The sequence below is a fragment of the Aulonocara stuartgranti genome (assembly GCF_965226115.1).
Source record: "Aulonocara stuartgranti genome assembly, chromosome: 19".
NCBI lineage: Eukaryota > Metazoa > Chordata > Actinopteri > Cichliformes > Cichlidae > Aulonocara > Aulonocara stuartgranti.
In genome coordinates this window covers 26,832,296-26,976,474 of record NC_138955.1, presented here as the reverse complement: position 1 = coordinate 26,976,474, position 144,179 = coordinate 26,832,296, and the positions used below count along the sequence as shown (strand labels likewise).

Genomic DNA, 144,179 nt, shown 5'->3' with positions numbered 1-144,179 from the left:
CAACAAGAGTTCATCACCATGACCAAACTCTGAGACCAGAGCCTCCAGATGCAGTTTGCCATGAGACGTTCACTTCTCACAGAACAGTTTTCTTGGACCAGCTGAAACAGACTTAGCTTGCACATGTTTAAAGGTAATTGAGTATTTACAAAAATGATGCATACGTCAGTTTAGATTTCAGTTTAAACATAAACATAACTATTGCATTGTTAGAAAACTGCATATCGGATACAGTGGACCTGTAGCTGATATGCAGTTTTCTGAATAATAAAGTATATTAAAAAGAACAATACTGCTATTAAAAGATGGTAAAACATGGAGGTTTTGTAGCTTGGTTATTGTTGATGCTTGTTCAGCTTCAAGGTGTAAGCATCATCAGGAGTCAATCAAAGGTCTGAAACAAGCTGATACTTTATGATAGAAAAGCAGCAACTGTGTTGGTCTGGTCTCCCCAAAACATAGAATTCAAATAAAAGATGGCAAGAAAGCAAAATGGGTCACTGGTACATGCCCGAAACATAACAGCAGAACTCACCACTGGCATTCAAAACAAATCTTTGTTGGAAGAAAGTCTTGGAACACCTTAGCACTGTGATAGGCTGCCATATTTATTTTAAATTCCCTTTAAATTCCTATCACCAAGACATAAAAATAGAATGTGGAGTCATATCTGACTATAGCAAAAAAGAACTGGTGACTTTGACTTAAAATAAGGTTCCAGTTCAATAATGCAAAACCAGATTTTCTGCCATGTTTGCTGTTATGCAACTCTCCTATAGAATTCTATTCAGGATTCTTTTAGTAACTTCTTTCTCTTATAATAGCTCTGATCTAAGCCTCTTGGAGGAATTCATAGTTCACAAAGAAACTACTCTTACATGCTCTTCGTAGGCATCTGCCTCTTCCACTGTCAGGATTTCTGACTAGACTGATTATGACACTGCGTTGCTTGGCCCACGGTGAAATGGCAAGTATTCACAGAAATGCATGAAAATACCTTAATACAAAAGCTGACCTCTCATCATCATACAAAAACCGTTCTGCTCACATTGTAACAACTCTTATTATGGCGTAGCACCGTTAGGGGGTGTGGTCCTTTTATTGTAGTAGTTGGAGAGTCTCCTAGAGTGAGTGCAACGGCAGCCATTACAGCCGAGCATGCTGTCCTCCATGCGTCTGTTTAGAGAGACCGTACCATTGTAACGGGCTGGTGCCCGTTAGCAGTGTTGGGGAGTAACGGAATACATGTACCGCTGTTACGTATTTAAAATACAAAATATGAGTAACTGTATTCCGTTACAGTTACCGTTTAAAAAGGTGGTATTTAAAATACAGTTACTTTGTTGAAATAAATGGATTACACGGCGGTACTTCCCTGTTTCATATTGTGGCCTGTCAGGACTGTTTGGGCTTTGTTTGACAGCTATGTACTGTTGTTACGGTTGCCATGGTTACAGGGTGACGCTCTCTCTCTGCGTGTTTCCTGCGTGAGAGAGCGCCTTTTTGTTGTTGTGCTAAGCTAATAGGCAGAATGCTACAAGCATAGCTCTAAAGAATGTAGCATCATAGGCAGTGTAGTCCGTGCTGCAGGGAGAATGGACTGCCATACCCGTTATGTGTCTGTGAGCGAGGGAGGGAGAAAAAGGAAAAGTACGAGCTGTCATCGAGCAAAAATGGGAGCTGGAAGCATGTAAATATAATAATAACCACTGCAGCCAAGAAGAGTGCCTGACGACCCCAGTTGTAAGTAAGCTATTAAGACTCGACTGTGCGCTGTGTTCGTGTTTTCCTCCGAAACAATAAGTTCCGTTGGAGCAGCCTTTCAACGCCTCTCTCTGTCTCTCGCAAGCAAAGTTGACCCACACAACAAAGTAAAGCTATTTTTCGGCTATGAACCCGACGTATTAGTCAGAGGTCCCTTTACTACGGTTCGGAGTCGCGGACCTTCAGTAATAGTAATAAATCACACAGCAATAGTACATTCACGTAGTTGTAAAAGCATGATAACATATTAAGTAATCCAAAGTATTCAGAATACGTTACTCTCATTGAGTAACGTAACGGAATACGTTACAGAATACATTTTGGGGCATGTATTCTGTATTCTGTAATGGAATACATTTTAAAAGTAACCTTCCCAACACTGCCCGTTAGAGCCATGGAAACCTGAGGTCTTGTTCTGTTAATGCCAAATAACAGAACTGCAATTCTATCCAACTGACTGGCCTCCGAGTTGTCCAGCTAACCTCCATGCCACATGCCCGCTGGACCTGCTAGCCGCTTCTTCCTCACCACGCATATACAACATATAATGCATGTGACACAGAGAGGGAGAGAGTTAATAACTGTGTATTAACTGTAGAAGTCTCAGAAATGTTTGGTAATGCTTTATACAATTGCATGTCATCTGCATAAGTGTGGAAGTCTATATTATAATGCATCTAAAGTGACCTTATTAACTTTGAATATCTCTTTTTTTTTCCTTTGGAAGCCTGAAAAACACTGTCTTGGCTGAAATTCGTGGCAAATTGAAAATAGCTGTACGAATATGCAGGACTGTTAGAAAGTTACCTAACTTATGAATGTTAATATTCAAGCACACAGCTGGATAGAGAGCATGCTCTCTGGACTTAACAACATGTTTTACAGTGTGTTTTGTTCACAGCAGTTTGATTTGCCGTGCTTTTACAGTGTATTGTGTAGTGTATTTCACTGTGTGTATTGAAGTTGTTGAATCTCTCCCTCTCTGTGTCACTAGTTATTATAAATACACTGACATGTTGGCTGGTTAATTAAGGTGTATAATTCTTGTTGTTCAGTGCCGTCACATAAAGAGAGATGATAATAGACTGTGTGCACGAGCGTGTGTGTGTGTATGTGTGTGTGTGCAGTAATAATTGGATGAAGGTTGGTGCTGTGTAATAATTGGACGTCTGAACTACAAACACAGTGACAGCAGCAGCAGCAGTAGCAGCAGCAGTCTGCAGGCTTCGTTCTGTTTGTAAACCTAAAGAGAACAAACAGCGGTGATGTTTATTCTGTCTGACTGTAAACACACTAAATAAACAGGAGAGGAGGACGAGACACAGATGAACAATACAGCGCACTGCTTCCCTCCCCTCTGTCGCCTCCACTTCGGCATCCGACTTCTAAAGCAGACATAAGAAATTTCTTTTTCCCCACTAATAAATACAAAAAAAGAATTTTTGAAAAAGCTTTACAAAATTATATGTATAAAATTTTACAAAATTATATGTATGTTCGCATGTGAATTTCCCCAATAAGGGACAATCATTGATTTACCTAAACCAGAAACATCTAAATGTGTGCTTATGACACAAATGAGTATTTGTAGTTTATATTGTACTGTAACAATTAAGAGTCACAAAATTTTTATCAGTTATTTTCTGTTTTTGTTTTCTTACTGATTTATTTATAAATATATATTCCAAAATAAACACAAAATATACAATAAAACACAATATACAATATATACATACAAAAATTGTTAATTAAAAATGAAAAAGATTTTTTTCATCTTCAAATAGAATTCTCCTGCACTTTTAATATTTGTAATATAGTGTTAATACACTTTTAACACCAATGTAGTTGTAAATATATTTATATTTCTTATAAATACATAGTCAATACACTTTTTTCACTGCAGTGTTTTTTTTTTAATGTGGTTCATTCTGTGGTTCATTCTTTGTTCTATGGCACCATCTACAGCCCATTTCTGCTCCTGCAGCAATACAGAGAGCAAAACAGCCCTGTGTGATTTTTCTTTTTCGGTCTTCAGTTTTAAATTGAGTTAGCCTCTGGAGACTTCGGGGACACTGGGGGGATTGGGGGGGGGGGGGGGGTACCCAGTACCCAGTACGGTGTAAAACCTACACCGTACTGTGGCTACAGTTTTACATGCTGACCATTTATTCTAATCTGGAACTTCACTGGTTAATTTAACTGTCAATGTATTAATTTGCAGGTGAAAGAAATCTGTGGTATTCTCACAACAAATCAAATATCAGAGACACTCAGGGGCAATAAAATAGCTAACCGATTACATTGTCTTATGGTTTGCTTCAGAAACATCATCCAACATCATGATGCTCTTTGGTGAATGTTATTTCAGCACCTCCCAACTTTATGCACACACATTACACACCAGCAACAAAAATGGAAATCAGTGTCATATTTTTTCTGCAGTGTCGTGCTCTGTACACTTTCATGTTGGTTTAATGACAATTTTGCATTAACGTTTATTGAAATTCAGTGGTTGAACAAAACAGATAAACATATTACCAAGGTGGGTATAGAGGTGTGTGTGATTATTTTGTAGGAGTCTAGCATCATTCGGTTTGGATTTTTTACAAAGCTAAAGGAGGTAGACGCCTTGCATAATGACAGCAGCACAAATTGGACAGTGCAAATTTAACAATGTGTTCTTTTGCTTTGAGGTAGCTAAAAGCGAAGCTTTTCATACTGCACAAAGCAGCAGTGGAAAACAGATAACATACAAATACCCTGGTTGCAACTGATTTAAATACATCCACTGGCTGAAGAGTTTATTGCTGTAATTGCAGCTTTTTATGTTTTCAGTGTATGCAGATACATAAAACCAAACTGACAGTAGATTAACCAGGAACGGATTCTTATTTTACAAGTAGAACATGTAGCCTCATATACAGTAGCAATCTGTTGGCTATTTATAAAGTGAGATCAATTTACTACTACTTTAATACCATAGGATGTTTTATTGCTTATTATTACAGTTAAGAATTGATACAACACGTCTTTAAATTATGGCTCCATAGTGTGGTGGTTTACACAATCGCCTGACACCTGGTTTGACACAAATCTCTTGGGTGTTGCATCACAAACTACATTTCTACCAGATCAAATATGCCTTGTGAACAAGGCAGCAGCTGAAAATACATCTTCAATCATGTCAATTGTCTAATGGTGATGGACAGATTGACAAATAAGGTGAGGCAGGACTCTCCATGGACTCTGATGTTCACAGATGATAATGTGATCTGAAGTGGGAGTAGCTGTAAGAGAGCCTTGAGTGGTGGAGGTATGTGCTGGAAAGAAGAGGAATGAAAGTATGTAGAAGCAAGACAGAATACATGTGTGTGAATAAGAGGGTGATAGGTGTAACAGTGAAGCTGTAAGGAGTAGAGAGAGATGAAGAAGAAATGAGTGTCAGAAGAGACAAGGAAGGCTTACAAGATTGTAGTACAACATCCTATCATGTATGGTTTGGAGATGGTAGCACGAACAGGAGGCTGACCTGGAGGTGGCAGAGCAAAAGATACTAAGATTTTCATTGGGAGAAATGAATACATCAGAAGGACAGCTCGGGTCAAGTGGTTTGGAGATTAAGTAAGAGAGCTGAGAGGGTTTGAACATGTGCAGAGGAGGAACTGTGGATAATCTGGTAGAGGATGTAAAACATGGAGCTGCCAGGCAGGAGAAGAAGGTCTAATAGAAGAAGTTAGAACTTATAATGCTCCTTTTCAAAAATGTCTCCAAACTTTATAGCAAAGTATTACTAAATCATGTTATTTTTGTTTGTCTGAAAGTGAGATCTTGGCATAAAGTTAAATTTAAACCTCGCTGTGTGATTATTTTTGACAGCCCGTGTGGAAATCTTCTGTGTCATCACTTAACTGTGATGGGCAGCCAATCAAAACTTGACAGTATTAATTCTGTTGTCACCTGCATGTTGGTGTCGAGGTGCAGTGTCACAGGGGACATTATGTGTCTATAGCTCATCTCCACACTGACACTGAAGGTTGAAAACATCAGCAGCCCTGTCACCCTCGAAAAAGAAAAACATCTGCATCTGCATTTTTCACCTTATTCAAAATCAACACATTTTTTTTATTTGTAAAAGCTTTAAGGTGAGCCTCTTATTTTTAGACGTGTGGCTCTTCCTTCAATTCAAGGTGAATATCTTGCACATTAAAAACCAAAAAAAAGATGTCTTTTCTCCTTTTCTTACAATATGCCTTTGTTGCATATGCACCTGCCATCAGTCATGTCATCTATATGATTCTGTATTTTATTCTTTATGTTCAAAGGTGTCATGTCAGGTGGGAATTGAGCTGGCGACTCTCAGAGGGGCTGGGATGGGGCAGCTTTCCCTTCCATCATTTATTAAAAAAAGGAACTCCATCTCCATTTCTTTTGCAGCCCTGATTAAAGGCATCGTCACCATGTCATACATATGATTATGTCTGCTGTCACAGAGGGAAGTGTGTGTGTGTGTGTGTGTCTGTGTGAGAGACAGGTCAGTGAATACCAGAGGGAACCTGTTCTGTAATGTGACTAATATATTGTGCATCACAGTGCAGTGAAGCTTGACAACATTAATAATAGCGTCGTCAGTCACAGACAGATGACCTTCCACTGTGTCGCAGTCGTCGTGGTTCATGCAGAGACCTTGTATGTCCACCTGAGGCTAATGAGACAGAAAAACCTGAAACTTTAAAGAGCAGTTCAAGGGAATCACGCCTGTGCGAAAGCTTTTGGGCCTACAGTATAATTTTCCAACCATCCATTTTCTTCTGCTTATCCAATTCAGGGTCATGGTTGTGCTGGAGCCCATTCCTTCAACCACATGCCTCATTTCTGTGAGGCATGTGGTTCTCCGTCATTTGCAAAGACAGCAGATAATAGATGGATACAGCCACTGTTACGTCACTCGTTTCTGGTGTTCACGTTTTAATTTCTCAGCTTTGAGACCGAGATGTTAGATGTTACTCTCTTCATGCCTCAGAGGTTTTGATTATATAGTTGAACTCAATCTGACTTGGAAGGAGTGGCATTTTTGGAGTTGCAACGAACGAAAATACATTTTATATAATCTTAATTTCTAAAAGACAACTGTTGGAGTCAAGCCAATATTTATTTTTAATTTTAATCAATTCAATGCAATTAGGTCTTATTTATAGAGCTCCAATTCAGAACAGCAATCACCTTGAGGTGCCCCAACCTGAACAATCAGACGACCCCCCTATGAGCATGCACTTGGTGAAAGTGGGAAAGAAAAACTCTCTTTACAGGAAGAAACCTCAAGGAGAACTGGGCGCAGGGAGGGGCAGCCATCTCCTGCGACTGTTTGGGGTTGAGGGGAGGGAGACAGGATATAAGGCACATTGTGGAAGAAAGCCAGAGAATATTAATAACTCATGTTTAAATGCAGAGTCGTGTATAAACACACGGTGAAACGAGGTGAGTGAAGGATACATGCTCGGTGCATCGTGGGAAGTCACCAATTGGAGCATAAGCTCAGGGTCACCTGATCTATCCCTAACTTTAACTTAACTTAACTTTAACTTTATTAAAACCTCTACTTTTAAGATTAGGCTTAAAAGTAAAGAGAGTAAAGAGATTGTCTGTCTCCCGAATCTATACTGGTAGCTGCTTCCTCAGAAGGGGGGGCTATACTAGCATCACTGGAATAGAAAGTTTGAAACACAGCCAATAGTGCTAAAAACAGGATATGCATTTATTGTTGCAGTGAACAAGTAGCACAATGACTCTGTTCTGTCACAGATCCACAAGATTATGACTACCTCTCTAATATGTTCTTAGTTGAATCAAATCTAAATCTATATCAGTATCTGGCACTGGGATGTCAACCGCAAAGCCATTAAATAATGAGAATAGTTCCAGCACAGCCTCTACTACTCTGGAATGGAGTGGCCTTTATATCTTTTCTAGTCTTTTCTAGTCTAGTCTTTGAGCTGTCGGTGATGCAAGAAATGCATGAAAAACTGCCAAAACTGTCAAGTTTGGTAATGAACAAAGCCTGATAACTAAGCATCTAAATGAACTTGTTATGCCATTTCTAATCTAGATTTTGATTTTGTTGAGTGATGTAGTGCATGTTAGCTAATTCTAGCGTATTTAGTACATGGGACCTTCTCTTATCTACAACCTTCCTTCAACAGTCTGTTCTGAATCAGTAACCTAACCTTTTGGCATTTGAGGGTCATCAAATCTGTCGTTTAGCCAACGGCACGGGCTCTCAGTTGTGTTCAGTGTAAAGGGTTACTGCTGTTAAGGTCTGTATTTTAACCTAAACAATCATCTTTTCCGAAATCTAAATATCTAAAATCCAAATAGTTTAGTACCTGATCCCACACATGAAGTTATCAGGAAGTCATTTCAGTTCAGCTGAAACAAAAACCTATATGATCTTTGACATCTTTTAAAAGTTACTTAATAATAATGATGGTTGGTTGAGCCTTCATAACACTGATTTTACTGCCCGTCTATGTCTTTAAAGTTGTATAATTCTCACATATTGAAAAATAAAATCTGAGACCTCACACTGATGGTGATATAACCCACAGCACACCATTGAGACAGGAATGAACTGCTGGCTGTGTGGAGAAGTCGGATTCAATCGTCGTGATGACCACAAATGCTGGTAACAACTCTGTTGGTAATCTGGAATTCATAGAATATTCACTGGAAACCATAGACAGCTGTCCTCATTAAAATGGAGAGGCATGACTAAAAATCCTGGCCGTAAAGTCTCCAGGCGTAGGATGGAGTGGATCTGACACTGCGCTGTGTTGTGTAGCAGGTAAGGACCACACTCCCCCAGGACAGTCTTTAAGCATTTATCACCAAACACCAGCAACTGTGGAGGAAGAAAACATTTGCAATGTTCTTTTGCATAAGGGCTGTGCTTGTGTAACACCAACAACAAAATTACTAAAAAACACAACGCTAATTACAAAATAAAGGCTTTTTAAAGAGTGCTAATCTGAAAAAATTAAGAACACCAAAAAAAAAAAAAAGTTAATGGAAACCACATCTTAAGCTGTACTTTTCAAAATAAAAGGCTCTTAAGTAGCATATGAGTTTACTTGGATGAAGAAAGTCCTGTTATATCAGTGCAACAGCAAAATATACACTCTCAGCTGTGTTAGATATCATTTGTCGAAACTCACTTGCTTGAGGGTGTAACGTTTTTGTCTCCTGACTTCATGATGAGAACAGACAAGAACAGGAACCAGTTTAAGATAAGATAAGATAAGATAACCTTTATTAGTCCCACACGTGGGAAATTTAAAGGGGGCCTGAGGAATGAAAACTCTTGCAGAAGCGTCCTGGGCAAAGATAAACTTCATCAGCCTGGCATGAGCCACCACGCTGCTGTCTTGCACTGATCTATGGTGGATCCCCTCAGTTCATGCACCGTCTGAGACAAGCAATTTTCTATTCTTAAATTCTAATATTAAATCTTTCTGTTGATAGGCTGCTCCTTTCAAACAGGATTAGCTTCTGTCCTCACAGTTGTGTGTCTGAAATGGTCACATTAAATATATTTGTGGTTTCATTTAAAGTGCTAAGCCATCATACTGAGCCTAAAGTTTTTCCTTTGGTAGTGACCTCTTTGAATGTCACTTTCAATGCCTGAATATGAAAGCACACTTTAACTACTTTCATTAAACTTGCCAAAGCGTTATCACTACCCTGGTCTTGCATTACTCTTTAATCACAATGTATCTGCATTTCTGTTTTGCACAGATGAATCTGATTTATTGGTTTGAGTCAATCTTAAATCTGACTGGTTACAAATGAACATTAACCGGCAAAGTCTTATCTTTTCTTGACCTTTTTAACAAGGTGTAATGTGCCAGGCACTTTTTACTGAATGGCTCTTGCAGACTGTTTGACAGACATTATTTAGCAACACAAAAATACCCCCAAAAGTCACACACAGTAAAAAGATGCAGAAGTAAGGCTTAAGTAACCGGCAATTTTTTTTTTAAAAGCACAGATTCAAAGATGTATGGGTAGGATAGACAGATGAATAGATAGATGGATCGATGCAGCTTGACTTGCTGCTGTGCCCTGCTCTGAACCCTCTTTTGTACCAAATTAGGGAGAGCATGAAAAGACAGAAAGAGAGAAAGTGTCTGCTCTCTCCTTCTGCTTCTTGTTATGCGGTTTAATTTCCCCCAGCGCCGGTGCTTCAGCCGAAATCTAATTTGAGTGAAAAATGGCAATCCAGCTGTTCGGTTGACAGAGCCCAACCAAAACATGGTTTTCTTTCAGCGCAAAAACATGCGGCGGCCATCTTCATCTGCACATCAATGGCTGCTGAGCGGAGGCTGAGCGCCGCGCAGGGTAGTAATTATAACGTTTCTGCATGCGTGCACGTGTGTGGATGTGTGCACGAGTGTGTTTTTTGCACTCTGAGTGTGTGTTGCAGTGGGGGTAATTTGCAGGCCCGCTCCTCTTCTTTTCTTTCTATGACGAGAGAACGAATACAGAGAGAGAATGAAGGTATTGAGGCTGCAGTTATTGCGATGAGAGGGAGTGGAAATTATTTGCTTGGTGCTCTCTCCCTCTCTCTCTCTCTTTCTTTCGGTCTTTTTCTCTTTACCTCTCTCCCTCGCTCTGCTCTTTTGCTTTGTGTCGTCAGGCAGGATGAGATGAACTGGGAGTTAAATAGCCCCCCCCAGCCCAACACCCCCACCCGCCTCCCTCCACCTCCTTCCCAAATCTATTATGCAAACAGAAGTGGTTAATTGTCCACATATTTGCATGCAGCGGGTAAATGAATTATACAAGGGCTCGGTTGCCTAGCAACTGCCCAGGGTGAGAGAGGTGTGGTGAGGGCTGGGTGAGGTTGGTGATTGAAGGGTAGGGGATGACACCGAGGTGTCACAGAGCACACTCTGAAGACAAAAGGTGACGACAAAGTCTTATGCAAAAATGCCCAGTGGAGCGGAAATTACACCTGAGCTGCAGTCCTGTTCTCGCGTTATCTCTGTCTGGATTCAAAGTCCCGATTCATGACTGCATGAACACTGGCACCAATCTCCCAGCCAAACACAGTGGAGTAAAGAGTGCAACATTTCTGTCTTTAATGTATAAAGGAACATTCAATGCTCAAAGCACAAACGCCTCAAAAAGCAACAGCTGGGTTTCCATCCACATGTAGAGCAAATTTTAATCAGAAATATGAAAGCCCATTTCCATCAACTACTGTTATGCGAATATTGGGAGTTGGTTTGTCAGCTGCGTGTCAAATAACAGCAATTGGTGATAATTCACCAGTCGGAACAAGGTGAAGTCTTTAAAAGAGCTCCAGTGAAAGCTGAAAAAAGCAGAAAATATGTGACATTTCTGTTAGGTTCATGCATTCGGGAAAGGAAAGTTATACTTTTCTTCAAGTTTTCTTTTCCATCTCTCCAGTAAAGCCGTTTGGAAAATACGGAGCTGAAAAGTTAATTATAGAGGAATGAAAGCAGACAGGAACGATATACTTTGCAGAAGTGACTTTTGTGATTTGGGTGGATCGTCAGCACTTATCTTTTCCTGGTCTGTAGGTCTAATCCAGCAGTAACACTGCTATCTCGTGCACGAGAGGATCTTATAGCATCCGCCTTGGCCACTTATGTTTGGAGGAACAGATTAATCAACCAAACAGTATGTTCTGTCAGTGCTGTGTCTCACCATGACACAAACAGTATCTTGTGGCATCAGTGCCTTCACACACTAGCCACTGCAATACTCACCATTAAGAGTAAAGTGGTGTGGGACTGGTGTGGTGTGGTGGGATTACAAGTCATAGGTTTAGCTGCTAGGAGACCACTTGGATGTTTTTTTTTTAGTTTTTTTTTTATATTAGTTAGTTTTATTTTCAGTTTTCTCTGTATAGTATTTTGGCCTTTACTGAGTTCCACTGTTACCATCATGAGCCTGGGCTTTTTATAAAGTATTAGTATTATAAAGTTCCTAATCCATGACTTTATCAGTATAAATAGGAAGACTTTCACTTGGAATCTGTTTTTTGTTTTTTTGGCACAATTTTGTGCTTATCTGGTGGAAAGGAATTAGAAGGGGGGTTCAGAATGATTTCTTTCTTATCTTATCTTGTGATCAATTAATGTAAAACTACCAGTAAATAAAGACACAAGAAGAAGATTTGAATACCATGTAATATCACTGGTAGTTCCAATTTGATGAAGTGAAAATGGTTTTACCGACTGATTTACAGACTCAAAAACTGTTTAAAAAATATTGTTATTTCCCTAATTCCATTTAAAGACATTAGCTAACACTCAGTATGTTGCTGCACTCCTGTATGCAGATTTTCTGTTGTGAACTTTGACTCAGAGTTTTGATTTTTGTGTCCAAATATTTTTGGATCTCTAGTTCTGCTAGAGACTAGAGACCTTTTCTGCTACTATAATTGAATGGCTGGACTGTCTTTAATACTCTCCTTTAAAAAGATGTTAAAAAGACATAACTGTAAGTTTTATGTAAGAGCATCGTATCAGTGAAAGCAGGAGTCATATCAACAAATTCAATCAAAATGAAGATTTCAACCTCAGTCTTTAAAGCTAACATGTAACATGTTGCTAAAGTCAAACTACGAACCACTGCAGCTGAGGAGATACATGTAAGATATGGTGAAAAGTTTCAGAGCAAATTTTACTCATTTTTGGATGTGAGGCTGCTTTCTGAACTATTGCTTCGGTTATTAGAGAAAAAAAAAGAAACACAACACTTTATTGTGAATTCTTCTGTTGTAATTGGATAGCTGCTGATTTGTCCACAGTTTGAAAATCCTCGATACGTCGGCTGTGTTGTGATAGATGTGAAAATAAAAGGTTAGACAATCTCCACAGAGAACAAACGTATTGAATAAGTAGTTTCTTGTGTCCTTACAAACACCTGACAGACAGCAGCCTGTTCATTTTCAGCCCCTTCTGCATCTTCATCGCTTACATCTCTTCTTGTATTTTCAGATGAGCGACTCAAACTGTGTCTCTGCAGGTCTGCCAGGTTTATGAGCCTCATCACTGTTAATGCCGTCAGTCTTCTCCTGCCTCTAATTGGCTTGGCACCCCAATTAGCTCCGGCTGTTAGCACCTGCAGCTCCCCCAAAAGATGAACGGCGCTGAGTATAAGATCCAACAATTAATCATTATTAGGGAGGAACAACGTTGGCATTGTGGTACTTCAGTGTGAGGTGTAACATTTTTGTCATTGTCGAGAGTGTTTCAGGTGTCAAACAGTGTTGAAATGCGAGTCATTTAGCAGTATGAAATATGAATTAAGATGAAAGGGTTACTGTGTTCACAGCATAATCATTTCGCTGCTGAAAAATGGCACTTGGTGTGAGATTTGCCAGAGAATCAGCAGCTGTGTGAAAGACTCTGAAACAGTTTGAACAGTGAACACAGCTGATCCTGTGACTCATTTTTGGACAGGCTGATTAACCAAAACTTCAAAGGTACCAGCTTGAAAGAAATTAATATTTGCTAGTTTCTTCAGCGTTTCCCTGATTTTTTTTCCAGGAAAAAACAGGGAAAGCATCCATTTATCGCAAGTATCACAAGTATCCATTTGTATAGCATTGTGTATTGCAACTTGGCAATGATGTAGTCTAAATGGAGTAATAGTTTGCTACTATAATGCACTACTTTTGCAAATACACTGTAATTACCAAAATCTTATCCTGAACTAAAGTACAATTTCTGTAATAAAATAATAAGGGAACAGAACAAGTTACATTATTTAGTAGTAGTATAACAATAATAGGGTAAAATATAATAAAGTACTGACAACATTATAGTGACAGTAATGGTATAATAAATGTGAGATTACATAAGTTTTCATATGTTGCAATTATTGTAAGGCTAATAAATTTCACCACATTGTGACACTGAAATGAATTATATAGCTTCATAGTAATCATGTTTTTGCTTTATAATGTAACAATCTCATCTCATCTCAACTACTACTACTAATTCTTATGATAAAATGTATTTGGTCATTTCTGTTTAATATGCATGAATCGAGGCTGTGAAATGGTAAAGTTAAATGCATGGAGATGTTGCACAGACACTTACAAAGGCATTTTTTTATGTTGCATATCATTTAACATTTATTGGCTAAAATCAGTGGTTGTTTGTTGTGTTTTTGTTGTGTGTAGTTGTTTCTTAACAGTGACACCAAATAGAATTTTTGCATTTTACATTTTCTCATGTTCCAGCTGTTGCTTATTCAGTTTGGAGATGGTTTCCTTTAAACACTACCTGGTTCATATTTAATATGGCAGCCCCTGTATGTGGACCTACAAATGCAGGGACACCTAGGTGCTACTTTAGGTTTGTGTATTCTGCTGTACGTTTTACTTACTTTGAGTAGAATTATGAGTAAGTATGAAGCTGTTCTTTACTTAAGCATCTAAGTTCACCCACAGAGAAAAGTTAAAAATGAAAAACAAATCCACATAACAAAACATAAACCATTTAAACGAGTAATAATCTGCAAAACCAAAATATAACAAATATTCTGAAGGTCACTTACCAGATGACTCCAGAGGTCCGATTTAGTGCCATTGAAAAAAACCCACAAACGGATGCCACTCCATTCACAGAAAAATATCCCCCCCTGCTATGGGCTGTTGTTGGCTCATCTCCTCAAACATTTGTAATTTTTGCACAGCTGTTTGAGTCAGCTGAAAGATTCATGTTGTGGTGGGGACAAATGAGTATCAGGAGGCTGGAGGAAAGGTCGTGTTAGTCTCGCTTAACTGGCTTCAAATACACCGGCACGCACAGGCAGAGTAACATCTGTGCTGCAGGTACATCCGCAAAAAACATTCAGTCATGGATGTGCACGTGTGTGACTGTACATTCACAGTCGATGTTCTTCCTCAGTGTGGAAAACACACAAAGCAGAGAAATGAGTAGAGACAAATTAAGCGGTTACTTATGAAAATCTTTCCTAGGTTCACACGACACCACTTTCAGCCAAGCACAGACTTAACTGAAGCAGTGTTTACTGCTCAACATTAAGGATATTCGCATTTTTAAATCCCACTTAAACTCCTTGTGTAACTTACTCACATACACACACACACGTGCGCACACATGCCAAGGATCAAGATAAACACAGACTCTGTCACACACACTGTAAACACACAAGCTTTTCCTTTTCCAGTGTTGAACAACAAGCTGCTGCAGAGTCCACACAGGAGAGAGAGAGAGAGGCTTTCTCTTTTCCTGCCTCGATCACCAAGATTGTCAAACAATATCTACGTCACCAAGTGTGTGTGTGTATGGGGGGCGGGGGCGGGGTCGGGGGGGGGGGGGGGGGGGGGGGGCACTGGCTGGCTGCCTGGTTACATGAATCTAGGTTTTAGTCTGAACTGAAATCCCAGCAGGAATATCTGCCCCAGAAATGATAGAAAGCACTTTACTGTAGTTTTAATAATAACATGAATACTTTCCTCTTATTTGTTAATGTTTGATTGTGTCAGATATTTTATGTATGTTTTTATTCAGTATTATTATTATTATTCGCACGAAAACTTATTATCTGCTCTTACGTTCACAAGCCTAAATCAGTGACATCAAGAATCTTTTTTCATTTCACAAAATGGGAGAAATCTTTCTGTTTTATAGCTTCTGTTTCTCTCTTTATGTGTTCAACATTTTCAGAGTTTTTTAGTGACGCATCTTGATTTGCCTGGAGTTCTCTTGGAATTTTCTCGGTGTGAAAAGAAACAAATCGCAGGAAAAACCTAGAATTCACAAACTCACCACCTGATTCAGACCCGAATAAATGAACCAGGATAACAAATGAGTTAACTGTAATGTTCTGGCATCAGGGGCACCAGATAAATGCTGCAAAATAACAGAAATTTACCATCACAGAAAAAATATGGAGACTTTCTGTAATTAAAGTAGAGTTTTATAGGTTTCATTTACATTAGAGCTTGTGTATTTCTGTGCTATTTTATGTTAAATAAAGGTAGTTTCATGTGATTTTAAATAATTTTGGTCCTTTTTCATCCTTCAAAATTAGATGGTACCTGGTAAAACCTATATATGGTTTTCACTCCCCTGAATTTTCCTCTTGTTGGTAGCTGTTTGATTAAAGTCTTTGCATTCTTTTCCAAAATACTGAAAATAGCACATTGTCCCCTTGTAAGTGTTGAAGAATATGCAATGACCTCGCCATTCATTGGCCGAATATGCAATGAACTCTTCCTTCATCTTTGCAGATTTTAAAGTTAGCTGCAGCTGACGTTGCAAAACAGAGCGCCTGCCCTAAAAGCCATACATATTTTTAAAATTCAAATACAAAATCTAATTGGTTGCCGAATATTCCTGAATGAACGCTTTCATTTCTTGCTGTTACTTTTTTGTATTACAACAGAAATCAAACTGAAACAGGAAAAAAACTACAAAATACAAAAATAATTTTTATATTTTTAGAATTATATAACTGTATGTAAATTGTAAAATGTAAACTGATATTTAATTCTATTCATTGTATTTTTAGGGGAGACAGTACAACAGATACACTGTAGAATAAAGCCAGAGATGATTAAATGCAAAGTGGTACATAAACACAGACTGAAAAAATGAGTGAAGGAGAACTGCTCAATGCATCATGAAGCACCCAGCATCCTAGTTGCTGTGTAACTAAGGGAGGATTCAGGGTCATCCAGCCCTAACTACATGCTTTTTCAAAAAGGTCAGTGTTTAAGCCTAATCTTAAAAGTAGAGAGGGTGTCTGTCTCGCGAATTAAAACTGGGAGCTGGTTCCACAGACGAGGGCCCTGAAAGCTGACGGCTCTGCCTTCCATTCTACTTTTAAACACTCTAGGAACCACAAGTAAGCCTGTGGTCTGATAGCAAAGTGCTCTATTGGGGTGATACGGTACAATGAGGTCTCAAGACCTTGTATGTGATGACTTGTAAAATCAAAGATACATAACTTCTACCAAATACACCATCTGCAAAGTTACAACTGTATTTTGAGGATGTTTTTGGTCATTGCATCAAATTTTAGACATTGTATTTACAATATTAAATAAATGTTAACAATTGTGCTCAAATTACCTTCAGATTAAGAAACATAAAGGCAGGTCTGAAAGGTGCTTGGATGCCATCAAGTTCAGATATTAAAGAGAAGAGTTTACACAGTGGGTGGGCTAACACCATGACGCTAACTACGTACAGATAGACTAAGGGTCATGTGATGCGTGTTAATCTGTCTCTCATGTCTGTGTTGTTTTTCCTCACCACGACTTTTACCTCTGACCCAGTCACACTGTTTCAGTGAGGGTCGAAAATTGATGAGGGAAGTCTGCACAGTAATGTGTGTGTGTGTGTGTGTGTGTGTGTGTGTGTGTGTGTGTGTGTGTGTGTGTGTGTTTCAAATCTGTGACAGTTTTTCAAAATCTATTGCACACCAGAGCATCAGTTTAACAGTATCTGAAACAAAAAAGAGATACTACTAAGCAACAGTCTGTATCCACAATTACTGTATCTGAATCTTCTAAAAACACTTCTGAAATGAATATCCTGGATCTGGAGAATCTGAAAAATCTTTGTGGTCAAAATAGCCCAACGAGGAACAATAACAACATCTGCTGGTCTTTCTGTCTCTCTAGGTTGTGAGACGACTGCTGAGGCACAAAGGAAACAACAGCCCTGATTGTTCATCACCCTGCTCACGGTGAGACCTATGACTAAATGTCGTGCCACCTAAACTGGAGCCAGGAAAAGTGGGCCGAATGAGGCAATGGGGGACTTCTGCGTTCAAGGACAGCAAAGGCATGTATTACAAAAATGAAAAAGGACATCTGCTGGAGTCTGTTGTGTTTTTACAGGACCCAGTTGTAGAAGCAGGCATCATGAAGTCATTGCAGGCTACATCCTGGAGCTTGCTTCCAATCCAGCAAAAAAGGCTTTGACTCAGGTCGGCATGGGTTTGAGTCAATGAAGTCATACATAAAGATAAAAAATACCACTTCTGATCACTTTTGATCTGGGTTGTTGATCCCCTCTTCACTCTTTTTTATAAAAAAAAAAATTAACATTATCACTTGTTCTATTTAAAAAATAACAAAACTCCTTTTTAAACAAGAAGAAAACTCTTCAGAATGATCGCAAACATCAGTCCGCTCTTAGCCAGAGTAGGACGACGCTGTGTCTGCCTGATGTACAGACGTATGTTTACAGACTGAATTAAAGCCTGAGGGATCGCAGAGTGTTTGTATGTAGAGAGATGTGCTGTTAGTACAGCCACACACTACCTCCTCCATAACATTCCTCCGTCCTTGCCTCCTTCAGTTTCCTTCTCTCCTACACCATTTCCCCACCCTTCTTTTGTAGCCTCCTTCCTTATCGCACCCTTTTATCCTCCTTTTTCTTTCTGTTGTCTTTCTTTTTTCTCTTTTTACCCATTTCAGGATTTCCTCATTGCTCCTCCCCTTCCCCTCCATCCTTCTCTTCACTGCTCTATTCCCACTTGCCTTTTTACTTCCTACTTGTCCTCCTGCCTTTATTTCCCTTCTGTTTCTTTGTACCTCTTTTTTTCCAGATTTTTCTTCATCTCTTTTCCTCCACTTATGAGCAAGCATCCTAAAACCCTCCACTTTTTCAGCCAAGATCCTTTTGCCCCTGCCCATCCACTTCATCCTCCTTTTTCTTCGACAGTTGCCTCTTCTGCCCGTCGTATTGTCCCTCCTGTCTTTTTTCTTTTGTTTGCACATCACCCACAAAATTCTTCTCCTCTGTTCTTCCTCTATCTCTTTCTCTCATCACTTTCTTCTTCACCCTTTTCTTTCTGTCTGTTCCTTCTCCTTACCTATGCCTTCTTCCCTCTCTCGTTTTCTCCTTTCCTTCCCCTTTTCCCTCCCTCCTTCCCTTCATCTCTCAGCCTTCTCCTCCTCCACCTGACCATTTCAATCACCTGCTTTGTCTTCAGATGTTTTTCTCCACATTCCAGTGGTTCCTCCCTTTATTCTCTATATATCTTATGTCTAACCTCACCCTTCTCTTTCCAGAACTCTGTCTCTTCTCCCACTTCTTCTCTTGCATGCCTTCTCCTCTCTCGCAGAGCTTCTATCCTTCCTCCTGCTAACAGGCCTCTCCCCCTCTCTCCCCCTCTGTTTCTCCCGCAGCGTTGCGTGCTAGCAGCTCTCCTCTCTGTCCGGCTCGCTGCGCTGACATTAACGTGCTGTGACATGTTACACTGAAACTACTTTATGGAATCAATATTAAATTCACAGCCTGTGACACTGAGGGCTAAACACACTGCCTGATTGTGCATATATATGTGTGTGCATGTGTGAGTGTGTGCATAGCTGGGTCATGGGCCATTCACATTTATCTGTGAGAGTAAAGAGAAGATGTGTTTGTGTGTTAGGAAAATGTCTGAATAGCTGTATGTGAGTGTGTATGTGTTTGGGTGGGGGTTATTATACTTCTGAGGACTACGTAAAGTGAAGATGGAAATGGATGGATGTGGATTTCCTTTTGTTTCTATTCATGCCTGCATGTTTTTCTTTTAAATGTTATTAAATTTTGCGCTGCGAGTGAGACATATATATCAGTAAAAAGCACTATGCATTTTTATTTTTTACATTTAATAAACTGTCTGGATCTGGGATTACTTGATTACTTTTCTAAAAGTATGCTTTTTGAAAATCACGGTAAAGTCCTAAAGTATTAAAGTGTGTGTCCGCGTGTGTTTGTGTGTGTATGTGTGTGTATGTGTGTGTGTATGTGTCTGCATGTATGTGGATATGGGTGTTCGTTCAAGTGTGTGAGAGAGCGAAAAGCGCGCAGTGCGGTGTCCTGGGGGTGAATTAGAGCAGAGGCAGTCATGTTTGATAGCAAGGTCTCGACATCAATGAAAACACTCTAAAACGGCACGCAAACTTTGAGCGAAAGAAAAAAAACAGCCAGGAGCAAGGGAAGAAGTGGTGAAGAGGCTAATGTAAGAAGGAAGGAAGAGGAAACAAAAGCATAGGAAAGGAAAATTGAACAAAACCAAAGGAAAGAGAAGATGAAAAGCAAAAAGGGGATGCAAAGTAAAGGAAGTGAAACTAAAAGAATAAAAAATGGTAATTATCTGGGAAGGAGAAAAAGAAACCACAACACAGGAAAGGAAAGGCAACAGAATGAATTAGAGAAAGAAGCAAAGAAAAAAGGCAGAGGAAAGAAAAAGCAATGAGAAATTAAAATACTTATTTGATTAAGAAACATATGTTTTTCCCTTTAAATGATGGATTTAATTTGATATTTCATCTGGATTATTTGCACTTTTTTCTTTTTTGTTACATTTCAACCTCTGAATTACTTTGGCAAATGATGTTGTGGGGAGGCTATTAGGGAAGATAATATTGAGTGTCCCCACAAAGCAAAATTGGTATGGCCTGGATCTGGCCCACACAATGTGCTTACACATGGCCCACATACCACAAAGAATGACGGCCCTTTGGTGGCCCAGAACTGGTTTGCCAGAGGTGGCCCACACATGGGCCAGCACAAGGCCAGTTGCAGACACACTGGTGGCCCTGTGCTGGCCCAGGACAGTTTCAGCTCTGGCCCCAGATGTCAGCTTAATGTGTACCTTAATTAAGCCAAGTAATTACAACATGTGCCGGAACATAACAGTGCAAAAGTAAGATGACGAAACTCTGTTCAGACAGTGAATGGACTGATTCTTATATAACACTTTTCTACTCTCACAGATTACTCAAAATGCTCTCTACATCATGCTACATTCACGCACTTTCTCTAAACGGAGTGCTTCCTAACTACATTCATACACACTCACACTCTTGACATGCAGATTGGAGGAGCCAGAGAGCAAACCACTAACCTTCCAATCAGTAGGAGACCTGCTCTACCTCCTGAGTTACAGCCACCCACTGGCAGAGATGGGTAAACCGTCACTAGGTTTTGGATAAAGTGTACACTCACAAATCTGTCAAGCCTGCATTTGAAACGTTGGCTACCATAGATGTATAGTATTGCAACATGGCATTTGGGTCTTCTAACTAAAAAGGGAAAATAGGAACATAAACAGTGAATCATTGCCAGACCTGGCCCACATCTGGTTGCCATACACCCTGCCATGACACCAGTCAGTCAGAAGTGCCAGTTTGATACTGGATCCGGGGAAGACCTGTTTTCTACGAGTCTGGGCCACATAAACCAAGCCATTATCGGGCCAGATGTGGCATGCCAGGCCTGGCACATATCTGGATGACATTCCACTTACCATGCCAGATGTCAGCCACCAGATGTCTGCTATGTGGGTCTGTCCTAATATTGAACACAACTGAAGGATTTAAAAGAGGATGCTCATTTGTCCTGTAAATTAAGTAATGACTTATATCTGCACATCTCATTGTTACACATCACAAGTATTGGAATTATTTATTTTGATGTTTTGAGAAGATTAATTGCCGTGGACTTTTCAAGCTGGTAACAGAAAAGGTGTTGTCCATGAGATTGATAATCAGGAGGTTCAGCAGATCACTGACTGAATGAGGAAATGAGGAGCTTCCATCCTGTCCCACACTTTATCGATGCTAAACAACAGTTGCAGTCTCTGCAGTGGCACAGTTTCACAGAAACAAGGAATCAACTCTGATCTGAATTCCAGTGATCATCAGAGGAATGCAAGCAGTAATATATAAACAGAGAGCATATTTAATCAGTAATCACTGGGCTGGACTTCCTTGCAGAGACCAGTGTTATTGTGAGACCATGCTCTGTTGTGGCAATCTTCCAATTACCAATTACCAGTGTTGGGTTTGTTACTCCTTTTTCTTTGAAGCAACACATTACATCACTTAATTACTCTCCGGAGAAATAAACTTGTTACACTACTCATTACATTACTTTTTTCACCCCTTGCAACATGTTCTGAAATGCACATCATATATTTACCAGTTAATAATATAAACCTGTCCCACATAGTGACTCTTTATTTTAGGATTATAAAAACAGTATATGTCTGGTTTTATGCTTATAAAGAAGTATAAAGACAGACATCCACTTTCCCTCCACCGACCTCATACTTCTAGCCAGAGGTGGGACCAAGTCATTGTTTTGCAAGTCTCAAGTAAGTCTCAAGTCTTTATCCTCAAGTCTCAAGTCAAGTCTCAAGTAATGTCAGGCAAGTCAGAGTCGAGTCTCAAGTCACTGGTGTAAAAGTCCGAGTCAAGTCACAAGTCTGAAACTTTGAATTTCAAGTCCTTTCCAGTCTTTAAAAAAAAAAAAAAAACGAAAAAATAATGTTGCAGTTATATGCTAAATGTAAATATTAGACCATGTAATTTTTAAATCTGTGTTTTTCTCAACACATGACAAAATAGTGAACTTAGAAAATATACACAAATTGTGAAATTGCACCTCTTTAAAATGCAGCTCAATTAAACCTAGCTCCAAGAATAATTTTCACCGACAGTTCTGAGATAAGCTGCATGTTATTCTTGGATGCGGTTGTAGGACCAGCTTTAAAATCGCATGACAAAAATATCATACACATTAAAAAAAACTGTATCACCAACGTAGCCTGGACAACATTTGCTAGTTAGATGAAGTCAGCTATCTCATCTTAGCATATTTATATGCATATTTATAATCATACGGTTCTTGGAGTGAGCGCATACGATCATGAAGTTTAGTAACTTCAGGTCACTGCAACAAGCCCAGGTACAGTTTACCGACGGATGGGTAGTAGTAGTAGTGGGTAGTAGTGGGATGGGTAGTAGTGGAAATAATTTCTGGTACCCATCACAGAAATGTAGCAGTGACAATAATACTGTATGCTGTAATCGTACTGGGCAATTAGTGATACAAAAAACCTGTTTTATCCTGTGAATAAAAGTATATGTTTTTGTCAATGTACCATAATAACAGAAGCGAAACGCAATATTGTGTCAGGACAATTCACTATTTATGCACAATAAATAAAGGAGCATAGCGCGACAATTTCTGTTCAGCGCCAGACTTGCTTGTAACCTATATCACCAATTATGTTAAGAAAAATGACGCATTAACTACAACAGCAGACTGACCTTTGTGTAAATGCTTGGAGCAGACTAACCTGTGAGCTGGAGTGTTCTGGGACGTTATATTTGGTCTTTGAATGGCTGCAATCCAGTTGCCTCTTTGTTACTTCGGAAACATGGCTCGAACAATTTCTCTTCAACGACGTAATCCGATAACAACCGATCTCTTTACTCGTCGGCTTCCCGTGGCTGTCATGCGACCGGCTATTGCAGTTAATAATACAACAGCTTCTTGACATTTTTGTGTTTCTTTTTATCGCTGTATAACTGATTTTAATTGAAAGCCTGCGTGCGCTAGTACCGCTTGCCACGAGTTCCCAGAATCCTTTGCGGTTCTACCCGTGAATGACGTCACATTTTCAATCTCTATATAATATGCATGTTAAATTTTATATTTGGGGTAAAATATCAAGTCTTTTCAAGTAAAGCGGTTCAAGTCCAATTCAAGTCCCAAGTCATTGGTGTAAAAGTCCAAGTCAAGTCACAAGTCTTAGAACATTTTTTCAAGTCAAGTCTAAAGTCATAAAATTAATGACTCGAGTCTGACTGAGTCCAAGTCATGTGACTCGAGTCCACACCTCTGCTTCTAGCTACACAGCTTCTCATCTTATTAAAAGCCCAGTATAAATATAGTGTCCCGGCTCTTGTATGCGCCTCAGAGAGGTTCTTGTTTCCACTTTCACTCTGATACTTCACCAGTTTCAAGCACAAATAACCTGTTAATTTAATTCCAAAGCAGCTCATGAAGTCCAGACGTTTTCTAGGTAAATCCAATACATTCCTTTTGTTTTTGTTTAAACCTTTCAGAGATGGACTTGTTGGTGTGTTTTGGTTTATTGTCCTGCTGAATTTTACTTTTTCTCACTTTCAATTCAATTCAATTCAATTCAATGTTATTTATAGAGCGCTAATCACAACAACAGTTGCCTCAAGGTGCTTTATATTGTAAGGTAGACCCTACAATAATACATACATAGAAAAACCAATCCTATGACCCTCTATGAACAAGCACTTTGGCGACAGTGGGAAGGAAAAACTCCCTTTTATCACGAAGAAACATCTGGCAGAACCAGGCTCAGGGAGGGGCGGGGCCATCTGCTGCGACCGGTTGGGGTGAGAGAAGGAAGACAGGATAAAGACATGCTGTGGAAGAGACTCAGAAATTAATAACAGGAACCTATTCTTCTATCAGTTTTTGGTCACGTCACCAACTTAAGACGATTCAAAGCACTATTTCCGGGATTGTTAGTCTTCAGAAACATAAACATATTACTCCAATGCTAGAAAATTCACACTGGCATGCATGTTAATTTTTGTAATAGTTTTAAAGTCTTTCTAATCACTTTTAAAGCACAACATAGCCTTGTTCCAAAGTACATTAAGGACTAACTACCAGAGATGGGCAGTAACGCGTTACTTGTAACTTGTAACGCGTTACTGTAATCTGATTACTTTTTTCAAGTAACGAGTAAACTTCCAAGCAAGCACCGAGTGCGTTATGACGTAATGGGAAATTCACAGAGAAACTCGCAGATTCTTCCACTGACCGCTGCGGCACACCTGCACCAGGGTAAACCTCCGCCTACCCCACTCCTGCTTTACAGGTGAAAATAGAGCAACAGGACCGCTGAGTCTTTGATTTTATTTATTTTCTGCTGTGTTTTACTTGCATCTATTTGAAAGAGTGAGTGTAAACACAAAAAATATTTTTATTTTATGTGCTGGAATGTGCAGAAAATAAGTTTAAATGTCCTTTCATAAGACCCTTATGAAAAGGACACCGAGGGAACAGTTTACCCTGCCCGGGATAGGGTTACCGGGGCCCCGCCCTGGAGCCAGGCCCGGGGAGGGTGCGCCTTAGGGTCGGGAACGGGTCCTGACTGTCATCTGCGCTTATGCGCCGAGTGGCAGTTCAGAGACCCCAGCCTTCTTCTAAGTCCCTGGGGGGGGGGGAGTGCTGGAGGGTGCTCCACCTGGAGACTCTGTTGTCCTGCTGGGAGACTTCAATGCTCACGTGGGTAACGACAGCGAGACCTGGAGGGGCATGATTGGGAGGAACAGCCTCCCTGATCTGAACCCGAGCGGTGCTTTGTTATTGGACTTCTGTGCTAATCACAGTTTGGCCATAACGAACACCCTGTTCAAACATAAGAGTGTCCATAAGTGCACGTGGCACCAGGACGCTCTAGGCCAGGGGTGGGCAATCTCAGTCCACGAGGGCCGGTGTCCCTGCAGGTTTTAGATGTGTCCTCGAACCAACACAGCTGATTTAAATGGCTAAATTAGCTCCTCAACATGTCCTGAAGTTCTCCAGAGGCCTGGTAACGAACTAATCATGTGATTCAGGTGTGTTGACCCAAGGTGAGATCTAAAACCTGCAGGGACACCGGCCCTCGTGGACTGAGATTGCCCACCCCTGCTCTAGGCCGTAGGTCGATGATCGATTTTGTAATCGTATCAGCAGACCTGCGACCATATGTTCTGGACACTCGGATAAAGAGAGGGGCTGAGCTGTCAACTGATCACCACCTGGTGGTGAGTTGCATCAGGTGGCGGGGGAGGACGCTGGACAGACCTGGTGCACCTAAACGCGTAGTGAGGGTGTGCTGGGAACGTCTAGCAGAGGCCCCAGTCCGCGAGATCTTCAACGCACACCTCCGGCAGAGCTTCAACAGCATTCCGAGGGAGACTGGGGACATTGAGTCCGAATGGACCATGTTCAGCGTCTCTATTGCCGAAGCTGCTGCATTGAGCTGCGGCCGCAAGGTGGTTGGTGCCTGCCATGGTGGTAATCCCCGAACCAAATGGTGGACACCAGAGGTGAAGGGAGCCACCAGGCTGAAGAAGGAGTCCTATCGGGCTTGGTTAACCTGTGGGACTCCGGAGGCAGCCGACAGGTATCGACAGGCCAAGCGGAATGCGGCTCGGGCAGTGGCTGAAGCAAAAACTCGGGTGTGGGAGGAGTTCGGAGAGGCCATGGAAAAAGACTTTCGGACTGCCTCGAAGAGATTCTGGAAAACCGTCAGACGTCTCAGGAGGGGAAAGCGGTGCTCTACCTGCACTGTGTATAGTGCTGGCGGAGCGCTGCTGACGTCGACTGAGAAAATTGTCAGGCGGTGGAAGGAATACTTCGAGGACCTCCTTAATCCCACTGACACATCTTCCGAGGAGGAAGCAGAGTCTGGGGATGAGGGGAATGACCCGCCAATTTCCGGGGGCGAGGTCACTGAGGCAGTTAAACAACTCCTTGGTGGCAGAGCCCCTGGTGTTGATGAGGTCCGCCCCGAGTTCGTGAAGGCTCTGGACGTTGTAGGGCTGTCCTGGTTGACACGCCTCTGCAATGTTGCGTGGAGATCAGGGGCAGTACCTGTGGACTAGCAGACCGGGGTGGTGGTCCCCATCTTTAAGAAGGGGGACCGGAGGGTGTGTTCCAACTACAGGGGGATCACACTCCTCAGCCTCCCTGGGAAAGTCTATGCCAGGGTGCTGGAAAGGAGAGTTCGTCCGTTAGTCGAACCTCGGATACAGGAGGAACAATGCGGTTTTCGTCCTGGTCGCGGAACACTGGACCAGCTCTTTATCCTCTCCAGGATACTTGAGGGTGCATGGAAGTTTGCCCAACCAGTCTACATGTGTTTTGTGGACTTGGAGAAGGCATTCGACCGTGTCCCTCGGGGTGTCCTGTGGGAGGTATGGCGGGAATATGGGGTGTCTGGCCCATTGCTACGGGCCATTCGATCCCTGTACAACCGTTGCAAGAGCTTGGTTCACATTGCCGGCAATAAGTCGGACTCGTTCCCGGTGGGTGATGGGCTCCGCCAGGGCTGCCCTTTGTCTCCGGTTCTGTTCATAATTTTTATGGACAGGATTTCTAGGCGCAGCCAAGTGGCGGAGGGCTTTCGCTTTGGTGGCCTCAGAATCTCATCTCTGATTTTTGCAGATGATGTGGTTCTGTTGGCTTCATCGGGTGAGGGCCTCCAGCTCGCACTGGAACGGTTCGCAGCTGAGTGTGAAGCAGCGGGAATGAGGATCAGCACCTCCAAATCTGAGGCCATGGTTCTCACCCGGAAAAGGGTGGAGTGCCCACTCCGGGTCGGGGATGAGTTCCTGCCCCAAGTGGAGGAGTTCAAGTATCTCGAGGTCTTGTTCTCGAGTGATGGGAGAAGGGAGCCAGAGATCGACAAATGGATTGGGGCTGCAGCTGCAGTAATGCGGACGCTGCACCGGTCCGTCGTGGTGAAGAGGGAGCTGAGTGTAAAAGCGAAGCTCTCAATTTACCGGTCGATCTACGTCCCTACCCTCACCTATGGCCACGAGCTGTGGGTAGTGACCGAAAGAACGAGATCGCGGATACAAGCGGCAGAAATGAGCTTCCTCCGAAGGGTGGCTGGCCTCTCCCTTAGAGATAGGGTGAGAAGTTCGGCCATCCGGGAGGGGCTCAGAGTAGAGCAGCTGCTGCTCCACATCGAAAGGAGCCAGCTGAGGTGGTTCGGGCATCTGACAAGGATGCCCCCTGGGCGCCTCCTGGGTGAGGTGTTCCAGGCATGTCCCACCGGGAGGAGGCCCCGGGGCAGACCCAGGACACGCTGGAGAGATTATATCTCTCGGCTGGCCTGGGAACGCCTTGGTGTTCCCCCGGATAAGCTGGAGGAGGTGGCTGGGGAGAGGGAGGTCTGGGCCTCTTTGCTTAGGCTGCTGCCCCCGCGACCCGGCCCCAGATAAAGCGGATGAAGATGGATGGATGGATGGATGGATGTTAAACAAATTTCTTCCAGTCAGAGAACGTTGCATATAATTAAATTTTTGCTTGATGCATAAAGTTAAAAGATTAAAACTAATAAAACAAGTTTTAAAAAAGGAGACTTTTCCATTTGATTACATTTTGTATGATGGATTATTATAAGTAGAATTGGGCTGAAAGATCTATCGCTTTATCACCTATTCAGGTTGTAAATCGTGTTTTTAAAAAGTAACTAAGTAACTAAGTAATTAATTACTTTTGAAAATAAGTAATCAGTAAAGTAACTGGATTACTTTTTTGGGGAAGTAATCAGTAATTAGTTACTGATTACTTTTTTCAAATAACTTGACCAACACTGCTAACTACTAACAGTATATGCCAAGACATTTACTTGAAAGAATGGCAACTTCTTTCTTCTTTTAATATATTGTATTTTCATTATTTGCATGGGGTGAAGGTCAGAGGAGAATATTCCATAAATTTCTTTGTGTGAAGCACATTGTAATCTAAGACAGAGAAGTTGTGCTGTAAATTCCTGTGGTGTAAATGTAAAGTCTATAGTAAAAAATTATAGTAATAATTATTATTATATTCATTTTGATGCTTTGTTGACCTGTCCATCCACCCCAATCACCCCACAGGCTGTGTTGGCTGACTCTTTATTTTCTCCTGTATATAATTCAAAGCATCCTGATTTCCTTTCAGGGGTTTTGGCCCTTTGATCCTCTGATCTTTAGACAAAGTCAAGTTTAAAGATGTCACTTCCCTCTATAGTGTCAAAGACTGGACCGTTTTTATGTTGTTCTGGTTGTAAAATTGATTTATTTTTGTGTGTGTGTGTTTGCTGTTAGTGCACAAACTCCAGTATCTCCTTTGCGGCTTGCTGATGCTGAGAGTGTGGAGCAACTGATTCAAACACCAATACAATCCTGCACTGTCAAAACACACAAACACACAGCAGTACACAGACCCACATTAGAAACTCTCAAAAACAGAGGTGTGACCATAGCAGTGTGTGTTTTGTGTGTGTTGTGCGTGTGTTTCTGCTTCACTGAGCCACAGCTGAAGATGGATGTTTGCACTCAGAGGTTGCGAACAACACTGCGTGTGCTGTAAGAAACACACACAGATGCCATGGTTTGACTTAATTAAGCTTGTTTCAAGTTAAACTGCAGCCACAATAAGTAAAAGTCTTTCACTATCTGAAAGGTGTTTATTCAAATCCTGTTTGGGAACTGCTGAAACATAATTTAGTTCAGTAGGGCCAATTTTGATATTTCATCTATTGTTTCCAAATTGCACATCACCATGGTAACAGTACTGATGATTCAAGGTCTGCTAGGAGCTTGCTGACTGCAAACACACAAAAGCACGAAGGTACAAGAAACTCATCATTTGTTCTTGTTCTCTGTACTGTGTTGATTTGTTAGTCATTTCTGATTGGTAAACCACTTTGGTCCAGGTATTTGTCCCAGTGGGTAGTTTCCACTGATGTTTGTTTATAGACCAGACAAGTTTAATTAAGAGAGGCACTGTATGAAAAGCAAAACTTGTATGAGGTGAGAAACAACATAAAATTAGCTTCCACATTCTGGATTACTTCTCAACTTGACCCACTGTTGAAGCAACACTAACAGAGCCACATGTCTGCAAATTTGTTAAAACAATTAGTGCAGCGATTTCTGTCTGAGGTATAATATACTCATTTTAAACTGAGTTAATGGACTTTTGGATGAAGTAGAACTGCATTATTTCTGATTCCCATTTCAAATAATGAATGGTTTGCAAATATAAAAATAACTTCTTGCTGACCAATTTGCTTTCTTTATCATGTCAATAAAGTCATTGATCAGTAAAGCCATTGATAGTCACTGGAACATCTGGAATTTATGAAAATGCAAGCATTACAACAGAAAAAGAGACACAAATTGTAGTTGGCAGCTCAACTCAATGACAAAGCCCAGATGCTTTTGCTTAAATTGCAATGCTTGGGGTCACCTGGCGGTGTTGTGGTTAGCACTCTTCCCTCACAGTGAGAACATTCCTGATTTAAATCCTGACTAGGACCTGCCTGTGGGGAGTTTGCATGTTCCTTAGTGGATATTTATATTTGGATTAAGCCCTCCACCTTTAATGTTCTACTTGTGCCTGTGTGGGTTTCCTTTAGTCCTCTGGCCTAAATACATTCATATTAAGTTAATTGGTGATTCTAAACTGGCTATGAAATGGCCTGCATTTGTATAGCGCTTTTCTAGTCCATAGGACCCCAAAGCGCTTTACACTACATTCAGTCATTCACCCATTCACACACACATTCACACACTGGCGATGGCAAGCTACATTGTAGCCACAGCTGCCCTGGGGCCCTCTGACCACCACCAGTAGGCAAACATGGGGTTAGTATCTTGCCCAAGGATATTTGGCATGCAGCCAGGATGCAGCCTGGGATCGAACCACCGACCTTCTGATTAGTGGCTGACCTGCTCTGCCACCTGAGCTACAGCCACCCCTTAAACTGAGGTATATAAAGTCCTTGAAGTGCATAGAATAGTAGTTAAAATGACTTGTAGCCTAAAGTGCTTGGAGCGGTCAGTAAGAATAGAAAAATGCTATCTAAATGCAAGTACATTTAGTGGCATAATTGGGGTAATTAGTCAGTAAGAATAGCATTGCAATTAATGTCACCACTGAAAAGCTTGGTCTCAGAAATTGCCACAGATATTCCTGTTTTGGTCATAGACCCTGAGTTTGCAGTTTTTGTAATTAAATTTGGGTTTCTGTATTTTGGGGTTTCTGGGTCTTTTGGGTTTTGTATTCTATCAAGTTCTACTTCCTGGTTCGTTTCTTTATGGCTATTGTATTACTTTGGTCTTTAGGTCTCCTCAGCTTTAGTTTATGTTCCAGTTTTCTTAATGAAGAAATCTACACAGAATGATTTCAGATCTTCCGTACCCATGCTGAAAAAGGACTGTTGTCACTACACTTTACCCTCATCCACATGCAACTGCTTCCACTCCTCCAGCCCTCTCTCAAAGAGGAAGCATTGCTCTTAGCACTCCTCATCTCAGTTACCCAGCACCTCAACATCACTGCAGCAGCACCCCAGAACCCAAGTGTGATTGCTGCAACAGGCCTGCTTGACAGCAGTCCATCCACAGTCTGAAGCTCCGATGATGAGAGTGGGTTGGCTCAGCCTTTCACGGCCTCTCACCCACTGGGCCTACTACTAACGTGCTCCTCAGGTTGTACCCAGTTAGCTCCTCACCACTGCAGGCAGATGGCTTCAAGCTGCAGCAGCCAGCTTCCCACTAAAAGAAGCATGCTTCTCATCAGCAGAATTAGGGACAAGAGTCAGTGACCATAATTACCTGTGATGAGTAGTCATCTGGCGTTTTTTAGGAATCACAGACATTTTACCGCCCAACAGCCCAACCTTGATGCCACACTGCTGCGCTCATCAGAGGCTGCACTATTCTGTCAGTTTGAAGGTGATGCTGCCAGAGAATGCTGTCTGCTTCATCCCTCATCATTGACAGAGCTATGGGCAGATGCTGAGGAGCCAGTAGCTTTTGCTCTGCACCCTCTTCCAGGACACAGTGGGGCTCTCATTGTTATTGCTCCTCACTGCAGCGAGAGCTAGCTTCTCACCCGTGTCTGCTGGAACCAAGTCCCAATCAAGGACAGTTTCTCAACCCATGTCAACTGACTGTGAGCTACCAGTTCTCAACACCCCAGTGAGGAAAATAAAGACTTGAAGTGTTTATTCTGTGCCTGCAGAGCTCCCAGAGCCCAGGCCTGTAGGAGCCCAGGCCTGTGACTCACACACCTGTGGGTCCTGCCCATGCCTGACCCTGCATCTGTGTTCAAAGGTCCCATTCAGTCTGAGTCTGAACCCAAGTCTCCCACTACGCCTGATCCACAGGGTCACCTGGGGCCACCTGCATACGTGTGTCTTTTAGGCAATATCATTAGAAAACAATTAATACATTTTCATTGCTACTGTCAATAAAATTGAAATGATTTTAATACACTTTGGTCTTTCTTGGAAATATTATCATGTGAATTTAATACCATTGACAAAGAAATGGGACAGGGCATGGTGGCCACATTACTGAGACTAAATTTCCATATTTTCAAAAGCAAACTTTTTACTTAATGTAGGATTTTCCACTGCTCAACAGTTTGAGCCATTCTGTGTTTCTTTTGATAATATTTGATAATATTCTCAAAAGGTGACAGATCTGGACTGCAAGCTGTCCAGTTTAGCACATCTTTTGCAACATGGCCACGTTTCTGCTTTAAGTGGTTTGTCATTGTCTTGCTGAAATAATCAAGGCCTTACTCAAAAAGGTTGTTGTCTGCATGTTTCTCTAAAACCTTCATATTTCATTTAGTATTTATGAGGTATTTTAAACACACCCATACCATCACAGAGACTTACTTTTAACAGTGTGTTGACAATTTGATGGACGGTGTTTCCTGTATTTAGCTTTAAAGAGCTCAGGATCGCTCAGACCCACTGGAAATCACTGCATTATATTTATTATGCGATGGTTTTTAAACTAAAATGATTATCTGCTTACAAATGCCTAAACTGGCTAAATTCTTCTTTTCTCTCTTGTACATGACATGAAACAATACATTTTGACCCTTAAAGACATTTAAATCACTGGACTTTTTCACTACCTTAAATCCAGCAAATTATTGGCAGATTAAAAAACTGATGATAATTAGTTCTGGTCCTCGCTTAGACTTGTAACCATAATGTAAAGAAATTCTAATAATATGCAGACACTTGTATTTCTCCTTGAGGCGACTGTTGTTGTGATTTGGCGCTATATAAATAAAATTGAATTAAATTGAATGGCATGAAATTAAAAATATTAAATCAGCTTTAGCTGATATTTGATCCAGGGTATATCATCTGGGCTTTTTTCCAGACCCTCTGTGACCATGAACTGGATAAGCTGCTAATAAAAGAGAATGGATGGATGGATGATATTAACGTTGATGACATAACGTGCAATGTCAAATTCTTTACACATTACATGCCATGAAATGTAAAGATAACAATATTACATAAAGAGAATAATATAAAGTAAGAGCATACTCACCAACATAATCAAAGTGAGGGTTATCAAACCTTTTGGAAAAAGACTGTATAATCGTGGTTCCCAAAATTGCTCAGCACTATTTCTGACATTTTTCAATCCTTGCAAATGAATAGATTTGAAGAAAATATGCAGACTCTTGTCTTTCATACAGTGAACTTTATGCTTTCTCCCCAAATGAGAAAATACACTTGCACAGTGCATTATGGGAAGAAAATCTGTGATGAAATTGATTGTGAAAAGCACTAAACAAAAAGGGGAGCATTATTCTAAACATGGACCCAGAAAAATACTGATATTTGGGATTGGGCAGCTGCTCTCTCACACACACACACACACTGAAACACACAATCACAGAAGGAGACAGCAGCCATTGAAACCTTGACATTGTGGCGCCAAAAGAGACTAAATGTTTTTTCTGTCCTGCTGAGACATTATTCCATTTATACCCCTGACACAGACACACACATGCACATGCACACAGTCATTAATGACACAGAGGTCTGAGCTGAGAGCTGAAGAGTGACAGACAGCTCGTTAAGATCGTCATCACGCTGAGGCCCGGACCTTGTTAGCACAACACACACACAAGTACAAAACACACACAAACGGTCACACACTCACTAACAAAACACACTCACACACTTACAAAACACACTCAGAGTGTTTTTTCAGACATGCTGGGTTGAGGTCCTGGGCTTTGTTACTCAGACTGAATAGAGACCTTGAGAGGCCTAAGTGTGTGCCTGTACGTGTGTGTGTGTGTGTGTGTGTGTGTGTGTGTGTGTGTGTGTGTGTGTGTGTGTGTGTGTGTTCTAGACCTGAAAATGTTCGTTGTTATAACAGATGAGACCGTGGCAGTGAATTTTCTTTTACATAAACCAAACACAGGAAATAAATCTCGATTATATTTTACTCAGTATTTATTTAACCACATCTTTGAGGTTTATAACTTTTGCTACAAGCTTATTTCATTAGGACAAGTGTTTATTTTACTGCTCCTGTGGGTTAAAATCAAACAGTATTTCAAATTGAAATTGAAATAAAACTCAATACACTGAAAAAATTAGATACAATTTATATAAATATGAGTAAACCTAAAACAACAGCAACACAAGAAAACAAAGGAAGCAAAATGACTTACTAAAATTAGAAAAAGCAAATAAAGGTTTCAGTAAAATTCATTCCTAATTTATTTAAAGCACTCAAATGGACGACAAGGTAATAATGAAAACTGGTAAATTACTGTTGTTAGATCTAAAGTCATATGTATTGAATGATTTATTTACGTCTTCTGAAATTGTTTCAGTAATATAGTTGTGTTGACATTTATTCATATCTTTATATTTTGAAATGTTTGTCTGTAATTGTAAGTAAATTTCCTGATTATAGGAATAATAACATTGTTTTCTCGCCTTTTCCATTTTTCCTTTTTCATGCATGTTTCAACATGAATTTAATGCCATCAGCAAAAAAAAGTTGGGACAGGTCATGGTGGCCACAGTACTGTTTCAAAAACAACGTTTCTGTTCTCCATTTATTATTATTCATTTGGTCATTTAAAAAAAAAAACTCTGTTTGTATATACATTTTTATGTGTGTTACATTTTTGAAATAACTGGTTCCTGTATTTAATTTATTTTTTATTGTTTTTTATTGTTTATATTTATTTGTCAATATAAAATTATTTGCATAACCAAGAACGGCTGATGTTAGCAACCTCTTGTGTTTAAAAGCTCGGTTTTTGTTCAGCAATAATAAATAAAATGAGTAAAATAACAAAAAATAAGAAGTCTGTATTTTTTCCTTAAAACTTAAACTATTTTTCTTTAAATACGATTTTTTTTTATTAATATGGCACGAACAATAATAATTTGCTACATACCTTGTGATCCTTTAATAAGAATAATTTCACACACAGGTCAGTCCTGTTGTTTAAAACTGTGCAAATGTGGCAAATAAAGAGAGCGTGTTTAATTGAAGCATAAAATGAATCAAATAAATTTCTTCAGGGTTTTGATGTAGCTGAGTACTTTTTAAATGAATGACTCACTCCTGTCCAACCTCTGACGTTCAAAGATCACGTAGTGAGTCCTGCTGCTTGGGAAACTGATTAGTTTCCGTGATATGGCCCAGTGGAGTCAAGAGTTTAATAAATGAACATTTTTTTAGAAACATGTCAACATTTCACTTTTTAAGTTTTGTTTTTGATTTTATTTTTTTTACCCAACACACGATTTAAACAATTCATTGAATATCAAAAGTATTGAATTAATCAACTTACACCCTCACATATTTCGGAGACATCTCTCTCATCTCTCTTTCTCACACACACACACACACACACACACACACACACACACACACACACACACACACACACACACGCATGCACACGCACACACACACACACACAAACACACATACACACACATGCACAAAGGACCTCTCTCTCTCTAATTGGATTGAGACATCAGGAGATGTCAATCAAATGTCTTTACAAACCGACAATCTCTTCAAAAAGCCATTATGTACACCAACGGACCCCGGGGGCCAATACACACACACACACACACACGCACACACACACACACACACACACACTTGTGCAGTGAGAAAGGAAAGGAAGGTAATAATTAGTTGTTGGTGGTTTGATGGATCTCCTGACACCTTGAGGCCACAAGAAAATGTTCTCACAGCTCTCAGCTTTTTGTGTTGTGTTCTGTGTGTGTGTCTGTGTGTGCGTGACTGATAGCCAGACCTGTCCCTTCTCACTACCCAGAAGCCTCCTCTGCCCTCCAGGCAACCAAAAGAATAACGGCTGGAGTACTGCTCCACTGTGGAAATGAACCCGTAACCCTGACAGACTTGTGTTCAGTACCTTGACTGTAATGATTAATCTGTCTGTGTCAGGAACAATTTGGAGATTTAAAACTCAAGGGGGAATATCTGGTTATTTCTTTCAATGGGATAGAGCTTCAAAACACTGTTGGACTGTTTACATTTGGTTTTAGGGCTCAGACCAAAAAAGGTTAGAATAGAATAGAATAGAATTCAACTTTATTGTCTTTGCACATGCACAGGTACAGGGCAACGAAATGCAGTTTGCATCCATCCAGAAGTGCTTTAGTGATATAGATATATTACAATATATATTAGCAATAATATAGATATGTGAGTATATTACAGAAATGGATCTATTATGGTATGTTATAATGTACACGGTATGAAGTATGTTGTGAATATTCTATAACTATAAGTATGTACAGGCTGTAGTGAGTACAAGCTATGTACAGGCTATGAACAGGATATAAATATGAAAAACTATACAGAATATGAAATAAATAACTTTACAGAATCTGAGATATACAGCTATACAGAAATGGGAACTATGCAAGTTGTAAACAGTTGTAGGATTAAAGATTATCGTATGTACAGAATGATTGTTTACACAGGGCTATACAGTAGTGCAGTTAAGATAAGTGAGGGTGTAGATCGTTTCTACAGAGGCTATATAAAGTGCTAGTGGTTGTGAGTGGTGGTTCAGTCCATGTTATTATTGTGTGTTTGAGGGTACAGTTGTCCATTGTGGGTCTGTGTATGTTCAGTCCATGAGTTTAACGTGGGTCAGATGTCAGGAGGCAGAGTTCAGGAGTCTGACAGCTGTGGGGAAGAAGCGGTACCTGGTGGTCTTAGTCCGGAGGCTCCTGTGGCGCCTCCCAGAGGGCAGGAGGGTGAAGAGTCCATGTGATGGGTGACTGGGGTCTTTGATGATTTTCCCAGCCCTTTTCAGACACCGCTTCCTGTAGATGTCTTTTATGGCAGGAAGTGGTGCTCCGGCGATGCGCTGGGCAGTTTTCACGACCCTCTGCAACGCCTTCCGGTCCGAGGCAGAGCAGTTCCCGTACCAGACTGTTATACAGTTGGTCAGGATGCTCTCGATGGTGCAACGATAGAAGTTCACCAGGATGTCTGAGGACAGGTGGTTCTTCCTCAGAGTCCTCAAGAAGAAGAGGCGCTGGTGAGCCTTCTTGACCAGCTTGGAGCAGTTGGTCGTCCAGGTGAGATCCTCGGAGATGTGGACTCCCAGGAACTTGAAGCTGCTCACACGCTCCACAGCCGTCCCCTTAATGTGGATGGGTGGATGTGGGTCAGCATTCCTCCTGTAGTCTACGATGAGCTCCTTGGTCTTCTCGGTGTTAAGCAGCAGGTTGTTTCTGTCGCACCACTCAGCCAGACGATCCACCTCCTCCCTGTAGGCGGCCTCATCACTGATGAGGCCAATCACCGTGGTGTCATCTGCAAACTTAATGATGGTGTTGGAACCATCAGCAGGTCTGCAGTCGTGGGTGAAGAGGGAGTAGAGGAAAGGGCTCATCACACAGCCTTGTGGTACATCGTGATTGTAGATGAGCAGCGGTTATCCAGCCGGACATGTTGGGGGCGGTTGGTCAGGAAGTCCAGTATCCATTTGCAGATGAGGGAACTGATGCCCAGGTCTGTCAGTTTCCTGATGAGTTGTGAGGGGTGGATTGTATTGAATGCTGAACTGAAGTCTATAAACAGCATTCTGGCGTAGGTGTTGTTGTTGTCCAGGTGTGAGAGGACAGAGTGCAGTGCGATGGAGACTGCATCCTCTGTGCTCCTGTTCTGGCGGTATGCGAATTGGTGGGGGTCCAGGGTGGGGGGGAGACAGGATTTGAAGTGTGCTAGGACCAGCTGCTCTAAGCACTTAGTGATGATGGGGGTGAGTGCTACTGGGCGGTAATCATTGAGGCAAGATGGGTTGGAGTTTTTGGGTATCGGGACGATGGAGGTGGATTTGAAGCAGGCCGGTACCACAGCGTGGGCCAAGGACAGATTGAATATGTCTGTGAGTTTGTGACCCCTTCACAATAACCAGAACTTCTGGTCCTAAAAACTCCAATTTTCATTTAAGTCACAGTTGTAGACTAATAAAGGGCAATGACAGTTCTACCTTCTTTATCTTTATTGAATATGTTGGGTGCTCACTTTCAATTTAGAAAAAAGTTACTTCTTATCAGGTACCGTCTTTATGCTGCACTATAAACTGTTGTTTTGAGTTAGTGCTAATGTATAAAAGTAGGCCATACAAAGTCAGGGTTAATGACAAAATATTTTTTTCTCAGCACTGTTTGGCTGGTTTGTTGCCAAAGAAACATCTACCACTTGTTTAAATATGTCCACTAAATTAGAATTGTTAAAAGAAAAGAAAAGTGGCTGAAGTAAGCCACTATTCTCTAAAACAAAAGACCACGTCTTTGCTCTTCTAGGAGGACATTCCATAGCCTCACTAGACAGGAATGTTTAAGCTAAGATACACTTAATTTATCCTAAAAGCTGGAAATTTATTGTGTTACAGCAGCAAAAATGTGAAAAAAAACGTGAAACTCAATAACATCAGTGCAGCATCACAAAGCCAAATAGCTCTGAAAGGTAAAAACTCATTCTAAGTGAGAATCTCAGTAAATCACAATCTAAATATTATACAATGAATACATGTGTTGTTTTCTGGGGGAGAATAGAGCCAGCCTCTCAGCATAATGCCAGGAAAAGAAAACAGTTTTTACCCAAAAATTCACAACACTGCGATATAAAAAGGATTCTCTACACGGACACCATCTGGGAAGCACGGTGGAGGGGGCATCTTGGTTTGGGACTGTTTTGATACCTCTGGTTCTGGACACTGCAGGCACATTTTCAGAACCCTGACCAAACGTGGGCAGATATGGCCCAGAAGAAAAGTAGACCACATTTGATGAGGACATAAATGAAAAAATCTTAATTTTTTTGTCTCTAAGGTCAAGAATCATTTGGGTCTTTTTAATAAGGGACTAAAAGTTACAATTTTTTCCTTTCTGTCCCATCCGGGAAACAGAATTCAAGGAAATTTAAACACTAGTTCATTAATGTCTAGGATAACAAAATCAAGTGGGGTTTTTTTGGTTTGATTCTGTCATGTTTCATCTTCTACTTAGTTGTTGTTTTGGCTTTAGCTCACTCTGAGGATTTTGTACTCGTTTGTTTGTGGATCTGCTTGATGCTCCTTTGTTCTTTAAGAGAGATGATGTTTCTGTGGCTGCCTGGGACTTGGGAACGTTGATTCTTCTTTCATGTCATGTCCTACCCAACTAGAGGAGATATAACACATGACGAAAGAATCTTCACAACAGGCAAATGTTTCTGACCATCAGATTAATTTTTGCTTTAAAAATAGCTCGTCCTGGTATTTTACTATAAGATACTGAAGAGTGAAATATCTTGAATAAACCTTATCCAATTAATATCCATGACAAAGTTTATGAGTTTGACTATGTCCAAAGGTGTTTATATAAATTAGAACTGAGTTTATACATATAGTCTAACTTGTCATCTAATCTCTCTGTTTTGAGCATCAAGTCATTTGTTTGGTGAGGGGGGGGTGCTTTTTTCCCCCCTTTTTTTTGTTCTTAAACCTTTCAAAGTGCTAGAAAGTGATTTACGTCAGTGTGTCTTCCTATGAGAGCTGCAGTAACTCCCTCACAAGTTTCTTTCAGTAGCTTCCTTATTCACAGGGCATCATGTCACATATTAGATTTATCTTTACACCAGATGCCTTTCTTGAGGAAACTCCAAAGGGATTTTTGTCTTCTCCTGGGAACAAACTGTAGAACTTTCACTTGTTAGGCAAATGAGTAAATGACTACACGATGGAGCCAGCACTCTCTCATAAGTGTGAGCTTTCTAACTCTGACTGATCGCTCACAGAGGGCCCTGCTTGTTCAGCCATGCAGACACTCTGCAGTCTAATGCCCATACAGTAGTATACAGCCAAGAGCAATGCTTAGCATGTTGAAACTAAACATGCCACCTTAAATCATATTGTCACAACCCTGGAACAACATGTGACACAAACTAGCAGCTGCAGATGTGTTTCCTAAGAGACTGTCAGAAAGCATCTGCTCAGCAGTGCCACACCGGAGGGTTCAGTTATCTCTGCAGCTCAGTGGTCTAATGAACTACAAACTCTTGGGCCTGTATGTCCTCCCAAACAGTGTCATGCAAAAGTGAAAGTAGATGGTGATTTCACTTTAAACAAAGTAGAAAGGCAGCGATCTCCTGCATTAGAATTGAATGCTGAAATATTTATGTGAACTCTATTTATGTGGATTTTTTATTTTTCATATCGATGTTTGTAACGTCTATAATTATACAAGAGTGACTTCTCTTTCCCTTCAGGAATTTAATTGTAAGTAAGGTGTTGTGTTTCCAGGTATTCCTGTATGTGTTGAAGCCCACTGCTGCTACTAAAATAGATCATGTAAGAGTTAGGCGTGAATTTTTCTTTTAAGTCAGTAATCTTTTTAAGTCTGGTAGCTATGACAACTGTTTTCTTTGTTTTGCTTACTTTTCTTTTAGTGTTGACTGTTTCACCTCAGTTTTTAAAATTTTCTCATAGGTTCTTTACTTCAGTAAGTCATACTTGTTCTTTGACCTTTTTTATCTTTCCAACCAATATGATGAGCTAATTTTAAAAATTTGTATCCTTTGATATTTTTTTCATGTTAATTTTTTAACTTTTTAACTCGTAGTTTTTACTGTTCTCACAGTATTGAATTTTTACATCGTGAATTTGTTAAATTTTTCTTCTTGACAAAGTTGTCATATTTATATGAAAACATTTTTAAAGTGAATGTTTTTTTTGGGGGGGGGGGGGGGGGTAATCACTGCAGACAGTATTTTCTTTACTGGCTTCAACAGGCTTCCTTAAATGTGGCACTCAAAAAGAAAGAAATTTGGTGCAAGTTATTGTGTAACTTAATCACACACACACATTCACGTTTACTTTGACTCAGTCTCACACTTAGTCACAAAACTATAGGACTGCTTTTGAAAATGATTGAAGATAATGTTATTGATGTGTTTTTAAGAGTTGTGTCTTTAGCAAGGACCAGCGGGCTTCAAACTGAGTCAAAGTATGGAGAAAAACACTAATGGATTATCCTTTTGTCATGTAGAATGATGCTAGCATTATCCTCAGATAACTAACTTAAGCTTAGTAACTGAATGTCTTCATGAAAGAGATACACGTAAATCTGTTTGCTTAGCTGCGTGTTAACATGTCATCATGTGTACACTTCTGTTAGTTATGAACTGTATGTCTCAAAGTGTGGGTTCGTGTGTGTGCGTATGTGTACATGTGTGTTTTGGGGCCACCTGCTGTGTGTATGCCTGTTCAGCTGCTCTCCCACTGAGTCTGCAGCCAAATAATACTTCATTAAAATACCAATAAATACTCAAAAAATCACTCAAACACTGAGGGAGAAAGAAACTTAATTAAAATACCAATAAGCAATTAACTTAATTTCATCACCCAATAAATAACCAACTTCATCAAAATACCAGGCAGGAGCCAACTTCATTCAAAAACATCCAATCAAACTGTGTCAAAGGAGTGTGTACTGGTGTGGATTGTGTTTGTGCAACATCCTCCCGAATATGTGTGTGTGTGTGTGTGTGTGTGTGTGTGTGTGTGTGTGTGTGTGTGTGTGTGTGTGTGTGTGTGTGTGTGTGATTTACATGGTAATAACCCAGCCATGCTGTGGAAGTTTCTCTCCCTGGAAGATGAGATCCGTTTCATTCTCCCACCGTTCATCCCATGTTCATCTCACAGCTGGACTTTTGTCTTTCTCCATCGCCTCCTCTTTCCTCTTTTTCTGTCTTTTGTTTATTTTCTTTATCCGCTTGCTGTCTCTCACATGCTAATGTGGGCTGAACAACTGGTATAGAGGAAATGGAGAGAAACGTAAAACGACACAAGGTTGAATCTATAGATGTTACTGAATAGGAATACGACAGAGAGAGAAGAGAGCGCGAATGTTAAAGACCCTTAAATGTTAATATGTATATTTATATGAAAGGTTAGATTCAGATTCAATTCAGATTCAACGGTGTACTGATATATAACAAAATTATAATGTTCTTGTACATCTAGAAAAATAAGTGTAGGTTACCTGGATAAGAAGCCCATGTTACGAATACTAAACTTCTTCGTTTATACAAATGAATTCCCCACTCGCCTCTCAGGGCGGTCTTTATCCTTCAAGCTCAGGTCCTCTACCAGAGCTTAAGGGTCTTTGGTGTGGCTAGGACTGTGGTCTTTTGGAAAAAGATCTTGGATGTTGACTTGCTGGAACCAAACTAGCCTAGCTTGAGGGTCACGGCACTGAGTGCTCCAATCACTGGAGCATATATATATATATTTATATATATATATATATATATATATATATATATATATATATATATATATATAGAGAGAGAGAGAGAGAGAGAGAGAGAGAGAGAGAGAGAGAGAGAGAGAGAGAGAGGAACTCTAGCTAGCTAACCTGACATATTTTGGGTAAAAGGATCACCCTCACACTGGAATTACTGTTAGAAACTGTTATATCTCTATGTAATATGTAATCTTTACATGATTTTAAAAATATTTTGTACTCTTTCTTTTAACCTTTATTTATATTCAAATGCTTAGAATATATATTTCAGAAACTAGTGACAATATATATGGTTCAGCCAGCCAGGGGATTGAGGAAAGCACCTACAAACTGGGTGTGCCTGGAAGGACTTTATATTTGTGATTTTTTTATGAATTCTAAATTACACTGCAAGTCAATGGAAGGTGCCAAAAAATAGGACTGATATGAGATCGACAACTAGTTTTTATTAGCAGCATAGCATAAGTTAGCTTAGCTTGAGGAAACTGTGATGTGCAAGTGAGCAGTGTGCAGTGATCTAGATCGAGAAAGGTTAGAGTATCTACTAGAACAAGAAGACTCAGTGATTAATGGTATAGGTGTGAGTTTTGCATTTCAACACTTAGTGTTGTTTTGTTATTTAGGCTACCTGAGCATTCAAAGTGCTTTATTCAACTTGCTTCATTCACCCATGCATTTTTTTTCTATGCTTTTCATTTAAAATTTACACACCTATGGATATATCACTGAGCAACTTGGGCACACAGACTGGAACCACCAACCTTCCAGTTAGTAGGTGACATGCCCTAGCTCCTGAGCTACAGCCACCCCTTTTAAAATAATTGCGACTGGAAGGAAGAGTATTGCCAGGGTTGCAATAGAAGTAATGCCGAGATAGCCTGTCAGTAAGGGAAGTGAAACAAACTGATATTAGTGATCATGTTGAGATTTTTAGGTTTAAAAACGAATTTAAGCAGAGTATCATCAGCAGAACAGTGGACAGAGAAAAAACTGGGTTAGACATAGTGAAAACAAAATAGGTCCAAGGCCCGATCACTGAGGGATTACACATGTAGGAAAACCTAAAATTTGTAGCCATGAAAATGTAAAATTAGTATGAAAAATCATTATATAAGACATTTCAATACATTACAGAGCTACCAATCAACCAATTAAGCGTAATACGCTTAATTAATAATCAGCCATACTTATCCCTAAAAATCTTAGAAACATGGTGACTAACCAGAAACTAACACTTAACGTTACCTTGGATTCTATCACTGTGATTAATTTTGGAGTCATTTTTGACAGGGATATTTTTCTCAATGCACTTACTAAACAAAAATGAAGGATGCTTTCTTGCATTAGTGCAGCAGGTGTAAAATTAGAAACATCCTGTCTCAGAGTGATGCTTTATGCATTTATTACTTCTAGGCTGGAGTGTTATAATTCATTATTATCAGATAGTCCAAAAACCTCCCTGAAAAGCCATCAGTTGATCCAGAATGCTGCAGTAAGAGAGAGCATATTACATAATCTATGTAAATACTGAGTTACTGTATTAGCCTTAATTTAAGTCTATTCAGATTTCTGTGAATTCAGGCAAGTTTCAGATATTATATATTCAAGGACAAGAAAATGAGATATTAACCAGATCAGATACTGGTTTTGACTGGAGAGTATTGGGAAGAGAGTCTTTTACAGTTTTTGCATTACATGCTTTTTGAAGTTTTAATTTTGTGGGGTTCTTTTAGAGTCTGTCCACACTTGTGTTTGGCGAGCCCAGTTTAACCTACAAGAATTTATTTTTGTTGCCACAGAGGTAGAAAGTCATGACTGAATACGGGTTTATAGCTTGAGGGATGATGTCTCTCTTCCCCTCAATCAACATTAGACGGATGTTTTGTAATCAAAGTCATGCTTCAGCATTAATGTAGATATTTAAATTTCTTATCTTGCCACTTTTCCATTTGATAAGGACAAAGGGGAAATATCAGATATATATTTTTCTTAAAACAATATTTAAAAACGAATCTTAATTGTTGCTAACTAATTTTATACTGGCTGATAATGACCACCTAATCATTTCAGCTCTGCACAACAGTCTGGTTTCTGGAAGCCTGTGGAATAAGAAAAGTGGCATGAAGGTTAGTAAGGATCCAAAAACACATTGCCCACAGTACCACCCGGGATGATTAATCTGTCTGTGGAGACATAAAAGAGAAAGAGGGATGAAATAAAAGCAGAAAAAGATGGAAATGATCCATCTGTAAACTGTGGAGAAATACACACACACACACACACAATCACATGCATACAGAGTAGGAGGAACATTGAAAGTGTCAGGAAATAACAAGGGGTTGAGTCATTTAATTTGACTTCATGTAGAGCGTGTGTGTGTATGTGTGTGTGTGTATCATGCAGGTGTGTTTCAATCTCGTCAGTGGGTTACAGCGGATCACAGTTCGCCGACATGACTGATAATCAAGTCCCCACACTTTTTACATGGAGAGAAAGAGAGGGGGAGTTTTGGGGGTGACGGGTGAGTGCAGCTCATCTCAGGTGACAGAAGATAATGAAGCTTGGTCATCTCTTGTGTTTGCAGTGCAGGCCAACAGGTGGAGCCCACACTTTGAGAGCAGCAGGACTACCTAGAGGTACATAGTGGCAACAAAAACGAAATGCAAACATCCATCCATCCATCCATTCGCTTCCGCTTATCCTTTTCAGGGTCGCGGGGGGCGCTGGAGCCTATCCCAGCTGTCATAGGGCGAAAGGCGGGGTACACCCTGGACAGGTCGCCAGTCTGTCGCAGGGCTAACACATAGGGACAGACAACCATTCACACTCACATTCACACCTAGTGACAATTTGGATTAATCAATTAACCTATCCCCACAAGCTGCATGTCTTTGGACGGTGGGAGGAAGCCGGAGTACCCGGAGAGAACCCACGCAAACACGGGGAGAACATGCAAACTCCACACAGAAAGACCCCGGCCTGATGTTGGAATTGAACTCAGGACCTTCTTGCTGTGCGGCAACAGTGCTAACCACCGTGCCACCGTGCCACCAAAATGAAAACACTGCAAGCCAAATCCAGAAGTTGCTGAGGTATGCAAACCAACTCCGTGCACACCACTGAGGTTGCAAAGGTTTATGTGAACATGAAGTTTGACATTAGATGGTGAATGCTGATATTTGTAGCCTGACATTATAGTGTGGCCTGCGGTTCTTCTAGAGAGCAACAAAACCTTTCCAGTAGAGTACAGTTGTACAGTGGGGCAAAAAAGTATTTAGTCAGCCACCGATTGTGCAAGTTCCCCCACGTAAAATGATGACAGAGGTCAGTAATTTGCACCAGAGGTACACTTCAACTGTGAGAGACAAAATGTGAAAGAAAAATCCATGAATCCACATGGTAGGATTTGTAAAGAATTTATTCGTAAATCAGGGTGGAAAATAAGTATTTGGTCAATAACAAAAATACAACTCAATACTTTGTAACATAACCTTTGTTGGCAATAACAGAGGTCAAACATTTACTATAGGTCTTTACCAGGTTTGCACACACAGTAGCTGGTATTTTGGCCCATTCCTCCATGCAGATCTTCTCGAGAGCAGTGATGTTTTGGGGCTGTCGCCGAGCAACACGGACTTTCAACTCCCGCCACAGATTTTCTATGGGGTTGAGGTCTGGAGACTGGCTAGGCCACTCCAGGACTTTCAAATGCTTCTTACGGAGCCACTCCTTTGTTGCCCGGGCGGTGTGTTTTGGATCATTGTCATGTTGGAAGACCCAGCCTCGTTTCATCTTCAAAGTTCTCACTGATGGAAGGAGGTTTTGGCTCAAAATCTCACGATACATGGCCCCATTCATTCTGTCCTTAACACGGATCAGTCGTCCTGTCCCCTTGGCAGAAAAACAGCCCCATAGCATGATGTTTCCACCCCCATGCTTCACAGTAGGTATGGTGTTCTTGGGATGCAACTCAGTATTCTTCTTCCTCCAAACACGACGAGTTGAGTTTATACCAAAAAGTTCTACTTTGGTTTCATCTGACCACATGACATTCTCCCAATCCTCTGCTGTATCATCCATGTGCTCTCTGGCAAACTTCAGACGGGCCTGGACATGCACTGGCTTCAGCAGCGGAACACGTCTGGCACTGCGGGATTTGATTCCCTGCCGTTGTAGTGTGTTACTGATGGTGACCTTTGTTACTTTGGTCCCAGCTCTCTGCAGGTCATTCACCAGGTCCCCCCGTGTGGTTCTGGGATCTTTGCTCACCGTTCTCATGATCATTTTGACCCCACGGGATGAGATCTTGCGTGGAGCCCCAGATCGAGGGAGATTATCAGTGGTCTTATATGTCTTCCATTTTCTGATGATTGCTCCCACAGTTGATTTTTTCACACCAAGCTGCTTGCCTATTGTAGATTCACTCTTCCCAGTCTGGTGCAGGTCTACAATACTTTTCCTGGTGTCCTTCGAAAGCTCTTTGGTCTTGGCCATGGCGGAGTTTGGAGTCTGACTGTTTGAGGCTGTGGACAGGTGTCTTTTATACAGATGATGAGTTCAAACAGGTGCCATTCATACAGGTAACGAGTGGGGGACAGAAAAGCTTCGTACAGAAGACGTTACAGGTCTGTGAGAGCCAGAGATTTTCCTTGTTTGAGGTGACCAAATACTTATTTTCCACCCTAATTTACGAACAAATTCTTTACAAATCCTACCATGTGAATTCATGGATTTTTTTTTCACATTCTGTCTCTCACAGTTGAAGTGTACCTCTGGTGCAAATTACTGATCTCTGTCATCATTTTAAGTGGGGGAACTTGCACAATCGGTGGCTGACTAAATACTTTTTTGCCCCACTGTATATCTGTCAATGGAGTTGAAAAGGGTGCAGAGAGAGTTGAGGGGACTGATAAGGAATGGGAAGGACAGCTACAGGCAGAAGATGGAGAACCAGCTTCAACAAAACAACGTTGGTGAAGTCTGGAGAGGCCTCAGAACCATCTCAGGCCACAAACAGCAGAACTCTCTGCCTGGGAGGGATGTGAGGTGGGCAAATGAACTGAATCATTTCTTCAACAGATTTGATTCAACCATGAGACAGTCTACAACATCGGCTGCAGACTCACCCACCCCCACTGCTGCTGTTCCACCTCTGACACCTCAGACACTTCACACCTCCTCTATTCACCCTGCTCACTCCTCCCCACCCCCAACAACAGCATCCAATACACACTCAACACAAGGCTCCAGCCTGTCTCTCTCAACCACCCAGGTTAGGAGGGAACTGAGGAGGATTAATGGCAAGAAGGCAGCGGGTCCAGATGGCATCAGCTCGAGGGTCGTCAGGTCCTGCGCGGACCAACTGTGTGGGGTGATGGAGCACCTCTTCAACCTGAGCCTGAGGTTGGGAAGAGTCCCACAGCTCTGGAAAACCTCCTGTGTTGTACCAGTGCCAAAGACTTCACGCCCCAAGGACCTCAACAGCTACAGGCCGGTGGCTCTGACATCCCACCTGATGAAGACCCTGGAGCGGTTGGTCCTGGCTCAGCTTCGGCGCCTAATAAGCTCATCACTGGACCCACTTCAGTTTGCCTACCAGCCTGGCATTGGAGCGGATGATGCCGTCATTCACCTCCTACATCGTTCCCTCGCTCACCTGGAGACCGCTGGAAGCACTGTGAGAATCATGTTCTTTGATTTCTCCAGTGCCTTCAACACCATTCTTCCCTCGGTTCTGAAGGACAAGCTGGAGAACTCTGGAGTGGACCATCACCTCACTACCTGGATTTTGGACTACCTCACCGACCGACCACAGTATGTGAGGACTCAGGGCTGTGTGTCGGACAGGGTCGTCTGCAGTACGGGGGCCCCACAGGGAACGGTTCTGGCTCCGTTCCTCTTCACCATCTACACTGCAGACTTCTCCCACAATTCCACCCAGTGCTTCCTGCAGAAGTTCTCTGATGACTCTGCAATAGTCGGCCTCATCACTGATGGGGACGACAAGGAGTACAGAGGACTGACTCAAGACTTTGTGGACTGGTGCCAGCTGAACTACCTCCAGATCAACGCCAGTAAAACCAAGGAGCTGGTGGTAGACTTCCGCAGGCACAAGCATTCTCCACTGCAACCACTGAACATCCAGGGTATGGACATTGAGGCTGTGGACAGCTACAGGTACCTTGGTGTTCATCTGAACAACAGACTGGACTGGACTCATAACTCAGACGCCCTCTACAGGAAAGGGCAGAGCAGGCTGTACCTGCTGCGGAGACTCAGGTCGTTTGGGGTGGAGGGCCCACTCCTGAAGACCTTCTATGACTCTGTGGTGGCTTCTGCTATCTTTTATGGTGTGGTCTGCTGGGGCGGCAGCATCTCTGCTGGGGACAGGAAGAGACTGAACAGGGTGATCCGAAGGGCCAGCTCTGTTCTAGGATGCCCTCTGGACCCAGTGGAGGTGGTGAGTGACAGGAGAACGGCGGCTAAGCTGTCATCCCTGTTGGACAACATCTCCCACCCCATGCAGCAGACTGTGACAGCACTGAGCAGCTCCTTCAGTGGGAGACTGCGGCACCCACGGTGTGGGACGGAGAGATTTCGCAGGTCTTTCCTCCCCACTGCTGTCAGACTCCACAACAAAGACTTTAACTGAACAAACACACACATCCACACATGTGCAATAACACTAAGTGCAATAATCTTTTCTGGCATCGTTGTATTTTTACTCAGTTGTATATAGCATTCGTATTCTATTTTTATCTTATTGTATATTTTTATTCTATTTTATTCTACTGTATATAGTATATTATTTTATTCTATTCTGTACAGCTGTGTACTGTATTTATTCTTATTGTATTCTAATTTTTGCATCATAACTTTTGCACTGTCCACTTCCTGCTGTGACAAAACAAATTTCCCACGTGTGGGACTAATAAAGGTTATCTTATCTTATCTTATCTTATCTTATTTTTAATAAACTGCTATCCAAGTTCCATCCATCCATTCGCTTCCGCTTATCCTTTCCAGGGACGCGGGGGGCGCTGGAGCTATCCAAGTTTCTCAGGAAAATTTACAATGTTACAAAAATAAAGCAAGAGAAAAATCATTGCATGGATCTCACAGTATCTAACTTAGAGGAGAGAGACATAAGGGAAATGCTTTCGAAAACAAGATATTAAAATCAAATATGGTATTATCAGAACTTTTTTAAAATGGAGAGGCATGGGGAATAATGATATCTGAACAGAATTACATGCAGCATAGAAAATATTGGTCATCATTTTTATTGGAGTTCATGAACAGCCCTGTACTCTACAATCCTAGTGGGGTACCCAGGAACTTGTAACTATACTTGTATGCCCACTGTTTTGACTTCTGGGAATTCCGTATCTTCATGCAGATTACTTTCCCTTTATTTGCAGTTATCCAGCCACGCTTATCCAGTCAAATGAGAAATCCTAGTGGCCTCACTGATGGTCACTTGCCCATTGACCTTAGAGCTGCTCTTAGGATCACCAGACACTTGGCGTTGTTGTATGATGCCTATTTCTCCACCCTGTCTGCACTCTGTCCTTCATCTCTCTGGTACACTGTCCATTGTTTTGGATGGTTTATCCCAGGTATTTGAACTCATCCAACCTCACTACCTCTGTTTTTTGCATCTTCACTGTTACACCTGTCTCCTTGTCTTTTACAAATACAGGAATAACATTATGACCACCTGTGTAATACCGTGATGGTCCGCTTTTTGCTGCCAACACACCCCTGACCCATTGAGGCATGGACTCCACTAGACCTTATGAACATGGGTTGCTGTGGTGCCGCAAACCAAAATTATATCAACAGATTAAATTCAGTTCAATTCAATTAAATCTGATTTTATTTACATAGCGCCAAAACACAATGCTTTATAGAGTAAGGTAAAAACCCCAACCGATCCTTTAAGTCAGCGGTCTCTAACCGCCGGGCCACGTCGTTTGGTACCGGGCCGCGACAGTTGAGGCTCAGGTGTGAAATGTATGGTTTTCAGGGTTTTTATTGGTTTTTAGCGTTATTTTGTTATCGTTTTTATCGTTAACTCGGTTTTCCTGGGTCTTTTCACGTGTGTTATGAATAAATCTTTTTTTTTTCTGTACCGGTACTAGTTTTATTTTGTTGTATTTATCCGCGACACCTTAAAAGCCGGTCCGTCAGGCATAAACTGGTCCGTGGCGCAAAAAAGGTTGGTGACCGCTTCTTTAAGTCCTTTAAGTTGTGAGGTGGGGTATCCTTGGATCGGACTTGTTTGCCCAGCACATCCCACAGATGCTCATTCAGATTGAGATCTGGGGAACTTTGAGGCCAAGACAACACCTCATACTTGCTATTGTGCTCCTCAAACCATTCCTGAAGCATTTTTGCTTTGTGGCAGGGATCATTATCAAGCAGAAAGAGGCTACAGCCATCAGGGAACACTTTTTCTATGAAAGGTGCATGGCCTGCTTAAGTAGGTGGTATGTGTCAAAGTAACACCCACATGGATTGCAGGACCCAAGGTTTCCCAACAAAACATCACCCAAAGCATCACACAGCCTTCATTAGCTTGTCTTCTTCCCATTGTGCACCCTGGTGCCAGGTCTTCTCCATGTAAGTTAAGCACACACATTCCAGACATTCATGTAATGCAAAGAAAATATGATTCATCAGGCCAGCATTAACATTTCTGCAATCTGAGGAACAGTAGCTCGTCAGTTGGATCAGATCACACAAGCCAGTCTTTACTGTTCATTTACCACTGTTCATTTTTTGGACCACTTTTGATACATACTGACCAACTGCAGACCAGCAACAGCCCACAGGAGCTATAATTTTGGAGATTCTCTGACCCATTCATCATCACGATTACAAACAAGAAGGGGTTCAGGGCTGTCCTTATTCATGCCCTGCACCACCCTCACATACTTCTCTACCACTCTTGAATTTCTCATATAGTACTCTGTCATATACCTTGACCACGTTGACCATGGTGATCCACGTTTTGGTGAAAGAGGGCCCATGTTCAACCTCAGTCTACCATTATCCGGAGAATATTTGGACACCTTACTGGAATGCTGTAAATTCCCCCTGGATTGGCTCACCTGCCAAGGACTAACCATTCATCTACAAGGAATGGGTAGTCCTTGGAGAAGTGCCTGGGCTGGTCACACTTCTAAGAGTGACTAAGAGAGACTTAGCCCCTTTTGGTGGCCAAACTGTTGTGTCACATGAGGGGAGGTGCTTTTTCCTTGATTCCAGCACTGGCCAGCGACCAACTTGCCGCACCCTGATGGTGGGCCACAAGGATACACTGCCAGGTCATCCTCAGCAGGGGTCACAGCTGCCTCCAGGCTTTCCCAGCTATCCCAGCTTGTACCAGCTGCACGAGCCGTGGGTTTGTCATGTCTAGGCTTGTGTTAGAAGATGTTGGACACCATAGAATGCCCACTGTGTTCACAACTCACACACATGAACCCAGTGCTTTAGATTTGCTGTTTTTCCTTATTTCTTAGTGACTTTGCTATTTACCGGCATCTTTGCAGATCAATGGAATTTCATGTGCAGTATAATAAAGCAAACCTGGTGTCTACAATAGCAAATAAAAATAAGCATGTCTGTTACAGTGTGTGATTCTGTTTCCTTGTTCAAATTGTGATTCACTGAACCTTTTTAAGTAGACCATCTGTGGTCTTTCTGAACCTTTATTTTTCAGAGTGTGGCAGGTGTCAGTGGGGCTCCGGGGCACATCACCGTGAGACAGATAGACTGACAGATCCATCTAAGTGAGAATGTAGAATAATGCAATCTGTATGGACAGAGCCATCACAAACGCACCATAGGAAACGGCAAGAATGTAGATAAAGAGGTTATGTGTGAGGACCAATTTATTTTTCTTGGCAGGGTGGGAAGGCCTCTGAGACATGTTTCACATGTCTGCGTGACAGCAGAAGTCTCAATAATGAAATCTTCTCAAACTGTATTTATATCTGAAGACACTCAGGTCCAATAAGGTGACATATAGAATAATCTCTAGGCTGCCTAGATGATCACAAGCCCCATCAGTGTCTTTGCATCTTCACCTCAAATTTGTTTCTCATAAGGCATGTGAAAAGCACACACCTGGGCTTGTTTTCTCCATGTTCTCTGCATAGCAGAATGAAGATGGTAAGTAGGTGTTGCATAAAACAGGCATGGTAGTTCTCACTTAAGTCTTTTGCAGGAACCAAAGGCTGCTGTGCCACTTGTTCACTGTATGGATAAGTCAAAGGTGCATTGTTGGACGGAAGGAGATGCTTAATGCTACCTAAAAGGGTGTAAGTCCTATTTGGACAGGATTTATCAGACCTATAATAGTTACAGCTAAAACAGCCTTGTGTTCTTCCACCAAACTATACGTTTTTGTCATTTAAGTCTTGTCTGCAGCCAAATGTGCAAATTTGAAAGTACATTCTTCCAATGTCTGCATTTTATCAGCACTTGTGTAAAAACTGAGGAGTATATATATTTTCTAATATGATGGAAACATGTAAACAACACATAGGTCAATGTGGAACCCAGTACAACATACGTTTGGGCAACCTTGTTAATAGTCATTATTTCCCTGTATAAATCGTTGGTTGTTACAATAAAAAATGTCAGTTAAATATATCATAGACACACACTGTGATATTTGAGAAGTGAAATGAAGTTTATTGGATTTACAGAAAATGTGCAATAATTGTTTAAACAAAATCAGGCAGGTGCATAAATTTGGGCACTGTTGTCATTTTATTGATTCCAAAACCTTTAGCACTAATTATTGGAACTCAAATTGGCTTGGTAAGCTCAGTGACCCCTGACCTACATACACAGGTGAATCCAATAATGAGAAAGAGTATTTAAGGGGGTCAACTGTAAGTTTTCCTCCTCTTTTAATTTTCTCTGAAGAGTAGCAACATGAGGGTCTCAACGCAACTCTCAAATGACCTGAAGACAAAGATTGTTCACCATCATGGTTTAGGGGAAGGACACAGAAAGTTGTCTCGGAGATTTCAGCTGTCTGTTTCCACAGTTAGGAACATATTGAGAAAATAGAAGACCACACGCTCAGTTCAAGTTAAGGCTCGAAGTGGCAGACCAAGAAAAATCTCGGATAGACAGAAGCGACGAATAGGGATGGGTATCGTTTAGGTTTTATCCGATACCAGTACCAAACTGGTACTTTTGAAACGGTGCCAGTGCTTAAACGGTGCTCGAACCGGTGCTTAAAGAATGAAGAACACAAACTTTGTCCAAAAACCTCTCATGTTCAGCTGTTTTTTGTAAAAAGATAACAATGTTAGCCTTTTCTGCAGCTATAGGGGATTTATGGTATCACTCTTGGCTGGAAGCAGTGCTTAATCAATGGGAAAAAAAAAACCCAACTTTGTCCAAAAACCTCTCATGTTTAGCTGTTTTCCGCTTTTTCTTTGGTCATTTTAGCCTTTTTGGCCAGGGTGAAGGGAGTACCTGCCATCAAACAAGAAGACAGCCGCATGTAACTACGACGGTGTTTGCTAGTTCACCTTACGTGCATTAATTTAATAACGTGGTCATCATCGTGGCACCGAATACCGGTACCCATCCCTAGCGACGAATGTTGAGAACAGTCAGAGACCAGCGCCAAAGACCTACAACATCATCTTGCAGCAGATGGAGTCACTGTGCATCGTGCAACCATTTGGCGCACTTTACACAAGGAGATGCTGTATGCGAGAGTGATGCAGAAGAAGCCTTTTCTCCGCCCACAGCACAAACAGAGCTGCTTGAGGTTTGCTAAAGCACATTTGGACAAGCCAGCTTCATTCTGGAATAAGGTGCTGTGGACTGATGAAACAAAAATTGGGTTATCTGGGCATAACAAGGGGCATTATGCATGGAGGAAAAAGAACACAGCATTCCAAGAAAAACACCTGCTACTTACAGTAAAATATGGTGGTGGTTCCATCATGCTGTGGGGCTGTGTGGCCAGTGCAGGGACTGGGAATCTTGTCAAAGTTGAGGGACACATGGATTCCACTCAGTATCAGCAGATTGTGGAGACCAATGTCCAGGAATCAGTGACAAAGCTGAATCTGCGCGGGGCTGGATCTTTCAACAAAACAACGACCCGAAACACTGCTCAAAATCCACTAAGGCTTTCATGCAGAGGAACAAGTACAACGTTCTGGAACGGCCATCTCAGCCCAGACCTGAATATTATTGAAAATCTGTGCTGTGAGTTAAAGAGAGCTGTCCATGCTCGGAAGCCATCAAACCTGAATGAACTAGAGATGTTTTGTAAAGAGGAATGGTCCAAAATACCTTCAACCACAATCCAGACTCTAACTGGAACTTACAGGAAGCGTTTAGAGGCTGTAATTTCTGCAAAATATTGATTTCATGTCTTTTTTTGTGGTGCTTTTATGCACCTGCCTGATTTTGTTTAAACAATTATTGCACACTTTCTGTAAATCCACTAAACTTCATTTCACTTCTCAAATATCACTGTGTGTGTCTATGATATATTTAACTCACATTTTTTTATTGTAACAACCGACGATTCATACAGGCAAATAATGACTATTAACAAGGTTGCCCAAACTTTTGCATCCCACTGTATACTCTGAAGTCATCAATGTGCTATTTCAGCCTAAAACTGTTAGGACATAGACTGTTATAAACCAAGATTTAGAAGCCTTTTATCACTATTATTACAGAGCCGCTACACCTTCAGGCACAAAGAGAAACAAAGAACAAACATAGTCATTCACACTGTAAATAAAAAATGTTAAATATATGAAAACCTTATAAATATATCAACTATATAGAAAGTATAGTGAAAAGATCATGAGATAACAAAAAGGGGGTCCTGCTAGTATTTCACAGTGACCTCACCAACAGGACTTGATATATTACTACACACTGTGGGCTACAGATTCAACCACTGGATGTTTATATTGATTGGGAAACATCTGTAGATTATTTGAATTATTTAAATGCATACTCCAATCGTCTCATTGGAAATTGATGTATTTATTTAAAATCTCATTATTTTGAGCCCCACCTAAAGTGTATAGAAGGATTACTGAGTTGCATTAAAATCATATTTTCTAGCTTTCTGGTATTTTAAAGGCGTAATAATTCATCAACAATATATCAGTAAGGTAAAGAAACAAATCTTGAAGACTTTATAAGCATCAATTGAATTTATTAGTGACATCCACTTTTCTGGTTTACTAAGTACTCACACACTGTTGCACCTCAGGCCACATCCAGCCATTCATGTCACACTTTATCTTTACCTGTCACACGCCAGTGCATCCATTGGTGTTTGAAATCTTACCCAAGGACAAATCAGTATGCAAACAGGAGAAGCCAGGCATCGATACGTTGGCCTTTTGATTACTATACATGCCCCTCCACCAGCTATAACCATAGTGGCGTCTGCAGAGTCTTCTTTTAAGACTCCATGTTGCCTAGTTCATTTAAGGCCCAGAGAAACTCTGCAGCTTGTTGATTCCTCTGTTTCCTCCACCGTCTGCAGACTTCCGTCTATTCTGACCTCGTTTTGTTGTGTGTTTCAGTTTTGAAATACCCTCCTCATCTCCTCTCCTCTCACATACACAAAACCTAACAGTGGCACATCCAACCCCATCGCCTTCGAAAACAGTTTCACATAATTATCCCGCCGCACCAAAAGTCTGTTTTCTTTTCTTGTGGGAAATTGCTGTGTATCGCTGAAAATCCATTGAAAGCTTCAGACAAAGAGGAGGAAAAGCAACTGTGGCTGCAGCCTGGATTCCTCCACACACACACACATTGTCCATTGTCTTCTCCCCTATTATCAAAGCCAACAGTGTGGCTTTTTTTTTCCCTCTCCTGTGTGTGTTTTGTAATGGCGGTGGAGCCGACACCCAGTGGGAGAGCCTGCCTGCCTGCAGGGGGACAGATGGGTGTAATTATGTTATTTTTTACCTCCTCCAGGAGCTGGCTGCCAGCTCGGGGAAATTAGCATCACACCTGTGTGTAATTGGCTAAATTAGCTTGTCGAGCAGCAGTGCTGAGACAGAGGTGGACGATAAGGTGTGTGTGTGTGTGTGGAGGGGCTGGAGGGGGGGAGGCAGGTAAAATCAGCGAGGAGTTGTTTAGTGTGTGTCGGAGAAGAGGCTGTCAAGGGAGCAGAGATGTCACACCTGCAATGGAAAATGTCACCCAGCAGCTCCGCGCACACACACATACACTCTGATACACAGTCACGCAACAGAAAGACACATTAAAGGACAAACTCGGGGAAAAAGACACAAAACAAACAGCACACACAGGCAGACAAACAAAAACAGAGGAAGATATAAACACACAAACAGTGAGCAGAGGCAAAGGAGGCCAGATACATAGGTTTAAACACACTCACACACACAGTTTTTCTCCTGCAAATCTCTTATTGTAGTCTAGAAAAATATGGGGAAAAGGAAAAGATCGTGTTAATGCATGCAGAGGACGTGTTTCACAAATGCACCAGGGGCCTATTCCCCTCAAACGGGTTCAACAAAGCCCGAGTTTAAAAACGAAAATCTGAGTTAATCAACTCTGTGATCGGAGTCTTCGGTTGGTTCAATCAACTCTGAGTATGTTCAACCTGAGGTGAACCCGTGCATGAGCAGAGAAAGGAAGCCATCGATACCACGATTCACCATGGCAACGGGTAAATAAAGAGCAGCACCTCCATTTTAATCCAGTGGAAAGACAAATATTTATCAATACAGACCAAGATGTTTATCTTAAAAAGCAGGAGAAAACAGCAATTTTAATTTACTTGGTACGCTGTGCTTTTTGGGGAGCAGGTGGGATTATGGAGTGACTTAACCTGATCTAACTTCCAGCCAATTTACAGGAAAAGAGACACAAATTATGCTTTCACTCATTTTAAGTATCCCATAAATCATTTTTTGGTAAAACAGACAGTATTTCTACATCTTACATTATAAATATGCTTTACTTTTTCAGAGGAGATTAGTCTTGCCTAGTTTTTCTTTATTTTATATTCATTATGTTGACATCTATACATGATGGTTTTTCATTTTTTCAAAATTACTTCCAGTAGAATGTGTGTCTCCTTTCCTCTGAAATACCCAGAAGTTAGGCAAGGTTTAGTTACTCCACAATACATTCTGCACCCTAAAAAGTATAGTTATGATGAAAATGTTTGTTTTTCTGCTAAATTACACAGTACTGAAATTATGTAGTACTTAAAATTAGTCACTTCAATTTACTTATGGCATAATTAATTCTTTATTTCCTGTAACACCATGACTTGTTACGCCCTTGTTCTAGTACCTACTTTTAAGTATTTGCATCTAAATATAATTACACTGTAATTTCAGATACAGTACATTGAAATTCCATTTAATTACAGCAGAACTATGGCATCAATCATGGGCCGTATTATAAAGTGTTATCAGTTATTGTTTAATGTTCTACAGTGTGACCATTTAGAATGTGATTGAATATAAACTGAGTGACTCTTAATAGTAAGGGGTCAGTCATGGTGAATTTAACTAAACATCAGAGTAGCTTTCCAAGTGTTTAATGAATGTAGAATTGCAATTTGTTGCAATTACAGACTATGTAACAACAAAATAAGACTGTGAATGGATCTAAAATCTGTCCAGATGAGATTGAGGCACAAAGTGTCTGGAACCAAACTGATGATCTGGTCATTTATCGTAGCTCTGACTCCAGGTGGGTTTGAATCAGTGATGTGTGACCACATTAAAACAGCAGCCCAAAGGTTGTGATACATAAACGTAACATACAAAGCCGTCACATCGGGTGTTTTGTTGATAAGATATAAAGTGCGCTCACATTTTCTAGCCATAACTCACCTTTTTTTAATGTTCTGTTTCTGCAGCCTGACAATTTAACCATCTGCTATATTAAAGGAAATGACAACAGTGTTTTATTGTTTTTAAACTGCACTTAGGTGCCATGGCTGCTAAGGTTCGATGGTCTGGGGAGGCGTTTGGCACTGGGGGTGTAGTTAAGACTGGCACGTCTAAAACTTCTAAGCCACCTAAAGTATTAAATGGTCTAGCGCTCGTAACATGAAGAGTTCAGGGTACTTTGTTGTTTTGTTGAAGGAATCATGTCTTGTGGGTGGGAATATCACTGATTACTCGTGCTTCTTCTATTTGCCTATAACTTTCTTTCTTAGGGCTGCAGAACACCTGACTATAAAGCAGGCCTGGCTGGTCCTCTCCCAGAGGAACTGGCAGGTCTCTTTCCCTGGCTGTCTGAATTACAGTTTGTTGTCTTTATTTTGTTTCACATTCATTCATCTAGCAAGCGCACAGATATCAATACAATGACTTCCACACAGTCTTATAATATTGCTTGTTTTCTTTACTGTGTTTTATTGAAAAACTGCGTTTGGTCTCCCTTCTTTTCTAAACACTTGGGATCTGAGCAGAGACATAGGTTTGCATTGTTTTCATCTGAGTGCAGCCTGATATCTTCCAGTCCTGTCTGCAGTCAGAGCCTGGATGCAGAGCTTTGTGGGAGATCTCAGGTTTGCTTCTTTTCCCCTTCTGAAAACAAAGTTTATTGGCTTATCTTTTACATTCTCAGTGCATTTTCTGTATGGTATTCTATTGATTCTTGTATTGTGACAATCTGCTTTAGTTAGCGGCGCTCTATAACTTTTGGGTTGGTGTATTGCATTTCTACAGAATTCGCTGCTGTACTGGTTCCTCGTGCCCTCTCCTAAATCCAGCAAAGTAACTGTGAAGATCTGCATGGACTTCCTGTCTTTTATGCTTCTGTTGCTGTTGCTGACTGTTTTTAATAAAGATAAACACAGCAGCAGACACTGAAAAAAAGTGTCTGCTGTCAAACAGCAAAGTCATCATAACAGCTACTGGTCATGCTCTGTCATGGCCGATCATGACAAATTTTGAATATGATGACCATATTCCATAATGACTCAAGACAAGCAAGTGGAGTCATAGATGCATGAGTCTCAGTCGTTTTATGATGGTCACAAATGAGAGAAATCTGACTTTGCTTGTTACCCTCTCAAAAATATAATAATGATGGAACTATTTTCATCAGTGTAGTTTGACTGAAAATATTTGATTAGCGATTACAACATATAATCTACAAAATTAGAGCAGTGCTTTATTTTGAGCAAGCACCCAGGCTCAGAAAGGGACAACCAAGAAATAAATAAGGCATGAAATCTGCACATAAAGCTTCTTCTATGGCCTTTAGATTCGAAGTGTCAGTCATGCCAGAGGCTGAAAGGGTTCAGTTCAGAAGCCTTTGCTTTTTTGCAAAGTGAAATATTGTCACTGAGTACTCATAAAAAATACAGCTATTGCTGCTCTGTTGTTATCACCTTGAGTAACAGTGAAAATGTCTCGTAGTTCAAAATATCTTAGACGTTTAACATGCTGGTGAACAAGCATTACTCTGTACAGTAACAGAGCCTTTTACCGATTGGATAAAGAAAACAGCTCATTAGAACAGCACTAATAGTCAGTCATGTCTGACAACATGGCTTCCTGTCTTGCTGGTGTCAGCTGCCTGCCTGTTTGGCACTCTCAGAGATTATTAGGCCAGTACACATGGATGGTTCCTAGATTTTTTTTTCAAAATCTGTAATTAAATAGCATGTTTTTCAGTAATTGCTACAGATTACAGTTCTATTTATTATAACTTGACAGTATAACTCTGGCAAAAAATAATCTCTTGCCTTAACATGATTTCATCTGTTGAGAAACCATTTGAATACACAGCAAAACAATGCATGATATTTGCATAATGGCATTTGGAGTGTTTTCTGGCTGGTGCCTGCAAACCAAAATCAGTTTTGTTGTCACCCCCTACTGCTCACATCAGTAGGCTGTCCCTCTCTGAGTCTTGTTAATTAAGCTGGAGGTTACTTCCTATTAAAATGGATTTCTTCCTAACCACTGTCACCAAGTGCTTACTGGGGGTTGTGTGATAGTTGGGTTTTTGTCTGTATTATTGTAGCGTCTTCATCTCACAACATAAAGCACCTCAAGTTGACTGTTGCTGTAATTTGGTGCTATATGAATAAAACTGAAATGAAATCGAGTAGTTGTGCTTTCAAGGCATTCAATTCAGTTCGAGTAGCAAATAGCAATTTAAAGTAAACCTGTCAGTCTTGTTAAAGTTTAATGTCACAGGCAATGCTACCACAATTTAGAAAGTGCATTCCTTTACCCAGATGTCGAGTTGTTCATTTATGGAACCTGGCATATCTAAGACAGCCTTCTTACAAATCAAGCATATTTGAGCCGTTTTGGCCCAAAGATGGCTCAAACATCTGTGCTCAGACTGACTTAACCAGATGATGAGATAACAATACAGTTAAACACAAAAACAGTGTGTTATGGGTTCATTTGGTTTTGTTTTTGTTTTGTTGTTTTGGATGCCAGAGTGAACGGTTGTCTGTTTCTCTGTGTTAGCCCTGTGCAGGACTGGTGACGCATGATGAGTAGTTAAAAATAATGGATGGATAATAAATAAAAAAGAATTGAAATTGATGTACTGATTTGGTAGTGATGTGATCAGATTTCAGGTTGGCCATATGTCTTCATGCTCAGTCAGATGCATGAAAACAGAAAAAAAAATATTTATGCCCAAAACCTTGACTTTAGATCATTTGATTACATGTTTTGTTACATAAAATCATGTAAAATGTTAAAATTTATTTAATCTTGTTGGATTAAATGTAACTAATTGATATATATTCTGTATAAACCAAGCATATTTTCATAATGGTTAAATTATTGAAATTAATTAACCACTGATTTTAGATATTTAATTTACACTCATTTTAGAATTACTGAGTACTGTGGAAAATTAAACATTAGTCCAAACAGGCCACAAAATTAAGCTGCAGTCTCAATAGATCAACTCAGGCTATCAAACTACTAAATCTCACACAGCATACTATTTAAGCAGCATCACCCTGCACACAGTTTCATCAGTAATTCAAAAATGGGAAAAACTAAAGGAGTAGGGACCAGGACAAGCGCAAGAGGATAGATGGATGGATGAATTTGTGTATTAAATCCGCCTTCCTAATAGCACCTCATGGTGTCGGCCTTCATCAGCGCATCTGTCCTGAGCATCTGAAACAACATGTCTGATCTTTTGGCTACATCTAGTGGCGGCTCCATCTCTATCTCACATTCTTTAAATCTATGGTCTCTGCATAAGGCTCTTGCTCCTGCAGTTCTCTTCTGTCTTTTATAAGCATCTTTCATCTGGCAAGACAAAAAACACGACCACGTCTACGTGTATCTTGTAAATATCAACCACTTTGTAGTGTCTTGTTGGGTCGGGCTCTCCTTCAGCAATAGTGGAAGATCTCTAATCACCTAAGAAAATACATCCCCACTTCCAAAAACACTAGCACACTGTGTAAAATATAAAGAAAGACAGAATGATCTGTAAATCCTAAAAATCCACATTTTATTTACAATTCACATTTAACTATTTAGAAAAAAAAATCTATTCATTTTCAGCTGAAACAAAAATGTTAGGAAAGAGCAAGAATAGGTTGGAAAAGTAAGTAGTACTACAAAGAAACAGCTCGAGGAACGTTTTGCTGCCATTTATGTTAAATGACAACAGGTCAGTAATGTGGTTGGGTATAAAAGAAGGATCTCAGAGAGGCAGGGTTTCTCAGAAGTAAAGATTGGCAGAGCTTCACTCATCTGCAAAAAAAAAAAAGCATCCCCAAAAATAGAACAACTTCAGAATAATGCTCTCCAACAAAAAAAGACTTATCTCAAAAGAATATCTCATAAAGTGTATTATATCATCACTAGATCTGTAGAAATCTGTGTGCAAGGTCAACAATCAACACTGGGTGATGATTTTGGGGATTTCACATGCATTAAAAACAGGCATGATTCTGTCACTGAAATCACAGAAATCACTGTCTGTGGACACAGTTCACCATGCCATCCATAAATACGGCATAAAACTCTGCTGAAATGTTATCACGGCATATTTCACCAATGCTTACCAAAGCTTTAACGGACAATATCAAAACAGAGAAGAGACAGGTGTCGAGAGATCCTCCAGTATGTCCTCTGACGACTAAAGATGGTGCACAAACTGCATTAATGAAGCCAGTGCTTTACTGTGGATGTGCGGCCTACATGCCAGCATCACCATCAAAACCTGACTCCTGAGAATCACCTCCAGTATCAGTGATGCAGTCAGCTTTCATGGCTTTCTTACATGAAATACTCTTGAAATGACCATTTCAACCAATGAAACAAACTGTTAATTTATTTCATCACCTGGGGAAAAAAATTGTTTGAGTGCACAAATGTTATAAGGTAATATACAGTGCTGTGAAGAAGTTTTTAGTTTTTGTGTATTTGTCACACCTTAAATGTTTCTGATCATCCAATAAATTGTAATATTAGACAAAGATAAAACGCAGTTGATGCAAACTGCAGTTTTGAAATGATGATTTCAGTTACTAAGGAAAAAAACATATCCAAGCCTGTGTGAAAAAGTAATTACCACCTAAACAGAATAACTGGTTGTGCCACCCTTGGCAGCGAGAACTGCAATCAGACATTTGTAATAGCTGGCAATGAGTCTTTCACAAAGCTGTAGAAGAATTTTGGCCCACTCTTTTTTCCAGAATTGTTCTACTTCAGCCACATTGAAGGGTTTTCTGTTTAAGGTCATGCGTCTAAAACTGCTCTGACTTTGACGAGGCCATTCGACAACCTTTTTTTCAGAGGTGAAGTTGATGGTGTGTTTCAGATCATTGTGCTCCTACATAACCTGAGTGTTCTTGAGCTTCAAGGTACAAGCTAGTGGCTAGCTATTTTCCTTCAGGATTTTGTGGCAGAGAGCAAAATTCATGGTTCCATGAATTACGACAAATTGTCCAGGTCGTCAAACATCAAAGCAGCCTCACACCAATTACTTTTTGATACAGGGCTGGGTACATTAGGGTGGCTTTTTGTTTTTTCTGAATGAATGAAATCATTTAAAAACTCAATATTGTGTTTACATTTTTATTTTTATTAAACCTTTATTATACAGGTAGACCCACTGAGACTCAATGTGTCATTTACAAGCAAGACCTGTTCCAGACAAACATATTAAACTTACAACAACAACAGAAACAATAAAATAGCTAAACTCGTCTAATGCACACAGTCATATCAAAGGCAAGAACAAGTTCCCAGTGATGATTTCACAAAAACATGTGTTCGTCTTTTAAAGTCTGCAAGTGGAATCAGTTGAGAGAGCTTCAAATCCTGCAATAATGTGAAGACAGGGCAGAAAAGGAGAACACCTTATTTCCATGCTCTGTATGAACTGGTGGAACAGTGAACGTAATGATGTCCTGAGACCGCAGTCTATGACTAAACTGTTTGTGTAACATGCACTCTGATAAATAAGAGGGCAGCAAACCAGAAATAGAGTTATACATAAAGTGATACCAATGAACCGTCCTACTTAAAGCAATGAGGACCAGTCAACAAGAGAATATAAAGTACAGTGGTGTGTTAAAGGTTTATGGCCAGTTATAAATCTTAATGCCCCATGATAGACAGAATCCAACAGATGAGCACAGGCATTCATGTAAAGTATATCACCGTAATCCAGGAGGGGTAAAAAAGTGGCAGCAACAAGTCCTTTCCCTGCTGTGAAAGAGAAACATGATCTGTTTCTGAAAAAGAACCCCAGCTTCACCCTCAGTTTCTTTATTAGGTGGTCAATGCATAGCTTAAAGGAAAGATTGTCATCAATCACAATGCCTAGATATTTGTATGACGCCTCAGTTTCAATGGAAATGCCTTGAGCAGATACATACCTCCTCTACCATAAAGGGTGTAAAGGAAAAAGTATTAGTAACTGAGGAACTGCCAGCAGAGTTGTATATGTATGTGCTACACAGAATAAGAAGCAACAAAGTGTTTGTTACAACAATTGAGAGTTTTGGTTTTGTCTGACACAGGAGTGGAGTTAATAATTAAGTGAGGAGGTAGCTCTGTGGAATGAGAGCTGACAGAGAGACTTTATAGCTTGCCAAAACCTCACCAGCTAGGGTCATTTCGAGTGTCAGTGGTTAAAGTCAATAAGTAGTCACAGTTGGCCTTTCTGCAGCTGATGAAAAAGTGGCCAATCACCATCAGAATCTGATCTCACAGCTGCCTAGGCCTGGTTTCTCTCATGTAGGAGACCAGCCAGTTCAGAACTGAACCAGGGGCCCACCCGACCTTTAACTCTGACCTGACAAAAGGGTGCATGTTTGTCCACAAAGCAGATAAAACTCTCTGGAAATATTTCCAAGCTAAATCGACATTGTCAATCAATGTAATACGACACCAGTTACCCATACGGAAAAGAAATAGTAAAAACTTATATGTGATTACTCATGAAAGTGGTCACTTTCATGAGTAAATCATATAAGGCTTACATGATTTACTCATGAAAGTGGCCACTTTCGCATTACTTTCATACATTGTTTTAGTAAGTATCCAAAACATACAAGTTTCATTATATAATTTTTCAAGGGATCTTATATCTGTTTTCACTCTTATATGCTTTTCATACAAGTTTCACACAAGACAGATACAAACTTTATAAGATTTATATATATCTTTTCCATATGGGTAAAACTGAAGAAGTTATAAAGAAAAGCTTACTCACTGAAAACTCTTTAAATTTCTTTTTGTGATTATGTGTGAGATTTTAATGTTTCCCACAGCACCAACTATGCCTGCTTAATGGGGTTGAAACCATCAGTTGCGTCGTGCAGAAGTCAGGTTGGCACACAGCTGACAACCTTGTTCCATATTATTACAAGAAGCAGTCACCTAAGTAAAGAGAAATCACAGTCCATTATTACTTAAGTTCAGTCAGTCCGGAAAAGAGGGTTCCAAAGCAGACACATCTGTGCTAATCAGTCCTTTATGGTCAAATAGCTGCTAAGAAATCACTACTAAGGAAAAGCAACAAACAGAGATTTGTTTGGAGCTAGGAAAAACAAGGAATTGGCATTAGACCAGTGGAAATTTGTGCTTTTGTCTGATGAGTCCAAATTTGAGATGCGTCTTTGTGCGACGCAGAAAAGGTGAGCGGATGGTCTCTACAAGCATGGAGGAGGAGGTGTGATAGTGTGGAGGTGCTTTGCTGGTGACACTGTTGGGGATATATACAACTTTATAACATAAAGCAGTTTTTTTTTCATCCTTTTGTTATATTCCTCCCTAAGAGCCTGTCCCACACTCCAGCCCAGTTGAGGGCGGTAATAGACTTTAGTATACGCTTACCAACCCTTATTAAACACAAACGAAGAAGAAGCGGAAGCGGAAGAAGCAATTTGGCGTGTTGTAGCTAACTTATCAGCACCTCATGCTATTGTAATTAACGCTCCTCTAACATTTAACATGAATAAGCTAGGTCAAGCACAAGACTTTGAGTCATATGAGATCGAAGAGCCGAGCGACGAAGAGCGGGCCGCCAGCAGGTGCGAGGATAACACGGGTGTTTATTTTTAGGGGCCAGCGCAGCTTTGGCTTTGGGAGGCTAAAGTGCAGTTAGCTAGCTGGGAGCTAACATGTAAACAAACTAGAATAGCAGGGAGACTGCGCTGAGCCCCTCTTTACGGTGAATTTATTTTAACGTGACATGGATGTTACTGCTTAATTATGTTTATAGAAAGGCGGCAGATTTTTACAAGTCTAAATGTTGCAGGAAAGCGGGTGAGAAGAAAATAAAATACACGAGTGTAGATGCTTATTATTGCCCTAATTAGCCAAGAATATTCTGGATTTATTATTATGGCGCTAAATTGGAGAAAATTAAGCAAGACGTCATAATTATTAATAGTTATAAGTGATGTCTTGCGATGTCTTGATGTGTCCAAAACTTCAAAAGAACTTGTCTACCTGAAGATCTGAAGTTTATTCATTATTAAAGCAGCAAATATGTATGTACCGATGGATGCAGTGAGTACAGGCAACTTATTTTGGTTTTGAGTTAAGCTTAAAGCGACAGTTTCGACGTGGATTCTTGGTTTTCAAATTAAGTGCTTAATTATTTGGTCTTTTAAATACTATACGATACCACCAGATGATATAATGTTACGTGTGCAGAATAACATATGAATGGTTACTTCAATTTCTTAATCTTCTGGGTTTGGGAGTCTGTGGGTCTTTTTGGGGTTTTTTCCTGAAAACTTTTTCTCTGTTTCAGTTCGGAGGATGAGCTGGACGTGCTCCTGAACGGGACTCCGGACCAGAAAAAGAAGCTGATCAGAGAGTATCTAACTGGGGAGAGCGAGTCATCCAGCGAGGATGATTTTGAAAAAGAGATGGAGGCAGAGCTCAGCTCCACCATCAAGACCATGCAGGGAACCTGGGGACCAGCAGCAGGTAACACCCAGCTGCTAGTATTTGTATTTTCTTAGTGATATGTCTGGATTTACTTTTCTATTAACTGATTAGATGGCAGCTATAGCTAAAAGCTGTGTGCAAAGCTTCATCTTAGCTAATTCAGTGTTTGTGATGTTGTCGTTTTGAGCATTTTTAATGAAAATATCTTACAAATAATCAGCTGTGTGGTTCATTTATTTGCTGAGTAAAACTTAGCACTCCATCATCTTGTCCAATTATGGCCACTTCTGGCTCCAAAACAACCGGCGTTGCCACTGTTGTTAAGCTGGGCAGATACTGTGCGGGTTTTTTTTGTTTGTTTGTTTTTCAGTCACGTTATTCAGCTTCTGCTCAAACTGCACGATTGACTCGCAGGGGTTAGAAGTTCGCAGGTCACGATGCTCACATTATACGCCCCAATGCTCTGATGCGACTTCAGTGCTCACACTGTGCGTCCATAACATGAAGGGCGTGCAGATCTCTGATGATCTGTCCTGGACTGCAAATACCACAGTGGTGGTAAAAAAGGGCCAGCAGCGTCTCCATTTTTTGAGAGTGCTCAGGAGGAACAACCTGGAGGAGAGGCTGCTGGTGACATTCTATAGAGCCACCATAGAGAGCATCCTAACGTACAGCATAACAACATGGTATGCAGGGTGCTCAGTTGCAGACAGGAAAGTACTGCAGAGGGTCATCAGCGCAGCCCAGAAGATCACTGGCTGCTCTCTGCCCAGCCTGGAGGCCATTGCAAACTCTCGGTACCTCAGCAGAGCTGGCAATATCATTAAGGACTACTCTCACCCCAGTAATCAACTGTTTGAACTATTACCGTCAGGCCGACGGTACAGGTCACATAAAACCAGGACAAACAGATTCAGGGATAGCTTCTTTCCCAGAGCTATCACCGTAGTAAAAAGGCACAAAACAATTGAACCTGCTTAACTATACCATACTTACCACTGTCACTATATTATGCTGCTATTCATACTATCATTATATGAATGTTGCTATTCTGTATATATCGTACTTATTATTGTTTGAGTACTTCGGTTGTTTTATTGTACTTTTTATATTTTATATTTATTATTGCATTTTGCACCAAGGGAGTGGTACTCCAATTTCGTTGTACCTTGTACAATGACAATAAAGGCTATTCATTATAACGGAAAATCTGTCGCTCGCTCTCCCTCTCTGTCTTTCACTCACACAGACACGCACACTGCCACCATCAACTTTGCTAAATTGCTAATGAAAAACATTGATCAGGCAGCTGTGATTGAGCAGCAATGTCCATCCAATTATTTTCACGGTTGTTGTGGTCATGATAATTTTGTTAGGCCACATGGGAAAGGCTCAGATGAGCTTGCCAAAGTTCTACAAGTTGTGCCTCCATCGCTTGTGTCGTGTGCCCCGTTTTTTCACTTTCATTTCTGTGTTTGCGCGTGCGCAGTGTGAGAGGCTGCTGTGACACCCTCACGACGGCCGACAGGATTTCAAGCAGGTTTGGTTTTCTTACGACCGAGCGATTGATGATCGGGAGCTGGTCGTGAGGTGTTAATCGCTTCTCGATACCCTACGTATACTACACGATGCACGAAACACGATGAAGGCGAAATTCGGGCCGATCCCCAAAACAGTCGCACGACTGAAAAATCGGCTCAAAATGAGCCACAAATCGCACAGTGTAAGCCCAGCATTAATTTCTGACTCACTAAATAATGTGCTGCAGCGTATGTTTAAGCACAAAACAAGTATTATGTTGTGTCACTAGTGGTATAGGAGGAAGCCAAGTTTAATCCCAAGGTTAACTAACTTATCCTGCTGTGTCTGACAGACCGTCTCTGTAAATACAGTTTGTGCTTAGCATTTGTGTGTTTGTTCTCTGGTAGAGACCTCAAAACGACCAGGAGGAGGAGGAGCAGAAGGGGAAGGAAGTGCTGTTGGTGGTCCTGGACTTTCTAACCCACAGATGTATGATGAGGTTTATTTTGACTCGGACTCAGAGGAGGACGGCACACCGAGTAAGAGAACTGGTTTTCCTGCTGTGGTTACTAACAGTCATTAAGATGTCATTGTCTTACTTCTCGCTATCACCTTTTCTATCCCTTTGAAGAAGTTAGGCTCCATAAATGCTAAAGAGGTAAGTATTATTTCTCAGTTGCAGTGAATAGATAGAAAATAAACTGTAGGAAACTGAACAGAAGAAAAAAGGAGAGAAGTAACAATTTAACATAAACCAGTGACACACTCCAGGGCCTGATCGACCCTGGCAGGGCCTCCTTGGATGAGGGTGTCTAGTGATAATGGCCGAAACACCTGATGAATCCAAGGTCCACTACTGATGATATGTCCCAAATTTAAAATGATAATCTAGATCGATCTCTAATCCCTAAACCTAACCAAGGAAGGAAAATGGCAGATTAGCCTGGGTAAAAGACCGAAAGTTGAGGCACACAACGATGTGTGCTGCTGGCAAAGTTTCTAGGCTGCCTTTTCCTCATAACAGCCATCCCTCGAGAGTCTCTTCATCTAAAGCAATGCATTATCAGGGACTGTAACATCCAGTCCTTTTAACTGAATCATGATGACAGAATACATGTACAACCTGCCACTAACAGTATTTAAAATTTCTTCTGTAGGCAGCTCAACAAGCCAGAGGCGGAGACAGCGGACCATTCCGACCAATGACGAGCTGCTGTACGACCCCGACGAGGACGACAGAGACCAGGCCTGGGTTGACGCCAGGAGGAGAGAGTAACACAGATTCTCTTACAATTTCTAAAACACATGCCACCAGATGTTTTTGCTTCTTTTTTTTTTTTTTTAATTTCCCTCCAGAGACTCATTCCACCTCTTACCTTCCTGTGTAGGTACAGCAGAAGAAAACGACCTGCTGCAGCTTTTCACTCAAAGCTTCGCCACCCTCAAGCTTTGCCTCACAGCGACGCTGTGCTTAACTGTCCCGCCTGCATGACGACGCTCTGCCTGGACTGTCAGAGGTGAGGCTCCACAGCAGGTTTCAAAACAGTGCAGATCCCTATCTTTACCCAGCAGCAGATTAAGGTGTCAGCCTAATGTTAACTGAGATCACAGAGCTGCTCGCCTCTACAGAAGTTTGACATCCACAAAATCTGACTGATGATGGAGTAGTGTTACATATACCATCTCTGATAGTGGCCAAGTTTCTTTTTTATTACACTAAAACGTGCTTCATGTCCTACACAGTGGAGTTTCAGTCCAGCAGAGGGAAAATTGCTAGAGCGTAATAATACTGACATTTTAAGAAAAGTCTTTGAAAAGTGTTTGTATTAATCCTTGTTTATGCACAGCGTGCCAAAGTATCACATGCAATATATTTTAGGAGAGCTCAGGTCACTTGTTGTGATTGAGAACAACATCATGTTGTATTCAATATGCTCACCGTGTGCCCCAAAGCACGGCAGTGTGCACTGAAAATAACCTTGCATCAGTTCGCACACACTGCTGTTTTGATTTATCTTCCACCTGTGGTGCAACTCTTGATTTTGTAACCTGGAGCGTTCCACTGCAGCTGTCGCAGCTGGGTTGAACACAAGTGTACGATTGTGTCAGGTTTTCATCACCATTTTAATGATATTCCAGGACAGAAGCTCAGAGACATACACATATACAGAGGGAGATTTTGAAACATTTTGAAAACTTGAGACTTTGGGGTTTTGACTTCTTCTCCTCATATATTAGTGCTGATGTTGGCGGTATTCTTTGAGTGGCGACACCCATCATTCAGGCAAATAATGCATTGACTTCCTTTATGCCCTAATGGGCATAAATAGAAGTGACTGCGTGATAAGCTTGCTGCAGCGTGTGAAGCGACCAAAGCAGAGGGTGTACTGGAGCCTTATGACTTTAATTTGGTGATTTAACTTATCCAGAATGTCCTTGCTGAGGGCACAGATAACAGGAGCTGAGGGCCGTTTAGCCATATACTTCAAACAACTGGAAACCTTTTCGCAAAGCTAGGACTCGCCCCCTGCTGCCCCCCTGCTGGCCATTACAAAGAATGCAGGTTAATCCACTTCCACTTAAGCTTTACTTCACTGACACCAAAGCTACACCCATGTTTTCATATATGCACAGGACTAGTTCCCATGTTTGACAAGCTGGAGTGATTAAATATGTGATGAAAATATGAATAAAAACTGACTAAGGAGAGCCAATGGGCCATTGCCCAACTCCCATTACATGTCTCTGATTAGCCTGGTTAGATTAGGGATCATAGTATCACAGTCAAAGCTGTTTTGACAACACAAGGCATGTGAGTCACTTCATACTCTACATCAGTTTTTTGTTGTTTGTTTGTTTGTTTTTTAAAAAAGATTTGAAGTGATTGTAAGAGAAACGTTCATTAGTTTGTAGAGATTTTGTCATTTTAAAATGTAACGACACATCACTCTTGTGTCCGTTCAGGCACGAGAAGTACCGCACGCAGTATCGAGCAATGTTTGTGATGAACTGCACAGTCAAGAGAGAGGAGGTGCTGCGTTACAAAAACCAGCAGGAGAAGAACCGGAGGAACAGGAAGAGGAGGAGGGGACAGCAGACAGAGACGCCTGCGGATGAGACTCCAGCAGCGATGGGGATGGATGCTGATGAGGTGTACCACCCGGTGCAGTGCTCTGAGTGCTCCACTGAGGTGGCCGTGTTCGATAAAGATGAGGTTTACCACTTCTTCAACATCCTGGCCAGCCACTGCTGACAAGGACTGAACGAGGTCTGAGCTGGACTTTGTCTCTAACTTCACACCTCGTGGCTCAGATCTTTGTCTTTATATCCAAAATGCTCACCAAAGCAAAGCTAAAGGGGAGTGAACACTGGACGTGTGCTCATCACTTTAAGTTAACGCTGTTATTGTTCTGTATTTGCAGGATGTGTAAATGTCCATCTTCTTTTTTCTTTTTCTGCAAATAAGATCATGGCGCCAGTGATAACTTGTCAGTGTTGTGTTTACAGGAGTTACAACAGTTTTGACAGCTTTTTTTGCTTCAGCGTCACGGCTGAGATGGCAAATCAGTCTGTGATCAGTCGCCTGATCATGTTTGTCATACACATTTTGAACACATTGTTCAACAGGTAACAAAAATGAAATCCTTTTCAGCATTAGAAAAAATGTACCACCTCATGTCTGTAAAACTTTAAGTGCTGCGCCTGAACACAACCTTTTGCCGTTGACTCCGGTGTTCTTGTGTCTTGTCTTACTGCGTGTGTAATTTGGAGAGCAAAAATGTTGGGAGTAGAAAATTTAAATCGGTCACACAAATCTGATTTATTAAGGTACAGGTCAGCATAATGCAGCTCTCCTCTGGTTGAATCCTATACTTCACCTCCTCCCACTTGATTACACAAATTCCTCATCAATTTCTGACAGGACAGTTTGCCCCTATATTAAAACATATTGATTTTCCTTTAGCTTCCCCTCATTAATCTGAATTACAATGCTGTTTATATTAACAAGAGCATCATCAAACCTGTGCCTTGTTTTATTTGATTTTTTGTTATTTTATTAGCAGAATACTTCGACACTCATAGTGTCTGCTTGTTTTCGACCAATTTGCACCGCTGTAGTTTGAATGCTGGTCATTATTGTGCATTGTTAGTAGAGCAGCCACAGAACCTTCTACGACTATCAGTGTATTTTTGCAATTTTGCCATCATGCTAATGTGGCCTGTGTAATTGGCCATAAATAATATAGACTAAATCACACTGACACTGAAAAACTTCTAAAAGTTTTACATTTGCTGCTGTTTTTATTTTTTAAAATGCAAAAAAATACAGTTTTCTGAAACTTTTGAAAGGCTACATCATTTTTCCTTGACAAATAATCTCGCCTGAGACGGGTAATTTTCAGCATATGCATGCTGCCACAGTTATGGCTTCGGTAAGTAAATGTTCTGATGTCTATCAGAATTGTAGGAATAGAGACAGTGCTTTGTCTGCCTCACTTGTACACAGTTGGTATGATCATAATATAGTTTCCTGACATTTAATTGGTAGTTAACTGATTTCATAAATATCTGTACTTCTTAAGGAAATGTGTTTCAAACTGGGGAGTATAGCATTTTGTTGGGGAATCTATTCAGCCATGGAATGATCCACATTTAGTGCTTTAGTGAGTGTTTGGGCCAGTAGAGTGCTTTGGTTTGGGGGGTGACTCAAAATCTGTTTTAAAGAACCAAGATATTTGATGCTTAATGGAAAGAAAATACACTAAGATGGGCACTCGGTTAAGGCAAAGCAAGATAAACAAGCAAATAAAAATAGAGCTGCTGTTCTGAAACATAGAGTATAAATCCAACTTTGATGTGGTGTTGAAAGTTACTTTTGACTCTTATTTTGAAATTAGGAAGGTGGAACACCCTGGTCTGCGTCACAATCATACGGTTGAACGCGGAGTTGTGATTTGCCGGAAACCAGCGCCTCGCGATTAAACCTTACGTGAGCACAAAACACCTCACCACGAAACATAAAGAGGATAAGAGCCGCGAGGAAGGAGCAAAGTTGATTTTAAAAGTTGGACCATGGCACTTGGAGAGTGTTGGAAGCAGTTATCCTGGTTTTACTACCAGTATCTTCTGGTGACAGCCTTGTACATGCTGGAGCCCTGGGAGAGGACGGTGTTCAGTATCCTTTTTCCGTATTGAAGTGGCTTCTGAAGGGATGTACTACCGAGCTAATTTGCTACCTTTAGCCGAACGCTAGCCTGACTGGCCTAGATCTTTCACTGATAGCGCTAACTTTGGGTAAAAGTAAACATAGCTTCAGTTGTTTGTATAAACCATTTACAGCATTTTAACACATGAGCGGTGATTTATGGCAAATGCGGCATATAGACCGAGTCGGCCCTTGTTATCGTTGAAAGCTAAAGAGTTCACAGCTTAGTCAATTCTGAATTGAACACTCATCCGCCACATTGTAGAGACTGCTCTAAATGTTATTCTACAAGTTATGTGTTTTAATCTGTAATTGGTTTGTGTATAAACGGATGAAAACTGGAGCGATGTGTGCGTAAACCGCTTCCTAGTTCATAACCTAGTTGACATAAAGAAACGTGTTTGTAGTGACAGACTTGAGTAAAGCGTCAAATTCCTTTCATTGATACATTAAAGAATGTTTCACACTTTGTTGTCGTGCTGTGTACTTTGCCTTTCAAGTCCAGCGTGTGTGCGGTTAGTTTACTCTTTGGGCGGCATCAAAGCTAAGCTAGCTTCAGCTACTGTAAGAGAGTCGGTCAGGTGATTGTCGCGTGAAGTACATACACGTTACGTATGACCTTTATTTTAATTTTATGCTTTTAAAAAAACGCAAACAATGTTAACTGAACGAAGTTAATAATTAGAGTGTACCCCTTGTTGATGGTTTTATGACTGTACTTTGATCTGTGGCAGTGCAGGAAGTCATCAGTATCACGTTCTGTGCATGATGGCGTCACTGTCGGGGTGTATCTCGTCTCCCTCCGAGGGTCAGGTGTGTTACTGTGTCTTCCTGATCGTTATCGGCCTGCATCTCATCAAATAACTTGACGCAGTCGCTCAGGGATCACACTGGTTATTTTATTGTTGATCTACAGGAAGCAGATTATGGCTACGATGAACTTAACTTCCAGTGGCTGATGAGACTTTTGTAGGTTTTGTAAGTATTTAAGGGTTTGGGTTTTTTCCTGTTTCTTTTCCTATCGGGAATAGCAAGTGAATGAGCGTTAGAAAATGTCAGTGACTGACAAAATTTCTTGGTTGACAAATCTGTTAGGAAATATCTGGTCACTTGATAGAAGGTGTACAGCTCTGTAGAGAGCTGTGACCTCCAAGGTTATTTTCATTGCAAAACATCCTGTCACAAGTTTAAAATCTGTTTTGTACAACATTTACAGCTAAATGGAGCAAAAATAAACACTGAAGTTCCTCCACCTAAAGTTTCCTGGTACTGTAAATGATCTTTTTGAGTCATAAGTTAAAAATGTAAGATGATAAAAAGCAGCAGTTTCTGTCCTTGAAGAACCAGGAGCTTTCAGATGTGTGTGTGATGCGGTTGCTAATTTTCTTGTAAGCACAGTAATTTTGTCAGGCAAGACAACAGTGTCACATATTCCCACTGGAAGATGCTGCCTGTGGAAAGCAGCAAGTATAAGAGCTGCAGAGCCTTCTGCAACTTGCCTTTTTGTGTAGTGGTGATCTTATATGATAGCTATCAGCAAGGACATTCAACAATGAAAATGTCTATTGGACCATGCTTTGAGCAAAATGATGGCAACAGTCTGCTTTCCTGTTTACATTAGCAAGGTAATTATAAAGTGTGTAAACATGCTTTACGCTCAATAGTGTGATTTTGAGAGCATTATTGTGGCTATCTCTGTACATAGTTTTAAAGTTATTTCAAATATTTTTTCCTCCCTGCTTTCTGGAATGTAAATCCTGCCGAACGAGTTTGAAATTCTTTCCAGTTGCTAGAAGATTTACCACTAAAGTTTGACTTGCCTTACTGAAATTATGAGACTTTGTGTCTACACTTTAGCCACAGCTGTTATATAAGCCAGTTAACATTTTGCAGGGCTTGTATTGATATCTTTTCTATTCACAAACCAGGAAAAGAGGTCACTGACTGTTTGGTGGCCAAACATTTGCATGCAGGTGTAACTGGCTGCCAGCCTGTATCCATTAGCAGGCAGTGTTTGTTGGATGTAAATCACATTACCAGCTACTGATTGTTGAAGGCACATCAGTTAGAGTTTGTTTGTGGTTCCCTGCAGTAAAACTTGAATGTCTTCAGAAATTCCTCCTTAACGTCTCTCCTTCAGACTCCCTGCTGATCTCTGTGGCTGGTATGGCCATATACACCGGCTATGTGTTCATGCCACAGCACATCATGGCCATCTTGCACTACTTTGAAGTCATCCAGTGATCCAGGGATCCGGATCGTCGTGTATGTCTGTGGCTTCCTGTCAGTCCATCTGCCTACTCCCCATTCACCTGTCTTTCTGCTGTCCTCTGGGGTTCTGCAGCGGAAATTTTCTCCTTTCCAAGACTGATCCAGTATCAACGGTCAAGTATCTGGCTGGGAGGGTCATGCCAGATACTTTGTTGGACACTGTAGGCAAAGAAACAGTCCTCACGACTGTTTCTTTGCTACTGACGTTCAGATTGTGAGCAGTGCTGGGCTTGGAGGCAAAGCCTTGAAAAGGGGTGTGCTTGGTGTTGATTCACATTAGGTTGTTCTTTGTGCTGTGCTTTTTCTTCTTCTTTTTTTCCCCCTCTCTCTTCTGGATCAATTATGCCTTAATGTGTGTACGTTAAGAGGACTATTTTGTTAATTTCATTGATACACTAAAACAGTTGTCTTAGTTACATTCAGAGATGGGACACACTGGACGATGAACAGAATACATAGAATAAAAAATACACCATTTTTTGAGCAGGACTGGATCCGGAGGGCACCTGATTCTCAATCCAGGCTGTCAAGTTGTTGCTCTTAGGAACTGATAAACTCTTTTCCACCGTAACTATTTCCCATCACTTTTATGCTATGGTTTGTACATACGGGCACTGTAACTGTTGATCGTGTGCATCATCAGACGGTTCAGTCAAAAGGTTAATCCTTTTACAATATAAAGGTCAAAGGCATGACTTAAACTGCTGAGTAACTTTCAGTGACTTCCTCTCAAATCAAATGCACTTGCAGTCAGTTAAATGAGTGATTTATTCTCCACGTTGGAGGCGCACATCTGTAAAAAATGCTTTTGTTTCTACTTCCACCACTACAATAAGGACCTTCATCCTTATCCCATTAGTCCAAGCTGGGTCAGAATGTGAGTGTGATGAAGCAGTCTGGGCATTTTAGAGAATCTTGGTCTAAAACACCCGCCCATTTTAAAGGATTTGTTGCCCACCTGAAGGTCTTGAGTGGACTCAATTTGCCGTCTTCCAAATTTGGTTAGTCCCCATAAATTATTTCAATATTCTTCAGTTGTCTCTTTTCCCTTCCACACACATTGTCATTTTTAAGTGGCACTGTAATCACTTAAAATTCCAGGGATCAAATAAATAGTCATGACAGTGTGAACTTGCTGCAACAAAGCTGGGTTTGACACATCCTCCTTTTTTTTTTTAACTTTACACTCCAGCCCTTATTGCTGTAAGCCAAATTAACACGGTCTGATTTTGGGCACAGCAGTTCTGCCTGCACTAAGTACTACTGCAGAATACACCTCCAAACTACTGAATGAAGTTTCATTGTCATGAGAATGGTGCAAGTATTAATTTGTTGATGCAGAAAATGTAGAGATGTTGTTAAGCTTGATTTTAATCTGCTGCCAAGTCTAATTTAGACCAATGGAACTGCAGCGACTAGAGCACACCAAGAACAACTATACAGTCAATATTAGTAAATTCACTTTGATCTACTGAGAAACTACAGCGATTTCTTCCCTTTATGAGGCTGTGAGATGGTAACGTGTGGTTTTATGTGCTTGTACATATGCATTGCTCTGAAAAGCCAGCATTGTCCCCTTTTATGCTTGAGAGTGCTCAATTATCCAAAGTTAATGTTACTGTGGTCGTCATTAAGAGTTTCTTCAGCACAGAAATGTTAGCGAAAATACATTTTAATGTGAAAATATTTTATGTGTATTTGTACTGCCAATGTTACTCCTGTAAGAATTACGATCCCCTTTCCTTGCAAAATGATGTATTTTTCTCAATTATGTATATATAACCTTAAATACATATTTGTAAAGTTTTATAGTCAAATATATTAGTAAATGGAATTAATCATTTGTTTTTGTGAGCTATTTCTTCTTCTACATGACTGAACTCATTAAAGGGATGTTAAACTAACGTTGTTCCAATTGGTCTCAATCCTTCCTGTGCACTTGTCAGTGTAGGCCACTAGATGGCAGGGTTTCTATGGTTTTTCTTTTTCTCTTGCTCCTGCAATCCAAACAAGAATGAACGCAGGTGCGTTGTTATCAGTGAATGTAACTTATTGTAAACAGTCCATTCAAGACTTTCGTCAATAAAAAAAAGACAGCCTTAAAGTGGATCTTGTGGATTTCATCATCAAAGTTTTGTAAACATGTTTATGAGTATTTACATAAACTGAAGGTCTTGATGCATGCTCAATCATCCCCAACCTTATAAACCGTGCATTTGCACATTAATTATTAATTAATTATCAAGAAACTGACCTCACAGCCCATTATTCATTCAGTGAGCTAGTTTCAGTCATTGCACAAAGGTACTGTTTATAAGATTGGGGAAACCTGCAGTCAGCTGAGACTGAAGTCACTTGGATGAGTGATAAAACGTTTCTCCTACTGAAAGCGCCAAATCCAGATGAACAGAATCAACCTTCTGGGAGTTACATAAACTGAAGTACAAATTTAAGGTAAGATTACCGCACCTGAGTATTATTATTCTTTGTTTAAAAGTTTTTTACTATGATTTTTTTGATGACCATTGGCCTGATTGTTAATGAGTCAACTGCCCCATGGGCTATAGAGTTACTTTTTAAAGTAAATTTGTAATATAAAATACTAAATAATTTATGGTTCATTTAAAAGACCCCCCAAAAAAGAAAGAACTTATAAAAGCTGAAATTTTGCTTCTTTTTTGGTCTTGAATTACAGCAAATCTGAAGTTTCACCATTTTTGACAAATACTCATCACTACTATGAGGTCTTGTCTGATAAATTATGATTTCCGTTGTGTAAAGTTGATTAAAATAGACATTAAAACAGGTTACTTTGTAACTGGTAACCAACCAACATATTCAACTAAAGGTTTTAAGTGGGTGTGCACAAGCTAACAGATGACTATATCCATTGTTTCCAGTGTATGTTTGGGACATACTTGTGTTTAAAAGTCTCTGCATGCATGTGTAGCAGTTAAAGAACAACCCTGTCCACAGTTATTACATTTTTAGCCATCATAGTAAAATTTTGCACAAATGAACAAAAGTATTTTTTTTCATTTACTTATGCAATAAAAAAAATTATAAAAAGTATTTACAATGTAAATAATTGTAGCTTTATACAGCAGCAAATATTAAAGGTTTAAAAGAGCTGTATGTAGATTTTTAAAACTTGTAATTAATATCATGGGGGGAGGGGGGTCATCTGATTGCTGGGGCTTTCTCTGTGTTTTATATAAATGTAAAATAAATATAAAATATAAAACAGCTTGAGGGGATTGTTGTTGTGGTGAAAGTGAAATGGAATTTAAATGTAATTCTAATTATGTTTCAATTCAGTATTTTTTCCCCACAATTTCCCCTTTTTAATGGTAAGTTAGCCAAAATGTGTTAATTTTACTGTCATTCATTTGACAAACACAAGCACCAGGACTCTGTTATAGAGAAGTTTGTGAGGGAAGCCGTTGAGAGCACACTCAGCCAGGTGAATCATCACGGCCTCATTTTTGGATACTTCTGTTACTTCAGTATAACTGTAAATTTTGACTTCACTAGATTTTGGATAAGTGGAAGAATACTTTTCCCCCATGCTGAGTCCGTTTCTGTTCTTCTCTCTTCATTTGTTTTTGTTTGGGGTTTTTTTTGTTCTGTTTTTTAGTAAACTAACTGACACTAAATTGAATTGGAAGCAGTAAAAAATAATTGACTGACAGAGATGTAATGTAGCGAATACCACTGTGGAATTTCTATTCTCCAGACTCCAGGGCCCGTATCCCTAAAGATTCTGAGAATCCTCTCAGAGAGCTCCTAACTTAACCTAAAAATTCCTTGCCAGGAGTTTTAGCTTAGAAGTGATTCCAGAACATTTTCAGTGAACTCTGAGCAAGGAATGGATGGAAAATCCTATCTTAGTGAGGAGGAGTGGTTGACCCCGTTGCTAGGTATGAGTCATCATTTCAAAAGCCGTGATTGGTTGATCCTACAAGTTTGATGGAAATTAGCTTTTGGTGATAATGAGCATAGGATGTACCCTCAAATCAATAAACATAATTATACACTCTAATCTTATGCTGACTGTAATTGTAAATAATATTTCACATTCAAGAAAATATCTGGAAAATGAATAGTAAGCTGTAGGGGTTATAGCCTAACATTAGAATCTAAAATATGTGAAAACTTAAACTCATTACACCCTGTTCAAATAATGATTTGTGTCTTATTTGCTCATATTAATATCCTAGCTGACATATTTTGTACTTTCACTCCCATATGGACCCTGTTGAAAACAAGATGGCCTATCTCAAGGGGCTGTCCTTAATGAAGTAGAAATCACAACGTTACAAGTCCAGTGTGGTCTTAACGAGGGTAACACGGCTCAGCTTTTAGCAATGTCTGTGATTGCAGACCCAAGTCATCACTGCTGCATTGTTGCATTTTCCCGGATGCCAAATACCTCAGGGTTGTGATTACTTTCGTCTCCGGTGTAATAGTGTTGTGGCGTCGAGTTGGTGAAGTAATTGCATCTCTAAGGAGATCCACCACAAACATGATTCCTGCACGATCCAATCTGTAGCATCTCAATAATTCCCTGTCATCCAGTGTTTGCAGGACATCTCTCCTGCCTCTTCTGTTGGCCATTTTGTGCAGCTGCTTAGGGGAACTCCTAAGCCACTAAAAGTCCTCTTCCCTGCTCTTAGCAGATCTCGCCTTAGGAGCCCTTTTAAGCGTTAGGAATCTTGAGGAATAGCTTTTATATTAACTGGGATTGTCGTGTCACTTTTAGGGGAAATTCTAAGAAAACGTCATGACTCTGAGAATTTTCTTAGAATTTGGCCGCTAGGAGCCACTTTTTGCACAAAGATTCTTTAGGGATACGGGCCCAGGTCTCTTTTATCCTCACTGCATCTTGTCTCCTCAATGGCAAATAACTGTCCTTGGACTTTCTATCACTATTATTGTCATTATTATTTTAAAGTATTCTTCTGTTTACTTTTATCCTGCTGCTAAATTAATTTCCCCTTGTGGGACAATAAAGAAATTGAATTGAATTGAACAAATTAATGAGCTTTTCATCTTTCCAGCTCCCAGCCTGCTGTTGGTTTTTTACCAATACATTGTTCACCTTCACCTTTGTCATTCCCATCTCTTTGTTTAGCTACTGGAGGATGTCCATCATCTGACTGCTTCATTTAGCTCGCTTGGCTTGCTGGTTTTCTCTTTATTTCAATTCAAGTCAAGTCAGCTGGCTTTATCGTCATTTTAACCATCTGCAGTGGTACAGTACAAAGTGAAAGGAAACAGTGTTGATCCAAGACCATGGTGCTACATAGACAATCAACACAGGACTACATAAAGTGCAACATTCCAAATAAAACTGCAAGTAACAGTACAACACCAGACAGAACAGAACGATACAAACACAAGGTTATTTAACTCAAACCCAACTTTGATGCTTGTTGCGTAGTGCAAGGATGCCAAACTCATTTTACATGGCAGGCCATATACAGCTCACTTTGATCTTATGTGGGCCGGACCTGTGAAACCTGTCGGTATAAAGAAACTTAACTACACATTTAATCACTAAGATTTCCTAATATAAGACAAAGAAGCACAATTTCAACAGTACGTCTGTTTTTCTACATCATAAAGAAATACTGCTGTAGTAAATGAAATAAATCTGTCGGCACAACTGGGCTTAAATTGTAAGAAGTAAATGTGTAAAATAACAAAAATCTATCATTTTGATACACTTTGGTGTATTGTGAATGGCCATGGCGGAGGTTGAGCTGTAAAACTTGCAAGAATAGTTTCAAAATGTATGTTGAGACACATGTGTGCGCTTTGCGGAAATTATGGTACAACATGTTGTGTCTTGGAACACACTTAATATTAATGTTGTCTACAGTCAAGACAGTTTAATTCATGCTTTCCACGACACATTTAACATTCGTGTCTAATATACTGTTAATATGCACCACTCTGGACTTCTGCTGTGACATGGGGACTTCATGTACAGTCACACCTACAACCACCACAACTATGCATGTGCTGTTGCTTAATGTAAACCCGTCAGCATACATCAGCTAGCATTTTATGGCTATACCAGCTTTTCTGTAAGAAAAGCCAAAAGGACAGAAATTCTGTTTTGTTTGTTTGTACATATTATAGCTACAGACACAAAAAGTAAAAACTTTTTTCGGCTTTTCTACCATTGTCTCCTATTCATAGAAGGTACCATCTGTTGCCCCCTTCCTGAATGGCAGCCAATTTCTAATAGAAAGTATAGGAGCTCTGCTAATCTACAGAAATTCCTATCAGTCAGTCGCAACTGGAGAAGCCTTGTGGATAAAGGTTGTGAAACTCCTTCAGTCACTCCTTTGTGGATTAAACTGCATATTTTCTGCATATATCTGAATCTAATCCTGTCAGACAGTACAATGTTGTAGGATTTGTTATGAGGCATCATAATGTAATGGCTTGCAGTAGACTGTCAGGCGTTATTTTAGCCTTGCCCTGTAACCAGGAACTTGTATAAACCTCAGTAAAAAAAAGAAAAAGCCTGTCATGTCCCATGACATTCTAACCTCACTTTCAGAAGCCTCCAGGAAAAACAGATGAATTAGAGTGGATTTTTGTGGTCTTGAAAATCATCACAAATTGATATCTCCTGATTATCAGCCATCAGGAGCTTCAGTCGAAATCTCCTCTGTGTCGCTGCCAGGCTTCAAAAACACTCTCAAATTACAACATGTACGCACTCTGCCAAGGAATCATTCCTTCCTTTGCTCTCTGGCTGCAGATCAGAAAGGAAACAGAGGTCTGGTTACTGGTTAACTCAGACGATGAAGCTATTCTCACGTACGCACAAGAGGGTGCTCACTGGAGTTTGAACCGCCGTTATATGAAACACAAAAACAATCTGATTTGCCCACAAATATACCTTTATTGTCTCTTATATGTCATCAGATGTTAACTTTTAAAGGCTACACCTACTTTAATTTGCTTTGTGTTTTAGTGCTCTTAATAGATGTTCATTTTTATGCTAAATAATGAACAAGAAGCAACACAGTGCTTTTTTTCCCCCCACACGTGCAAACCTAAACAAAGCTTGACTGTGTTGTACGCCCTTTTTGAGCCCTGAATGGTCAAATCTTCCAATTATAAAGAGTATACTTTGCTTAACCAAGAATAATGGCACTAACCTGATGATGGTGATGGTTGTGGCAGTTTAAACTCTTAGAGTGATTTGTTGTGTTTAGTTGTAGTTGCAAAAGGATTTCCAGTCCTATAGAAGTCTAAGGAAAACCAGCATGCCTCTGTTGACCTCTGTACAAACCTTACTGACTTATAGTCACTGTCAATCATTCTTGGGCCAAAAGGGGCATCATCCATTGGGTAGTGACTTGTGATTGGAAAAGCTGTTAGCCAATGAGCATGCAGTCACACAGTAAGACCTTCTTGTCACATCCAGTTTTTGCAACCAAGATGGCGGAAACACTTCAAAGCAGGACTTCAGAAATAATGTGGTGACATTACAGTATCTCTGTCCGTCTTTTATACTGTCTGTGGTTGTTGGCAACACTTTCTTCTTTGTAGTTGTGTGATTAAATGGCGGTGGTCTAAACAATTTCTTTATATACTGCCATCTTCAGAGGTAGGAACATATTATATTCTACTAGGGGGATTATTCATTTCAAGAAGATCAATTATTAGTTAGTTTTTTTTCCAATATAAAAACCATTTGAAACATTTCTCTGGCTCTCTTCCATGGTGTGTCTTTTGTCCTGTCTCCAGCCCCTCACCCCAAATGGCACACGGCAGATGGCTGCCCCTCCCTGAGCTTGATGCTACAAGAGTTTTCTTCCTGTTAAGAGGGAGTTTTTTCTTTTCACTGTTGCCAAGTGCTTGCTCATAAGGGGTCATTTGATTGTTGGGATTTTCTCTGTACTATGGTAGGGTCTTTGCCTTACAGTATAAAGCATCCTGAGGCGAGTATTGTTGTCATTTGGTGCAATATAAATAAAACTGAATTTAAGCTCATTTAAGATACCAGCAGGCAAGGCTGATTTATCAGTTTGGATATAGGTTCAAATAAATTTTGCGTAAAACCCAAACTAGGTGCTAAAAGAACCTTTACATGTTTATTAGACCTAACGGAAGCCCTTTCACAATACAGTTTAAATAAAAAATATAAAAATGCATAAAAACATTCGTGTGTTTTGTGGAAACTGTTGGAGAGCAAATAACATATTGTGCTGAATAGAATTTGTAGTTCTTTTTTCAAAGACATTATGTTGGTGATATGTTCTCTCACCCCAACCGGTCGCAGCAGATGGCCCCGCCCCTCCCTGAGCCTGGTTCTGCTGGAGGTTTCTTCCTGTTAAAAGGGAGTTTTTCCTTCCCACTGTCGCCAAAGTGCTTGCTCATAGGGGGTCATATGATTGTTGGGTTTTTCTCTGTACCTATGAAGCGCCTTGAGGCGACTTTTGTTGTGATTTGGCGCTATATAAATAAAATTGAATTGAATTGAATGTTGATGATGTTAAATTATATTAAAACGTTTACGCCCTCTCTACTGACACTATAAGTTGCAGGGCCATCATCCAAGCTGATTACATGTAATGGAAACAAGCTGAACTTACCAAAATGACATTCCCCTTCAGGTGACCTTTGACCCTCTGCTCTCAAGAGTCACTGTTATTTCTGACTTTTGTGTTTGTCTGAAGAGAGAAAAAAATATTTACACTACAACCAGTTTGCAGCAAACACTGACTCATAGGGGGTGTGGTCATTAATGGGCGTCACTGTGCTGATTAAGGGCAAGCCTTTGGTAGAGCTGGCACAGCTTCTTTAACACCGTCCCTGTTTCATCTGGCAACAGGAAGCTGACTGCTGTGTGGAGAATCACGTATGCAGACATTCCTCAGAAATGGAGCTCCGGGGAGCGAGCAGCGACAGCGAGGCACGACGTGACACGTCTGCACCCTCTGATTCCTTATTAAGTACTTGGTTATCAGATACACGGGTTATTTTCTTCAACCTTGAATCCACCCTGCAGGGTCACTGAGTGTCTGCTGTAGAGCACTGCCAACACAACATAGTGATACTGAAAGACTTTTAATGCTATTGATATTTATAGTCAGCTAATAATATTTAAAACAAATAAAAATGTTTGAAATAGAAGCAACTAAAATAACTCAAAGGGGCAGTCTAGTCCAATTGTTTTTAGTATTGCCAGCAGTCTGTTTTATTTAGAAAGTATTTCAACTTTTGTATAACAGGCACCTCACTTTCTTTACTAGCAGCCCATTACAAAAACATATGTTTGTTATCATTTCTTTCACTGAATCAGCACGAAAAGTCCCAATAATACAGTTTTAAAGGCATAAAATAGTATTTTTGTACTATGAGGTACAATAAGGTGATTCCCAAAGAGTTATTGGCTGAAATCTTATCTATAGCTCAGCATGGTGTGCCATGTGTCCTTAAAAAAACAGAGGAAACTGGACAAGTGAAAGACTGTGGCAGCCCTTAAAACTATGAACAGTATCTTCAAGTCATGTCACTAAGAAATTAGAAAAAAATCCAGCACAGACCTGACACAAAAATGGACAGATTCATCATTTTTCCTTGAGTTGATCCATCTACTGTTTACTGAAGCCAAGCGAGACATACAACAGTGAGAGTCTAAAGCCATCTGTAAAACACGGTAGAGGCTCTGTCATTGCATGGGGCTGCAATTCAGCCAGTGGTATTTGAGATCAAAACTGATGGAACTATGAACACAGAAGTGCTAAATGAATGTGTATGTGATTGGGCAAGTGCTTTGAGTTGTCAATTTAGTATAAAGATGCTCCATAAAAAACAGTCAGTTTGCAATTTAGTGTCAGATTTTGATTTATCAAGCAATAACATCTGTATTTGTTACTGTATTTGTTGCTGTCACTTATGTCTTTTTTCAACATGAAAAAAGCAACAAATACAGTTGCCAATGCATCTATCTGGATAAAAGCAAATACACAGTAGTGTTGGGCAAGTTACTTTGAAAAAGTAATTAATTATAGTTACTAGTTACTTCTTCAAAAAAGTAACTGAGTTAGTAACTGAGTTACAAGATTCTAAAAGTAATTAATTGAAAAGTAACTATTGTGTTACTTTGCGACCCAATGAGGTCAACCTCATATGTCTGAATTTACAGTTATGTTTTCATTTTGACATACTGTATTAACACAATTGATCTAAAATCAGACAAAAAACATAATATCTGAGTAGAAAAAGTTATATTTTTTACTGTAGCAACCACTAACATGTTTAATGAATCTTATTTCATAACTTTAAATGCAAATATAAGTTGTCAATTTTAAAATCCTATGTTGCAAGTTATTTGCAGCCATTTACCTTTTACCCTTTTTTAATAACCATTTCAAACTAGGTAACAATCAGCTGTTCTGCATTCAATAAGATGCCACACAAATTATTTGTGCCACTCCAAAAATTTCTGTCCACTATAAAGGAGAACATCACAGCCTGATACCTGCAGGTCTGACAGCAGCAGGTGTATCACTCCTGTTTCTACCAGGAGACAGCAGTCAGCTCATTGTTCTGACACACAAAACAAAACTATCCACAACACTACACACTAACTACACAAGACAACACATTAACTACATACTCCAAACACGCTAAACGTCACAAATCTCTCACATCTCAAAACTCGCTCTCTCTCTCTCTCTCTCGCCGTCACTCCTATAACTTCCCCGTCTTCCTAAACAACCAAATGTCATGTTGCCATATCATTTTTTGATTGGTCGACACGGTGCATTTTTCCACCAACACGAAAGGGCGGGGTTTTGGGGGTTTTTTGGTCATAAGCAGAGAGTGCTCGCTGCGCTGTCCTTAGACAGTAAACGTGACAAAACTATTCAGGAAAAAACACACGTATGTATTGTTTATCATGACTCTGGTTTCACGTGGCCTATCAACACAATTTAAAAACTGGTATATGTCACCTTGTTGCTTTGTCATCTTGAAGTGGTCATGTGATTGGCAAAACAATGACATGAGTGCTGCTGTTTGGCTGAGGAAGAATATAGTAGTCATTTACCATGACTACTATATTCTTCCTCAGCCAAACAGCAGCACTCATGTCATTGTTTTGCCCCCCCAGCTCCAGGTGTTGTGCCAAAAAGTGATCACCTACCAGAAAGTGATTGCCGTCCGCGGGAGTGCGCGCAGCTGCTTAGCAGATACTGCACATGGAGCGGACATTCCCGGACTCTCTCATTATTGCTCTTGGGGACTTTAATAAAGCCAATCTGAGCCATGAGCTTCCCAAATACAAGCAGTATATTAAATGCCCGACCAGAGAGGAGAGGACATTAGACCACTGTTACAGCACGATCAGCGGGGCCTATCGCGCGGTGCCCCGCGCTTCACTCGGACTTTCTGATCACGTCATGATCCACCTAATCCCCGCGTACAGACAGAGGCTGAAGCTCTCCAAACCTGTCGTGAGGACCAAAAAACTGTGGAGCAACGAGGCTGTGGAGGAGCTTCGCACGTGTTTGGAGTCTACAGACGGGGACACAATGAAGGCTGCTTCTAACAGCTTGGATGAGTTTACGGACACTGTCACCTCCACTTCTGTGAGGACAGCATTGTGCCATCACGCACCAGGGTGAGTTATAACAACGACAAACCCTGGTTTACTCCTAAACTCAAGAAGCTGTGGCTGGAAAAGAGAAAGGCGTTCAGAAGCGGAGACAGGGACTGCTACAGAGAGGCCAAGTACAGGTTCACTAAAGAAGTGGACATTGCTAAACATCAGCACTCTGAGAAGATGCAGCAACAGATCTCAGAGAATGACTCGGCCTCTGTGTGGAAAAGTTTTAGGAATATCACCAACTACAAGCCTAAAACCCCCCACTCCACTGATGACTTGCTCTTGGCCAACACCCTTAACGACTTTTACTGCCGTTTTGACGAGCCATCAGGCAGCCTTCACACCTCCAACGGCCCCAACAATAGAGGCACTTTGGACACTCATTCCCCCACCTCTCCCCCCTCCATAGAGCCATCACCACCTTCAAACACTTCACCTACAACACCCCCCTCCTCACCCCACACAAAGGAGGATTTCACACCACCTCCTCCCACCACAACTCTTCATATTCATGAAGCAGGTGTGAGGAAGCAGTTTAAGAGTCTGAATGCTCGAAAAGCTCCCGGCCCAGACGGTGTGTCTCCTGCCACCCTCAGACACTGTGCAAACGAGCTGGCCCCAGTGTTTTCTGGCATTTTCAACTCCTCACTGCAGGCATGTCATGTGCCTGCCTGCTTCAAATCCTCTACCATAATCCCTGTCCCCAAGAAACCTAGGATCACTGGACTAAATGACTACCGACCCGTGGCTCTGACATCTGTGGTCATGAAGTCTTTTGAGCGCCTGGTTCTCTCCTATCTCAAGACCCTCACGGCCCCCCTCCTGGACCCCCTGCAGTTTGCATACAGAGCCAACAGGTCTGTAGATGACGCAATCAACATGGCCCTACACTTCATCCTGCAGCATCTGGACTCCCCAGGAACCTACGCCAGGATCCTGTTTGTGGACTTCAGCTCTGCCTTCAACACCATCCTTCCAGACCATCTCCGAGACAAGCTTTCCCAGATGAATGTGCCTGACCCCATCTGCCGGTGGATCACTGACTTCCTGACGGACAGGAAGCAGCATGTGAGGCTGGGAAAGAATGTCTCGGACTCCCGGACCATCAGGGCTGTGTTCTTTCTCCTCTGCTCTTCTCCCTGTACACTAACTGCTGCACCTCCACCCACCAGTCTGTCAAGCTAATCAAGTTTGCAGATGACACCACCGTTATTGGACTCATCTCGGACGGGGATGAGTCTGCCTACAGGAGGGAGGTTGAACGTCTGGTGTCTTGGTGCAGCCACAACAACCTGGTGCTGAATGCCCAGAAGACAGTGGAGATTATTGTGGACTTCAGGAAGCACACAGCCCCACTCCCCCCCATCATCCTGTCTGACACCCCCATCACCTCTGTGGACTCATTCCGCTTCCTGGGTACCACCGTCACCCAGGACCTGAAGTGGGAGCCCACCATCACCTCCGTCATTAAGAAAGCCCAGCAGAGGATGTACTTCCTGAGGCAGCTGAAGAAATTCAACCTGCCAACACGGACGATGATGCAATTCTACACTGCAATCATCGAGTCCATCCTCACCCCCTCCATCACCGTGTGGTACGCTGGAGCCACTATCAGGGACAAACAGAGACTGCAGCGTGTTGTGCACTCTGCTGAGAAGGTGATTGGCTGCAGACTCCCATCTCTGCAGGACCTGTACACCTCCAGGACACTGCGGCGTGCAGCCCGGATCTCAGCTGACCCTTCTCACCCTGGACACAGTCTGTTTGACCTGCTCCCCTCAGGCAGGAGGCTCCGGTCCATTCGCACCAGAACCTCTCACCATAAGAACAGTTTCTTCCCCTCTGCTGTTGGACACATGAACAATAACTGTATGACTGTTCCCACCACTAACACATGACCCTACGCTGTGTTCACTGCATCATTCCATGTTTGGCACTGATCACCACCTGCACTCATGTATATATCTTTCTACGTAGCACTTTTAATTCTTATTCTTATTTTTTCATGTCTATTTAAGCGTAATTTATGACAGTATGTTTGCACTGAAGCACCGCAGCAATTTCCTAATGTTGTAAACCTGCTCAACATTTGACAATAAAACCCTTTCTGATTCTGATTCTGATTAAAGCTGTAGCGCCCAGATTACTTACAGCTACTTCCGTGCAACTGATATAAGAAGGGATAAGCTGAAGACAGCTTCAACACTGTTTGTTGAAAAATAGTAACGTGAACGCACCGCATTTTCTTGTTAGTAACGGTAACAGCGTTGTAACAATAGAAATAGTAATTAGTTAGATTACGCGCTACTGAAAAAAGTAACGCCGTTATTCCCATCACTGACTGTCAGTCATGGATTGGCCTCCCCAGAGCCCAAACATTATTAAAATAGCGTGGGGTTGAAAGAGCAAGAAATAAAAGGCAGCCAGCACCCAAAGAAGAACTTTGGATAGTCCTTAAAAAAATCTGGAGAACTATTCTTGAAACTACCTAAGGAAATTACAAGAAAGCTTGCCTAAAAGAAATATTGCTTTATTAAAGAGTAGAGGTGGCAATACCAAAAATTAACATTCAAGCTCATTAGAACTGTAACAACTCTATTTTTGCTTATATGCTGCTGTATTTCCATCTTTGACTTCTTCCATTTTCCTAGCAAAAAATAAAGAAATGAGGTGAAACTAGTCATTTTGTCCAGTACTGTAGATTTGCATTCTGCAGATGCTTGTTAACACATGTTACTGTGTGACCAGAACCATGATGAACCACAACAAACCAAACACCCTGTGTCTCCAGGAGCTAAGAATTTGATAGTTTGTCTGTTCAGGTTTTGTTCAGTTAATTTGGTCTTAGGTTTTTAAAAAAAATGTAATTTAAAGTTTTAAACCCAACATATGTACACACAGTTATCATTATCAATGAAATGGCTGTAATGGAATAGTCCAAAGCAATTGCCATGATTAACATCATGTGATCAAGAACATATGTTAAGGAGCATTTATAAGGATTTATGTGAAGAGATTCCAATTGCCCTTACACTGGCTCCTTGATCTTTAATGTGGGTCTCTTAAGGTGAAACTACAATGTCCTTAAAAGGGACTACAAAAAGAACGTCTTAGATGATTCCCTCCACAAATTCTCACCATGTTTTCTCATGAGGGTCATATAACCACTTGCAAAGAAATCATGTTACTATTAAAATGTTAATTTATAGATTTTATTTATTTATGTTTAATTTAATTTACTATAAATATTCATATAAAGCAATAACTTGACAAAATGTAGATTGGATCACAAAAGTGTGACGTTCAGAGTCCAGTGAAGGGTTTAATACAGCCTGTATCTGAAAGTTTGGTTTAGACCAAATCAGCAATTTATGGCATGAAATTTTATTGTCTGACGGTTTATTAGGAGAGCATTACCTCCTTTCCTTTCATAAAGAATCATCCAGTGTAGCCTAAAGGACATAATATGGGAAGCACTACAGCACCTTCACTTATTTAGGGAATTTGAAGAGCTGTTGTTATGCCTGCCATGCAGATTCTTACGGGTCACTCGTGTCTTATATTTTCATGGTTGAAAAACAGATCTTAAGCTCTGTTAAAAACTGCAGAAAAATCATTTTTACACCATCTCCACATGTCACAACCCAAGGCCGGAATCTTGTCGTTCAACATAATTTTCTTCTAAAACATACTCTGAGCATCAGTATCATTACATAGTTTCAATAGCAAAATGGCACCAATTCAATGATCATGTTGAAGAGGAGCAGAAACAAACGCTGATGCCCTGGATTATTCAAAAAGTACATTTTGGCTCAAATTTCCATGGTTATTCCACCATAAAGATGAGTGTAGCATATGAAACCTCATTTTGACTTACATTCTTCTTCTAGAACCTTTACTGACAACATAATTTTCTAACATCCTTTTGTTAAAAAAAATCAATGTCTGTAATTTTAAACAAACAAACAAAAACATTCATTTCATGAAGGTAAACTTTTACATTTTATATGTGGGTTGAATAGAGTTGCTGTGGTGACCTTGGCCACCCCTGACCACACCTTATCTTCTCCCCTGACCTTAATGTCTACTTATAGCGATCTCTAAAGTTTAGATCCTTCTAGAGCTAAATAGTATTATGCCGTGTTTACGTATCTATACGCCTTCCTCTGAGAAAGAGGATTAAATTATCATTAATCATTTATTTATCATTAAATAAATGAACCTAGAGGTTTCTTCTTCCTTTTTGATAATTACTCAAAATCTCTTGGTTCTCTCTACTTAAATGTGCTTAAAAAGATAACTAACTTAACCAATGCACGTTTAAATAGGGGTATTGTACAGTTCGACGGCTGTAAGATACAGTCACCAGAAAATCGGCATACGTGTTGCTTTTATTAGCAAACCGATATTATTAATCTGATGGTCACTTCTTTAAAGTTTAGCTCTGCGTCTTTATATAGCAGCAGTGATGTTTCAGCCCCTTCCTGCACTCTCGGGATGTCTCAGCTAACGTGCACGCTTCGCTCGACTCTCAGTGCGTGCTTCGGTCATCCGAGGCTGCCTCTGTACTAGAATCTGCCGCAAGTCACGTACGTTCCGAGGTGACAGCAGATTATTCCACTGCGACTTTTTTGGGAGCAGTAACGGGATTCACACGGCTTTTTGACTGGGGGAAAAACCAGCAGGTACACTACCCCGACAGCTGTTTCCGAGAAAATGTTGTTTTTATTTTTTTAATGACAACGTAAAAAATACGACTTTACTCTCAGTTTGGCAGATACAAACGGTCTGGAGTCGGCCAAACAGCGCGGTGCTGGCAGAAATGCGCGTCAGATAGCTGTTTTAAGACATTCTGTGTATGTTTTGGAGGAACAGTCCGCCTATATTTTACTGATTAAGTTTAAAAGTACAACTTCGATAGACAGGCTATCCTGCCAAAAAGGTCACGGTAGACGGTGGAACAACCTAAAACATTATTATTATTATTATTATTATTATTATTATTATTATTATTATTATACTTTCAAAAACTATCCTAACCCATTAAAGTACAATGCAACAAAAACTTCTGACCAAAACTTTCAAAATAAAAGCATTGTCGACAAATGATTTTGGATGGTTTTTGGATAGTGAAGGAAAGTCCTTTCCAGCATATATTCTTGTGATACTTTTTTTTTTCAACTTTTTGATATATTTTTGTAATGGCTGTTTGTGTAGCTATTAAGGTGGCCTTTACTCTCACTCTTATTTTGGAAACCAGCTTGCTCATTTTCTGTCTTCCTGTTCTTTCCTGGGGGCTTTGTGCTTTCCTATAAAACAGTCAGCAGAGTGTAGAGCAGCTAAACAAGTCGGATGGGAACGCATGCAGACATGAGTCCTCTATCCAAGGTTGTGAATAAGGAAGAAATTAAAACTGACTCCCACAAACTTGTCAATGATGATGATAATGACCACAGACATGCAGATCAGCTGCTCCCCTGGAGGTTTAGCAGTGCTGACACTGGACCTGGAGACACTTTTGTGGGGGCCAAGGTAGAGCCCCAAGTTGGGACTGGTGTCAAAGCTGGATTTGATACAGGGTTCGATACTGGAGATGGCGTTACATTTGGGACCAGCAGCAACAGTGTTACAGTTGCAGACATGAAAGGTCAGATCCAAGAAAATGGGACTGGGGTTGAAGCTGGAATTGAAGCTGTGAGTGAAGTCGGGAAAACAGTCAGAGATATAGCCAGGGCTGGGGCTGGGAAAAATAGGGCCGGGATCGTACCCTATGCTCTTCCCTGGAGCGCCCATCCCAGATCCAAAGACCGGAGGTACCGCAGCAGTCACAGACTGGTGCTCCACTACATCATCCCCAGCATGAACTCCTATGGCATGTGCATCATTGACAACTTCCTCGGGAGCAAAATTGGAGACCGGGTTCTGCAAGAGGTCCAAGAGCTGCACCACTCCGGGAAGATGCAGGACGGCAAGCTGGCCAGCAGAGGCCTGGACAACACTAGGAGTATTCGTGGAGACCAGATCGTTTGGGTGGAAGGAAACGAGCCAGGCTGCGAGAACATCGGCTACCTGCTGTCGAAGATGGACAAACTGGTCACCTACGCCGATGGGAAGTTGGGGAAGCACAAGATCAGAGGAAGGCACAAGGTTAGTAGCTGTCATACTCCGTCTACATCCCCATGCACCTCACTTACTTTATATCTGAAGGTGATTTTATTCCATAGGAATTCTGTTTTAGTGTTTCCTCAGGATCTTTGAATCTTTATTTTTATCAGTGATTTGTACATAACTGCCAATATTGGCAGGGGACCTATTTCTCAATAAACTCTTGATTACTTTGGAGTTTATGTGTACAGTCTGGGATGGACTACTGTGAGAGATTTCAAATGTTTTTCCTGACAGTAATTAAGAACATTTAGGAGGTTACAGTGCTTGAGTACACTTTTCTTGAATTATACTTCCAAATTATTTCAGAGTGTAACATTGTTCTTTTTACTACACTGCGTTTTTACAGCTTGTGGTAATCATAGGAAGTTTTTACACAGTGAACAATACAACATTTTATAATGCTGTAGATTAAACCAGCCATTTCAAACCTTTCCGTTGTCTTGTGAAAAGCAAAGAGCTGTTGGGCTCACATATCTCAGCAGGTCTGTGGAATCCTGATTTGTTTTTTTGGGTTTTTTTTTTTTTCCAGCTTAACGTCTCCCAGTATGTGTTCAAATAATCCAATATCTGACATAGAGTCAATCTTTATTTTTTGAGTCTCTGTAATCAAAGTGTGCAGCATTCAACACTCCACTGTAATTATAGCACCATAATCATAGTCTTGAGGCGACTGTTGTTGTGATTTGGCGCTGTATAAATAAAATTTAATTGAATACTAGAATTTAAAATTGCTGCAAATAATTAATTAAAGATGAACGATTTTAAGACATACCCGGTAATACACTTCAATTGTTTACGGGTTTAGTTTTATTGTTATTATTATTTATATATTTATTTATTTATTTTAATATTATTATCCTGTATGCTGCATGATAGTTTCCGTTGCAGCTGCTTTGTATTTTCCCTGCACGTGGTCAAGTACACGTTCACTGTTTACTTCCGTTAGGGAGGGGAGGAGGCAGTGAGCGCGAGGGCTACATGCAGCTCACGTAGTACTTAATGGCGACGGGCACGCCCAGCGCGTGGGCACGTTACCGAACCACTGCTGCTCCTTTAACTTTAACTAACTCGCATTGTGGCAACTTTACTGCGTGATATTTTGTGTTGCTGACAACGAGGTGAATGATCTGTGTGGAGTTTGTGCTGCCGTGGTTTCTTGTTGTGGCACATTGTTTTTTTGTGTACCGCTTGTTTTGTGTGGGAATTCAAGTGAAAATGATTTGGCACGCGAATCGTCACGTGATGTAAGAGGAGGCCATAAAAGAGAAACGCAGTGGGGAAGTCACGAAGCCTCACCTCTCCCCCACACAGTGGACATCACATCCAGCACGTCTCTCACTCCTCGCACATTCACTCCCCGATCTCTACTGTAAAGCTAGAGGAATGCCACCGGAAGTAGGCCGGCATTCCTGTAAAATAAAGCTATAAAACTATCGTAACTCTCAAGAATCAATTGTCAATTCAGAGGAATTCGTCTTATTGAAGGCTAAATGTCGAATCAATATCAGAATTAGTGCATTTGATTTAAAAGTTAGCTTTGTGTTTTACAGTTAAGCATCATGACGAATTTCAATACAGTTGAATTTCATCAGAATGCTTAGTGTATATATAATGCGACAGATTAGTTTGAACTATTGCTGAGCTTAGAATATTTAGCATTTTACGTGACAAATCACTTGTACAAAAATGATTTGTTAAAATGTCTTTTGATCATATTATTGATTAGTTTTCAGCAATTAATGAGAAATGCTCTATAGCAGCCTGTTTAGTCTCATACTGAAATATTTTAGTCCCACGCTGAAGGTTTATTCTTTCAGATATATTATTTTATTTTTTCTGGAACTGATGTTCCAGACACCCTTGTAATAACTAGCAATCCCCTCGACCACCGTTAAAAATTAAACACACCAAGAGGCAAAAGGTTTGTCAGGCAGTGCGACACTTATTGTGAAATCCGTTACCGGATGTGGTGTACTTGTACAGTCGCTTGATCGCCTGTGTCGTGGGCAGAATGATAAACGCGAGCGGAGAAACGCAGGACTTCAGAGGTATTCCGTGAACTCTGTCAGCTCGGTGCTTGACTGTTGGAATTCAGCAGGGCTGAATTCAGACCGTCACAGAAACAGAGCTGACGGCGAAACGGGCTTCCCTCTCTCTGTTTGTCGATTCAATCATTTTACAGCCAAAACTTTGAACCTGCGACTCGTTTCTTTTTGTACGTTTTTTTAAACTTCCAAGATTACCTCAACAGTTAAAATGCCTTTCATTGAACACTTATCGGACACGGAATTGGAGCGTTTGGCTCTTGAGCAGGTCGTCCCGGCCCTGCAGGAATACGGCTTCTACTACGTGGACGGACTCCTCGGCGAGCTGGCCGGGGGCGCGGTGTTGGATCAGGTGAAAGACATGCACCGCTCTGGAGTTCTGCAGGACGGCCGGCTGGCCGGATCCGTCCCGGCAGTCCACCGGAGGAGCATCCGTGGAGACAAGATCGCCTGGGTGAGCGGATCGGAACGCGGCTGCGAGGCCATCAACTTCTTGCTCAACCTGATCGATAAGCTGATCTCCTTTTGCTCCGGGAGGCTGGGAAACAAAGCGATTCGGGAAAGATCCCAGGTAAGCGAAACCGCCTGGTGGCACGATCCTGGTTTACAGCCATCGTGACGATTCAGAAAAACAAGCTAATAAAGGGCCAAAATGTGCCAGTATTTGATCGGGAGCGACCAAACAGGAGACGCAGAGGACCAGAGCTGACAAAACTGAGGAAAGCAAAATACGAACCGATCTTTAAACACGATCAGACCTGCTTACATGTGTAGTTTGTCGTCGAATGTTTGAAAACCAAAAAGCCCAAATAAAGCATATCATGAGTAGTTTATTCAGAGTTAAAGTGAGTAAAACCCCGAAATAAGCATCATAAGATATGTACTTTTTAAAAGGGTACACTGTTTAAAGCCGACTTTAGTAAACTCATTTTAGTTAAGTAACAAATTCTTTAACTGTTTTTTATATAATTTATTTGTGATGTAGACCGTAAAGACTTTATAACTTGCTTCGTGTAGTTTTCACCATCAACAAACTCCAGTCAGCAGTTAAAAATAAACTTCGTGTGTCTGGAACTCACAGGTTAAAATAAAAACGGAGATGTCACTCCCCACTGTCAGTAGTGGCATTGTGCTGAAGCTGTGCGCTGGTTTGGACTCCAGCTGGTTATAAGTGATGCTGAGATCAGGAGATGCTGTTTATCTCAGGCCTTCCTTCTTTCATTTAACGGCTTGGCTCATCACACACTCCTCACATGCTCTCCTCCTCTAGCTGCTCAGTGGAAAGGTGCATCATGCGTAGAAGTAAACACACCAAAGCTCTTGCACAAAAACATGGCATGCTGTGACAGTGGTTTTAATATTGGTATTTATTACAGCGAATTGTTAGTTGTGAAAAAGGCAGATGTGAGCTCAAGTGGACTCTACATAACTTAATCACTAGGCACTGACTGGAGCTCTGCTTTATTTCCTCTATCCTTTTCTTTCTTTCTGTTGTGCTTGGACGTTCTTCTTTTTCTCAGTAACTTGTTGGCCTTTTGGCAGTATTTCAGTAACTGACCAATTCTGGGCCCTGAGCCAGTGTTTCAGAAACCAGAACAAGGTGCAGGAAGGGCAGGGAATTTACGACATCAGGTCAGGTCCTCTGGGTGTTCTCCGCTGCTGTGATGATTAATGGCGTGAAGATTACGGTTCCGTCGTAGGAGTACCATTCTCAGCTTTTACATGTATCGTCTCTACCTATTAACCTGAACAGAAACCTGTGGGCATTGACCCAGAATGAGCCTCCACATAATAATAACAATATTGTATTTACTAGCAGTATATAAACTGCTGAATTGACATGCAGTACAATGCAGTTCAAAGTAGATCTAAAGTTCTATTAATGTGTTAAAAACTTTAACTCTACAACTCTCAGACAGATAATGAACAGCAGTATTGTAGGAATAATAATGCAAGTTGTGAAGACTGAAGGCTGAAACTAAGGCACCCTTAAGTGAGATGGTGTAGATACAACGCACTGTTTCGTGTGCACAGCAGCTAGAGAAAATCTTTATTTTATCTAATTTGTTTTACTTTTACTGGAGAACTTTTAGATTTTGTGATGTACTTGGCACATGTAAAAACAACGTTATTAAGCTGTGTCCTTTAGCTAACAGTAGTGTTACAATTAGTCAGTAAACAGTTAGTGTAGTTTGTGTGACTAATGTCATTTCACTTTGGCACAGTATAATAAAATATCCAAGGGCCTACATTAAATGGATTATTTTATTATAGGATGTATATTTTTCATACATTTCCATAAAAATGGCCGGAGGTGGAATTTAACTGATCAAAATACATTTACTTAGGAACAGTTGTGATATTTTGATACCATGGTAGCATTTACAGGATATTGTTTTATAGTGATATTATACAGGAAAACTGTTACTCAATAAGGCCCATTTACTAGTTGTTTTTCTCTTTCTCTGTGACCCAAGAATTAATGTGTAAGAATCACAGGCTGGTACCAAGGTCGAAAATACCACAGAGATCACTTCCTTATTCCCATCCTCCCTTCTTTATCTCCTAGAAAAGAGCTTGTTAAAGGCCAGGTGGTTTGTTTCAGAATTCACTAATGAAAGAACTCTGTATTCTATGTCTAGGAGTGTATTTTGCTGGGATAATCATAAATTGTAGCTGAACTGATAAACTATACAAAGGATACTTCTTTGCTCAGAGGGCAGGAAGACGTTTCCTTATTTGGTCTGTACCGGTCTGAACTGAGAATCTGCGCCAGGATCCTGTTTGTGGACTTCAGCTCTGCCTTCAACACCATCCTTCCAGACCATCTCCGAGACAAGCTTTCCCAGATGAATGTGCCTGACCCCATCTGCCGGTGGATCACTGACTTCCTGATGGACAGGAAGCAGCATGTGAGGCTGGGAAAGAATGTCTCGGACTCCCGGACCATCAGCACCGGCTCCCCTCAGGGCTGTGTTCTTTCTCCTCTGCTCTTCTCCCTGTACACCAACTGCTGCACCTCCACCCACCAGTCTGTCAAGCTAATCAAGTTTGCAGATGACACCACCGTTATTGGACTCATCTCGGACGGGGATGAGTCTGCCTACAGGAGGGAGGTTGAACGTCTGGTGTCCTGGTGCAGCCACAACAACCTGGTGCTGAATGCCCAGAAGACAGTGGAGATTATTGTGGACTTCAGGAAGCACACAGCCCCACTCCCCCCCATCATCCTGACTGACACCCCCATCACCTCTGTGGACTCATTCCGCTTCCTGGGTACCACCATCACCCAGGACCTGAAGTGGGAGCCCACCATCACCTCCGTCATTAAGAAAGCCCAGCAGAGGATGTACTTCCTGAGGCAGCTGAAGAAATTCAACCTGCCAACACGGACGATGATGCAATTCTACACTGCAATCATCGAGTCCATCCTCACCCCCTCCATCACCGTGTGGTACGCTGGAGCCACTATCAGGGACAAACAGAGACTGCAGCGTGTTGTGCGCTCTGCTGAGAAGGTGATTGGCTGCAGACTCCCATCTTTGCAGGACCTGTACACCTCCAGGACATTGCGGCGTGCAGCTCGGATCTCAGCTGACCCTTCTCACCCTGGACACAGTCTGTTTGACCTGCTCCCCTCAGGCAGGAGGCTCCGGTCCATTCGCACCAGAACCTCTCGCCATAAGAACAGTTTCTTCCCCTCTGCTGTTGGACACATGAACAATAACCGTATGACTGTTCCCACCACTAACACATGACCCTACGCTGTGTTCACTGCATCATTCCATGATTGGCACTGATCACCACCTGCACTCATGTATATATCTTTCAACGTAGCACTCTTAATTCTTATTCTCATGTATATATCTCATGTATAGCTCATGCACATATCTTTCTACGTAGCACTTTTAATTCTTATCCCTACTTTTATTTTTTCATGTCTATTTAAGTGCTATTTATGACACTATGTTTGCACTGAAGCACCGCAGCAATTTCCTAATGTTGTAAACCTGCTCAACATTTGGCAATAAACCCCTTTCTGATTCTGATTCTGCTGACACACGAACCTTTTTCCTCTATATAAACTGTTGTCTGATGAATAAACCTTTGAGTTGATTTTGGGAAAGCAACCTGAAGCAGTCTGTGTTTCCTTGTTCTCCCAAGCTACTCCCGGCGCTGTAACTAACCTGCTGAACGGCATACCTGAGTGTTACTTTGAATAATTTTGAATCTCATAGGGTAAAGACAAAACTCTGCTTATAGGTGCCCACGCCTCGGAGGAAACCCGATCCACGGAGAAACCCGGGACGGAGATTTCTTTCACTTATCTTCAAGGACATTTTGTTGCTGATACTTGCTTTAAATATAGGTAGCAAATATTTAGGAATCGGTTTAAATTTTTCTATAGTTGAGGGACTGGTAGAAAACAGCTCATGCATTAAGCTGGTGCTCCAGACTCCAGTTTCTCTTCCCTTTTCTCGCACATTGATGAATTTGTCCCAGAGGGTCATCAGCAGTGGAAAACCTCTATCCCATCACCTCTCCTCTGAAGCACCAAAGAAGTTTTGCATCAGTGGGTTTCTCAGTCTCCCCTCACTCTAGACATTTGCAGTCCTAAGACAAATTAAGACGATAGTATTCATTACCTATAACACTGCCACAGTCTGTGTAAGATTAAATTAAAAATTTAAGCTGCTTTTTGTTTTAAAGGCTTTTAGACTGCTGGACCTGAGCCACAATAAGTAACGACTCGCGTCACAAATGTAACTTAATTTGAAATTCAGTAATTTTAACATCGGTACTGCTCGATCGGCGAGTGAAATGTGCTTACATCTAAAAGAGAATTCTTTGACCACTTTGCTTGGACTGTCCAAACCACCAATCCACAATGAATCTTGGGATCTCCTTGATTCATCCCGCAAAAAAGACATTTATGAGCTGCATTTTAAGAAAAATTTGAAGGGTTTGTCATCTCGTAACATAATTTCACGTCTATAGTCACAGCAAGCCTAGCAAACCCCATGACCACCTGTATGGTGTCCCAATCAGTGTGGGCATCTTCCTAATATAAAAATCCAGGTGGATGTGTCATAAACATATTCCCCCTACTCAGAGTTTTATGAAAGTGGAAACCAGCCATTGAGGCCAAAATCAATTTTTGTACTAGGATATGCTTTTAATGCTCAACATGGGAGTCTATGGGCATTGACTCCTTTTTAGTACCAGCCCCAAGTGGCACTTAGAGGAACTCCAAGACTGAGACTGCATTTTATTAAAATACCTCAATGTCATTTGGATCTGATTTGCAAAAATTCACATTTTGTTTTGTTGTTGTTGTTGTTTGACATTTCTAAAAATCTAATTGAATATATCTAAGAGATTTGAGACTTTACATTTTGGTTATAGGAGAGCAGAAAAACTGAAACTCAACAGAAAGGGGGAGATCTAGTCAGTCACTTACAGATATTCTATTTTACACAGATGGAAAAATATGTTAGATAAATGATATCAAAAGCCTGCAACAACTAGTCAGCTCATTTATTGAAATAACAACATCAAGTCAGTGTTTGATGGATGCCAGACTGTGTCTGTGTCCTTTTCTCTGAGATCAGCATCACTTGGGCTCGAATGACCCCGACCTTAACTTTAAAACTAAGCCTAACTCTCAAAAAGTTCTTGTTAAAGTTTTAAATCCCAAAGCAAGGAGCGACCAAACTGTCTTAAATTTTTCAAAAATGTCCCTATAAAGACATTGTTCCTCGGAAAGTCAGACACAGCAGAACAGATACACGCCCATTCGTGTGAGTGGGCGTGAAGGTATGCGCGTGTAGCAGTGGACATTCTCACGTACACATTCAATTCTTCCTTCACTCCTCCTCAGCACACACTAAAGCTCACTCACTCACATACAGTATCCTCATTACACACACACACACACACACATTCACGTGCTGCAGTGTACAGTAAGCTCTTATCACATGTTTGTGTGTGTACGTGTTATCAGATAGAACTTCTTGTGAAAACGGGTCAGCCTGGTTACAACACACACACACACACACACACACACACACACACACACACACACACACACACACACACACACACACGTGGAGATGATGCAGGAGAATAAACAGCAGGATTTGTCTTTTGTGTGGAGGACACAAAACACCTTTAATAATAGTTTGAAATACAATTCTGATTATGATACAAGCAGCTGGACATAATTAAAAATCAAAGATTGCACCCAAAGTAGTAGACAAACCCAACTCCAAGCATTGCTTGACACCAGTCTGTTAGGTGGTTGAAGCCAAACAGTCTAGCTCCAGTATCTGTGAGGCATTAAAAAGGTCTTAAAACCTCTTGGACTGGGTTTGCTAAAAGTTGCAGAATCACTGCTGCTGGATGTCGGTGGCGCTGCAGACGCGCTGTAGCCTCACGCGCCACACGTAGCTTTGTCATTAAACCATCAGCTGGCTGGAAACCTGCCAAACAACCGCACAGACATCACCACACCTGCACAACATCTCCCCGTGCCCCTCTCCTCCCCCCTCTCTGCATCTCCCTCTGCTAGAGAGATAAGATAAAGTTGAATTAAAAAACAGTTCTAAGGCGTTTTGTTTTCAGCCCTTTTCCTCTCACAGTGTATCATTTCATCTCCGCTCAGCCCCCCTCCTGTGTCACTGCGCTTTTTTTTTTTTCTCATTCTACAGGAACTCACTTGTACGATGACAGTAATGATGATGAAGCCTGTATGTGTGTGTGTACGTGCCCTAGTGGCGGCGTGTAAACAAACTTGCGTGATTTCTCCACTTCCCCTCAGAGCGAGCCTGTGGAGCAGGTCAGCCGCTCGTTATCAGCGCTAGGGGTTTGTCGTCACTGGCAGCCAGGGAGGCCTGAAACTACGTGCACGTTTGGAGTCCCTCGCACACACTGACGGGGGCTTGACTTCTGCACCCACCCACCATCCCGATCCCCTTCTCATGAAAAGCAATAGAGAGGGGCGTTTCACAGCGAGAGCGCCCAAAAGGGAAGGGATGTGGCGTCTACATGGTTGCATGCGACGGGTGTATAAACACAGACATCAGGTGGTACATGTTGATGTCGGTAAGGTTACTAAAGGTGTGCTGCTGTTGTCGTTGATGTATCGAGGGAATGGTCTATTGGATCTGGGGTTAATCTGCACTGTGACCTTCCTGTATAAACTGGCATGTGTGTTGATAATCGTAAAGGAAAGGAAGTGAACAGGATGTTCGCTTCCATGAGATTCTATGGAGCGTGCAAAGGTGTAGAAGGCCTTTGCACGCATGTGTTTGACAATAAGGGGGGTTCACAATGAAATCCCATCAGAGAAAAGGGGCAAGCACGTTGACAGCGTGACTGCTGCCGTGACTTTGCCTCTATAATTTTCTGCTATCGAGGTTCCACGAATAAATGCAAATCACGCTCATGTCTTGGACATGTGCGTACATTGAGCTACAGGCATTGGTCGAGGGGCTTGCGTGCAGTCTGTGTGTAATCATCGGGGTGAGGTGACGACGTTGACGTCAGAGAGATGGTAAAGATAACACGCTTTGACATAAATCAGTGCTGCTGATGTTTGTTTTGGCGCGTTTAAGGAACATGTGTTTTTAACAAGCATCAATCTTCTCTAACGTCATTTTCCTTTTCTTTTTTTCTTTCATTTGTAAAGTAGGGTCCACATTCTGGAAAAAATGATTGATTTTTCAGTGCCAAATGATGAAACATGGAAACTTGCACAAAACTTTAATAAATTGTCTTTTAATATTTTTTTCTGTTTTGGAAAAAATTAAAGGGGCAGGTGTGTTTTACTGCAAGCCCAAGTAAATAATAATATCAGTCTGTGAAATGCTAGATGTAGGTGTTTAGCTGCAGTGGGCAGTCTGAGCAGATCTAACCTGAGTAGCACAGAATCAGCTGTTTGTGACCACTGGGTTTTGTTTCATCGGCAAGGATCACAGTTTGTGCTTTGTTTTCTGTGGACTCTGAGACACAGTCTCACGTCTCACAGTCTCGTCTCTTACTCTGAGCTTATCAGACACTTCCTGCTGGGGTTATGAGGTCGCAGCGCTGCAGGGAGGGGATGCAGGGAAACCCCCCCCCCCCTAGCTCCCACCTCCCATGTCCTGTTTGGAAAAGGTTTCCATTTTAACTGAAATGAACTCGTTTTCTGTGAATATTTATTGTATTTTTATTATTTTATTTTTATTTATTGCTTCGAGGAAGCAATTAATTATGAGGACTCTGTAGTCAAAGCACTGGTTTGTAAGAACTGGTATTCTAGTTTTAGTATTTCTTTCATTTTAAACATGTAAAAAGAAATGGCTCATTTTCAAAAAATAGTGGAACAAATAGATGATGGGGCCAAAATCTCAGTGACGTCAGGATTCCTGGTTGTGTTGGGAAATCTGTCGGTCTTTGCAAAACTATTATGGCCTCTTATCAATACTGTAACCACAAGTGCGGCTGTTCCAATTTCCTCCCAATACTGACTGGCAGCACGTACGCACACACACACATATGTACACATACACGTGTACGTGCGACTCGGTGTGTAGGCATGCAACCACAACAAGCACATCTGGACACGAGAAATATTAGTAAATAACCACCACACACACACCTACATTGGTGCGCACACACATAGAGGAAGTATGTGTAATTGTGTCAGCATAACTGATTTTCAACGCGCCAGCTTTTATTTCGAAGATTATATCAGCCACTGTACTCGTTCAGCATTACTTGTTTTTATATTATGTTATTATATTTCCAAAACAAGCCATAGGAAATGATCATCTTATTACATCAGATTGTGCTAAACTAAAAGAACAGTCTAGTACATTTTTATTTCCTGTTATCTCTGTTAACACTACAATTTTATTCCTGATATTTTAGTATTTTTACTATTCATCAGTTCCTTCCATTATACTCCAGTTTCAGAACTTCACTTCTTTTCTTTTCTCTCTTGATTCATGTGTTGATGGTTTGATTTGTAAAACTTTGGAAAAACGTGAGCAGCAGTTGTGACAGCTCACAAGTTTACAAAGCCTCAGTTAAATTCTACTGATGAGAACCACAATTATGAATAATTACAATATCAGTGGTAACAAAAATAAAAAGTAACCAAGTAATAACTAATCAATTCTGTTTATATGTGCTGTTTTCCATTATGTTTCGTAAATAAATCTGTGAAGCAAAAACTTTATTTATCTGTGTAATGTAGTCAAATATGAGACACATGAGGAAAAAAATAGCAGTTAATGTTAGCACTTTCTATGATGTCCGAGCTCGTGGTGAAGTGCATTTAAAGCAGCAGGGTTTTGTGGTAGTAGTGACACAGGAGTGCTCTAATTATTTCTGCTTGTGCGTGTCTGTTTAGGCTATGGTGGCGTGTTACCCAGGAAATGGGGCGGGTTATGTCAAGCACGTGGACAATCCCAACTGTGATGGACGCTGCATCACCTGCATCTACTACCTCAACAAGAACTGGAATGCCAAGGTGCTTATTACACTTTGTTCATTTATTCATTTATCGAACCCTCTTTTCAGTTTTTCGTGTTTGATCACCATCTCGAATCTTTTTTATGATTTCAAGTCTGATTGTGAGCTGAGTGAATAGTGAAGTTTCTGACTTTGATCTCTGATGACATCAGTATGAAATGTTTTTTTGCTTCCTTTGACTTGATAAAATCAGAGGAAGTGATCGCGACTGATTAGAATTAAGATGTGAATATTTGCACATTATTGGTTTCTGTCTGGGGACAGGAGTGAATAGAAATGAGAGAAAAAGAACTTTCACTAAATTGTCTTTCCTGCTGTTGTTTATCAGGAGCATGGCGGCATCCTCAGGATTTTTCCAGAAGGGAAGTCGTACGTGGCAGACATCAAGCCACTTTTTGATAGGCTGCTCTTCTTTTGGTCAGACCGCAGGAACCCACATGAAGTGCAGCCTTCCTATACCACCAGGTAACCCGCCAACCAACCCATCAGTACCCCAATTCATGAGGCAGCTTCTCCTGTAACTACTACAGACATGATGACTTGGACCATCTGCCTTTGTTGGCATTTGTTAGATGTGTTGTAATTTTCCTTAAAACATGGCAAATTAATTAGCAAAAACGTAACCCTTATTAACACACACTGGTCGTTACAGACAGCAATGGCAACCACTGAAGACACTGTTCTTGCCGTTTGTGTTTCAGGTACGCCATCACAGTTTGGTATTTCGACTCTGAGGAGCGAGCCGAGGCCAAGAGACGCTTCAGAGACCTCACAGGTACAAACGAACCCCGGACAAAGCGCAGTTTATTTCCACAGCAAATGCTTTCAAATTATATCTTGAGACAGAATTTCATTTCTGAATGTCTTTGTTTTTTCTGTTTCAGCATCAAAGGCGCAGCAGGGCGGTAGCTCCAGCAGCTCCAGCTGATCACGAGGAGGTGTCACCACCTAGTGTTCAACCTCCAAACCGCAGGAGAGGGCGGCAGGGTTCCTTCTGGTCGTCGAAGCTTCTGGAAAAGCTGAAAGAAAAGTTGAAAAACAAACAAAAAAAAAAAGTTTTCACCCTGTCCTGATCTAAGGACGGGCGTTTCTGACCTGCCTGCATTTCTGCTGCTGCTCCTGCTGCTGCTATAACCCGAGGCACTTTGGGCGACCTGCAGCTGTTCTGGACATTCCCTGCTTTTCATGATGTTTCTGCAATACGCAGCTGATTTCGTCTGAGTGGAGAGAAAAAACTGTACACTGTACTTTTTTTTTTTTTTTGGTAAATTTTCTTTTAAAGCCTCGCCTTCAGATGAGAGGAGGAGGAGAGTTTGCCGACAGCTTTCGGGGTTTACAGAGAGACATGATGTTTTTAAACCACTGTGACGGAAGTTTCACACTTAAATGTGTGCTTAAGAAGGAGGAGCACAGAACTGTTGCTTAAACTACAGAAGAAGAAGAAAAATTGTTTACCAGTAGATGATGCCTCGATATCCACCGACCAATGAGGGCTGAACTTGAAAAAGATGAAAATACATGTTTCAAATTTGAGATCTTATTAGGAGAAACTTTTGAAAAAACTTTGTATATTTTATTGTGAACAACCAAAAGGAAAAAAAGAGCTTGCTAGATTGAAATACTGAGTCATTAAGGATTTCTTTTATTTAAAAAAACTCCATTAGCATTAAGTCAATTATTTATTTTAAATTCAACAAATTTATTAAATCACTAATAGTTTTATTACCCTAGAACTTAGATGTAAATGTTTCCACTTAATATATCATACAGTGCATCGCTGGAGTGCCAATTTTGGGAAGAGCACTTTGCCGCGATGATATAAAATGTTTGTGGAAAATAGCTGTGTCATCTAATCCAGAAAAGTAAAACGAATAGTTTAATCGGTTACTTTTCCAAATTCCTTGTAGCTTCAACCAAGCTTCCAATTGGGAACTAGCGTGTGCTGCAAATCACCTTCTAGTAAATGGTTTTGTAGGTTCAGCTAAGCTGCTGGCCTCGGACAAAATGCTCTTAAAGGGGACCCATTCTGCTCATTTTCACTCCGTATTTTTATTCTTGAACTCTTAAATGAGCAACGTCGTACGATTCACAGTTCAAAATAATGCCTACTTACCGTATCCTGCTTAGTTCATGAAAATGATTTCCTTCCTTGACATAGTGAATAACATAAAATATGTTCGTGTGATAGAAAAGAAGGAAAAGCAAAAAGGTCCCCTTTAAGGTCAAGTTTGCATTTAATGGGAATGAATTGTTCATTGAAGTTTATCATATGATCTCTTATATTGCACTACCTTCCATCATCATATGTGAAAGGTTTTACTTTCCAACACAATTCTACTGAGATTTGATAAATGACGTATTTTTTATAGTAAAATGTGTTAAATATCCACAATTGCAGATTTGTTTTTCATACCCTTCTCGGAATGCTTCTGTGTATTAGTGAACTTTGTTGGCTGAGAAATAGAAAAACCTTTCACTTTAAGTGTGATTCACAAATAGTCTTCCGTAAATTATTTTGACAAAACGCTCCATTTACTCCGGTCCCCGTGAGTTCGGTCCCTGAATCGAAAAACGGATGTCTGTGTCTGGTGCAAGCGCCGTCCTCTGCTGACGGAGAAGGACGATGAGGAGACAGATTCCACTGATACAGCAGATTTGACGGGAGCGTGTGAAGCAGCTGTCAAAGAGACTGTACATATGAGAGGATGAATAATTGATGTTCCGTTCAAACAGCCCTTCTGAGACATTATTGAGCTCGAGTCGCTGTCCTGAAACAATAACGCTCACCGCCAACTTACACCACCTTTAAAACTGATCTGTCATCTTCATTGCAGCGGGAGTGGGACAACCCCCCCCCACTTGGGCTCTCTGCTGGTATTACTGCATTCTTTGGTGGAAGAGTTAAGTCTTGTACACAATCCGAATGTTCTGTAAACATGATATTTACAAATGTGTTGAATACAACTTCGGTTTAAAAAAACAGACTGTGGTGTTTGACTTATGGCTTTATGGTTTATTTAACCATTCACATCACCGGTACAGCTGAGCAATTAGTGGTTTTATTTACAAGTAAAATAAGTGGTTCAATTATGAACTCTTATATAAATTCAAGGGCTGCTCCAGTGCAATTCACTGATCAGGTATAACATGAGCACTGACAGGTGAAGTGAATAACACTGACATTTCTTCATGATAGCAACTGTTAGTGGGCTATATCAGCGAACAAGTGAACATGTAGGTCCCAACGTTGATGTGTTAGAAGCAGGAAAAATGGGCCAAATTGGGATGTGACTAGATGGGTTAGAGCATCTCCAAAACTGCAGTTCTTGTGGGAGTTTCCTGGTCTGCAGTGGTCAGTATCTATTAAAATGGTCCAAGGAAGAAAGAGTGGTGAGCCAGTGACAGGGTCATCACTGGCCAAGTCTCACTGATGCACACAGGGAGTAACTGTGACAAGCTAATGTTGCTCAAATTGCCAAAAAAGTTGATGCTGGTTTAAAAATTACTGATAGCTCAATTGATATGTGTGGGAATACACAGTGCATTCCAGTTTGCAAATGGGGCTGCATAACTGCAGACCTCCCAGGGTGCCCATGCTGACCTGCATCTCCCACCAAAACCACCACCAATGTGCATGTGAGCATCAGAACTGGACAACGGAGCAATGGTAGAAGGTAGTCTGGTGTGGTCTAAGGAGCTTGGAAAGAAAAGTGTTTGGAGAAGCTTCTTCAGTTCTAAGAGCAACTGGTGGAGAGTCCCAGATTTTAAGCCCTATCCTCCCAACTAGGAAGGATCCGAAAGACAAACACAACAACAACAAAACAACAAACTTTATTTATATAGCACATTTAAAAACCAGTGGTGTACCAAAGTGCTTAAGAGAGTAGGATGAAGTAACAGGGAAGGATGAGGTCTATGGCAAGGTACCAAAACATGCTAGCAGGTTGAATGGCATTAAAACACAAAAGCAAAAGAATTGCATATAAAAGCATAAAAGAAAACTAAGTGTAAGGATAAAACAGTCAAAAAAATAATTAAAAATGATTAAAAGTAATTAAGAATAAGCCAAAGATAAGAATAAGCATTAAGCTAACTAACAAGCAAGCGTTAACTGGTAGATTTAACAACATTGTCATCCCCTATGTAGTCGGTTTATCAGAAAAACTCAGGAGAGTCTTCTCTAAGCACGACATCCCAGTGTACTTCAGACCCAGCCACACACTCAGACAAAAACCGGTTCATCCCAAAGCCCAAAGACAAAACTCCTAAACACAAACTTTTTTTCTTTTTCACCTATCCCGTTTGGTTCTTTTGCCATCAGAATTAAAGGCAAAGAAAGATGCCCAACGGATTTACCAGAGGTGGGACCAAGTCATTGTTTTGCAAGTCTCAAGTAAGTCTCAAGTCTTTATCCTCAAGTCTCAAGTCAAGTCTCAAGTAATGTCAGGCAAGTCAGAGTCGAGTCTCAAGTCACTGGTGTAAAAGTCCGAGTCAAGTCACAAGTCTGAAACTTTGAATTTCAAGTCCTTTCGAGTCTTTAAAAAAAAAAACGAAAAAATAATGTTGCAGTTATGCTAAATGTAAATATTAGACCATGTAATTTTAAAATCTGTGTTTTTCTCAACACATGACAAAATAGTGAACTTAGAAAATATACACAAATTGTGAAATTGCACCTCTTTAAAATGCAGCTCAATTAAACCTAGCTCCAAGAATAATTTTCACCGACAGTTCTGAGATAAGCTGCATGTTATTCTTGGATGCGGTTGTAGGACCGGCTTTAAAATCGCATGACAAAAATATCATACACATTAAAAAAAACTGTATCACCAACGTAGCCTGGAAAACATTTGCTAGTTAGATGAAGTCAGCTATCTCATTGTAGCATATTTATATGCATATTTATAATCATACGGTTCTTGGAGTGAGTGCACACACTCATGAAGTTTAGTAACTTCAGGTCACTGCAACAAGTCCAGGTACAGTTTACCGACGGATGGGTGCAGGACCTTGAAATGCACCGTGTAGAACGAAAGACCATCGTACGTATCATAAGTTTACCAGTCTCACAAATTGTCGTCATAAATACACATTCGTTAACCGTTTATTAATAGGACCTTTGAGCTCAAGGGTAATTAATTAGTAGTGGAAATCATTTCTGGTAGCATCACAGAAATGTAGCAGTGACAACAATATTGTATGCTGTAATCGTACTGGGCAATTAGTGATACAAAAAACCTGTTTTATCCTGTGAATAAAAGTATATGTTTTTGTTAATGTACCATAATAACAGAAGCGAAACACAATATTGTGTCAGGACTGTCATGTATTGATATGGCTATGTCTTAAGGTGATGACCTTTGAACCGGATGTTGTGGTCCGAAGGAAGCCCCGTTAAGTGGCTAGTTGTAAGATGGACAGTGTTCAATAAAGCAACATAAAGACCGTGCTTTATGTCCTGATTCAATTCAGAGTGCTCTGCCTAATTTAGTAATAAGGTGAGCATACAACAATGGCGACGAGGACGACACGGACCTGGATTTGTTTTTGTGAGAAGTAGACCCAGCGGCGGCACGGTGTTAGCGAAAAAAAAAACTTGTGGGCTAACATGGAAAAGTCGGGTATTCAACCGTTCGCCTGCTACACGGATCCAGCTACGCTCGGACCGAGATGGACGCGCTGGTTAACATCCTTCGAGTTGTTTGCTGATGGGAAAGGTCTTATTTTGACGGATGATGCTACAGACGCGACCAGACAGCGGAGACGCGCTCTTCTACTGCACATGGCCGGACAGGACGTGCAGGACGTCTTCTCCACTCTACCACAGACGGGAGAGGCAAAGGATTACAGCGCTGCGGTGACTGCGCTCAACACTTACTTTGTTCCTCAAGTGAATGCAGCATACGCACGCCAAACTTTCCACAAATTGTCCCAAACACCAGGTGAGACTGTGCAACAATTTTGTACACGTTTGAGGCGAGCTGCAAAAGACTGTGACTTTCAAGCTGACAATGATAACCAGATACGGGACGCTATCCTGAGTAAATGCACTTCTGAATATGTACGGAGAAAGCTGCTTGAGGAGGGTCCAGGCTTAACTCTAACTCGCACGTTAGAGGTGGCTTCACACTGTGAACGTGTGGAGGAGCAGATGGCGGCGATGAGCGTCACCGGGGAAAAGAAAGGAGAGGACACGGTCAGCCGGATTTTTACAGCAAAGAAAGAGAAGAACAACAGACCAAAAGGAAAAATGAAAGATGATAATAAAACAGAAAGACAGTGTTACAGGTGTGGTTATACTGACCACATGGGCAAAGATCCCAAATGCCCAGCACGAGCACATGTCACAAGTGTAATGGTAAGGACCACTTTTCAAAAATGTGTCGTACAAAAAGACAAAAGAAACAAAATGTGAATGCTGTTGAACAAGATGATTATGCATTTACTGTAAATGATGATAATGTACCTGAGAAACTTACCTTTTCTGTTGGGGGAATAGAGTTGAAAATGTTAGTTGACTCTGGAGCTACAAGTAATGTGATGGGAGAAAACATATGGGAAAAGCTAAAAGCTGAAAAGATAAAATGTCACTCATATGTACCCAAAGAGCAGAGGAATTTATATGCATATTCCTCAGCACAGGCACTCACGGTTAAAGGCGCATTCAGATGTGAAATCAAGATTGGTGACAGGACTGAAGAGGCTGAATTTATTGTGATTAGAGGTAATGGTGAACCACTCCTGGGGAAAAAGACTGCCATAGAGTTAGGAGTGTTGAAAATAGGTGAAAATGTGGCGGCTGTCACAGATTTAAAGCACACTCTTAAAGAAAAGTATCCAAAAGTGTTCAAAGGAGTAGGAAAACTAAACACCAAACAGATCAGCCTGTACATTGATCCAAATGTGAAGCCAGTAGCACAGCCACTGAGGCGCATACCTTATCATTTGAGGGATGCAGTGGAGAAAAAGATCAATGAACTAATTGACATGGACATTATAGAACGTGTAGAAGGACCTACACCTTGGGTAAATCCTGTAGTGGTACTCCCAAAGAAATGTGACAAAGATATCAGAATGTGCTTAGACATGAGAAAAGCAAATGAGGCAATAATCAGGGAAAGATACCCCATACCCACTGTGGATGAAATCTTGCAAGGACTAAACGGCTCTGCAATCTTCACCAAACTCGATCTCAAGTGGGGATACCATCAACTAGAGCTTACCCCGGAGTCAAGAGAGATAACTACATTTGCAGTGCACAACGGAGTATACCGGTACAAAAGGCTAATATTTGGAGTCTCATCAGCTAGTGAGCAATACCAGCATGAGATTGCCAATGCACTAGCTGGCATTGAAGGAGTTGAGAACATTTCAGATGACGTAATCATACACGCGCCAGACCAAGAAACACATGATAAGCGCCTGCATGCTGTGATGAAGAGACTCTCTGACTGTGGCCTGACACTAAACTCAGAGAAGTGTCAGTTCAACATGGACAGACTCGTGTTCATGGGAATACTGCTGACACAGAAAGGCATCGGCCCGACTGAAGAAAGAGTGAGAGCTGTGGTGGAAGCTGAAGAAAATATAATCTGATCAAACATTATTCAGCTTTAAATATTGTTCAGCTTTAAAGTTACTGTGCAACTGTGTAATAAAAATGTGCTCACGACTTTGGCCTTGAGAGCGATAAGAAGCGATCGCCTCATCCTGCAGGTGCAAGATATCTGCAAGCGAAGAGACTAGAACACCCAAGGCCGATTTCCTTTTATGGAGTTGTTTTTTCTGCTAATGCAGCACTTTCCTCACAACCCCCTCCTGTAAGTTTTAGAGAATATATACCCATCCTCACAGCAAATATTAGGAATCTCTTGATGTGAGCTGTGTTGAGAGGTTGTCTCTGTCTCAATAAAAGTTCACTGATTCCCCATCTGCAGCAGGTGTCCGGTTGTCTTCATTCTCCGCCAGCCTGGTTAAGTCAATTCCTCCTTAACATCTAAAAGAACCTATTTAATGAAGGAAGACGGGTTCACTTTGTGTTTAATATTATTCTATTGCTGTTGTTTTTTTTTATATCCTTCAATTGGCGTCACGAACAGGATCCGCTCCAGGTCAACTGGAACGGATGGGAGGATTTCGGCCGTGGTCTGAGTGAACGGAGTTTGGACAAAAGCTGTGTGCACACAAAAACAAGGTAAGCAGACCTTTTATTTCTGCTATATTGAACATTATAAAAATACTTAGTGTCCAAACTCCTAGTAATTCATAACCAAAATTGTCTGGCTTACTTAAGGCTTGTTGAGAATCAGACAAGTGAATAAGAAATAAGTGAATAAGAGACAAGTGAATAAGAAATAAGTGAATAAGTGAATAAAGATAAGAGTGAACTGAGGTCTGACCACGGTTGCAGCCGACGGGTTGCTCTCCGGTGTCGGATACATACCTCAGTGCAGGTCTGGGACCTTGAAAGGGTTTATTAGTAACGCCTTTCTAAACAAATTAAAAGGTTAAAGGCCTTGAGAATATTTTTTAGTAATATTCTCTAAACTACAGAAGGGTTAGGAAGGCCCAGAGGACTTTATTAGAAAAGATCCTCTAAAACTTAAAAAGGAGAAGTACTGGTTGGAGTCCAAAGGAGGGGTCCCTTTGATCAATAGGAGAAAACGGATCTCTTCTTAAAACCCCGATGATTTTAGTGTTTTAAATGTTTTGATGTTCTGTTTGATATTGGACACACATAAATACACGCTGAATGCTTGCTGTGGAACACTGGGCAGGACAGTTTGGTTCTCCGTTGTTCACAGATTACACAATTAAAGGAACTAGGTTCCTCTTTTGGTTAAAATAATACACCACACATAGAATTTTTTTTTTTACACATTTATTACATACATAAGGAGGGTAATGAGTGACTGCAGGTAATGTATGAAGTGTGAATGAGACGTGTGAACAAGGTGACAACCAACTAGCACCCCTATCAGGAAGCTCTAGGCAAGGCTACCCGCCAGACCCCGGTTTGGTAGAAGCTTGGTAACACCTGAAGGGATATTTCAGTGCTGACTCACCTTTAAAGCAGCGCCCCAGCTGTTAGTGCCTAACAGAGGCAGAAACCCAGCTGGCCCAAATTCTCCTTTAAAATCAATAAAAGAACACTCCTCCATTGACAGTAAAATGGATGGAGAATTAGATCGAGAAACTAATGATGATGGTTGGGGTCCCGGTGTTATTCTTAGCACATTGGGAGAACAATTAACATGTGTTGAGACAGTCATCAACTCCACACACCAGCCTAAAGAAGCAAAAAAGCAGAAAGAGTCATTGAGGAAAACAGCTGAAAGGTTAATGAAAGAAAAGGGAAAGGACGAGGGGAGTAGTGGTAACTGGGGAATAATTTGGCAGAATAAGGCTATGCAGGCAAAAGAGAAAGAGGAAGAAGCCAACTCAGCAGCAGCAGGTGCAGGTGTGATGAGCGGGGTGAGACACAGAAAGGAAGCAGATAAGCACGCAGGCCGCAAAGCTAAATTTAATCACTGGGTGTGTTTATGGGAAACTGCAAAACCACACATGAAGAAAAATAGGTCTCAGCCACCTCCCTATTCTGCCTCAACTCCTCCCTCAGCAGGCATATATCCGGTACTTAATATCTCTGGTGGAATAATGACTATTGGAGAAGAACCGCCCGTAGCTCCAACTCCCATAGATACCAAGCATTTTTGCCCAGGAAGCTCCTCTCTGTCGGCGACATCCTCAGCTAGTAGTAGAGCCCCCTCTTCTATGTCCCTCCCCCTGACCCACCTCATGTTACACTGTTTTATGACAGGCATGACACCACCTGGTACCAGCACATGTTCCAAGAGCAGTGTGAGGGGCGGGCTTGGTCTCTGAACATGTCGTGCATTTTTGCGGCACCGGAGGGAGTGGCAGCAGCGGTTACTTTTACAACAGATCAATTACAGTGGTACATGATGTCTGATGAGGCAGCTCCCCATGTGTCACTGGCCTTACATCCTGGACACCAGGCTAAGGAGCTGGGTGGAATGGTTAAACGTTCCCTTGCGGCCACTGACTGGACACCTACAAAACTCCCACAGGTTTTGTTTTCTCCATCTACCAAGACATACCAAATTTTAAATGATTGCTTTAATTCCTCAACACTGCAACATGGAGTGGTCAGCGGGTCACATGGAAGAGAACACACAGACCACTGTGATGCTGCGCCTTTACTCGACTCTCTTCCAGATTGTTTGTGGTCCCTTGGACCCACAGATGTAGGTTTAGTTGATGTGGAGCCAGTCTCTTTTCAACTGTCATCTGCTACCCCTTTGTGGCAGCCTCAGTACCCACACAGACCGGAGGCTGAGGCTGGGATTGCAGAAACAATTTCTGGTTTGGTCACTGCCGGTGTCTTGGAGCCCTCCTGCTCTAAGTGGAACACGCCCATCCTACCCGTTGAGAAAAAAGGCACGGGGAAGTTCAGAATGGCACATGATTTGAGAAGGATTAATGCCTTACTTGGCACTCCTACTTTGCCTGTGCCTAATCCTTATGTTGCCTTGACCAACCTCCCACCATCTCATGCCTGGTTCACCTGCATTGACTTGGCTAATGCCTTTTTCTGCCTCCCACTTCGTGAGTCACTGCGTGACATTTTCTCATTTACATTTAGAGGCCGACAATGGCGTTACACTCGCTTACCACAGGGATTTGCCCTCTCCCCAGGACTGTTTAATCAGTGTTTGAAAGAACTTTTACAAACCAGCCCACTACCATCTGACTGTATGTTAATACAATATGTGGATGACCTTTTGCTGTCTGCCCCCACGGCTGACATCTGTTTGGAGGCCACCAGAGTGGTACTTCACCACCTGGCCAACACAGGTTTTAAAGTGAGCAAAAACAAACTACAGATTGCAAGAAAACAGGTTTCTTTTCTAGGCCGCATGGTCTCACAGTCCGGTATTTCCTTGTCCCCAGAACACAGGAACTCCATTTTGCACCATCCAAAACCTCTAACTGTAAAAGACATGTTGTCATTTTTGGGCCTGACTGGTTACAGCAGGACCTATGTCCCAGACTATGTTGGCCTTACTTCCCCTTTGCGCGTTTTGGTAAATGAACAAGGCATGAGAAACCTCTCTGCTCGCCTCTCATGGACTACAGAAACAGAACAGGCGTTTATAAAGTTAAAACAACAGCTTTCTGTCGCCTCTGACCTTGCTGTGCCAGATTATGCTTTGCCTTTTCATCTTGATGTTTCTGGAACTGGAACCCATATCAATGGTATCCTGTTCCAGAAAAAAGGGGGAGAGAGAAAAGTGTTGACATATGTAAGCGTAATGCTTGACAACACTGAAAAACGCCACCCACCGTGCACACAACACGTTTCTGGACTTGCAAAAATCATTCAGAAAACAGCACACATAGTGATGAACCACCCACTAAAAATTTTGACATCACACAGTGTGGTGGCCTACGTCTCCTCACAGGCCTTCACACTCACTTCACTCAGGCAGAGACGCCTCAGTACCATTTTGGAAGCACCACACATCACCTACTCACATGAAGGCATAAACATGGCTGATCACATGGGATCAGGGGAACCACATATGTGTGAAGAGGTTGTGCAGGTACAGGAGAAAATCAGGCCAGATTTGCAGGCAGAACCTCTAATGGATGCAGAAAAAGATTGGTTCACAGATGGATGTTGTTTTAGAACTGAAAGTGGAATGTTGAAGGCTGCATGGGCAATAGTGGAACAGACAGACATGAGATGGAAAACAGTGAAAGCAGAGCAGTTGACAGGACAACAGTCTGCACAGAGAGCTGAACTGAGAGCGGTGATTGAAGCCTTAAGGATGGGAAAGGGACAGAAAGTGAATATATACAGTGATTCAGCTTATGCTGTGGGAGCAGTGCATGTGGAGCTCAAGCAGTGGCTAAGAGCTGGTTTTTTGACAGCCAGCGGAAAGCCTATTAAACATGAGATAGAAATGAGGGAATTAGCGGAAGCACTGTTGTTACCTGTTAAGGTGGCAGTGGTAAAATGCAAAGGACACAGTGCCGGATTGAACTTAGTGGCATTAGGTAACAAACAGGCCGACTTAGTAGCTAAGCAGACAGCTGGTTACTTACCCTCCCTGATTATGGTAATGGACCCAGAAGCCACACCCCCTCCAGAAAGACCACCCATACAACTAGGCCTAGCCACAATCAGAGAGTTACAGGACAAAGCCAGCCCCCAGGAAAAATCATTATGGGTAACAAGAGGGGCCACAAACACAGATGTTTGGCGTGGCCCAGATGGAAGGCCCATTCTACCGCCAGGGGTCAGACAGACAGCAATGGAAGAGGCACATGGAGTGGGGCATGTGGGACCTGCACAAATGATGAGGAACTTAGCCGCCTGGTGGCACCCTTATCTAAAAGACATGACAAAATACATGGTTAAAACCTGTAAGGAGTGCAACCAATTTGGAATCAAGCCCGCCTTCAAGCCAATAGCAGGGTACTTCCCCATCCCACTTTGCCCAGGGAAAGAAATAATCATTGATTACACAGACATGGTGGACAGAGTAGGTAGTTACAGGTACCTGCTGGTGGCTGTGGATGCATTTTCAGGTTGGCCAGAAGCCTGGCCGACAGCAAGTGAAAACAGTGGAACTGTGGTGAAGTGTCTGATTAATCATTATATACCACAGCATGGGTTTCCCGAGGTCATAAGGTCGGACAATGGTTCACATTTCAGGAACCACGATCTGCAGAGGGTTGAAGCCGCATTAGGTTTGAAACATAAGTTTGGCTCAGTTTACCACCCCCAATCCCAGGGGAAAGTGGAAAGGATGAATCAAACTCTAAAAACTAAATTGGCTAAAATCTGTGCACAGACCAAATTAGATTGGGTTAAGGCATTGCCTCTTGCATTAATGTCCATAAGATGCTCAGTAAATCAAACCTCTGGTTACACTCCATTTGAGTTGGAGCATGGCAGGCCTTTTCCTGGCCCCTCCTCTCGCCTGTTAATGTCGGATGAAGCTGATTCAGACCTCGATCCGAGGACATATTATAACATGCTCCGCAGTTTTGTTGCCCAGTATTCCTCACAGGTCGCTGAAAGAAACCAGCAAGAGCTGAAAGAGGCGGCTACACCTGGAATGGACTACGTCCTCCTGAAAGTCACAAAGAGAAAGTGGGCTGAGCCTCGCTGGACAGGCCCTTACCGCATAACAGAGCGGACCTCCCACGCTGTCAGGCTCGAAGGGAAAGGTGACACCTGGTTTCATTACACACAGTGCGCTGCTGCCACCGAACCAGGAAGAACCTTGAGAGAGGTGCAGAAGGACCTGTCAGAAGGAGCTGCAACAGCATCACCAACCACTTGAGGGAGCCAAAGCTCAACCTACAAGCCGGCTGGTTACAAAAGGGGGTGTTCTTCATACTGAACTAAACATTTTTATTTTTCTATTTTTAACATCTTTTATGACTTTGCTTTTATATTGGCTTGAGTTTTTAAGATTTACATTTTACATTGCAATAGTTTTAACTGCTGAAAGCTCATTTAAAGTTGTGTCACTGATACTTTTTGTTGCTCTTTAACTCCTAGAACACGCCCTTGGCGAGGTGGGGGGAACTGGACCACCTTTCTCTGCCCCATCATCCTCTATTAGAAGACATCCAAGCTAAGTAAACATGTCTTGGCCCTTTCCCCCTGAAATGACAGGCAGGCAAAGATGTTGCGTCTTTGTTTGCTTCCTGGCCCTGGGTCTCATTCCCATTGGCATAATCCTGATCTGTGAAGGGCCCCCGACACTTCTGACACCTTCAAGTTCAAAAGCTTCGCCCCCTTCTGACAGTCCCAATCTGACAAATGTAGCCCCTAGGGTCTTGCCCACCACTTCCTCTCCAGTTTTGCCCACGCCCGATCCATTTAGAAAGAAACGACACGCGGTTACCTCCTGCACCCCAAGTACGACTAGAATGATTACTCTCTGTGTCCCCAACAATAAAAGTTGGGTAGTCGAAATAGATTTCGCTAGCTTCCCAGTCACTCCCGTCACCAAAGACCAAGGGGGGGATCTTTTTAACCTTGCAGTACATCTCTCCTCCTCAGTGTGGTATATAACCCTGGGAGGTTGGCATCAGTGGAAGTGGTCCAGTTTAGTGTCAGAAACGGACCTCGATTGGTCCAAGCACTCTAGGGGTCAGGCTTTGCACTGGAGAAACCAAAATATGCTCAGAATAGCAAAAAAACCGGATCTTTCAGGCTTAATTTTTACCCTAAAGGATCTGGCCTTGACCTCCTCGCCAACGGATGATGAAAACTCTGATCGTGAGGGTGACGAACATTATCGTCTTTCTCTTGTTTAAATGCTTCTAGAATGGTTGTTTCTCTGTGGTGTGTTGTATTAGGCTTGTTATTAATTGTTTCCCTCACCCACTTCCTCTTGAAGGATATATCTGGTTGAACTGTGTCTGGTCGGGTTGTGAGGGTTAAGCGATGTTCTCAGGGTCTCCGGACTTAAGCCTGAGCGAATGTGTACTCCCACCACTGGATATAAATTGTTTTATTCCACACCCCTTCCTCACTTTTTAACATATTCACTTTTGAATGTCCTTAGCAGTTACCGTTCTGTGTTTATTTTACGATTGATTTATTCTTTCACATTTTCACGTTTATATCTCTCATTATTATAGTATACTCTGCACTCTCCACATTTTTATCATTACTTATGCTTTTTGGTTGCTAGGTTACAGGAACTGTTAATTTTGTGTCACTACCCTGGTTGCACTGACTCGTTGTATTCTTGGTTGCAGGACAGCTGTTACTGCTTTCGTCGGGAACCGAGACTGCTTGCAGCCGACCCCTGGGCAGGGTGGTGCCTGGACTCTTTTCTCCTCATCTGCAATGACAGATAAAGACAAATGATAAGACCCGAGGAGTTTTTCGAGCCAGGCTTCGACACGTCTCTGTGTTCCTTTGAATGTTACTTATTTTTGTGTGTTGACCCATTTAAGATGGGTCAAAAGGGGGATTTGAAGAAAATATAATCTGATCAAACATTATTCAGCTTTAAATATTGTTCAGCTTTAAAGTTACTGTGCAACTGTGTAATAAAAATGTGCTCACGACTTTGGCCTTGAGAGCGATAAGAAGCGATCGCCTCATCCTGCAGGTGCAAGATATCTGCAAGCGAAGAGACTAGAACACCCAAGGCCGATTTCCTTTTATGGAGTTGTTTTTTCTGCTAATGCAGCACTTTCCTCACAACCCCCTCCTGTAAGTTTTAGAGAATATATACCCATCCTCACAGCAAATATTAGGAATCTCTTGATGTGAGCTGTGTTGAGAGGTTGTCTCTGTCTCAATAAAAGTTCACTGATTCCCCATCTGCAGCAGGTGTCCGGTTGTCTTCATTCTCCGCCAGCCTGGTTAAGTCAATTCCTCCTTAACATCTAAAAGAACCTATTTAATGAAGGAAGACGGGTTCACTTTGTGTTTAATATTATTCTATTGCTGTTGTTTTTTTTTATATCCTTCAAAGCCCGAGAACCGAAGAATGCTACTGAGGTGAGAAGCTTTCTTGGACTGGTAGGCTTCAGTAGCAGGTTCATACCACAGTTTGCTACACTCTCTGAACCACTAAGACGTTTAACTCGAAAAGAAACTATGTTTACATTCGGGCCAGAACAAAAGCAAGCATTTGAAAGACTAAAGACTGAGTTAGCCAGAGCAGGTACCCTAGCCTATTTTGACAAAGAAGCCCCAACCAGAGTCATAGCAGATGCAAGCCCTGTAGGCTTGGGCGCAGTGCTAATACAAATACAGAACGGAGAAGAGGTACCAGTGTGCTACGTAAGTCGGAGTTTAACAGACTGTGAGCGAAGATATTCTCAAACAGAAAGAGAAGCCCTAGCACTGGTATGGGCATGTGAGAGACTACATCCATATGTGTATGGCAGGAAGTTTGACCTCATCACAGACCACAAGCCATTAGAGGTCATATACAGCCAGAAATCTAAACCTTGTGCACGCATAGAAAGATGGGTTCTCAGACTGCAACCATATGACTTTAAAGTAGTGCACATTGCGGGAAAGCAAAACATTGCGGATTCACTGTCAAGACTGCTGGCTGACACCACGTCAAAAGAGATACATAAGCATGAATCTGAAGAATACGTGAGATTTGTTGCAGTTAATGCTACTCCAAAAGCACTCACGACAAGAGAGGTTGAAGAAGCCTCTGCTACAGACTCAGAATTAACAGAAGTGCGAAGAGCTATTGAAAATGGACACTTTGAAAAATGCAAAACATATGCACCCATTGCAAATGAACTGTGTGTCATCGGCTACATAGTTTTGCGGGGAACTCGCATTGTATTGCCAGAAAACCTCAGAGCTCAAGCACTGTCACTAGCTCATGAAGGACATTTAGGAATTGTTGGAACCAAACAGCATCTCAGAACAAAAGTTTGGTGGCCAGGGATGGACAAAGCTGCAGAAAAGTTTTGTAAAGCTTGTCACGGATGTCAAATAGTAGCCAGACCAGATCCACCTGAACCACTGAGAAACACACTTTTACCAGATGGACCATGGCGAGATGTGGCGGTAGACTTACTGGGACCACTACCTTCGAACCACTCAATACTTGTACTGATAGATTACTACAGTCGGTACTATGAGTATGATGTAATGTCATCTACAACTGCTGAAAAAGTCATCGACTCTATTGACTGTATATTTAGCAGACATGGGCTACCAGTTACAATCAAATCTGATAACGGCCCACAGTTCAAATCTGAGCTGTTCAGAGAATATTGTGAAACTAATGGAATCAAACATATAAGAACTACACCAAAATGGGCTCAAGCAAATGGAGAAGTGGAACGGCAAAATGCATCATTGATGAAAAGAATCAGGATCGCACAAGCCGAAGGACTTGACTGGAAGCGAGAGCTAAGAAAATATGTAACAGTGTATCGCAGCATTGAACATCCAACCACGGGCAAAAGTCCGGCAGAACTACTGTTCAACCGCAAAATGAGAGGAAAGTTACCGAACATCAGTGAGGCAAAAACAACGGAGTTGGACGTGCGTGACAGAGACGCTGAACAGAAGGGAAAATCAAAGACTTATGCTGATGAACGAAGGGGAGCAGAGTATTCAAAAGTTGACTCGGGAGACACAGTGCTGGTTCAACAAGACAAAGTGGACAAGTTTACAACACCATTCAACGCAACACCACACAAAGTTGTAAGCAGAACTGGAAACCAAGTCATTATTGAATCACCAACAGGAGCTCGCTATCACCGGAATACCACACATGTGAAGAAATACGAGACGAATGAGACCAGAGAAGGACACTATGACACAATACCTGAAAGGGAGGAAGGTGAAACACCCACAAAGACTGACACCTTCACTCCAACACCACAAGAGGGCTCCCAGGGGCCAGAGGGACCAAGTAGATCACAGAGGGCTAAAAAGTTACCTGAGAGGTTTCGTGATTTTGTGGTGAAATGAACTATAATATGTTAAGGTGAAGAGATAGCTTAAAGTTGACAAGTTTCAAGTTCATATGTGTATTTTGACATGTATATATTGAAAAAAGAAAGGTACATGTGTGGTGAGACAGTTAGATTATATACTTGTTAAAAGGTAAGACAAGAAGAATGTTCAGTGTTGAAAAAAAAAAAAAAAAAAAAAAAGAAGACATCAAAGTTATTACAACTAAAATTTGAGTCTAAGGAAAAGGGGGATGTCATGTATTGATATGGCTATGTCTTAAGGTGATGACCTTTGAACCGGATGTTGTGGTCCGAAGGAAGCCCCGTTAAGTGGCTAGTTGTAAGATGGACAGTGTTCAATAAAGCAACATAAAGACCGTGCTTTATGTCCTGATTCAATTCAGAGTGCTCTGCCTAATTTAGTAATAAGGTGAGCATACAACAAGGACAATTCACTATTTATGCACAATAAATAAAGGAGCATAGCGCGACAATTTCTGTTCAGCGCCAGACTTGCTTGTAACCTATATCACTAATTATGTTATGAAAATGACGTATTAACTACTAAAAAACACTGACCTTCGTGTAAATGCTTGGAGCAGACTAACCTGTGAGCTGGAGTGTTCTGGGACGTTATATTTGATCTTTGAATGGCTGCAATCCAGGCCATCCGTCGCCTCTTTGTTACTTCGGAAACATGGCTTGAACAATTTCTCTTCAACGACGTAATCCGATAACAACCGATCTCTTTACCCGTCGGCTTCCCGTGGCTGTCATGCGACCGGCTATTGCAGTTAATAATACAACGGCTTCTTGACATTTTTGTGTTTCTTTTTATCGCTGTGTGACTGATTTCAATTGAAAGCCTGCGTGCGCTACTACCGCTTGCCACGAGTTCCCAGAATCCTTTGCGGTTCTACCCGTGAATGACGTCACATTTTCAATCTCTATATAATATGCATGTTAAATTTTATATTTGGGGTAAAATATCAAGTCTTTTCAAGTAAACCGGTTCAAGTCCAATTCAAGTCCCAAGTCATTGGTGTAAAAGTCCAAGTCAAGTCACAAGTCTTAGAACATTTTTTCAAGTCAAGTCTAAAGTCATAAAATTAATGACTCGAGTCTGACTCGAGTCCAAGTCATGTGACTCGAGTCCACACCTCTGGGATTTACTTTACCAAATGGACCATCCCAGCCTTGCAGTATTGGTCTATTTGATTCACCTTTGCTTTTATTGTTTATTTTATTTTATTTTCACTTGCTACACATGGGACAGACTTGACTGGGGGAAAGATAAAGGGCAAAAAACAAAAACCAACAAAACAAACAGACAAAAAAATACATATATCAATCACCTGGATCACCTGTCTGAAAGAAAAAAGAGAAAACAAGCAAAAAAAAAGAGAGCAATATAATAAACAACATCATCGCAATGACCTATGTGAATATAACAGTAAATACTAAATATTAAACATTATTGTGCAGCACGTAAGATCGACAGCGCACAGTGTGCTTTGAGGTAGGAGCCAAAAAGGGTGTAGTTTGTGTGTGTGAGCACCCGTGTGTACACCTCTGAGCATGAGCGCGCTTGTATTTAAAAGGTTCCTTCATGTAATGTATTTAGTATTTAGTATTTATTTATTTATTGTCATTGTCAGAGAACAATGAAATTGCATTTGGGGCTTCCGTACAACCCGTAAATAAAATAATGAAGAAAATAATAAATACCCCTTAAAACCCAAGTGTAAATATTTAACCCAGTGTGACTCCAGTGCAATAAGACAATCCTTAGCAACAACATGAGAACATGACAAGTAAACATGAGAACCTGACAAGTAAGTTCAGTGCTATTAAGAAGTTGGATATGGTTATTGTCCGTGAGAGGGGGGCAGAGAGTTCAGGAGCCTCACAGCCAGTCTGGATGTTCTGGCCTGTATAGACCTGTACCTTCTCCCTGAGGGCAGCAGGTGGAAAAGGTGGCGCGCAGGGTGATGTTGGTCCCGCAGAATACTGTGCACCCGTCTCAGACAGCGAGTGGGGAAGATATTACTAATCTCTGGCAGACTTATTCCAATAATTCTGCCAGCTTCTTTCACCACCCGCTGGAGTGCTTGCTGATCGGCCTTGGTGCAGCTGGGGAACCACACTAGAAATCCATACGTCAGAACGCTGCTGATGGCACAGTTGTAGAAGTTCAACATCAGAGATCTGGGAATGTGTGCGCTCCGCAGTCTCCTCAGGTAGTAGAGGCGCTGTTGGGCTTTCCGTGCAACTGAGGTGATATGGTTGCCCCAGGACAGGTCCTCGGTCACAGTTACCCCCAAGAATTTAAAACTGCTCACCCTCTCCACCACCTCACTGCCGATGAAGAGAGGCAGATGGTTGTTATGACCCTTCCTCCGGAAATCTACAATGATCTCCTTGGTCTTTTTGGTGTTTAAGACAGATGATCTGCTAGAGGGTGTGGGGAGCCACAGCCCCGTCCTCCAGGGCATGAAGCAGGTATGGAGGAGATCAAGACTCTAGACAACCAGAGGCTCTCAGAGCACAAGAGACCAAGGAAGACCAACAGAGGGGCAGCCGCGCCACTCTCCCAGAAAGAGCTGAGGAGAGCCCCAGATGAGGAGTCACTCAGCAGCCGCGGAGCAGAAGCGGGGGGGGGGGGTGTTGCAGTGACGTGCCTGTGAGCTCCACCTGCAGCCAGCTGTGCCAGAGTGACCGAGCCAGCACAGCCTGTGTGTGTGGAGGGATGTCTGAAAAAAAACTAAAAAACAAAGCAATCAGGCTGAATTAGGACCAGACTAATCCCCATCTTTTTTTCACATTGACACTGTTTATTTCTACTGTCTGTTTTTGGTCCATTTAGATTGCTAATGTAGTTTGTTAACAAAATGATGGTAAAAAACTTTTACCCTTAGTCTTGTGTGGTTTAAAACTACTTAAAAAGCGTGCCTATTTCGGGTCACTTTTGCCGGTCCCAAGCCCAGATAAAGGAGGAGGGTTGGAATTAAGATAAATGTAACTTGTGGTTCTAAATATTGTGGCATGCAGAGGTATCTTTACGAAGAAGCTCACAGAGAGAGATTGAGCTTGTTATTCAACCCCAAGCTGGTAGGGGGAGCTCTTTATTACAACACTTGCTGATGCTACACTGTGCTTCGAGGGTCATTAACAGCATAACAGAACTCACTTATGGTTGCATTCATTCTATAAAACAATAACTGTAAGTGACTTTGAACCGCAGTACAAACACAACATTCAAGATAACAGTTAAAAGTAGTGTAACCATAAACAATAAAACAAGAACATCTAAATAGCAGCATATGTCCCAAGGCATGATGGGAGAGAACTAGCTGTTCCCCCAACACGCCACACAGCCCCCACCTGAGTGGTTAGCTGTCCCCAGCAACCGGCATGTCCATAGCAAAGTCTCTGAGGTGTTGGGGAAGGCGACGGCTTCGTTGAGGACGTTCCGTGGGTCCCCCAGCTGCCTCCGAGGCCAGGTTGGGGGCCTGCGGTTGAAGCTGGGACCCTGACGCCTCCCTGGATGGACTCAAGGGCTGATAGGGTGCCAGGCGATCACGATGGAGTACGACCACCCTGTTCCGTTTGACCAGCCGCACCCTGTAGACCACGTCGGACAGCCTCTCAAGAACAGTGCAGGGTCCAACCCACTGGCTCATCAGTTTGGGAGAAAGCCCTTTCTTCCTCTCCGGGCTGTAGACCCACACATGCTGACCGGGCGAAAGTCCTTCCCCCTTGCAGCGGGTATCATAAGCTCGCTTCTGCCGGGAGCCTGCATCTCGGAGAGCCTGCCTGGTCAACTGATGCACCTCTCGGAGCCGGGCGAGGAGGTTGTGGAGGTAGTCCAACCCGGGGTCCCCGCACACATCCTGCCCGGGGGGGGATCCAAACACCAAGTCCACTGGGGTACGAAGCTCATGACCGAACATCAAGGCCGCTGGAGTGCACTTAGTAGATTACTGGACTGCAGAACGGTAGGCCATTAGGACCAGGGGAAGGTGTTGATCCCAGTCACGCTGCTGATGGGAGGTCAGGATAGCAAGCTGCGTGGCCAGGGTGCGGTTGAAGCGTTCCACCAACCCATCGCTTTGAGGGTGCAGTGGCGTCGTCCGGGTCTTCCTGATACCCAGCCGCTGACAGACCTCCTTGAACACCGCAGCCTCAAAATTCCGGCCCTGGTCGCTGTGCAGTTCCTCTGGTACCCCGAACCGGCAGAACATCTCGTTGACCAGACGCTCAGCAGTGGTAACAGCACTCTGGTCAGGGACTGCATAGGCCTCAGGCCACTTAGTGAAGTAGTCCATGGCAACCAGGACGTAGCGGTTCCCCTGGTCAGTGGTGGGGAAGGGTCCCAGGATGTCCACACCAACCCGTTCCATGGGAGCCCCCACCTGATACTGCTGCAAGGGGGCATGAGAGCGTTGGGAAGGCCCTTTCTGAGCCGTGCAGGCATCACACCGATGGACATGGAGCTCTACGTCCTGGCGACACCCGGGCCAGTAGAACCGAGACCGAAGTTGCCGCAGAGTCTTGGTAACTCCAAAGTGTCCTGCCCCTGCTGCACCATGAACCAACTGGAGCACCCTGGACTGCAACTGCTGAGGTACCACGAGCTGGAGGACCTCACGGTGACCCCCGGGAGCCTGCCAGCGGCGATAGAGGAGGCCGTTTCGGTTTTTGAGGTTGACCCATTGGGAGTAGAGAGCCTTGGTCTCGAGGTCCAGTGCAGATACCTCTGGCCATGATGGTCTCTGACCAGCTCCAATCCAACACTGAACCTGGGAAAGGGCAGGGTCTTGGTTCTGGTCGTGTTGCAGCTGTTGGGGATCCATGGCCTCCAGACCCTCAGTATCCCCTGCGGCGGACTGGACCTGAAGACTGCTACAATGCCCACCTGGAACAGAGTCATTCTCAGGGCCGCCCTGTGGTGACGCGATCACTGAAGTCATGCCCTCCCGGTCCTCCAAGCGTTGGCAGTACCTGCACTGTTTTTCCTCACAAGGGCGTCGGGAGAGGGCATCTGCATTGGTGTGGAGATGTCCCGCCCGGTGACGGACCTCAAAGTGGTAATCTTGCAATGTCTCCAACCACCGGGCTAGCTGTCCCTCCGGTTCTTTAAAGCTGAGCAGCCAAGTGAGGGACGCATGGTCTGTGCGCAGGAGGAACTTCTTCCCGTAGAGGTAGGGTCTGAAATGGCGCAGACCCAGGATGATGGCCAGCAGCTCTCGACGGGTGACACAATAGTTCCTCTCCGGTCTGCTGAGGGAATGGCTGTAGTAGGAGATGACCCGCTCCCCCTCAGGGCCTTCCTGCGACAGCACAGCCCCCACCCCTGTGTTGCTGGCATCGGTGTCCACGACAAAAGGGAGCTGCAGGTCTGGGTAGGCTAGCACCGGTGCCTCAACCAGTGCAGATCAGAGCCGATCAAATGCAACGGCACTGTCCTCACTCCAATGGAACTCCCGGCCCTTCTGTGTGAGCCAGTGCAGGGGGCTTGCAATGGTAGCAAAGTCCTTGACGAAACGCCGGTAGTATGATGCCAGGCCAAGGAAACTCCGCAACTCAGCAGTGTTGCCTGGAATGGGCCAATCTTTCACAGCGGCCACCTTCGCAGGGTCAGTGGAAACCCCTGCTCCGCTCACAACGTGACCCAAGAAGGTCGTCTCCTTTCGGAAGAGATGGCACTTTTTGGGGTGGAGGCGAAGGCCAGCCTGGCGGATAGCGTGGAAAACAGCAGTCAGGTTAGCCAAGGCTTTCTCGAAGTCTGTCGCGTGGACGAGGAGGTCATCCAGGTAGACCACACAGCGGTCGCGGGGGATGTCAGCCAGAACCCTCTCCATTAGGTGCTCGAATGTGGCTGGGGCATTGCAGAGGCCGAAGGGCATCACCTTAAACTGCCACAGTCCCTGGCCAATGGAGAAAGCAGTCTTTGGGCGGGCCTCTGGCGTCAGCTCCACCTCCCAGTAGCCACTGCGCAAATCGAGGTAACTGAACCAGCAGGACCCAGCAATGTCGTCGAGGGCATCGTCAATCCGGGGCAATGGGTAGGAGTCCTTGCGTGTGATGCTGTTGAGTAGACGATAGTCGACACAAAACCGCCAGGTACCATCCTTTTTCCGAACCAGTACAGCCGGGGCTGCCCAGGGGCTGTTTGAGGGTTCGATGATGCCCGCCTCTGCCATTTCCCTGATCTTTTGCTCTGCTGCGGCACGCTTGGCAAGGGGAAGGCGACGAGGGCGGAGGCGGATGGGCCGTGCATCTCCAGTGTCAATGTCGTGTTGTACCAGGCTGGTTTGCATGCAGTCCTCATCCTTGGCTGCAAAGATGTCGGCAAACAAGTCGAGTATCTCTCGCAGCTGCCGTCGCTGATCAGCCTGGAGACCCTCGCAGCTCCTCTGGTATAGATCCTCGACAGCTTGCTTGGTCTCTGCAGACAGTTGCGGTACTGCTGGTGAAGGGGAGCCCCCTTCCCCCGCCAGCGGCTACAGGTCCTCAGGCTTCCTGACGCTGGCTGAAAAAGTAGAGGCAGGCAGCGGGACTTCCTTTGTGGTGTGGAGCTTCACAGCCTCCGTGCCCAGGTAAAGGATTGCTCGGGACACGTCCACTGTGGCCTCCCATTTGGCTAACAGGTCCAGGCCAATGATGCATTGGTCCTGGATGCTGGCTAGCCAGAACTGGTGGTCCACGGTGCAGTTAGCAACAGTCACCGGGAGGGATCTTTCCCCCTTAACTTTGGCACGCTCCCCCGTGACTGTGGTGATGTGGAGCTGAGTAGGCTGCCAACCCTGCGGTATTGGGCCATCAGAACCAAGGAGGACTCCAGCCTGTACTAAGGAGAGCGTGGATCCAGTGTCTATCAGGGCTCTACAGGTGGTGCCAGCAAGGTCAGTCCCAGATACAGTCCCCGTGTCTGGCCGAGCCGGCCAACCCGCAAGTGTGATTCGGAGGACAGAGTGGTGGCAGGGGGCAGTTCCTCCGTTGTGCCACCCCGCCTTAGTTTAACGGCAGCTGGGGTGCCAAGCTTTGTGGGCTTGGTGCTGGACAGTAGCGTGGGATGTGGCCTGGTTCTCCACACCGATGGCAGTTACCCCTGGATTGGCCTCCTGCTCGCCTATTCCCTCGCCGAGATCGCCAGGGTGGTGTGTTGGTGGTTTGGCGGGCCTCCTCCTCCTGGTCGCTCCTTTCGTAGTCCGTTTGGCGCACTTGGTGACTTATGCCAGGGCTGTGTGCACCTGGGCTGAGCACATGCTCCACTCTTTCGGCCTCAGTTAGAGCTGCCACCAGGGTTTCTGGTGCATGCAGACGGATGTGCTCTTGTAATCGTTTTGGCTGGAGACCCCGGACAAAAGCCTGGAGAGCAAGCTCTTCTTGTGCTGCAGCATCAAAAGCAGGGTACCCTCTACGTGCATAAAGACGTAGGTCAGCAGCATAGGCACCCAGACTCTCCTCTTGTCTCCGTGGGCGGCTAGCAAGTTTATCTCGGGCATCATCTGCATGTGTACGGAGGCCAAACCTGCTCTGCATTGCTCTGGCAACAGCAGGCCAACTTAAACGCTCTTCTGGCTGAAGATCTGTGAGGATCTGCAGGGCCCTGCCTTCCAAGGCGAGGGCAACTTGGACAGCTGTCTCCTCTGTTGACCAACCGTTTAGCTGAGCAGCCAGCTGTACCTGGATAAGGTAGGTCTCTGGAGGTGCCTCCCCATTATAGCGTGGCAGCTTCATGCTCCCCCGGACAGGAGCCCCTGATGGCGGCAGCTGCTGCACTTGGTCCTGGAGACAGTTGACGTTGTCCCCCTCGGCTGCCAACAATGAGGGTGTGCTGCTCCCAGGCATCACCATGAGTGGAGGCTGGCTGGTTGCTCGTGGTCTTGGAGCCTGCAGCATGCCTTGGCGGCTCCGACAGCTCCCCAGTGGGCGGGGGTGTGAGGCTCCATCTGGTAAGCCCCACAGATCTTCCCCTGGCTGGCTTGCTGCTGCCTGGGGCTCTCCCCGCTTCTTCGATCGTGCTCCATTCACTGCTTCCAGGCGAGTGATAAGCTCCTTGATCTTCCTCAGCTCCTCTTCCTCTTTCAGAATAGTGGCCATGCTCTTGGAATCCCACTTCTGACACCAATGTAGCATGCAAAGGTATCTTTACGAAGAAGCTCACAGAGAGAGATTGAGCTTGTTATTCAACCCCAAGCTGGTAGGGGGAGCTCTTTATTACAACACTTGCTGATGCTACACTGTGCTTCGAGGGTCATTAACAGCATAACAGAACTCACTTATGGTTGCATTCATTCTATAAAACAATAACTGTAAGTGACTTTGAACCGCAGTACAAACACAACATTCAAGATAACAGTTAAAAGTAGTGTAACCATAAACAATAAAACAAGAACATCTAAATAGCAGCATATGTCCCAAGGCATGATGGGAGAGAACTAGCTGTTCCCCCAACACGCCACAATATATTCTAAATGCATTTAGGGTGTTTTTTACTCACTTTATGTCTTTTCCACGATGTTATTTCTCTTTCCTACTGCGTAGTTTACAAGCATGACCAATTATGCAAATTAGGCGATGGCATCACTTCTAGCGACTTCTAGAACAGCCTATAGTGATTTTCCATAATGAGGAGTTGACATTACTGCCCCAGTGCAAGATGTACATCATGTATTTGGAGCTGCTACCTGCAGTGTTCGTTCTCTGTCTTGCCTCTTGAGAGGTCAGCTCAGCTAAAGGTTTGCTTGCAGCTATGGTGGCAATGATCAAAAGTGTGAGGGCTTAATTTACAAGAGCTGTGTGCCTATGAATGGCAAGTGTAGGTGTGTTTTCTCTTTCCAGTGCTCTTTTACAAATGGAATGCAGCAGCCCTGTGAACCTCTGTGTCCTGTGATGTGCTGCTTCATTAAACAGATTCAGGATGTGCATTTATCTGATAGACTGTTCGTCTGCTTTGCTGACAGCCAGGTATAAAGCTTTACATAAACAGATACACTGCCACTGGATTTTGGAGGCCATTTCCCTAGCATAAAGTACCAAAGGTCTCTCATTGCCTCAGTGTGTGAGACCACATACCACCAGGGAATGGCAGCCTTATTTAAAGAGTTTATATGAGTGATATCATCACAAACCCAGAGGGCCCAAAAAAATTACTATGTACAATAATGGATTTCTATACATTTTACATCAGATGAAAACGTTTGTTGTAAGATTCAGATAATTATTTGTTATGCCCGGTATGCCCGATGGCTAGTCCAGCTATGCTAAGCAGAGACACAAAACCATGCTCAGAAAGGTTCATGCTTGTTTTCTGTTTTGAGAAAACAAGCATGAACCTTTCTGGTGACTGGCCCATGGTGACTCTGGACGAGCTGCAGAGATCTACAGCTCAGGTGGGGGAATCTGTCCATAGGACAACTATTAGTCGTGCACTGCACAAAGTTGGTCTTTATGGAAGAGTGGCAAGAAGAAAGCCATTGTTAACAGAAAACCATAAGAAGTCCCGTTTGCAGTTTGCCACAAGCCATGTGGGGGACACAGCAAACATGTGGAAGAAGGTGCTCTGGTCAGATGAGACCAAAATGGAACTTTTTGGCCAAAATGCAAAATGCTATGTGTGGCGGAAAACTAACACTGCACATCACTCTGAACATCCCCACTGTCAGATATGGTGGTGGCAGCATCATGCTCTGGGGGGCTTCTCTTCAGCAGGGACAGGGAAGCTGGATGGAGCCAAATACAGGGCAATCTTGGAAGAATACCTCTTGGAGTCTGCAAAAGACTTGAGACTGGGGCGGAGGTTCACCTTCCAGCAGGACAACGACCCTGAACATAAAGCCAGGGCAACAATGGAGTGGTTTAAAACAAAACATATCCATGTGTTAGAATGGCCCAGTCAAAGTCCAGATCTAAATCCAATCGAGAATCTGTGGCAAGATCTGAAAACTGCTGTTCACAAACGCTGTCCATCTAATCTGACTGAGCTGGAGCTGCTTTGCAAAGAAGAATGGGCAAGAGTTTCAGTGCAAAGCTGGTAGAGACAAACCTAAAAGACTGGCAGCTGGAATTGCTGGAATTGCAGCAAAAGGTGGTTCTACAAAGTATTGACTCAGGGGGCTGAATAATTACGCACACCCCACTTTGCAGTTATTTATTTGTAAAAAATGTTTGGAATCATGTATGATTTTCGTTCCACTTCTCACATGTACACCACTTTGTGTTGGTCTTTCACGTGGAATTCCAATAAAACTGATTCATGTTTGTGGCTGTAATGTGACAAAATGTGGAAAAGTTCAAGGGGACCAAATACTTTTGCAAGCCACTGTACTTCTCAAATAATCTCTAAGGATCCGAATTTTTAATAAAGACTCTTATTATTATTAGGATAAAAGCTTGATATAAACATAACAGTTTATAATATGTCAGCAGTATCCCTACAAGGCATATAACACCACTGCACACCAGCACTGCGCTTATATGATACTTTAATCAAGATATTGTTATAATTTCATCACATTAGCTCAACGGGGTCACAAAAATTTCCCACATACTAGAAATGATCTGCTCAGCATTACAAAAATTACATTTTCAACAAAGATTGGAGTAAAAATGCAGTTACGGGAAAAACATGTCTGTCTACAAATATTAACTAAACATTTTTATGTGCTACAAAATGGACATAATGGGGTGATTAAAACAATAGCTGTCACTTCCTTTATTTCCTATATTATCTCCAGTCATAGCAGAGGGCAGTGACACTATTGGTTTAACCCCAAAAAGGTGATTGTGTTCATCTGGACGTACCTTTTGTGGATGGACGTTTTTCCGTCCGTCCATCCATGGTGAAGGCTACACACCGCTTTCACCGCACAGACTAGATCAGGCTAAGTGTTGGGTCTGCGCTTCCACAGGTCCCGCTGGTTTAGAAACTTATTCCCATCAACGATAAGGAAGCAAGACAATCAGTGATCAATCGATTTTACTTGCGCAAGGGAAACCCTGGGGTGTCTCAGAAAAGCACTCTGAATCCAACCACAGACGACTTGTTGTGCTTTAGAGTTTCCTCCACATTGAAAACTGACATGTACTGCAATGCTCCAATGTTGTCCGGCAGTCTCACTCTCAACTCATTGACTGGCAGATATGCCAGAGATTCTGGCAGATGTGTAAAAATAACTCAGTTGTTTGGTGGTGGCTATTGCAGAGCTGCCACAAGAGGCCAGGTGGATGAGGGAAAGGTGAGGCAGGAGGAGCAGAGGCGGCCGCCGGTCCGAGTGTCAGGTGAACTGAACTTCAGGTAAGAAGTTATGACCTTCTTACCTGAAGGTCAGATATAAACCAAGTTTAGGTGGAGTTTATTTTCGTTGTGCTGACTTTTTACCGTCAGTTACTGTGTACTAGCTAGCATGACGGAGTTTCTACAGCTGGGTGGGTGCTATGTTATTGATAGTGAACTTTATTTTATTCATAAGGTTAGTTAGTAGAGTTGCCAACCGTCCCCTAAAAAAGGGAATTGTCCCGTATTCAGAGAAAATATTACGCGTTTGGTATGGAGGTGAAAAGGAACAGTTTGTCCCGTACTTCAGCTAGGATGGAAAAAGACACAACGCTGGAGTTTTTCTCTGTCTTTACGCTGTCAGCTGTCTCTTCTTCTCTCATTCAATCATGAAACTGATCAATGATCGGCTGATCGGCTTTTCTCTCTTGCTTGTTTATCGCCCACTTTGCGCCAGGAAGAGGAAACCAGCGGATGTCGCGCTAAACAACAGCAGCACGTTTAAGCTTGATCAGCTGTTGTTAGAATTTATTTAATATTAATTTCTAGTATCAGCTGTTGTTTGCTGGAGCTACAGCTGCAAAAGCTGCTGGTGATTATGTCGGTTTGGTTATCTGGGGAGAGGGAAACATGAAGATGAAACCAGGAGACGTCCTCACTGAATCATCAGAGCTGGACAGGTGATGGAGAAACAGGTTTACCTTTTAGGTGACATGAATGAGTTGAAGGGAAGTTATGAACTGTTTCTGAGAGACAAATAACACCAGGATCTTTTCTGTGTAGCTGACAGCTGGTAACTGTGCAGGGGCAGGTCTAGCAAAGCTTTGCCAGGCGGGCCAGGTGGGGCATTAACAGGGAGAGGGGGGCATCTCATTTAAAATATCTAGTTTTTATTAAATAATTATCTGAATCTTACAACCAAAGTTTTTATCTGATGTACAACGTATAGAAATCATACATATACCAACAAGACAGTGAACATCACTGTCACAACAGCGTTTGTTTTCATTCAAAGGCTTTATGATTTTTCCTATAATACCTGGTGGGCCGGTCTCTAATCAAATGCCAAGGCCGATTTTTTTGTCCCAGTCCAGCCCTGCTTCTACAGATGATCTGTAAACTGGTTGACAACTACTCTTTCAAGGATTTTTGAAATGAAAGGAAGGTTGGAGATTGGCCTATAATTAGCTAAGACAGCTGGGTCTAGAGATGCTTTTTAAGTAAGGGTTTAACTACAGCCAGCTTGAAGGCCTGTGGTACATAGCTGTTTATTAGAGATAGGATGATAATATTTAAGATTGAAGCATTAATTAATGGCAGGAATTCTTTGAGCAGTTTTGTAGGAATGGGGTCACTGATCCACTGACCTCAGAGATTCAGACATGTATGACTGATAGGCATTTAAAAATTTTGGACTCTGAAAGTCATCAACAAAATCCTAAACTGGACCATTAGTAGGCGATCCAGGGATGATTTACTCGGGTGGAATAAAAGGTAATTACAATGATACAGGTGAGATGAAATAAAGACATCATTATAATCATTTAAACTTCAATTTGAGATTTAAGACAGGGAACAGATAATAAAAAACAGAAAATGAAAGCATGTTTGTACAAACAAGGCAGCATATTTTATCTTTACTTCTTTACACTAAAAAGTGTATGTGGTTTTAATTTTTTATAAGTAATGAGCAATTTACTTCCCTGGCCCACTTGATAACAAATTGCAGATTTTTTTTAATCTGTGAAGAAATAACAGCAAAAGGTTCTTTTCTTGACTTTTATACATTTTATTTTGTGATTTATTCACATATTTTGCTGCTTAACTTCTTATAAACGAGAGACTAACTCTTTTACTCAGTGTGATTGTTTTTAATGTCGCTCTAAGTTTGATCTGTTATTGTACATTTTTCACGTTTGTACGGGATATTGTATTTGTTTTAAATGTTATGTGGCACATGTATTTTTGACTTTTATTTGCCATAATGACAGGTCTCTCTTCAAAATGAGATTTTTAATCTCAGTGAGAGTTTTACCTGGATAAATAAAGGACTAATACAATAAATAATATAGGAGATAGTTTTTTAGTCTCTATTTGTGACTCTGTCACTGTTTTCTAAACCCATCTCCTCTCTGATTAGATTAGGGACAGTGACAAACCACATTTAGCAGCTTTGAGGTCTGAAATATTTTTTTAGTTTGCAACCAATGGTGACATCAGTCAAAGACATAATTTATTATAAGACATAGAAAAATTACTTTTTCAGCGGCAGTTCCACTGTTGACCCTCTGGATGTCTCTGCAGCTCCACTCTACTTACAAACACACCACCCATGTCTCTGTCCTAAAAATGTGTTTTTTGCTTCACAGTGTCCGATAAACATAATCTAACATAGTGTTTTCATCCAGATATTATTAACTGTTTCTAGACATGTTAATGTCTTTTTCCATTCCCTTATTCCTTTTCTGTCTAATTGCCATTGCTAAATATCAAAGAAACATCGATAGTGTATGAACTGTATACGCTTTATATTATTTTTTATCTTTCTTCTGCAGCCTGACAAAACACAGCGAATCACAGCTGTGTAGACCAGCTAACCCAATGATCTGCACCATTAGCAATCTTCTCAATGCACTTTATGCTTCAAAGTAAAAATAATTACAAAAATATTACAGAGATATCCCCAAACAATGACGCTACCCACCAAGAAGAAGCAAATGGCGATAGTGGGAAGAAAGAGCTCCCTTCTCAACCTCCAGCAGGACAGGCTAAAATGAGGGGCAGCATTTGCCACAACTAGCTTGGTGGGGAGGGCTTAAGAGAAAGAGAAGAGAGAAAATGATAGGAAAGAGAGAAAATAATTCATCTCAATAATTCAATAATTCAATAATTCATCTCAATAATCGAATAAAATCAACCCTTGATGCATTTTGCAATTTCATTTTATGTGAAAGGAATATCCTATTAATACTAAAAGAAGATAAACTACAGTTAAAAATGCTTCCTGTCGCTAATCTCATCCAACACTTTTATATACTGCCAAACCACACTGTCATTTTCCTTTGAAATGAGGAAAAAAGTGTGATGACTCAAGAAGTTGGTTTTGCTTTCATTAAAAAAATGGCAGGGGCGTTTATCAAAACTCATTTCTTACATCTTTGGGTCTAATGACTGACAGGATCAACATCATCATCAGCCCTGACGTTCGTTAGTGCCGTGATGGTCAATTACTGCTGATGGCTTCACACCTTTAATGAAACGAGTCATTAAACATGGGCGAGTCTGAGGTCAGCAGAGGTCAGCAGAGAGGTCAAAGTTCAGTACTTCCTGCTTGTCAAACTGAAGTTGTAGGTTTGGGACACGTGGCATTGCTCTGTGCGGTTTTGGGGAGGTAAAACATCTGATCAACAGTCTGATAGAGGTGTAATGTTGCAGTTTGAGTCAACTCTGCATTAGTTCCTATATTCTGAACAACATTACTTCACACAGCTATAGAAAAAACAAGAAACAGTGGACCAAAACACTAAACACTATGAGGCAAATAGATACTAACTTTATATAGTCTAGGGGTTGGAAAGCAGCTCTGATAGCTCATGTAACATGCTTAAACTTGTTGAACAGTGCGAATTCTTTTGCATCCCATGATATGTGTTTATACACCACTTTGCATTTAATCAATAGTTATTATTAGTCTGTGGCTCTCTTCCACAGTGTGACTTTGGTCTTCTGACCCCCAACCAGTAGTGGCAGATGGCTGCAGCTCTACCAGAGGTTACTTCCTGTTAAAAGAGTTTCTCCTTCCCAAGTGCTTGCCCAAAAGGCATCATTTGATTGTTGAGGTTTTCTCTGTATTGTTGTAAGGTCCCACCTTACAATATAATTGTTGTGATTTGATGATGTATAAATAAAACTGCTTTGAATTGAAAATTTAGTCCTTATTCTTGACATGTAACCCTTCCAAAAGTACCAGACAGACAAGCAGTGGCACTGGATTCGACGCTAACACCAGGTGAACTCCAGGAAGATAAGCAGTGTTGGGGAGTAACAGAATACATGTACCTGCATTACGTATTTAAAATACAAATATGAGTAACTGTATTCCGTTGCAGTTTCTGTGTAAAAAGGTGGTATTCAGAATACCGTTACTTTGTTGAAATCAAGGGATTACACGTGAGTCTTTTCCTGTTTCATATGTTAGGCTATGCCCTCTCTATTTTTGGTAATTCCACGCCGGTGGAAACCCAAACAAAACACGTGTTCAGACGCTCTAATGCCTGTCTCAATCTCGCAGCCCATGTCACCTCGATTTGAAATGTTTTTTAAAATTAATGTTCAAAAAATTATTTAATATGAAGGCAATAGGCAGAGTGTTACAGGCATAGCCAGGGCTGGACTGGGACAAAAAATGGGCCTGGGCATTATGACTAGAGACCGGCCCACCTGGTATTATAGGAAAAGCCATAAAGCCTTTGAATGAAAACAAACGCTGTTGTGACAGTGACAGTGTACACTGTTTTGTTGGTATATGTATGATTTCTATACGTTGTACATCAGATAAAAACTTTGGTGTACGATGTCATAAGTCACTGGACACTGTGAACATCCACGGTCACCACTTCATGCATAATGGACCTTCCATGTGTATGGACATGTGCAGGTATATATGAATGTATAGTATACATACACCGTAAAAAAAAAAAATCCTAAAAAAAACAGTAATATTCCGGCAGCTGGGCACCAAAATAATACCAGAAAATAACAGAAAATAACTTTCCCATGAAAATACGGTTATTTTCAGTAATGACAATACAGTTTGTTGTCCTAATTTTACATGGGATTTTGCCTTTTTCAAGTGCTTTTAAACATTAAATTAGGAACAATTTAATGTGATGTTGGCCTATAGGAAAACCTGGACATTTTCATCCATCTTGAAAATCCCCCTGGACGCCCCGGACAGAACGTGAAAAGTGGACATGTCCAGAGAAAGGAGGACGGTTGGTCACCCTAGCATAGCCCTAAAGAATGTAGCCTCATGGGCAGTGTAGCCCAGTTGTAAGTAAGCTATTAAGACTCGACTGTACACTTTTCTTGTGTTTTCCACCGAAGCAATAAGTTCCCTTGGAGCAGCCTTTCAACGCCTCTCTTTGTCTCTCGCTAGCAAACGTTGACCCACACAACAAAGTAAAGCTAGTTTTCGGCTACGAACCCAACACGGAACCCGACGTATTAGCCAGAGGTCCCTTTACTACGGTTCGGAGCTGCGAACCTGCTTTCTATACGAGATCGCTGCAAAAAGTGCAGCCTTACCTAATGTCCACCCTACTGTTACTAATTTTATATTAAGATTTAAAAATCTAGTTGGTATTGGTATTGGTAGGCGAGTAACCTTCAGTAATAGTAAAAAAAAAAAAAATCACACAGCAATTGTACATTCATGTAGTTGTACAAAGCATGATAATATATTAAGTAATCCAAAGTTGAGTAACGTAACAGAATACGTTACAAAATACATTTTGGGGCATGTATTCTGTAATCTGTAGTGGAATACATTTTAATAGTAACCTTCTCAACACTGCTGATAAGTGTGCCCAATATTAAGGCTCCAGGTCCAGATGAAGTTCCAGCAGAATTCTGAACAATTGTGGCACCAGTATTCCACAGAACATCGCAGGAAATCAAGGAAACTGGCAGACTACCACCAAATATGAATTCTGTCAACATTAGTCTCCTGCTAAAACCAGGCAAAGACCCTGTATTTCCCTCAAGCTATCATCCAATATCCCTTAGTAAAATAATCTGCAAAGCTCTCTCAAAGAGATTAAAGAAGATAACTCCCCTCACTGTTAAAAAAAAAAAAGTAATAAAAAAGTATTTTACTGTGTATTTTACAGTTTTGTACAGTTTTTCTAGAATATCATTAAATTTACATAAATAGACTGTGATTTTACATTTCAAATGTAAAATAACATAAAATCACTGTAAATGTAATAAAACATAATTTCCTTGTTTTTTAAATATATTTGTCTGTACATATGCATATTTAGATTGTTTAAATACATTCACAAATGCATCAAAATTTCATAAATATTTGTCCGTTATTTGGAAGATTGAACTGTTAAATTCAAATCAAATCAAATCACTTTTATTGTCACATCACATGTGCAGGTACACTGGTACAGCACATGCGAGTGAAATTCTTGTGTGCGAGCTTCACAAGCAACAGAGGTGTGCAAAAATACAATAACATAAAACAAGCAAAATATAAGGATGGCTAAATCTGAGAGTAATAAATATATGTACAATATAAGAGTGTGTGCATTACTGGATGTGTATACTAAATATGTTTTTCTACGTGTGTGTGTGTGTGTGTGTGTGTGTGTGTGTGTGTGTGTGTGTGTATACATATTTTACAAATTAAATAGAGTAAACAATAAATATAATATATAAAATATACAGAGGTTGGCAGTTGGACATGTGCAAAACAAGTGGCATTTATATACAGTATGGAGTGCATAATGTTGAAGTTCCAGTAGTGAAGCTGAGGTGTCTATGAAGTGTTCAGCAGTCTGATGGCCTGGTGGAAAAAGCTGTCTCTCAGTCTGCTGGTTCAGGACCGGATGCTGCAGAACCTCCTTCCTGATGGAAGTAGTCTGAACAGTTTATGGCTGGGGTGACTGGAGTCCTTGATGATCCTTCCCGATTTCCTCAGGCACCGCTTCCTGTAGATGTCCTGGAGGGAGGGAAGTTCACCTCCAATTATCCGTTCAGAGCACCGCACTACTCTCTGGAGAGCTTTGCGGTTGTAAGCGGTGCTGTTGCCATACCAGGTGGTGATGCATCCAGTGAGGATGCTCTCACTGGCACAGCGATAGAAGGTCCTGAGGATGCGGGGGCTCATGCCAAATCTTTTCAGTCCCCTGTGAAAGAAGAGGTGCTGCTGCGCCTTCTTCACTGTTTTGTTTATGTGTACTGACCACGTAAGATCCTCAGCCAGATGTACACCAAGGAAGTGGAAGCTGCTCACTCTCTCCACAGCAGCGCCGTTGATGGTGATGGGGGTGTGTACTTCTCTGCACCTCCGGAAGTCCACTATCAACTCCTTTGTCTTTGCGACGTTGAGGGTGATATGGTTGTCTTGACACCAGTGGGTCAGGGCGCTGACCTCCTTCCTGTAAGCTGTCTCATCACTGTTGGTGATAAGACCCACCACTGTAGTGTCGTCCGCAAACTTCACAATGATGTTGGAGTTGTTAGTGGCCGTGCAGTTGTAGGTGTAGAGTGAGTACAGGAGAGGGCTCAGTACACACCCCTGTGGAGCGCCAGTGTTCAGTGTGATGGGGGATGAGGTGATGCTGCCCAGTCTGACCACTTGGCGTCTGTCAGACAGGAAGCTGAGGTCCCTGTACTCACGTTTGGCTGCTTTGATCACCTTCCGGAGTTGGTAATGTGCATGTTTGTAGTCCGATGTGTTCGCGGAGGCAAAGGCGGTGCTCCGTGCCGCCAGTGCCGTGCGAACATCTCTGTTAATCCAGGGTTTTTGATTTGGGAAGGATTTAACTGTTCTGGATGGGACGACATCTTCCACGCATTTCCTGATGAATCCGCAGACTGAGTCTGTGTACTCATCAATGCCATTAGCAGCCACGTGAAACATTTCCCAGTCCACAAGATCAAAACAGTCCGATTGGTCCGACCAACTGTGCACCGCCCTTAGGGTTGGAGCTTCCTGTTTCAGCTTCTGTACGCATCCCGGAAAGAGGTGTAGCAGTGGTCCACGAGTGTTGAAATGGATGTGTTGGTGTAGTTTTGGTGAAACTTTCTTCAGGTTTCCCTTATTAAAGTCCCCGGTCCTGATAAACGCCGCCTCTGGGTGTGCGGTTTCCTCACTGCTGATCGCGCTGTACAGATCCCTGAGTGCTCGGTCAGTGTCGGCTTGTGGGGGAACGTAAACAGCCGTAATAATCACTGCTGTAAATTCCCTCGGTAGCCAGAATGGCCGGCACTTAATCATCAGGTACTCCAGGTCCGGTGAGCAGAAGGATTTGACCGGGTGCACGTTCGCATAATCACACCAGCTGTTGTTGATCATGAAACACACACCACCGCCTCTGCTTTTCCCAGTAAGATCCTGTGACCTGTCCGCGCGGTGCACAGAGAACCCCGGTAGTTGTATTGCGGAGTCCGGTACCTTATCCGATGGCCAGATTTCTGTGAGGCAGATCACGCAGCAGTCCCGCATCTCTTGCTGGAATGAGATCCGCGCCCGAAGTTCGCACAGCTTGTTCTCCAGAGACTGCACATTAGCCAGTAATAAACTGGGTAACGGTGGTCTGTTAGTGCGCCGTCTCAGTCGAACCAGAACGCCAGATCTTCTCCCTCTGCGTCGGCGTTTGCGGCCTCCAGGGTCAGCGAACAAAGGCGTCTCAGGTGAGATGAATGGGGGGTCTGCAAACGGAGGGTCCGTGTTGCAAAACTTGAACTCTGGAAAGTGATGAGAAAGTCCGTCTTTTATGTCCAGTAAGGTTTGTCGGTCGTACACAAGAAGACATGTGCTACTCGTGAAAAAATAAAGGAAAAGTAAAATTAAACACAAAAAACAGCTGTTGCTTGGGGGAGCTCGCGATGAGGCTGCCATACTCGGCGCCATCTTAGCCAGTTTCAAATGTAATACTATGGAAAAATATATAAAGTGATTCTTATAAACTTTTTTTTACATCAAATAATGTTATTTAGGGCGATCGTGGCTCAAGAGTTGGCAGTTTGTCTTGTAATCGGAAGGTTGCTGGTTCAAGCCCCGGCTCGGACAGTCTCAGTTGTTGTGTCCTTGGGCAAGACACTTCACCTACCGCCTACTGGTGATGTGTCTGTGTGTGCCTGTTTGTCTATGTTTATGTGTCAGGTTGAATCTTAGACTCCACCTCTCTGGGAGCATCTCAGGTTCGGGGGAGATAGATGTGGGGGCCTATCTCCCCCCAACCCACTCCCTGCCAGTTGCCCGATGCTGATGTCCGGTGTCCGGGGCTGGGTACTTGGGTGTGCACCAGCAGAGCCTGCGGGCATGTTGCCGTAGCCCCCTGTGGCTTCTGCACCGTGGCTGCTGGGGGACCCCCAGCATCTGGGATCTTGGGGAGTCTGGGACTCACCTAAGCTTTTTTCTAGGAGGGTGGCATGGCTCCCGTGGTCCTCCCTGGGCTCTTGTGCTCTGTGGGGCCTCTATATCTCTTGGCCCTGGATCTCCTCCATGCCTACTTCATGTTCTGGGGGGCAGGGCTCCCCATACTTACTATTAGATATATGGAGAAACCTTGTGAATAGTGCGCTCATGCACACGGGTATTCACAGATGCACACTATCTTCCTTTGCTGCTGCCTCGAAACATATTGTGCGTCGTCATTCTTTTGTGCTGCTCAGTAAAATTCAATATTTATTATTTACTGTTACTTATGCTTATCTAGGTTGTTGCTGTGGTTTCCCTACTGTGTTGTTCTCTTTTTGCTTGTTTTCTTCTTTTTTGCCAGCAGGTGATCTGGTGGATTTTTAGTGTCTTTTCTCACCCCTTCCCCTCTGTTTTTCTTTCCCTCTCCTTTTCTTGAACTTCTCTTGTCTACATCTTTCTTTCCCCTTCCCCCGGTCATGTCTGTTCTGAATGTAATAACTTAAAAGTTAAAAAACAAACAAAACATTACATTTTTAGAAATATTTGTTGGTGTTTTCTTGGGTGGTTTTTTTTTTGTACTACTTGAACACTAAAGGTGCCCTCCAATGAGATGACAGTGCGAGCAGTGGCCCACAGCTCATTTAAGTTTGAGACTCCTGCTATGTAGCACTCAAAACACTTTATAGAACATGTTTCATTCACCCATTCACACAAGCACTTTTCTCTGTGTCCAAGTTTCTAGCTAACATTAGCACTCCTATGAATACATCAAGAGCAACTCCGGGTTCAGTATCTTGCCCAAGGCATGCAGCCTGGAGCAGCAAGGGATCAAACCACCAGCTTTCTAGTTAGCAGATGTCCTGAACTACCTACTCAGCCACAGCCATCCCAATGGGCCACCCCTTATTGGCTAATGACACATGAGTTCCAATTCTTTATCCACAAAGTCTCCCAGTGAGATCCACTCCTCATTCATGTAAAAAGGGTTGGAAAAAAATGAAAGTTTTGTATCTTAGAAATATAAGAATTTCTTATCGCTTATCAGAGGTTGAACATGTACTGATGGGTTTATCTCTTCTTGCACTTTATTCTGCTCTACTTTGTGATCCAAACTTACCGCTGAACTAAACTATCCCAGAATTCAACTCAGAATTGGTCACAGATAAATGTAATTAATTCAATCGAAGTGCTCAGAGAGTCAAATTCCCTGTAGGACGATTAGACGACTGATTTTTCTTCACAAACTTAAACGTCACATCATGTCTCCAGTAGCCATGGCGTGTCTCCAAAACACTTCTACAGATTTTTGTGATGTTTTGACTTCTGGTGCATGTTGGGAATTAGAGAGATCAGCCCCAGTGAAAGTGCAGATGAAAAACGGGCAGAGTTTTCATCCCTAACGCTTTGTTTCATCATCCGTCCATCACGGCCAAT

General features: G+C 41.9%; 3 protein-coding genes across 4 annotated transcripts; all 3 read left to right on the top strand.

Annotated features, from left to right (window-relative positions):
* Positions 1-65,396: 65,396 nt before the first annotated feature.
* On the top strand, positions 65,397-72,306 carry eapp (e2f-associated phosphoprotein). Its single transcript, XM_082516540.1, has 6 exons — positions 65,397-65,563; positions 66,292-66,470; positions 68,360-68,491; positions 69,110-69,224; positions 69,341-69,469; positions 70,917-72,306. Exons 1-6 carry the CDS (start codon positions 65,484-65,486, stop codon positions 71,203-71,205), a joined length of 924 nt encoding a protein of 307 aa, XP_082372666.1. The 5' UTR covers positions 65,397-65,483; the 3' UTR covers positions 71,206-72,306.
* A 575-nt stretch (positions 72,307-72,881) lies between these two features.
* sptssa (serine palmitoyltransferase, small subunit A) lies at positions 72,882-77,533 on the top strand. Its single transcript, XM_082516541.1, has 2 exons — positions 72,882-73,128; positions 75,299-77,533. The coding sequence occupies exons 1-2, from the start codon at positions 73,026-73,028 to the stop codon at positions 75,400-75,402; spliced, it is 207 nt and encodes a 68-aa protein (XP_082372667.1). The 5' UTR covers positions 72,882-73,025; the 3' UTR covers positions 75,403-77,533.
* A 14,026-nt stretch (positions 77,534-91,559) lies between these two features.
* Positions 91,560-107,784, top strand: egln3 (egl-9 family hypoxia-inducible factor 3). Of its 2 annotated transcripts, XM_082516538.1 has the most exons (6): positions 91,560-91,755; positions 92,391-93,217; positions 104,681-104,800; positions 105,131-105,267; positions 105,504-105,577; positions 105,687-107,784. In XM_082516538.1, the coding sequence occupies exons 2-6, from the start codon at positions 92,423-92,425 to the stop codon at positions 105,728-105,730; spliced, it is 1,170 nt and encodes a 389-aa protein (XP_082372664.1). In that variant the 5' UTR covers positions 91,560-91,755; positions 92,391-92,422; the 3' UTR covers positions 105,731-107,784. The 2 variants fall into 2 exon arrangements, with proteins under 2 accessions (XP_082372664.1, XP_082372665.1); XM_082516539.1 differs by lacking the exons at positions 91,560-91,755; positions 92,391-93,217 and adding an exon at positions 95,213-95,854.
* Positions 107,785-144,179: the final 36,395 nt, after the last annotated feature.

What these genes read in the sequence shown, in the direction of transcription:
- egln3 (XM_082516538.1), top strand. Translation starts at nt 92,423, where the DNA reads ATGGGAACGCATGCAGACATGAGTCCTCTATCCAAGGTTGTGAATAAG. An exon ending in AGATCAGAGGAAGGCACAAG is followed by an intron (nt 93,218 to 104,680) that starts GTTAGTAGCTGT and finishes GTGTCTGTTTAG; the next exon opens with GCTATGGTGGCGTGTTACCC. An exon ending in ACAAGAACTGGAATGCCAAG is followed by an intron (nt 104,801 to 105,130) that starts GTGCTTATTACA and finishes GTTGTTTATCAG; the next exon opens with GAGCATGGCGGCATCCTCAG.
- eapp (XM_082516540.1), top strand. Translation starts at nt 65,484, where the DNA reads ATGAATAAGCTAGGTCAAGCACAAGACTTTGAGTCATATGAGATCGAA. An exon ending in GAAGAGCGGGCCGCCAGCAG is followed by an intron (nt 65,564 to 66,291) that starts GTGCGAGGATAA and finishes TCTCTGTTTCAG; the next exon opens with TTCGGAGGATGAGCTGGACG. An exon ending in GTTGACGCCAGGAGGAGAGA is followed by an intron (nt 69,225 to 69,340) that starts GTAACACAGATT and finishes CTTCCTGTGTAG; the next exon opens with GTACAGCAGAAGAAAACGAC.
- sptssa (XM_082516541.1), top strand. Translation starts at nt 73,026, where the DNA reads ATGGCACTTGGAGAGTGTTGGAAGCAGTTATCCTGGTTTTACTACCAG. An exon ending in CTGGGAGAGGACGGTGTTCA is followed by an intron (nt 73,129 to 75,298) that starts GTATCCTTTTTC and finishes TCTCTCCTTCAG; the next exon opens with ACTCCCTGCTGATCTCTGTG.